This window comes from Tinamus guttatus, unplaced genomic scaffold (genome assembly GCF_059628265.1).
Source record: "Tinamus guttatus ecotype Peru unplaced genomic scaffold, ASM5962826v1 Tinamus_guttatus_pri_ptg000185l, whole genome shotgun sequence".
NCBI lineage: Eukaryota > Metazoa > Chordata > Aves > Tinamiformes > Tinamidae > Tinamus > Tinamus guttatus.
In genome coordinates, this window is record NW_028288719.1 from 324,787 (window position 1) to 468,965 (window position 144,179).

General features: G+C 41.5%; 3 protein-coding genes across 7 annotated transcripts; 2 read left to right on the plus strand and 1 right to left on the minus strand.

Moving 5' to 3' along the window:
- The first annotated feature begins 2,731 nt into the window (after positions 1–2,731).
- Positions 2,732–54,694, plus strand: TJP2 (tight junction protein 2). 4 transcript variants are annotated; one of them, XM_010226376.2, is made up of 24 exons: positions 2,732–2,859; positions 5,951–6,071; positions 32,564–32,617; positions 34,943–35,067; positions 36,864–36,966; positions 37,714–38,272; positions 39,706–39,809; positions 39,951–40,104; positions 41,166–41,274; positions 41,370–41,509; positions 42,027–42,093; positions 43,002–43,152; positions 44,268–44,376; positions 45,150–45,360; positions 46,615–46,802; positions 47,906–48,001; positions 48,116–48,195; positions 49,253–49,463; positions 49,887–49,987; positions 50,355–50,567; positions 50,979–51,089; positions 52,015–52,350; positions 52,706–52,791; positions 54,526–54,694. In XM_010226376.2, exons 1-24 carry the CDS (start codon positions 2,747–2,749, stop codon positions 54,692–54,694), a joined length of 3,711 nt encoding a protein of 1,236 aa, XP_010224678.2. In that variant the 5' UTR covers positions 2,732–2,746. The 4 variants fall into 4 exon arrangements, with proteins under 4 accessions (XP_010224678.2, XP_088379497.1, XP_088379498.1 ...); XM_088523371.1 differs by lacking the exons at positions 2,732–2,859; positions 5,951–6,071 and adding an exon at positions 11,992–12,100; XM_088523372.1 differs by lacking the exons at positions 2,732–2,859; positions 5,951–6,071 and adding an exon at positions 12,209–12,222.
- Positions 54,695–64,850: 10,156 nt separating this feature from the next.
- ENTREP1 (endosomal transmembrane epsin interactor 1) lies at positions 64,851–90,272 on the plus strand. Its single transcript, XM_088523373.1, has 11 exons — positions 64,851–65,198; positions 67,005–67,061; positions 75,872–75,982; positions 77,734–77,862; positions 78,372–78,479; positions 78,604–78,737; positions 83,630–83,759; positions 84,383–84,458; positions 86,908–87,048; positions 88,643–88,932; positions 90,032–90,272. Exons 1-11 carry the CDS (start codon positions 64,851–64,853, stop codon positions 90,236–90,238), a joined length of 1,731 nt encoding a protein of 576 aa, XP_088379499.1. The 3' UTR covers positions 90,239–90,272.
- Positions 90,273–96,916: 6,644 nt separating this feature from the next.
- Positions 96,917–130,424, minus strand: APBA1 (amyloid beta precursor protein binding family A member 1). Of its 2 annotated transcripts, XM_010226334.2 has the most exons (12): positions 129,228–130,424; positions 117,860–117,961; positions 114,876–114,915; positions 113,373–113,518; positions 108,285–108,317; positions 107,090–107,176; positions 106,293–106,478; positions 102,738–102,917; positions 101,702–101,914; positions 98,231–98,350; positions 97,451–97,591; positions 96,917–97,095 (listed from the first exon to the last, which is right to left on the minus strand). In XM_010226334.2, the coding sequence occupies exons 1-12, from the start codon at positions 130,371–130,373 to the stop codon at positions 97,024–97,026; spliced, it is 2,466 nt and encodes an 821-aa protein (XP_010224636.2). In that variant the 5' UTR covers positions 130,374–130,424; the 3' UTR covers positions 96,917–97,023. The 2 variants fall into 2 exon arrangements, with proteins under 2 accessions (XP_010224636.2, XP_010224645.2); XM_010226343.2 differs by lacking the exon at positions 108,285–108,317.
- Between the last annotated feature and the right edge of the window lie 13,755 nt (positions 130,425–144,179).

Consider the following 144,179-nt stretch of genomic DNA (forward strand, 5'->3'; position numbering starts at 1 on the left):
GGGAGTGTAGCTCCTTCTTTTCATGTACTGAGCAGAAGAAAACTTTCACTTTGATCTTGTAAATGTTTCTTTCATGCAGAAAAGAGCATTTGTCATTCTCTGCCTTTTCCCTGAATTACGTCTTTGCCAGACTCTCCACTGCAATGGACTCCCGAATTTGTATAGATTTAATGAGAAAAAGATAGCTTCTGAACATCTTTTGAAAGTATCACCTATAGATTTATTTGCATTGAAATTGCTCATACTATAAGATTGAAACTTTCCTGTTTCAGCTAGAAAGCAGAGAAAGAAGCAGGAGATTTTCAAACAAGCAGCAAAAAAACTTTCTGTTTTCACGTGGTTAACTCTCCCTGCAGCCAGCACAGCTTCCAGGTCTTTTGATATCTTACCACAATGCATTATATCAATTTGATAAAAAGCCATATTACCGGATTTTCTTTATCTTGAAAGCTGCTAAGTAAGTAACAGTGTTGTAGAAGCTGATCACACAAGTATGGTGAATGAGCAAAAGATTATTTTCCATTGAACTTAAGGCAGAAAGTTGCTCCTTGTGAGCATAGCTGGGGACCACAAGTTCCTGAAGTTGACACAAGTGTTTTTCTTTAACAGCTTACTTATTTGATTATTTTTGTTCTCGTGCATATTCCCAGGTAGTCCATGTTCTTTCATTTAAAGTCGGTGTTCCTTCTGCCTGCAAAAATACAAGCCAGAAAGGGAGCGTAGGATATTCCCCAGCAGGAAACAATGGGCGCAGATACACGTTAGATCCTTTGTTCCTGAGGGATGACTTTTCCAGAGCAAACAATGGATGTACCAAGAGCTTTGAATTTCTGTTTCCAACAAAGTTGAAGGAAATTGATAACCTGTGAGTCAGTCTAACTCCTCTGGACATCTGAAGATTCATGAGCAGTTGAGCCAAGAGGAGGGAGTGAGTGGTACTAACGGGATCGGTTTGTTTGTGAGCTCTCTGTATGCAGCTGGTCATGGGGCTTCTCATTCACATCAAAACTGCCCTTGCTTGAAGAAAGAGCAGATTAATCAGAGCTGCACTAAAACATTTTTGCACTTATTTTTTTATTTTCATATTTTTTTTAACAGTGTGCTTTTGGAGAAGTGTTTGCAAGGAAAAATAAAACAGTGTGGCCTGAGCAAAGCAGGGTGCAAAAGCTATCAAAAGTCAGGGTGTTGTAGGCCTGATGACATTAGCTGCACTTGCAGTCTTTTCCTAACATGGCACTTTCCTGAGCTTCTTAATACTTTTGTATAGCAACGTCTAAATTTGCAATCCAGTGGGCGCTCTGCAAAAGTAATAGCTTCACTTATTCATATGTTTTTAGCATATTAGGTGCTTTCCTTAATATGACTCAAATTTTCAGACTATGTATTCTTTGCATATCCATGACATACAGCTGCATAGGTGTAAACAGGATATTTCTTTCTGTTATTTGTAGTTTTACTTCCTGGACCCATAGACTGATTATGTCTTTTTATTACTGTTTTAAGATCATTCGAGTAGACTGACATTTAATAATTCGCCTGGGGTGGTTCAGTGTGTACGGATCTTGTGTGTGCTACAAATTCAACTTAATATTGAGCAGCAGGTAGGGTAAAGAAATACAGAAGAGCAAGTAACACAGTACCTGACAATAACTATAGAAAAATGCATTGTGTCAAGCTGGAAATTCCACACATAAGTTTAGAAGCTGCAATTTCCGCTTAGAAGTGATCGAATGTATGATACATATATAGAGTCACCACAACAGAAATACAGGCATTTCAATACTAAGCAATACCTAAAATGTACAGTTTGCAGAGGGGGTTTGTGGCTAAGTCTTTGGGAGAGATACTTTCTGTCACATCTATTCTTTATGCATTTTTATATAAAATGCATCTGTAAAATATTATAAATAGTGATATATAAAATTATATACAAGCAGATGTCAGCATGTATATAGCATTGCCACTTACTTTGTTAGGCTTTCTTGCAGTTAAGCAAGACTCTTAATACTGTAGTTGGCAGCGCTGCAGCATATCTAAAAATCACTATTATTTCAGCTCGTACATCTGTCTTCATGCTTGCGGTTAGGACCGGGGGTCATTGGCGTGCAGTTATTTACCTCATGGCTGGAACAATTTTGACACAGAAAGAGGCTTCTGGCATTGTGTGAGGCACGTTTGTATGACTAGTCGGTATCATGACGGAATCTTTAGCTTGCTTAATTCTGTGCAATGTTTCGCCATGTCCCTTCTGATCAGATCATGGATAAATCCTGGTGCTGAGGAGAACAGTTGAAGCAAAAGCTATTATTATCTTTTGGAGTACGCAAAAAATTCTCAACTTTACTCTGCAGATCTGATTCCTTCAGCTGATTTGAGAGAGAAGTTACCTAGTGCTCCATTAGTACTTGGAAGATTATAAACAGCAGAGATTTAGCCAAGGATTAGTAAATTGGAGAGTGTGCATTATCCGGCCAGGCTTAGGCCCGTGATTGTCTCTTCAATCATTTTCATTAGTGTCTTATTCAAAGATCAAATTATGTAACAATGACGTTTCAGGGGAATCTGGTAGGAGTTTTCTCTTGGCTTCTCTCTCCTGCTAACTCTCCATGCCTGGTAGAGGGAGGAAGGCGCTGTTTTTATGCTTGAAACCTGCAGAGCATTTCGAAAAGCACAAGCTCCTATAGTGGAGAAGCATGACTGCGTTTGGATGACAGCTTAAGGTAGTGGAGCTCCTGAGAGACGCAGAATGCGGTACAAGAAATATATAACTATTCTAGAAGCAGCAATTGGTATTACACCCCTGAACAAAAGGGAACTGCTTCCTGAGGGTAGACATGCAAACCTCTGGCAACGTCCCAGGTAAGTTACAAAAGAGATAAATAAGTAACTGTGGGAAAACCCATGCTAGCCTTGGAACATTTGATATGTTCTTCTACAAGAGAAGGGGAGAGTCATTCGTACAAACAAGTAATCTTTTATGTACTTTCCAAGCAGTTTATCTTCCTCGGCTGTAGTTAAACTCTGTGGTTTCATTAGAGATGTTTTTGCATTTACTGTTCTTGCTAGCAGGATAATTAGAAGGAAGTGTAATTTCTAAATTAGAAGTTTGTTTAAGAACAAAAGAGATAAACAGGTGCGTACATACTGGGAAGAAAATGAAATAGTTATTTTGTATTCATTGCTTATTCTTGGGGTGCGTGTGTGTGTATGTGTAGGTTTCCTCCCACTTTGTTAGAATATATGTATTTAAATTCTTAACTATGGGAGAATCAGCAGCTTCTTACAGTGGAAAAGTAAAACACTTTTGTGTATGCCACTTTTCTGCTAGAAAGCAAGAGTTCCACTTATTCCTTAGGAATACTGCTGTCAGAGGAGAGATTTAGTAATTAAATTAGTATCAATTAAGATTGTCAAATGTTCAAACTATGAAATTAAGAGCATTCTGTTTCAGATAAAAAACAAATCAAGGTGTTTTCTGGTACCACATATTAGACTTCTTTTATTGATAAGTCATTTTCCCTTAAAAAGTAGTAGCACTAAAAACTCCTGTGCTCACAGAGTGTGCACCTGTGAAGAAGGGTTGTCCTTTGCTTCTATCTGCTCCCTGTGATTACATAACACCAGCGGATGGATGTCCATCCCCATAGCCTTCTTCCTCCCTCCTGCTCTTGTACTGTGTCAGAATCTTGTGCTTCTTGTTAAGATGTGGCAGAGGAACATAGAATCTGAGAAACTTGTTCAAAACCACAGACTAAATATGTTTTCTGGGTCTGATTGATTTAGTGTGAGAAAGCTTTCAAACAAAAGCTCGGAATAAAAAAATGTGGCTGGCTGAACTCTGATTTTGTTCATAATCTTTCTGCAAGAGTCCCTCCACTTGTGGTGGTAGCAACAGTAACACAAAGTCAAAGCACCCATATGATTTTTAGTTGCACCACCTAAAGGACAAGAAAATAGTTGCCAACAGTTCCCACCGTCTTACTGAAGCAAAAATTCCTCGGCTTGATCCTGAGGGCCTGGTGTTGCATTGAAGAGTGCCTTCTGGCTCTTTTTCTGTTGTTAAAAGGAGTTCATTTAAAGGTGTCCTTCCTACAATGCATTTAGCACCACTTTCCCGTGTTCCCTTGACTGTGGCTTCCTTTGATTGTTTGATGTGAGTTATCTGCATGCCAATCTCTCAGAATTTGCAGCCACTCTTTATGTGTTGATTAAGAGTTACATGAGGGCTTTTGATCCTTGGAGGAGCTGTGCTGGAATGCAATGGCACATTCTTGCAGAACTTCTCTTTGTGCTTCAAGCTGCTCTGTTTGGCTATGGCACAATTCAAAACACACCATTTAAAAATGGCACGTATTAACTTTAGCATCCATTCTTTTTTGCTTTATAACTTAAAAGTCTGAATGATTAGCTTTCATCTAGTAGTGAGTACTAGTCAATAGCCAAATGAAAAATATACTACCCTGTTATTACTTGCTTTCATTTCCAGTGTTTTTGATCAGGCATTTCCCTCTTTTCATGGAAAGGTTGAAAGTGTGGAATTGTTGTACTTGCTTTGAATATTAACTGCTTAAAATATATTTGAGTTAGACTTGCAATTCTGGCCATTCAACAAAAGCCAAAACGTTTTTGTCATTGATCTTCATTAGGGATCTCTTATATCCTTGTGTTGGTTCTTTCTGAGTACTAGAGGTTGGCAGGTAACAGTTGTCACAAAATGAGCCATCATTTGAAGCAAAGAGTACCGGTCTGTTTGCAGCTGCAGATGCAGATTGCGAGCTATACAATGGGAACAAGCAAATTAATGACTTGCATTTATGATTATTTAAGAATCTCATCTGAGACCGAATGATTTTTTAATACCTTAGAACTTTAGAACCTCCTTTTCTGAAGCTGGGACCTTCTTATCATTGTACTCAAAGAAAAGCGGGTATATAATTCTTTTATTACCTTTCTCAGGACTCTCCTGCTTGCTAGAAGTATCTCTGAGTTGTCAAGCAGAAGTAGATATAAATCGAGGAGTAAAAGGCTGTAAAATCTGCTACAAATACAGACAAGATCATCAGGTCTCACTCGAAGATGATCTTATTCCTTTGAAAAGATGCTTTTTGAGGGAAGTTGAGAGATATGATTGGAGTGGTTTAAAAAAAATAAAGGGAGGGGGGAGGGAAAGAAAAAATGCTTCTGTATCTCCTTCCATCAGAAATTCTTCCTTCAGCCTGGCTAAACCGTTGGTTTTTCCATCCTCCTAGCAGGAGAGCAGCAGGAGGCAGCAACAAGGGATGGGGCAGAGGAGGAGCTGCTCAGAGCTGCTCGGAAGTTCATGTACTGCCTGCGCAGGAGATGCAGCTGGGGCCTGCCCAGCCCTTCCTCAGGGAAGGGGTGGAAAACGGTGCTGGGAAGTGGTTCTTTTGTATCACCTGGCTCCTGGAGCTGTGGACTTCCCTACTGACACAACCAGAGAGACACAACCATGTATCCGGTTGCTCTTATTTATTGAGGATACGCTTCAGGAAAGAGTTAAACTAGTTTAACTTTGCACAATCGTGTTTTAACTGAGTAATGCAAGAGTGAGGCCAAATTACAACTAAAAAAACTGTAGAATGTCTTGGGGAAAAGGCTGGTGCCACAAGTGGAAGATAAGCATGCTTCCTGTGTACATCTCATGCAGCTACAAAAACGCGCTGTTCCCTGGTGTGCCGTCCTGCTGGATGCCTGCTGAGGGCGGGTGCTTGTCCCAAAGTTACTGCTAGGCTGCTGCCAGAGTAAACGTTGCTGGATATCTCCTGTAAGCATTTAAACACTGTTTCTGCTAGTCTGCCAGAAAAGCTGAAGCACACTGGGCTAATCAGAGATTTACATGTAATTTTTTTCTTAAAGCTTTCATTGGTTCCAGGCTTCACAGTCATTCACTGGAAGTTATGCTGGACTTAAATGAGACTTTATTTTTCAGGGAGCAAACTACTGCACTGCCGTCTCCTTGTGAGTGGGACTGGGAGCACAGCTGTAAACCAAGCCCAAAGCACCTCGCAGGAAATAGACAGAGGCTGCCCAAAATCGTCATTCCTCACAAGGTACCGATCCAGCTAGGTCAGTTAGAACCAATCTCATCCATTAACTTAAAACAATGGGTTCTTGCCATGTACCTATAATGTTTATTCTTTTAGCTTTGGTTTTTAATGGATTTATGGAGCTGTGCTTTAGAGTATTATGCAGTAATCAGAACTAGTTCCCCTGGATTTGCACACATCTACTGAAAGCTTGGTGATGTACAACAGGCCTCCTAAACAGGCAAGGCTTCTGCGGCGAGCTCAATATTCTGCTAAAGTTATGCAAATAATAATGCACAGGCCTGGACTGGTTCATCTCTTAGCCAAACATCGCCAAAGAATGAATTTAATCCCTGGTGGCTTCAGCAAATATAAATATTTAGCATGGATTTGTGGATAAATAAATTTCTTTAAGCATAGAGGCTAATATTAATGGAAATTTCTCAGTGACTCAGTAGAGCCATGGAAAACACAAGAGCCACACAGAGTGAGTTATTTTTTTACATATTTTCTTGTAATACATCATTAAGGTAACTATAATCCTTTTGGCTTCCTAGCCTTGCATTTGAAACCTTTTCTCAAATACTTCTACAGAGAATACAAAATGCGCACTTTGTTTTACATAGCAATCAAACATATTTGTCTTGTTTTCTCAAGAGATTAACAGGTGACAGTTTTAAGATAGCAAAGAGTTCTTAGGCTCACATCCTGCAAGTTAGAATTGACTTCAGATTTATTTATTTTTAAGAGATGAATAGTTACCACTGCTTTGCAGAGTTGCATGGAGTTCTACCTTTCTAATTTGTAATATACCTGTTAAAGCTACTCATGTTAGTTTAATGTTTTAGGACTAAAGGGAGAGCACGCTAGTTAACATATTCTGAAGGTATCGTGAGAAGACAGGGAAATGTGTTGACATTACATATATATAAAAAATGCCATCTCTATTTGCTTGGAGAGGGGATATGACGTGAGAGCATCAAGGAAGTGTAGACAGGTAGGAACGTCCCAGCTGTGCTCTCTAGCAGGTGTGATTTTAAAGACCAATCCTCAAAAAAAAAGAAGAGGGGGGGGACAAAAAAGCACCCTTCAGGGGTGCTGCACAAACCTCACTCTCGGGAGCTTGGATATTGCCCCCAAAAGCCCCAGCTCTGGGCAAAACTCCAGTAGTCGAAATTGCTGATCCACTAGGAAAAGATGCTCCAAAAGCTGCATCCAGTCAACACGGCCATGGTCTGCCAGGAGTCGTGGGCTGGTCACTGGAAGCGCTGGGGCTCCGTGTCCCTGCTTTATCCACAGGGATGTTCCCTGTCTTCTCCCTGGCCTCTCACCGGACAGTTTCCATCTCGAAGCGTTAGCACCCAAAGAGGCACCGTCCCCCAGCCGAGACCTTGCCCCTGCTGAACAGGCTGAATGAGTGCTTTGTTTCTTAATGAGCTCTTCAGCAGGAGGTTTGCTAGTATAAACAGGGTGGGGAGAGGCAGGGCTTTGAAGCAGGGTTTTAATGCTCTAAAGGACTAAGTTGGCTGAATGAGTGCTGTCTGGAGCTTGGTTTTTTAAATTAACCTCTGTCACAAAAAAAAAAAAGGAACAAACAAGTTTTGTGTATGTATGTCTTGTGCATTCTGCATTTTCATTTGGTTGTTCATATTAAGTAATTATACTTGCTAAGATCTGCATCAGAATGGGATCTTTGTTTTCTTTACTGTGATGTCTTAATCAATTTGTGCCATAAAAATTGATTGCCTGGTAAAGTTTTGATGTCGTAGGGCTTGCCTCCTAGTAAGGCAAGGCAGAGAGATTGCTAAAAGCAGAAGATTCTGCTTGAGAGCCTGGCAAAGAATCAAGGAACATGGAGGCGAGAGGAAGGAAATGAACTGTAAGCAAAATTAATGTTCAAGTAGAATGTGTTCATGAGGTGCTTTCTGCTTAGAATGTTTAAAAGTCGGGACTGAGAAAGAGGTTTGCTTTGAAGTGCTGTATATGTATTTTTCTATGATGTTTGAGGAGAAAAGAAATGTAAACTTGTGTTGTTTGGGTCAGCTTAAACTACTTCATTATTTCATTGTTTAGAAATTAGCTTTTATAGCTTTTTAAACCAATAGAGTTTGAAGTGTTTGTGCTGTTTAAATTTGTGCAGCACTGGAAATGATTATGAAGAAGAGAGAGATTTGGGCAGAGTCGTTACTGAGCCCCTTTCTCATACCACAGCAACAGGTCACACTGTCCTGTTTGCTTGCCTTAACTTGCCAGAGTTCTTTCTAACTCTGCAGTGTTCTTCAGAATAAATGTTTTTATTCTCTCCACTATCATTTTTCTTAACATCTACTATCTAATTTCTCAGAATATTTCTCACGTTGTTTTTTATTGTACTTATTCTGTGAAACACATGCTGCACATGCATATATTCTACTTTGCATGTACAAAGCAAACAATAACTGTCTTGTGTTGCTTTTCATCAGAACAAGACTTTGAAACTATGTTTGAGAGCTAGTAGTACTGATAAGCAAATAGTTTTCAAAACTGTTGAGGAAAATATCAAGCCTTATATTGTTCACTTCAGTATTGCTGTTCCTAATTACATCAAATAGAAGCATGTCTTACAGTAGTGTCTTTTTTTCTTACGAACTTGAAATTGAGTGTTTGTGATTGCCATATGCTTAGAAATGTGTATCCACTTACTTTAAAACTGTATATCTGTTTTTAAAAATATATATTTTTTTAATATCAGCAATAGTTGATCAATATGAATAGTTGAAATATCTTGGATAATCGGCATACCTAGGCCGCAAAAAAAAAAAAAATCTCTTACCATTACAAGGGTCAAAAAAACATGTGGCCACATGTGCCATGCAGGGCTCTATGGCTATCCCAGCAAAAGTATGCATGCAATGCGAGATGTTTGTGTTGGGCCTTGCGTTTCTTCCAGGTGCATACCTGCCTTCTAAAATAACAGCCTGAGAAATGCTGTTTTGAGACCCGGAACCTGCATGTTTTTGGACCAGCGGCCCTCCATGCTGTTCACTCCCCAAGTGCCATCGCTGCCTTGGTGGCTTCTCCAGTTTCTCAGGGCAGAGATTAAGGCTGCCCTGCCCTTCGTGTGATTAGCCCCGGTGGGGAGCCGCGTGTCTGGACCACTTGTGGCCCTTGGGCAGGGAGGACAGCAACCCATGTACGCTGTAGTGCCAGGGCTGGGTCTGCTAGGGCCCAGCTTGCTTTGCAAGGAATCAGACGTAATTGGATTTGTGAATCATTTAGGATGAGGCTTGACTGATTTGTGTAATTTTGCTAGCTGATGAGAAACAGTGTTGGGAAGGGATTGTCTGGCGGGGCGGGGGGAAGGCTGTTTGGCAACATGGTATTTTTAGAAACTTCCACAGTGCCTTTCATCAGAGGATCAGGAACACTTGCTTAAAAGCAAAAGCAAAACTGACATTCCCATTCAGGCGATTCAACAGCTGGTGCTGGCAACCCACATACCCAGCGTTTCCAGCAGAAATCAGTTTCCAGATCTTTAAAGTTACCCATTTACTGTGTTATCTATCACTGTTCAGTGCTGAATTTCAACTTTTTTTTTTTTTTTTCCAAAAAGATTAGATGGGATTGCTGGAGGGAGCAGTCTAAAGGTCTGTGGGTGCTGCAAGGGAAGGCAGAGAGCCTCAACGACAAGACAGCAGCCAGTCTTGGTTGCCGCAAAGCTGCTGGATGGAGTTACTTGGTTGGCAGCAGTGACTGGGAGGCAGCTGCTTGTTTTAGCTTTGCATCATGTAGTGTGGTGCTAAATGGGTGTTTCCTCTGATGCTGGAAGCAGCACCACCGTTTCATTCACAGAATTACTTAATTTTTGGAATATGTCTTAGGTTTCGCATGACACAAGCCGCAGCAAGCGATCTCCTTAAATTACTGCTGCACAGAACATAGACCAAAACTGATGGTAGACAAACAGTGTTGGTTTTGATTACTTATACTGGAAGTTTCAACGGGAAATGTGGTCAGTAGGAATTATTTGCATGCTTCCCATACGGTTAATGATGTTTAATCCTTCCATGGGGCTGCGGTGTCGGAGAAGCTGTTGCAGCTCTGGCACTGTTCCGACTGCCGTGCCGAATCCTTCTGCTTTCGGATCCCAACCTGGGAGGACAGATCAGTCGGGGTTGGTGGAGGTGCCCATGAAGAGCGTAAAATCTCTTCTCTGCAGTCTAGTTGCAGGATAAGTAACTTATAAATCACGATAACAGTGACGTGACCCCAGACCTTGACCTCAGTGCAGACATCTGGAGACTTGTCCAAGATCCAGTGTGAGCCTAAGCATTTGGAGTCGCTTGCTGCTCACGTTTTCAGGGTGGCATAAGGTGATTTATCTGCACATTGCAGCACAGCAGCTGGTTGGGTTGAGAATAGAAATAAGAAAGTAAGCATAAGAAATGTGCCTTCTGTGTTCTTACAGCCGAGCCTCATTATAGGGACAACTGTAAGAGATATATTCTGGTAAGTCCAAATGAATTGTTTTCTACTCTGTTATCGCAGGAAACTGAACGGAGACAAACTCATAGCCCCTTCCCAGATGATGATCTGGGGCAAAGGCAGAGCCTATTTCAATTGCACAGCCGTGGCCAGGTCCTACACCCGCATTGCAGCACCTGGGGCCAGCTGAGCGCGTTGCCCTCGGCCGAGCGCAGCCCCATAGCCCCGCCGCTTGTGACGGCGCCGTGCGGCTCCCGCAAAGGCACGGAGCGTGTTAAAACTGTGGCGTAAGCCTCGAGCCTCCGTGTTTGTCTGGAATGAGAGCAACGCTGCCCGCTCCCGAGGTGGGGAGCCGGCTGGGGGCCCGGCCGCCCACGGCCTGCGCGGCTCCAGGCGCTGCCTGGTGCTGCCCCAAGCTCCGCAGGGGCTGCTTGGAGGCTGCGTCCCAGGCCCCGGGCGGCTGCGGCTCCCCGTGACCCGCACCGGAACGCTGGGCACCCCTGCCCTCCTGGAAATCACCACCCGCGCTGCAGACAAATCGTCCTGGATTCTAGAGCTGTATGCTCTTGTGCAGAAAAATACCACCTTCAAATTTCAGGGTAGGCCACAGAAAATAACATGTTGTATGCTTTTTTTTTTTTTTTTTTAAACTCTTCCCTTAAGCACTGACTTCCGTTACAGCTTATCCTCATTCTTATTCTTTTTTCCTTCTTTTTTCCTTGCAAGAATTGGCTCCTTTCTGGTACTGTTTTTTGACTCATCCACTCAAAATAATGCAGCTGCAGGAAGGAGCACCGAAAAAAGGTGCAATTTGAGGGCTTTTTTTTTTTTTTCTTTTCCCCTGACTGCAGCAGTGTGGTTGAACTTCTGCCAGTCATCCACAGTTAGTTTCTGCAGGCTCCTGAAAGCACCGTTACCTGAATTCTTATGTAACAAATGAACAAAAAAAAGTGCCTTTAAAGCAGAACAGCCAGCTCAGCCTCTGAACCAATTGGAAAAGTGGTGAGTTTCCGATTGGTGCAACAGTGATGGGGAAGGAAAACGAGACTCAGGAACTTTTCAGGGGCATCCTGGCTTTCAAGTTGAAGTCCTAAAAACTGCATGTATGGCTTTGATTTGAATGCCAGGACATCCCTTAAAAGTTCTTATGAGTATATAATATAGAGGGTGTGTGTGTGTGTGTGTGTGTGTGTGTGTGTGTGTATAGACACACACACACACTCAGGCGCACACGTTCCCGTTCGCCCGCGCGTGCCTCAGCGCACTCTCGTTACCGCCGCCGGTGCTCCCAGGGGGCCGCGGCGCTCCCGCCCGCGGCAGAACAAGGGCTCCGTTCTGCCGGGGCAGCACGCGCCGCCTCGCCCCCGCGGGCCCGGCACAGGGCCGCGCCGTCGCCGCCGCCGCGCCGTGAGTAGCGCTTTGTCCGCGGCCGGGGCGGCGGCGCGGGCCGGGCCGGGCCAGGGCGGGCGGCGCGGGGCGACCGGGGCGCCCCTGCCCGCAGGCCGCGCGGGGCCGACGATGTTGCCATGGGAGCCACGCAGGGCTCCGCCGGGAGCCAACCACGCCGCCCCGCGGGGGGGGCGGAGCAGGTCGGTGCTCTCCCCCCCGCGCCCACCCCGCTTCTGCGGCCCGCGGCCCCCTCGCCGCGCCCCCCGCCTTCCCCGCCGCGGTGGTAGCGCCCCCGCCCCGCGGGACGGGGAGCGGCGGGAAGGTGCGCGGGGCCGGCGGGGGTCGGGGTGTGCGTGAGGTGTCGGGGTGTGCGTGAGGGGTGTGCAGGGTCGGGAGGGGTGTGCATGAGGGGTGTGAGGGGTCGGGAGTGGTGTAAGGGGTTGGGGTGTGCATGAAGGGAGTGCGGGGGTCGAGGTGTGCGGGGTCGGGAGGGGTGTGCGGGGTCGGGGTGTGCATGAAGGGAGTGCGGGGTCAGGGTGTGTGGCGGTGGGGTTCATGAGGGGTACGAGGTGGGTCAGGGTGTGTGTGAGGGGGTGTGAGGATTGGGGTGTGTGCGAGAGAAGTGAGGGGTGCTGGGGTGCTGTGAGGGGTGCCTAGGGGTTGGGCTGTGCGTGAGGGGTGTGGAGGGGTTAGGGTGTGTATGGGAAGTGCGGAGGAGACACGAAAAGAGTGTGCAGGGCAAAGGGTGCACCGAGGGGTCAGTGAGGGGGTGAGTGTGAAGCACGAGGACATGCGTGAGTGTATGTGTAGGTATGTACCATGTACACGTGTGTATGGGATGAGCCCCCATAGGCGTGTTTATAGGTGTAGATATGTGTGTTTCAAACCCATATTCCAACGCCCTTCCTGAAGGCAGCGTGGTCCTGGCCGGGCATTTGTGTCCCTGCTGGTGCCGAAACTTCCTCTGGGGTTTCTCTTGCTCTCGCCGTGGCAAGTCTGCAGTCTTGGAGGCTACCTGCGATTTAAGCAGAAGAGCTGCTAGGAGGAGCATGCCGCTGTGTGCAGGCGAGGCTTATCTGGCTTGTCCCCAGGGGCCTCGGCCTGGCCGTCAGGGTTGGAGGAGGAGGATTAGGGAACATCTGGGTGTTTCAGTTACATCAGAGCTGCGAGTTACAGGCTGGTCAGAAAAAGCAAAGGAGTGCTCCGTTTTCAGATGCCTGTGTGGTTTTGCTTGTGGGTAGTCCTGGCTCCCTGATAACGTTAACAAAAAAAATGCAGTTGTGATGGGAAGGTGTCTCCTGTGCCCGTTGCTGAACAGGAGTAAATGATGTAAGTGTGAAACAATAAATATTTAAGCCCAAGTATTTAAAATAGCAGAATTGCAGGATCTGTGTGGTTTGCATGCCTGTGCTATGCCAGGGCTATGCCTCTGAGTAAGAAGCAGAGTTTGTTGGTAGTCTTGTGCACGTGCACACACACTCGTTCACCTACACTCCATCAAAATATGAATGGAAATCACAGTAAGCAGAAGTGATTCACATTTAGTAATTCATTTCGTGGCTTGTGGGGTGCTTAGTACTGTTAAGCATGCTTCTCGTGTGCACAGTTTGTGTGTGTTAACCCTAATATATGTAATGTGCTATATGCATACTTAGCAGCCATGGGTGTGCTACCAGTTGGTTCTTTCTTTTGTGTGAATATTTAAAAACAAAAGCAAAACAAACAACAAACAAAGAAATTATATGCAGTTGCTCTGCATTAACTACCCACTGTCACTCCACCCTTGTCTTCTGGTTACTCTCTGACTTTAAAGAGATGACACAGACACACGCAGTAGAGACAAGAATTTTGCAAAATTCCTATCACAAATTTTATTCTATTTGTCCCTTCCATTGCTGTAGTACAAGTAGTAGGTACAGTCATTTGCTGATGTTTCTGCTGAAACATAAATATCCATGGTAATGGCTTGGTGTCCTACGTGTGGAAAGTTTGACTGTGTGCTGTTGCAGCTACATTAGTTACAGAGTTTGTATCTACAGATTTACATTTTGCATAGCTATTGTTTAGGCACTTTATTTAAACAAAATCATAGTGAATGCATTCAAAACAAAACATATGATGGTTTCTCAATTAAGAGATCTCACAATGTATAGGGAGAATGCTGGATAGGGAGACCATGCTGTCAGTGTCCTTCTCATTCTCTCAAATGGCAACTTATTTTTGTGCTGTTTTCAACAGCATTAGGGGAGTTCTGGGCCTTTGAAGATAATGACAAAGCTTGTATTCACTTGGCTTGATCCATGACTTTGCCCTTTGTTTTACTTCCCTGTTTATACCAGTCTTGCTCTCATATGGAGAAAAAGAATGTGAAAAGTATTTTTCTTCTTTTTTATGAAATGTGTTTTCAGGGGTATACTGAGTGTGCACACAATGCAAGGTCTTTTAAAATGCATACTGCGTTCTGCCTTCCAGGTAAAGAAATAGGAATGAGGTGGTTTGATGGATGCTGCTTCTTTATGTTACACAGCCGTGAGCCCGTGTGGTGTGTAAGTCATCTGTAGTGGCTGTGAGTTCAATGTCAGCAAAAGGAAGCTTGGACTGAGCTTTCCCAGAACCTCTTGAGTTTGAGAATGTGAAAAGCCTCACGTTTTGGGGGCATATGCATGCTTCAGGAGGGAAAAACTATCAGTGTGTCTGCTGCAGTGGTTATGTTCTGGATACCACAGGTTTTGGTTTTGTTCACTATTTTGTAGGTGGAGGAAAAAAAGAAGAAAAATGATCTGGAGAGGTACAGCAGAGCAGAGACTGTGATTTCAGGTTTCCTTTGTGTTTTTCTTGATTAAACTATTCAAACAGGATAAAATTTAAGGCTATAGTCCAAGGAAATACATTTTCCATGGCTTATGATTACTGGAAAGATGCAGCAAATGGGGATTCAGCCGAGCTGAAACATTTTAAGAATCTTGTGTGTGGTAGGAAGTGGCAAGTTGTCGTGTTGTCTTAAGAGTTTAATGTCTTTGAGGCAAGAGAACTCTTTTCAAAAGACTTAAACTGACCTTCTTAAAGAGAGTTACAAAACAAGAAGGTAAATCTGTGTTTTAAAGCATATTTGGAATTTCTTACCATCAAAATGTGGAACTACCCCAGAATTCAAATGTGACCCGTGATGGTGGAAGAAACACATTCTGCAAATAGCTGCCTTAAGGTAGATTTTTGTTCCTGAGTGTGTGTTTATGTGCATATTGGTGGAATATGCAACGGAAGCTACTGCATGCGCCTATGTATGGTTACTGTTGATGCTATAGAAGAACAAAATATCCTGTAACCTCCTAAGCATCCTGAGAGATGCCTTCATGATCTTTCCTGGCTTTTCTGTCTGGAATACAGATGAAAATGCCTAGGCTTAGAGGGCAGCAGTTCACGGAGCAGGCAGGTAGATAGTTGTCAGCAGTATGTGCCTGCGTTGCCTTGTGTTGTGGCCTGCTAGTCAGCCAGAGCAGCCATATAATTTTTATACATGGCCACCGTCTTTTTAAAACAACAGTAGCAGAGGAAAAATAAAAAAAAAGGAGGCTTGGAAAAACCCAGCTGTGGTCTAACAGCTTCCTTGCCCAACTACAAGAAACGATACACTTATCAATTATTTATTTATTGCTTAATAATGTATGTATGTACTCAGCTTGCCGTGTCTTTTCTTTGCACATACTTATCTGGCCTGTAATGAGAAAGCATTTCAGGAGCTCTCCTCTTGCCTCTCTTAGTCAGTATGGTCTTTTCCAAAGGAATGTCCAGCTGGACTGTCATTTCAGGCTCTACAAGCGGAGCTGTGAGAGACAAATTGTTGGCCTTTGATTGAACTGTGGAGCTTGCTGCCAGGGTCAGTGCTTGGCACTGACTGTGCTTCTTTTGTGTGTTCCAGCGCTGCAAATATCTGCTGGTTAGTGTGGGCTTCTTCTCATGGCCAGGGCTGAAGGTTTTTGAAGAACTGCTGAATGTGAGGAAAAGCAAGTTATTTTACTGTTTGCTTTGTTTCTCTGAATATTTTTCCCCCAGAAATAGAAACCGTGGTCAATGGTTTGGGATTCTTCTTGCAGAACTGTGGAAAAACATTTTTAAGCAACTGAATGGCGCTAGCTTAACTGTTTGGTAATATTTGTGTTCCTCAGATGGTCCCTTCAGAACTCCCATTTTTGTGAAGATTGTGAAGAAGTGCTTTGACTTCAAATTTCTGCTTAGAGGGCTTAAAAATTCCCCCAAGTTTTGCTGCTTATCTTCAAAATGGCGTATCGTTCCTGACCGAGGGCCTTTTCTGACAGGTCACCCCTTTAGCTGCTTGCTGATTTACAGGTATTTGTGTGTGCTTTTCTTCAAGCTGATGTGTTACAGTAGGTCATGCTTTAAAAAGCCTGAGGTCAGATTTCTAAAGACACAGTGTTGAGCAGATGCGTGGCTACCAGCATTTCCAAAACTGCTGTACACCAGTTCCCCTTCGGCAAATCCACCTCCCAGCTATTCATGTGCAGAGCGCAGCGCACTTAAAAAAGGTCTAAGGATGGGTAAGAAGGGGGAAGAGGTCTTGTGTCTCATGGCTCTGACATACTTACCAAGCTATTGACAGATGTGAACAGCCACAAAACTGTTGGCAATATCCAGTCTAACACAGGGGTTCCTCAAGGACGTGTTGTCATTCTCTGTGTGGTGGTTATTCTGAGAGGATTTTACGATGCCTGCTTTTTCTTCTTTCTTTTCTTTTTATGATGCCTTCCTAATTTTAATATCACTATGGTATTAAACTGTTGGCTTTTATCAGTTATCTTCATTGTCTCTTGAAGAAATTAAACAGTTTTCCAACTTGCTTTTTCTTGGTTTGCCTTGTAGAAGCCAGAAGACATTTCCAATGTCTTCTACAGCAGTGAGAAAGGACTGAATCTCTTGGCCAGGAATGATGGAAAATTTACATTTTTCTTACTGTTTTTGTAAGGCTTGATTGTCTGTGTGCAGGTGTGTGGTTTCCTTGTCTCTCAAAAGGAAAGAGCCGGACACTTTCTGCTTCCTCTTAGTGTGTCAGAGGCAGTCAGTGGAGTATATAATGCTTTTTATGTTGCTCAAACAGCTCGCCCTTCTGAATTTCAGATTAGAGTGAACTTTGAATCAATACCTGAGTGGTAACTTAATGAAGAAGTTTCTGAGTCTTGAAGATTCTGAACCATTTAATTCCTTTTTAGCCACATATGCAGGAGGATTCTTTTGTTTTTCTTTCCCAGTTCTTTTAAAACCCCAAGTGATTTTTGTAAGAGACTAATAACCAGGAAAGGGGGAATAATATCTGTTCTATCACATGCTGATCCTGTTGTGGTCAGTTCATCATTTATATACTTCAGTTTATGGTTTGTGGAAATGGTCTTTTCCGTTTCAGAGCTATGTGACAGTTCAGTTTGGTTTAGTGTTTGAATACATGCCTGAAGTTCCTTCACTGACCCCTGTGCGCATGTGAAGTGTGGCTCCATAACAAGTTGCGTTAAGAGTTGTAGTTTCAAACTGTGCTCTGCCAAGTAAAGCAAGAGTGACTGCAGACAAGCTGGAATTACTTCTCTGAAAATGATTTGACCAAATATATATATATATATTGATACTGGGGGGGAGGGGAAGGGAGGAAAGATGGATTCCATAATTCTTCCTTTAACTCCAAAATTCTCCCCTTATTTTGTTGTTTGAGGGTTATTGACCCTTTTATTGCTATCATTAATATTATTGGCAGGAATAATTTTTATGTAAGTTTGGGTGGGTTGGTTGAAATATTCCCTCTCTCAACTTGTGTGGTTATTACCAAAGTCATATCCTGGAACAAAATGCAGAGTGTACTTCACCTTTACTTCCTCACTTGCCAGAGGATTAAGAGAAGGAATGGAAAATACTTGAATTTTTCCATTTGGTTTTGCCCTTCTGTTGCTTCCTTATCTCAAAGCTCTGTTATCAGTGTGATCAGGCTGTGTAACACAACTTTATGTTGGATGGTAGGTTGCTGGTGACGCTGCCCCAGAAATATGCAGGGCTGAGGTGAGCGTTTACACGTAGCTTTGTTGCTTGAAAAAGCAGTTATACTGCTTTGGAAGCTGCGAGGTAGAAAATGCTGTGAGCAAAGGGATTCTGAATGTGGTTTCCTGGAGCAGGTGCAGCTGGCTAATCCATTAACTCATGGTGGTTTATATATCAGGCGGGGATAGAGATGAAAACAAGCGATTTCGTTTGTTTGTGCGTTCCCAGTTCTCTTCCTGAGGTACTGGGAGGAGGGTCCCTATGAGGCAAACAGACCTAGTCCCTTCAAATGCAACCTCAGGAGCAAAGCTATGGGTTGCAGAATAAATGCTGACCCTGTGCAATAGTTAAATATGTGCATGTTAAAATTTAGGGGTCATATTTAGCAATGCTCTTTGGCATGAAGGAGTAAGGTTTTGAAACATCTTGTGAGGGAAAGGTGGATTGCTTAAGGGCAGGAAATATGGGGGCAGGAATATAAAAGCAGAGTGGAAGAAAGGAGGAGAGGGATGTGACTGAAGGCAGTCTTGTAAAAAATCCTTTGAGGATGGGATATCTGAAAAGTGGGAAATGGCTTTGAAACAAAAACTGTAGAGCAATCAGTAGCTTCACTGCCTGCTGATTAATGATGCTGGTAACTCCATAAGACTTTGCTAATAAATCAGCTTTGTACAGAAGATTTTTGTTGTGGCTGTTCATCCTTTCTATGTATCTGGACGATGCTGAATATGTAACTTCAAGGTCACAACTCATTTACTCACTTTAATAAAGCTAATCATAGGGATTTGATTGAGATTTTTAGAATAATTTTTGACTTGCTTTTTTAACAGAAATCTAAACTAGGCTTTTAGTATTATGGAGATTCAAATTAACTTTAAGCCTTTATTCATCTGCTTCATATGACCATGATCTCATCTGTGATATTTCTGTTTTGGGAGGGCTGTGGTGTGACATCAGTATGAAATGTGAAACCAATATGGCTATATGAAATGTGCTGTCTTGGGGGAGTTTTACAGAGTTTCAGTCTTAAATTGCAGTCAAATATACCATCAAAGCTACTGGATCATGCAGAACCTTCTTCAGGTTTGCTTCTGTCAGTCAAGAAAAGAGAGTTAATGTGACAATAATGTAACAATCTTATTGTCACAGGACGGTTTGAGAAAAGTAAAATGCTTGCATGAATATGGCAAATCAGTCTTCTACCAACAGCGTTAAAACAAAAGGCACTAGCAATCCTAAGAGGCAAAGAAAAATCTAATTTGGTTTGTGACTAAGCTCAGAAACTAACAATTGTACCTTTGTTTGAATTGTCTTGCATTATGACCGGATGATTAAATATAAATGCTGACCTGATTGGATTGGATCCCAGCAATGAATTGGCCTTTTAAAAACAAGCTACATGAAGTAGTAGGCAGATACCCGACTTGTTTTCCTCAAATTCAGGAGGTTTAGTTGTTGGATAACAAAGTTTATGTAGTCGCAGAATCTGTAAGATCACGAAATGGCAGAAATGCACTTTCTGTCTGATAACTGTTTGACGCTGCAGTTGGTCACTTTTCCTGGATGATTTTGCTGTTTGGACACGGCGGCAGGAAGGCAAAGCATTGAGCCGCAGAAACGGTGGAAGACACATCGTTGTATCTTCTGTTCAGTAAGAATTGTGATCAATGCTCTGGATCACACAGTAGATGTATTGCTCTGGTTTGTTTTTTATTTTGTATTTTTAAGATAGGAGCATAAAAGCCACGCTTTGGCTGCTGAGAATAACAGGTTCTGAAATGAGACACCTCAAGGATGGCAGCTGAACTTTCCATGTTTTTCCACAGCTAAACTAATAAGAGACATCTAAGCCATCCAGCATAATGAAATTGGCTGATCAGGCACACTTAATGAGTTTTGGTTTTGCCTCCCTTAATCCCCAATTCTACAAGTTTGTCAGTGCGGACCTCTCATATGAATGCCAAACACAAAAGTGGTCCGGCTGAACTGAAGTTTGAGCACAGACTGCTTCTGCATTTGGGCTCTCAGACTTGGATTTCATAGGTGTCTAAAACAGCAAAAAATACAGAAGCAAGGCAAATGGCAACTTATGCTGCGTACACAGCTAAAACTGATTTTTCAGCCCTTTATCTTGATTAATTCTCATGCTCATTTGAAGCTACTTGACTTCCAGCTTTCTGTGTCTTGAAGCATTACTGTGTTTTTGAAAAGGGGAAAGCCACTTTTTAAACTTCATTGCGAGACTGAGGATAGAGCCCAGCCAGGCTGGAGAGCTGCGTGGCTGGTTCAGCTCTCTAGAAGCCCTATGACACATACAGGAGAATGAATTGCCATTTCCAAGATTTCTCCATTGGAGTGATGCTGTGCAGAACACTTAGGAAAAGAAGCTTTCTTCTGTGAAATAATATTTGAAAAGTAATCAAAATTTGATGAAAAAAATGTTAGTTCCCACAGGCACAAGAGGCAGAAATTGCAGTTTACAAAAAAAAAGTTTTTGCCATTTTGGGGGGGAACAGGATATATTTTCTTCTCTGAAAAGGTAATTTCATATTTCAATTGAAGCTGTTCCCCGTGCGAATCTTGAACAATTGGTTGTTTCCTGTCAGGGGAAGCACTGGAACAATCACAGCAGGATTTTGACAGGGTAATGACAGAGCCGTTCTTACAGCCCTGGGCGCAGGATAGTGGGGGCAACTTGCTGCTGAAACAGTTCTAGCTGTGTTTTTATTAATTTTATTATTATTTAGGTATGACCTGTGGGTCTTGCAGCTGTGTCTTTGTTACACTATTTTTTCTTTTCTCCATCTTGAATAAGCCTATGTGGAGCTTGTGATGGGTTATTGTACAGGTTTTGGTGATACGTATGCATGCACCTAACCTCGGCAGAATGCAGCCGTAGCATTACCGCAGCTCTGGCTGCCGCGTCTGCCCTCTCACAGAGGAATTTAGAAGCTCTGCATATGTCTTATGAGCTTCTACCTTGCCAAAGCTGCTCGCTGTTGTGGAGCTTGTGCTCTGAATGACTTCTTGTGCCTTTTTTCCCCCGCCTCCCTTTTCACTGAGGTTTTTTTTTTGTTCACAGTAAAGGCAAATGAAGATGTGTTCCGTATAGCACAGCATGGTATAGGTTAGGTGGCTGCTGTGTAATACTGAATAGGGTTTAGATGCTTAATTAAAGCCATTAGCAAATGTTCTTACTGGCAGATACCTCAAGTACTGTGAAATATAATTTAGATAATCCAGTGTGCATGTTTTGTTTGCCTTTTCAAGCTTAATGAGAAACTTTGCATCTATACAGTCAGTGTCCTAGAGATCTGCTTGTACTTTTGTGAGTGTAAAAGTATAAAACTTTCTGTGTTCTACTCAAAAGTAGCCTGAAACAAAAAGCTTTAATATTTTAATAATAGTTCTGTTAATGAATAGTGCTAAATGTAGTGCTTCCGACTCTAGATGCAATTGTCCTTTGGAATCAAATCAAAATCTCTTGTTTACATTTTTTTCCTATCTATTTCCGTGGACCTTAGTGTGACTGATAAGCAGTGTTGCCTGATTTACCTCTCTGGATTCCCAGACATTTCTTTCTTTTCAGAAGAAAGAAAGAAAGAAAAAGGTTAGGTAAACTGTTTCTCTTGTTGAAAAAGAGCAGTTAGTACTGGAAATTATTCTTGTTGAAAGGCACTTCATAAAGTCAGAATTTAAAAAAAAAAAAAAAAAGCCTCTTTGACTGATGATAGGATGTATGTCCCTAAACACTGAGTTAAAAAAAAAAAAAAAAAAAAAAAAAGCTCTTCAAACTCTTATTTTAAATCATATTTCCTGTTCTTTTGAGCGTGGAAGAAATTGACTGAAATAAATTTTGGCCTAACCTTTCTATGTATTTTTTTTTTCAGTTTATACTAACCTGAGCACTGCAAGCTTTTGCCTGCTCTTTTTGTCTGTGTTTATAGTGATCTTAACACAGGAGTAAGGATAAAAATTCTTAGTTTCTCAGAACTTCCTTGTATCAGTTTATTAAAATCATTCAAATGTCATCTTATTCTGTCTGAGAAATAAATAAATGAAGTTTGGGATGAGTCTGAGCTTTTCAGATAGCATTATGCTGTCTGCCAAAGCATTGGTCTGAAGGTTTATTTACTGGGCTAAGGAAAATGACAAGAAAATGACACAATTCAGCTTCTCTTGCAGCATCGCTGCACCATCTAGTGGCTCCCAGACTGGCTTTGGGCTGTGCATGAGGAATCCAGGCTCTGCGGTGTGTGAACTTGTAAGAATTGTCCGCGGGATGCAGGGATAACTTGCCAGCCCTGTTTTGTTTTTGCCGGGAAGAGGAGGTTCCCTGCCTGTTGTGCTGTGCAGGTGCGTGTGGAGACGCAAGTCCTCTGTGAATGCCGTCTTGGCGTGCAGCACGGGGCACGAAGCAGCTCCCCGGCTGCTGCCCTGCGCCGCGAGGGTCTGTAGGCTTCGCTCCCGGAGCGCAGGCACGGACCGGCAGCCCCGCGGGAAGAGCCCGAGGGCTTTGTGGCGCTTTAGGGAGCCCTTCGCTTCCTGCAAGGGTCACGCGCACGGATTCACGGAGTGAGCCCAACAGGAGCAGGTGTTGTGGGAGATTGGAGGTTTGGGGGTTTTGTTTTGGTGTGTTTCTGGAAGGCTGTTCAGTGCGGATGTTGTGAAGCCCTACTCGGGGTGCTGCGGTGGGTGTGCGTATGGCAGGAGACACCGGGATTCCCGGAGAGGAGAAGGGGTGGTGGTTGTTTCTGAACCTCCCAGAGATGCTCTGGAGGCAAGGAAACAAGAACATTAGCGAGCCTGAGTCACAGAGAAGCATCTTAAGAAAACAAGTAAATAAACAGGAAAAAAAAAAAAAGCTTTTTTTTTTTTTTAATTAAATATTTCTAGGGTGAATTGTGACCTGAGTTCAAAATGCTTTTGGAAAATAATCCTCTCCTTCCCTTTAAAGTGCTTGGCCTGCTTTCTGGAAGTCTTTGATCTAACTGGTGAAAGTTAGGCTTTCAACATAAGAAACAAAGTTTCCCAGGACTGTGACTTGCAACAGACTTGCTGGCCTCCACAAGAAAAAAGGCTAAAGGAAAAACATGTAGTATTTTTCCTTACTTGACCCAAATAATGTACTGTCCACTTATTATATGTTAAAATCTCTTTTTTTTTTTAATAGGCATTTGATGAAGCAATTCAGAGTTTATATGCTCTACTCAGTAAGTCACCAGAAAGATGCTTTATGCTACTTTCTGTTGTGGCTTCACGGTGGAGCCCAGGTTATTTACTATTCCTTTTGTTTTATGGAGGTGCAGAATTAATAAATAATTGAAAAAAAAATCCCATTTCTCTATTTTTTTTCCCTGTGTCCAGGGAAACGTCTGCAAAAATTCTTTCCATTGCAGATGCCATTTTAATTTCATCACTGTTAACCATTCTGGGAGTACTAACTAGGGCAGGGACTGCTGTTACAGGCAGATTGTGTGATACCCCTCTTTGTGTTTAAGCATCGTTGTCACAGACCTGCTTTGAGTGGGATTAAGTGATGCGTTTTGAATTAAAGAGCACACAACTTGTCCCAGCTCTGGGTCAGTGGAAATCTTGTGTGCATGTGCAACTATTTTTCCATCTCCTTTGGTGTGTTTTTTTCAAAACGTTTTGTGCCCTGGGTTCCTGGGGCATTTTCCTGAGCACGCTAGCAGCAGGGCTACAGTGCAAGTGGGTTTAGCCCGTGTTTGTCACCTGGTCATTCCCACAGTCAGGGGACTGCACTGTTTTCATTCAGCTTTTCACTCCTACAGCAGGACTGCTTGGTAGCTCAGTTTGCAGTCTGCAGTGTGCCTGGCAAGTGCAAACAAAAGGTACAAGTGAACGTAAGTTCTGCAGACCTGGCGTTTTTTCCTCTCTGTTTGTTGGCTGTAAGCACCATTCTGGGAGAATATTGCGTCCTGTTTTCCTGTTGCCTCGCACCTTCTTCTGGTGCGACTCTCCTGTATGGCAGAAAAGGGGGGTTGCAGGGTGGGTGCCTCCTGGTGTGTCAGTTTTCTGTGGACAGACAACTCGAAGTCAAAAGTCTGGATTATGCTCCTGATTCTGCAGTTAACTTGATTTGGGAGTAGATATTTTGAAAAGCAAAAAATACCGCTAATTGTAAGCAAAGTTTTCTGTGAAAGTGGTGATGAGCTGAATAATGCTGTGGGTACTGTCATCAGCCCAGTTTAGATTTGTTCTGAAGAAGAAATGTCAAAAAACTTTTCATTACTGCCTAGTGAGCAGTTTTTTGTTTTATAGTGTTGAAGTTTTCATGCAATATAAGAAGTAGTGATTGCTCTGAGAATGCCCAGAATAAGGAGCATTTGCACTTACATAGTGCTCACCAGTACTGTTGTAGGTAAAATTTACAAAGTGCAGCAGATGAATGGTGTAATCTTTCTGTGAAATATGACTGGGGAAGCTTTTGAAGTCATCATTTTTCTTGTGTTAAAAACAACTTTACTAACTTTGCTGTGTTTCTCTGTACTGCCATGCAGTTTATAAAATTCTGGAGAATTAATAAGTAGTGACATTATAGAATGTTTATATTTTCTTTGAATAGATCTTTCCTGATCTGGCACTTATATTGCAAGGTTACTGGTCTAAATGCATTTTTGTAAAGATGTACCTAGAACAAAGTCTGATAATACTTGATGAGTTTGCTTAAGAAAGTACTTCTACTATGTTCTGTTTGCCAGATATTTGTTTTGTGAATTATTGCCTTTAATTGACATCCTCCTTTGGAGGGAAGAAAATAATGTGGTTTTGTTTTGGTTTTTTTTTTTTTTTTTTCTGCTTCAAACATTGCCATTCCAGTGTCATGTTGCAGGGATATTTACCTGTCCAGTAAGTGACAGGGCACCTTTTTATAAAAACTTCTTGCATCCAGGTATAGAACCATCCTGATGCTTTTTTGCTTGAAAGGGAAAGGTGATCTTTAACACAGAGTATCCTTTAAAACAGCCTGGTTCACCATGTTTCTCCTGCCTAAGACAAGGAAAAAAGGGGGGAGTGTCTGCCTTGTTGAAGAGCAATTGCATGTTGTCAGGAGACAACTAAGAGAGGTGAACTCTAAATGGACAGCCTTTGCAAAACAGTTTTATTTTTAATCACTTTCCTTCCATTGATCTGAGCCATTCACTGTTCCGGGATGCTGCTTCTTAATGACCATGTGTTCTTCTTCAGACCTGATTGGTTCCTTCAGTGGTCCTGGACCTACATGGAAAGTAGGAAATGTTCCTCTCAACAGAAATGTTCCCCTGAAGCAGAAGGTTTATTGATAGAAAATCAGGTGCTTCTCTTTTTTTTTGTAAGATATCCATTTTGTTGTATAAGGTCCATGGAAAGATAGAAATTTCTCAGTTCTCACCTTTCTCAATTTTAACTGAGGATCTGCCTTACATGTGCAAATGCTGCATGAAAACACTTGAATTGGAGCCTTTACTTGAAAGTGGCTGTGCAGAAGGAAGGCCTAGTCAAGGAGTCATTCGTCTTCAGTCATTTTTCACTCTCTTTCATGAAAAATGCATTGGGGTGCAGTAACTTCATCAGGTTGTTGGCGTCTCTTGAGGCAGCTGGATTCTCTTCCCTGGCTCTTCGTCTCAGTGACCAGAACAGCCTCCGTCCCCATCCTTTATAAGTGTATGATTTTCAGTTAAATTTGTTGCTTTTGGAGTCTCTCTTTAGGAAAAATGTAGGCCACAGATTTTTAAGCTTAAGGCCATTCTCCCAGATAAATAATAATAATAGGTGCGACTCTCTTGTGTCACTTCTACAATAGATGCAAGTTTCTTCCTGCTTATTTATGTCACTGTGTCCAGCTTGCATCTGAGGAAATGGATCCTTCGACTTCTCTGTCTAGACAGGAAAAGGTCAAAGCACTTCTAGGTATGGGGCTTGTAAGCAGCCTTCCCTTTAGGAGACCCTGCTGTAGTGAGGACACTCTTGCCCTGGGTCAGTGGAAGGACAGGATCCCCTCGCGAGCTGCTCCGAGGTGCCAGGAGGCCAATGGAAAGAGTTTTTGTTCATTTTTTATGTTTTTTTCAGAGAGAAGTTCGAACTAATATATCTGTGGACAATATATATGAAATAAAGTTCAAATGTCACATTTCAAATGTCAGACTAATGGCATTTGTCATTCTCAGGTTAGGGAGAAGTTAGTTATTAATCTTCAGCCTTTGCAGACAGGGTCACAAAGGGTCACAAGGCAGTGCTGTGCCCTTGAAAACCAGTATCATGGTATCATTGGGGAAAAAAAAAAGTTTGCTTTCAATTTGACTTTTAAAAGTTGTTAGAGGAATTCTGATTTTGGAGAAGTGTTTTCCTCCAGAGTGGAAGGAAATCCATATCCGCAAATCCAGGCGCCTGCGCCCTCCTGTTAACTCCTCAGTTCAGGAGATGCTGTCCTAACAGTGCAAGAAATCTCCCAGTTGCAGTAACATTCCCAGGCTTCCTCAGTTCTTTCCTGGATGATTTTAAGTTCTGGTAGAGTCAATCCCTCCAGACCAAAAGCTGTTACAAGAACTTAAGGCCATGGACAGTGCGTCACCATTTTTGTTCATCACAATTTGTTCAGTAAATTTTTAAAAAAAGAAAATTAAAATCTACAGGTGGTCTCTCTGCTTAGCATCATGTGCTGAGCCTGGCTTGTGTTTGACCTGTTTGACATTTTAAGCTGTCGCTGAAGTTTGCTTATGTAAAGTCTAGGGGGGAAATTTTGATTAGGTCTTAAAGTGTTTATGGGGTGTAGGTGGGAATGATAACTCGACACGTTTTCCTGTTAAGGCCTTTGTCTGGCTATGTGATAAACTTGTTGCTGTTATGAATGTCTTATTAAATATTTGAGGGCTTAAGGAATACGGTTCTCTGCAGCCATTATGTTGTTATGTATGAAACCAAGGCGCAGTTTTGCAAGCGTTTATACATAATTTTTCACATGCAGTTAAAGGGACTACTTGTATGTGTGCAGTTATTTCTGCATAAGAATTTCCTGAATTCAGCAGTTGAATTGTTAAAATTTGATAGGAGTTGCTAAGTTGTTGCATAAAATACAAAAATGAAGTCGAGTGATAGGTCTTACTGTCAAATATTATCATTAGAACATGAATTTTCAAATAATCTCTGGTTTGCATCTTAACCCTTTTGTTCTTTAAGAGTTTCAGATAGGTTCCTGGTGGCAGGGAAACCAATATGTGCTTGGAATAAGAATAACTGCATATTAATCTGTTGGCTAATCTGCTGCATATTAATCTGTTTCCAACACTTTTTTAAAAAATTATTGTTTAAGGCTACTCTGCAGTTTATTGCTGATGTATCTTAAAGTGAGAGTTAGCATAGCTGTTAAGAGATTTCTTGACTGTGGTTTTCCTGTGTTCCTGTGTGAAACTGACAGCAGGATTTGTTTGAGTATGTAGGCCACTATTGTATTAGAATTACATAACCATGTTGAGTGGTAGAAACAGATGAAAAGACTGGGATGTTCAGCATCCCCTAACAGATTATATCCGGCAACAATGAAGACAGCTCAAGCTCTGCAGAGAATGTGGTCACATGCAGTAAAAAAGTTGAGGATTTTAAAAGGACATGTGAGTTGCTTTTTGTTGCCTCTTGCTCCAAGTCATGCTGTTCCCCCACCACATTCTACTGTATATGTGTGTGTGTGTGTGTGTATATATATATATGTGTATATATCTCCTTCCTCTTTCCGTCTCAGTGTTGTAGTCAGATAGTGCTGTGGCAGGTTGTCTGGTTTTGTTTTTATGTGTTTTAGTGTGAATGAACTTGGATACAGAGATCTCTTGGTAGCAAGTAATTGCATAAATCCCTTGATGACTGTCAGTGAGAGTTGCAACAGCTGCCTGTTCGTAGCACAGAAATGGCTGCAGGGGTCTGACTAGTTTTCTGCCAAAGATCCTATTAAAAGTCTATTTTGGGTACACAGAAAGCACCTGTCATTTTCATATATGAGCATTAGTCAGACCGAAGCATGCTCCAACTATAACGCTTAATTATCGGTGGACTGACTTTTGTCATTAATGAATTTAGACTGGCTGATTACAGTTAATTTGCATTTACTGCAGCTAGCCTGCTGTCTGTATAAAGCATGGGTAGACAAGCAAATGTTTGCTGTTGGTAGTGGCTATGGTTTCCTGACCGTGTTGCCTGCCTCCCCCTTCCCGGTGTTTTGCTCTGTTAACTGTTGTGGTCCTGCGAGGGGTGTGCAGAATGCTCAGGGTCCCTCTGGATCCAGTAACTGTTGTGGTCCTGCAAGGGGTGTGCAGAATGCTCAGGGTCCCTCTGGATCCAGTAACTGTTGTGGTCCTGTGAGGGGTGTGCAGAATGCTCAGGGTCCCTCTGGATCCAGTAACTGTTGTGGTCCTGCGAGGGGTGTGCAGAATGCTCAGGGTCCCTCTGGATCCAGTAACTGTTGTGGTCCTGCGAGGGGTGTGCGGAATGCTCAGGGTCCCTCTGGATCCAGTAACTGTTGTGGTCCTGCGAGGGGTGTGCAGAATGCTCAGGGTCCCTCTGGATCCAGTAACTGTTGTGGTCCTGTGAGGGGTGTGCAGAATGCTCAGGGTCCCTCTGGATCCAGTAACTGTTGTGGTCCTGCGAGGGGTGTGCAGAATGCTCAGGGTCCCTCTGGATCCAGTAACTGTTGTGGTCCTGCGAGGGGTGTGCAGAATGCTCAGGGTCCCTCTGGATCCAGTAACTGTTGTGGTCCTGCGAGGGGTGTGCAGAATGCTCAGGGTCCCTCTGGATCCAGTAACTGTTGTGGTCCTGCGAGGGGTGTGCAGAATGCTCAGGGTCCCTCTGGATCCAGTAACTGTTGTGGTCCTGCGAGGGGTGTGCAGAATGCTCAGGGTCCCTCTGGATCCAGTAACTGTTGTGGTCCTGCGAGGGGTGTGCGGAATGCTCAGGGTCCCTCTGGATCCAGTAACTGTTGTGGTCCTGTGAGGGGTGTGCAGAATGCTCAGGGTCCCTCTGGATCCAGTAACTGTTGTGGTCCTGTGAGGGGTGTGCAGAATGCTCAGGGTCCCTCTGGATCCAGTAACTGTTGTGGTCCTGCGAGGGGTGTGCAGAATGCTCAGGGTCCCTCTGGATCCAGTAACTGTTGTGGTCCTGCGAGGGGTGTGCAGAATGCTCAGGGTCCCTCTGGATCCAGTAACTGTTGTGGTCCTGTGAGGGGTGTGCGGAATGCTCAGGGTCCCTCTGGATCCGGTAACTGTTGTGGTCCTGCGAGGGGTGTGCAGAATGCTCAGGGTCCCTCTGGATCCAGTAACTGTTGTGGTCCTGTGAGGGGTGTGCAGAATGCTCAGGGTCCCTCTGGATCCAGTAACTGTTGTGGTCCTGCGAGGGGTGTGCAGAATGCTCAGGGTCCCTCTGGATCCCTTAACTGTTGTGGTCCTGTGAGGGGTGTGCGGAATGCTCAGGGTCCCTCTGGATCCAGTAACTGTTGTGGTCCTGTGAGGGGTGTGCAGAATGCTCAGGGTCCCTCTGGATCCAGTAACTGTTGTGGTCCTGCGAGGGGTGTGCAGAATGCTCAGGGTCCCTCTGGATCCAGTAACTGTTGTGGTCCTGTGAGGGGTGTGCGGAATGCTCAGGGTCCCTCTGTGCTCCCCTGCGGGTGGAGTGTGAAGAAACTGGCAGGGGCGAGGGAGGCTTTTTGTAACCCATCACTTGATGCATGGGGAGGAAAGTCATAGCATAAGCTCTGGAGTACTGTTATAGCAGGATTTTATTAGCTGTGGTAGAGGCTTTAATTTTAGTTTTGCTCAAGCTCACAAGCAGTGGTTTATAATGTTTGTAGTCTCTCCCTCCTCCTCAATCTTCTCTTCCCCATTAATCTGTCAGTATGGGTTAGTATCTCAGCAGTGGCAGGCAGCAGTGCATTTTATAATGTTAAAGAGATTACTTGGAGATTTAAGGGAGTACAGATGTGTTTTGTGCCTTATGGGCTACCAAGGTGACCATTTAGCTCTCTGAACTGTGTTACGTAGCCTGCATAATTTTATCAGAATGGCAAGAAATGGTCTCTTTTGCCCTGGTTGTAGAAAATAAGCCTTGCAAGCACACAATGTGCTTTCATTTGCTAATATAGCATACATTCACTGGGAGGCAGTTTCCCTAAGAAGCAGTTTCTAAAAATGCATTACTTTAACAAGTAATTATGAGTTTAGAGTGGAAGTATTTTATTAGCTCTTATTGAATGTTCACTAATAACAAGCTAAAAATAAACTCCTCAGATTTGCACCAGAGGTACCTGAGACAGTCACTGGTGCTGTGAGGAGCAGGGCAAAGCTGAGATGATGCTATAGGTTCAGTATCTCGCATGACTCAGTTGCAGTATCTTTAGGCAGTATTTTCTTTCAGCATCCTATTTTTGTGATCAGATAGATCACAAGCACATGTACATGCACAACCTATTCCTCGGAGCAAAATAAGCTCTGCTTGGTTAGTTTAAGGTGCTGTGCTTTACGACGTGAGAGTGCCTCATTGTGCGCAGGTTTCCCTTGCCATTCTTCGTGGCCTACCTGTCTTTCTGGAAGGAAAGTCCTGCTGGCTTAGTTGTTTTACGTCATAAATCCACAGTCAGTGTCTTTACCGTGCCTCCCTCACTCTCTTTTTTTTGTGGCACTGTACTGAATTCTGCAGAATGTGAGACCAGCCGCTTGTCCTTTAGCTCTGCCCGTCGTTTGGTACCGTCTCTCTTTCCTGAAACCCTGCTCAGTGAAGTCAGCTGGAATCTGAATGACACTGAGGCACTTCTCCTGCACAGACTGGTGTTCTGCAGAGCTTTAAAATACCATGAAGGAAAGCAGGGCAGTGATGGTATAGCCAGGGGTCAGTAGTAGGTAAACTATTCACCCATTTCGTACATGATGGACAAGCAAGCTTAGTCACTTGTATCTACCACTGTGGTGTGGCTCAAAACAAAATGCATAGTGAAGGAGAAAGCTTTTTACTTGTCATGGTTCCCTGTGATGAAACAGGCGTGGTGAGATGGATCACACTCAGATGAACGGTTACATATCTCACCAGTACCTTGGGACTAGCAGAGTTAGAACGGAGTAGTTCACTGGCCCAAGATACGTGTGTTTTAATAATAACAATTATAAACGTCACCCGTTCGCATCTCCTCTAAACAAGTAAGACGTCTAAAACTACTTGTTTGTGTTAATTTTAATAATTATTTCTTTAAATAACTACTTCTTCTCCAGCCATGTTAAAACTAGTTTTGTAACTGGCCTGGGAAGCATATTTCTGCACAGTTTCTGCTCTCTGTGAGAACAATATCAATGTGTTAATGAGTTTCTGTGCTACAGGTTTCTCGGTCAGTATGCTGAATACCTTGGGTACTCACTTAGGAATGCTAAGCAGGACTCACAATTTTGGTTTTGTTTCTTTTTTTGTTATGGTGTCTCTGCAGTGGAAAATGTAAATGCAATTCCTTTTGGGATGCTCAGAGTCCACAAGTGGACAAGCATATGTCACAGAGTACTTTTCATGCAAGAAACAGCAACAACAGCTTGCCTGGCAGTTATGAACAGCCAGAAAATACTTGCTTTGGAAAAACAGGGATGCTTCAAAATACAGGCACATCCTCCTATGTGTGGCTTCTCTGTCTGTTCTTGCTAGTTATCCCTTAAAAAGCCTGTCTGAGTTTGCTTTTTTTTTTTTTTTAAATTGTGTGAACTCTTAACTTTCCAGAAAGAAACCCGTTTTACCAGTTAAAACAAATAAACCTGTGGCTTGAGTGTGGCCTATGTGTACCCACACAATATCTGTTTTTTTTTTTAATCCTTCTGTAAATGAGTGTTTCCAGATTGAAATTTTTGTACAGTATCAGATATCATGGTTCACTTTTCTCCCCTTTTTGTAGGCCAAGCGCTCAAAGAGGTGGCTGTGTAGTGTATGATTGACCACAGCTGGGTGATTATTGTGTATTATATTTTAAGCTGTGAGATTGGAAAGATTTCAGAATATATTAAATAAGATAAACTGGTCAGTTCAGGATTAGTTTTCTAACCAGAAAGGTGAAACTCTCTGTGTAAATAAAAGAAAGTGACTTCTGAGAAAAATAAATGTGTATAAATGTGTTATATGCCCTGTTGTTTTCTGTAAAATTGAATTTGTTCAAGGGATTCTAAATACTAAGTTACATCATCCAGAGTGGATTTAAGGTTTTGTTGAATTCATGTGAACATAAAGGAAAAGATGCAAAAGCTCTTTGGTCTTGAAGACCTCAGGTCCAACTACTGTGTATTGGAATAGGGAGGCTTTCCTTTGAATCAGGGCTATATAATGCTAATGCAGTCTCAGTGGAATGCTGGTACTGAAGGAGGCTTTTCCAGAAAATGGGACTGAGCTGGACTTTGAATTACTGAAATTCCAAGGGTGCTACTACCCTAGAAATGGTTAGTATTTTTCTCACCCTGTTTAAGGAACGTCGTTAACTGAAATACATACATGTTATTCTCACTTTACCACATGAGTAGATTTTATGCATTATTTTTATGTCTGTGTTTTGGTATAGTATCTAACATTTTAGATTAGATAGTTGTATGCTTTGAGTCTTGCTAATTGGCTTTTGTGTGTAACAGGCCCCAGGCATGGAAGAGCTGATATGGGAACAGTACACTGTGACCTTACAAAAGGTGAGTGCCTGTTATATTTTTAGTTTTAAAATATTCAAGCACTGTTTTAGTCTGTTTTGCAAAAGATGTAATTAGCAACTTTGAGTCTAAAATATGATTAGTAAACTGTCCAAATCAGATATATGTTTCATTTTGAAACTTAATTGCTAGTTGCTCATACAGCTGTTTGGCTCTTCAGTGTTAACATAAATTAAATTAATCATTGATATGCTGTATTTGCTACTGTTTGGGCTTTGTAATGACAGCCTAATACAGTATGTACTAGCTGTGTAACTAAATTCAGCATTGAATAACCTTAATGACAAGGCAGATGGCTCTGTTATGAGGTTTTGATTAATATCAGAGCTTTATAATCATCACTGAACATGTTTCTACTGATTTTTTTTGCATATATACTTTCTCATCTGCCAGTATGGAATCTACTAGGAAATTACTGTTGTCATGGTTTTTAAAGGACATGTTAACCCATTGCCACTTTTAGCGCTTAATCTAAGAAAAGCTGCAGTAGATCTGTTCCTTTTGAGCTGCGTATCAGCTAAGGGGCTGCCTGATGGTACCGGGTACGTGCTGTGGCTGTGGTGGTGGCCTCTCCCACAACCTCAATGTGTGGGATCAGCCCACAGGTTGTCTTGAGCTTTTTTTTTTTTTTTTTTTTTTTTGTGGTCTGCAAAAGCCTCAAGTTGGTGGCAAAATGTGAAACAGCCAGTTTTCCTACACAACTCTTTTTATGTGCTGAGTTGTTGAGAAAGATTTTTTTAGGTTAGAGACAAGCAGTAGAAAGATTGCAGAAGCAGTCATCAGTTTTTGTTATTTCCTAACTTTCCTAATCTTGAATATCTTGTACGTGAGCATTACTGCTTACCTCAGTGACAGACTTGCACCACTAATGTGGTAAAGGGGAGTTGGCCATGCCAAGCAAAAATTATTACTGCTTTTTTTTAAAAAGAATTCCATATTAGGCAGTGAGGAGGATGGTGCTGGCCTCTTTTCAGTGGTAGCCACGGACAGAACCAGACGAAACGGCCAGAAACTGAAGCACCAAAAGTTCCACAGGAACTTAAGGAAAAATTTCTTAACAGTGAGGGTGACAGAGCACTGGAACAGGCTGCCCAGAGAGGTTGTGGAGTCTCCTTCTCTGGAGATCTTCAAAACCCGCTTGGACACAGTCCTGTGCCACGTGCTCTAGGTGACCCTGCGTGTGCAGGGGGTTGGACTAGATGATCTCTAGAGGTCCCCTCCAACCCTAAGCATTCTGTGATTCTATGATATTGTTTTGGTTTGAAGGATCAACCTGCTTCCTGTGAAACTAAGGCTTATCAAGTTAAACTCCATTTTAAATAACTGTGCTGCTTTTCCTTACCCAGAGAACTTACTGCGGAGTATTGACGTTAGTGGAATGTAGGCGAGCAGGTTACGAACACGTGCGCTGAGTGGGAGTTAGGGAAGAAGCACATCCGTAAGGCTGCAGGTAGCACTGCAGGATTAGTTTCTCTGTCACTATGTTAAAAGCATTTTCCTTAAATGTAGTTTTGAGGTTTCATCTACAGGAGGTGGAACTAGCTGTATGAAATCAATGATAGTGTTAAAACCTGGCTTTTTAGCTATATGTGTGCACACTACCTTGTCTGCAGTTCAGTTGTACTAGCATTTCAGCTGTAGCCTGAGACATGTTAGAGACATGTTTCCCTCCCACTCAATTACTCTGTTCTCTGATTTTCTGAATGCTGAACATAAGGATTTTGGGTATCTGACATTTCTGTGAAGACAGGTTTAACATGGGTTACTTAGTGAAAATACTTGTGAGTGAGGATGACCTTTCACAAGGTCATTGCTTGCTTTTGGTAATTAGCTGCAATTTTTGTATATTTGAGGAGTAAGTAGTAATTATAAAGTAGATAGCAATTATAATGAACCTGAGATTCTGGAAAAACTGCTCCAGTGTCCCAAGCGCCACTCACTAGGTAGAACAACAATTCTAATTCTCTAATAATAAACTCACCAAATATCCAAAAATTAATTTGGTGTGAATGACCAAAAGGATGGGGGAGCACGATGTAGACTGAACTAGTGAGTCCTTTCTGTAATTATTAGTTATTAACTGCTTGAGGTTTCCAGACAGCAACATATATCTTCTGGTTCTGTGGTTTATATAACTCCTTTCCTTTTAAATCTATAGGTATGGTGTCTCTGCCCACAACTGTCTTTTTTAAAATAATTATAACCAAATAGCGTGCCATCACAGGAACATTTGTGTTATTCTTTCTCCCTATCAGAACGCCTATGGATGGAACTGAATCTTGTTGTATTGTTTTTTTCTTATCTTAGGATTCAAAACGAGGATTTGGGATTGCGGTTTCTGGTGGCAGAGATAACCCACATTTTGAAAATGGTGAAACATCTATTGTCATTTCAGATGTACTGCCAGGTGGCCCAGCAGACGGGTTACTTCAGTAAGCAATTTCTTATTTCTCTTGTGGGGGGCCCATATTTTGGGGGCCAGAGTTGTAGAATGCAGAAAATCTTCAAATAGGTTTGATAGAGACCCCACTGATTTACTCCACTCAAAATTTTCTGCTTCTTTTAAAACCTAAATATCTGTTCCAAATGAACACGTACATGGAGATATTTTTTATTTGCTATTTTATAAGGACTTTAATTTCAGCGGTGTCAAAAAGATTCCACAGCCAAGTATGTCTCTTTTAAGGTTGTATTTCTTCCAAAGCAACAGTAGAAATATTGGCATCTCTAAGCATTCTTCCTGTTCCAGCTACAGGAAACAGGTGGTCAGTCTTTAGTTTTCAAGAGATTTGCTTAAGTCAGGCCTATAGTCCAAAGAACTATTGATTTTCACTCCTAAGGTGTCAGGAGCTGGGGGAGGGAAGAGAAGCAAAAGTGTTTGCTAAGTATTTATTTTGTATTTGAAAGAAACAAGGTTGGAAATTAAGTGCTTCTGTGGTTCTTCTGATACCACCTTTCTTAATTAGGCTACATCTGCAATAGATGAGTATTTGTAAGTCTGTTGACTGGAATAAATGGTTAATTTTTAGCCAACAGCTGGTGAGGTTTTTATCCTTTGATCTGGAATGTCAAAAATGATTTGGAAGAATCCTAAAGCTATGCAGTAAAAAAAACAATCAAAAAAAATGTTCTGACCATTTACCAGATGTTAATTTTTGGTGAGGTAATTAAGAAGCTGACATGGGGAGTAGCTAATGAAGTACCAGTTAAAAGGGGTATTTGGAACTGCAGATGACAGACAATTCTCAAACACAGACATAAAATCTTCATCTAAATAACACATCTTTGATCAATACTGTGCAATAATCATCTGTGATTTGGAAATAATTTATGAATATGAATATTTTTCACAATCCTTCAGTCCTTGAACAGCTTTTTAGCTTTTTAGGATAGACCGCAAGTCAATATGAGCTCTTAGTGTAGTGCTGTAGTGTTAAGTCTAGTGCCATTTTTGGATGTATGAACTGGGAGGAAAGTCATTTTATCTCTATATAAAGCCCAGATGAAACCGATAGTGGTGAATAGTGTGCTGTCCTGTGGCAAAGTCATTCAGTAAAAGGATCTGGAAGGGTAGGAAGAGGCACAAAAATTATTCAGGAGAAAATGCCTTAGAAAGAGAGGCTTAAGGCATGTAATCTTCTTTTCAAATAAGAAGATTGTGAGGTGACTTGATTACAGTGAAGAGAAAATAATGGGTGCTAAACAGTTCTTTTATCTAGCAGAAAAAAAAGGCACAGCAATGGGTAATTGGTTGCTGAAACCAGGCAAATTTAAATTCAAACTAATGCTTTCACTGTAAGGTTAATAACTGAGTAATCACTGGAATAAACCAGTAACAAAACTAGCACTTTTTGTTTGTTTATTTTTTAACTCCCGTGCCATTTTTGAGCTGAGATGTCTTACTGGTAGTAACGATTTTTACTTACACATGTGCTATGGGGCTGTCTCCTGGGATGACGGTGTTAAGTTTCATTGGTCTGTTTAACAAGCAGGAGATCTGAAATGATGAGCTTTCAGGCTGCCTTGTCCTGTGCTTTAGGGAAGGCAAGACAGGCAAGACCTGGTGAACTGCAGCATTTTTCAATAAACAGCCTTCTAGAGCAGGTGTGGCCTGAATACCACTTTCAGAAAAGCGTGCCATTTCAGTGCTTTCTTGTGAAGTGAAAAAAAGTAATATTTTCAGGAAGACTCTCCTAAAATCTTTTTTTTTTTCCTTCCCTTTTTGCAGAGAAAATGATCGGGTGGTCATTGTTAATGGGACCCCAATGGAAAATGTTCAACATTCTTTTGCAGTCCAACAGCTTAGAAAAAGTGGAAAAGTGGCCACCATTGTAAGTAAATTACAAATGCATTTGTTGTGTGAGGAAGTATATCCATAACCAATTGAGTCTGTGGTTTTCTTCTGTGAAGTGTACTGTTAATGCATAAGGCAATGCAAGCCTTTTCCCAACAGAACATACAAACTAAATAAACTAGAATGAAGACCTGTGTTTTGGGTTTTTTTTTTCTTTTACAGAGAAAATTATCCTCTAGAAAAAATGAAAATAAACCATTTGTCACCAACCTTTAAATTAACAAACAGTGAAGTACAGTTGGACAAAAAAAGAAAGGTTCCATGAAACCGATGATAACTTACAGGACCAGAACTGGCACAAGATCTTGTTGCCCAGATTGGCTTTCCTCAATTAAGAGGCATGCAGAACTTTGGGAGGGGACGAAGGACTGGGAAGAGGAGATGATGTACTCTCTAAAACTCTCCTTAAACCAAGAAAACCTGTATTCGTTACTGCAACTGTTGCAGCAAACTGTTGTAGTAGTATGCTGTTGCTGATGTGATTGGTAACATCCTGCTCTTCTTTATCCTCCCAATGATTTAAAGTTTCTTCTGCAATCCCTAATAATCCCCTTTGCTGGTTGTTCTGTAAACCTATTAGTTTCCTTTGTAAGAAGTGCTGCTGAGAAGTGACTTGGATTTGGGTCTCTTCCCTGCCCTTCCATTTGAGGTGCGAATAACTTTTCACCTCTTAAACAACCACTTGGATGTGAAGTTTTTGTTTGTTTCATGTTGCATTGGACAGGTAGTGAAAAGACCCCGCAAGGTCCAAGCTGCTGTTTTGAGGAGAAGCCCCTCGCTTGACTACGAGGACAGGGCTTTAGATGTCATGGATGATCACGCAGAGTTCGACGGCAGAAGCGGCTACAGCGACAGGAGCTGGCACAGCGGTAACGGGGGGCGCAGCCAGAGCTGGGGAAACAACCTTGACCAGAGCTACAGGGCCGATGAGGAGCGGGGGCGCAACCGCAGCAGGGAGCGCAGCTACAGCCGGGATGGGAGCCGCGGCAGGAGCATCGACAGGAGCTTGGACCGGGAGTACCGAAGGGACCAGAGCAGAGGCAGGAGCATCGACAGGGACGGCGGCTACGAACGGGGCTACCGAGGGGACTACAGCCCGCCCCGTTACGGCCACGGGTCTCACGCTGACGCGAGGTACAGGAGGGAAGCAAGGAGCCGGAGCCGGGACAGGCTCTATTCCCGAAGCCCTTCCCCGGAAACGCGGCACCAGCATGAGTACCTAGGAGCTCAGGATCAGGAGGGACCCGTCAGTGTTCTGTTAACAAAAGGCAAACATAGTGAAGGTAGGTGTGACAGCTGGGGAGGAACTGGCTTTTAATATAGCAGATTTTGGTAGGAGCGTGGAGGGGCGCTGCTTTTACAGTTACCCAACTGGTTAACTGAAGTCCTTCATTTATTTCCCCTCGCCACATTTGGGTGCTTTCTAAATGGCACCCTGGCCTTATGTTTGAACAAAGGACTCTGTTCATCTACAGGATTTCCTTGTTTTTGAGCTACTCTGTCCTTGAACTCTCCATTTCTTCCTGCCTATCCTTCTGTTTCTGGTGGAAAACCTAGAGCTGATCATGATTCTGTAGGATAGTGATTCTATAGTGGGTTTAATTTTGTTATACTGAAGGAAAGAAGCCATTCCAAGTATTGTTTGATTTTGAGCGCTTCCAGATATAGGTAAGGAATATTAAAAAAAAAAAAAAATAGCTGAGGCAGCCTCTCCTTGCTGACTGTTGGAGAGTATGTGCAGGCGGGGGCCAGAGGCAGGGCCCTTAGTGCACCATGAAATAAATGCTGCTGTGCTGCAAAGGGAATTCAACACTGCCCCTTCTTGTATTTTTGAATGCACTCTGTTTTGATCCATGAGAATTTTCTCCCCACTTTGAATTCAGAAAATCTCTTTTCCCTGATCCTGGCAAGGATCTCTTTCTTCCTCTTCTTCTCCTACATGTAATGCTTCTGTTTGTTAAGATGATGCAGATTACTTTATAACTGTAAAGTAATAAAGAGAAATTAAAGATGGCTTTGTTAAGAAGTTTTATATGTAGCTAGTGAGTCCAAAATAACCTCTGCCATCCATCTGGGTTTTCTGCAGTCTCTCTCAAAGGCTGAGATTTTGGAAGTGTTCGATTTTTGGTATCAGTGTTTATTTGCTTTCATTTTTCCAGCTATTCTAGACCATGCTTTTTTGAAAACCAATATTACCTTTATTTTTAAGTAGTATTGATGCTGATCCAAATATTCCACTTTTTTTTTTTTTTTTTTCTTTTTTTCCCCTGTTGTCTGAAACAACTGAGGTGCTTATTGGGACACAGATAAGACACGAGCATAGCACTAGCATGGAGCAGCTGGTGAAAAAAACCTTCACCTTTTCATCCTTCTCCATGCTGTTCTCAACCATACAAAATATGATGAGAAGACAGTGCCTTAATAAGCGCATCTAGATGAACACGTTCTTTGGCCTTTTGGCTATTTACAAGCTCAGGCAAATATTCTGTCCTCCACTGTTCTCAGAGCACTGCTTGTTCTTACCACTGTGACAGCATAGAATTGGGAAATTTAGCCTGTTAAGTGAGTTTTGTGGGTCTCTCTTTTCTTTTTTCGTTCATTTTGTTTTGTTTTTCTCTAGTAGTATATGAGGTGTACTACATGTATGGAGAATAGTTTTTAAAAATGCATCTTAGCTTGTTCTTCTAAGCTATAGTGATTATTTTTCTAATTACAGAATATGGTCTGCGGCTTGGAAGTCAGATCTTCATAAAAGAAATGACCAATACTGGGCTAGCAACCAAAGATGGCAACCTTCATGAAGGGGATATCATTCTCAAGGTGTGTTCTGGTTAAACTGATAGCAGCATAGCAAGTGCCTTGGAAAATGGTTTATCTGAGATGCCGTGCTTATCACTGCAGTAATTGTTGAAATTGAGTGCAGTTTATTTGCTTGTAACACTGCTGCTTTTATATGTCCAGATCAATGGTACAGTGACTGAGAACATGTCTTTAGCTGATGCCCGAAAATTGATTGAGAAGTCACGTGGGAAACTCCAGCTGGTTGTCCTCAGGGACAGGAAGCAGACGCTGCTCAACATTCCTTCCCTGAATGACAGTGACTCAGAAATGGATGGTGAGGTTTAATGTGCATAAAAGGCAAAATGGGACTTACAACGTGCAGCGTTGTGCTATGTATAATCATGTTAGGTTCTCTGCAGGAAAAGAGAACAAAACAAATCCAAACCTAAACAATAGTCAAAATAGAAGCAAGCTCTTTTCCTTTAAGTGAAAGAAGAATTTTGCACCACTTTGCAGTGATTATATAATTAAAAATTTTTGGAGGAGGAGATGGAAGAAGCAAAGTTGATCAGACAAAAATGGCCTACTTCTCATAACAGGAAACTCAGTTGCTTTAATATGAAGCTTGAATTACAAAACAGAGTGGAATAGACTGTCCTCTCCTTCTGAGGACATTAGCATTCATTACAGCTTTCAATGGGAAGGGGAGAATTGCCAGGACAAGAGGAAATGAAGTCCATCTAGACAACTTATTTCTATTTCCAGTATCTGTTTCATACGAATGAACTCTCACAGGGTATCAGCTGTATCTCACTATAAAATCTTGCTCTTGGAAGGACGCAGGATGTTTGTGGAATCAGGATGTTATGTTAATCAGTACAAGATGTCCGTTTCTCTAATTTCAGAATACTTTTGCAACTTTTTGCTGGTTTTGCTCTAAAGATTGAGACATTTAAATCTGAGGGCTATTTTGTTTTTTTGTTTGTTTTCTTCCTGAAGAACTAATGCACCAGGTAATTGAACACTAACTAGATTTAAGGTGAGAGGTTGCAAGTGGGAAGTTGTTAGCTTTTCCTGTCATGCTCTATACTCTGATTGATACATATGATTATTTCAATGCAAATTGGCCCTCCAGTACTGTAACAATAATGTAAAGTTGCTAGTGTGAAGTCATTTTCTTTTTGGATAGTTCCAGTGAGAGCTTAAACCAAAAGGCTGTTAGAGTTAGTGAGAGTCCAAGGTGTGGTGTGTGTGACAACACTTTTCTTTCCAAGGGAAATAGGTTTGAAGATTCTGTATATAAATATGTGAAAGCACAGTAAATTAATGTGGTGATTAGATCTGCTGGTTATACAAACAAATTCCTCATTTCTTCTGTTCTCACTCTCTTTATAGATATTTCTGAAATAGAGTCAAACCGATCATTCTCCCCTCAAGATGACAGATTACATCACTCTGATCTAGACTCACATTCTTCCAATGAAAAGCTAAAAGAAAAGCCCAGGTAAGAAACGTTCTTTTCTAGTCCTTTGCTTATCAAGTACAGCTTAAAATACACCATTCCTTTCTGATTTCACTGAACTCATTTTCTTCTTTCAGTGCAAAAGATGATCCATCCAGTAGGATGTCGAGAATGGGAGCAATGCCTACACCGTTTAAATCAACCAGTGACATAACTACTAACACTGCCACAGTTGCAGACATAAGCAAAGAACCAAAATACCAGGATGATGCACCAGGTCAGAGTTGAAACTCTTATTGAAGAGTTATTTTTCACAGAGTATGTGTGAAATTGTCCAGCCTTGTCCATGTGTCTCCTACACATTATTAACCCCCTTCTGATGCACAGATGGGTCTGTCTTTGTTCTGTGCCTCAGAAAGGCACCTGAGAGTACCCGAAGGCTGTTGCTTACGAGAACTTCAACATGAACAGCAAGAACTGACTTGCTGTAGCTCAGCTAAACAGCCAGGTGAAGCTCTTTCTGCAGTCTGGGTGGGTTGCTTGAAAGAGTTGTCTGTTCCTCCATTGGATCTGTTTTTTGAGAGCGAAGAAGGGATAGTAAATTGAATTTTGGCCATAGAAAAGCTAACATTTAAATCAGACATTTAAATCTGCTTTTATCTTTGGCATGGAGGAGTTTAATTAGCATCTGATAACTAAAATTATAGTTCATATTTTTCATTTTTTTGTATTGTATTTTTTTTTAAACAGTAACTATAACTTCAGTATCTCCTGATGTCTTTCTTTACCTACAGTGTCTCAACCAAAACCGGCTGCAAGAACGATTCTTAAGCCCAGTCCTGAGGATGAAGCAATATATGGGTAAGGAGAATTTTGCTGTCCTCGGTGCTCTGTGAGTACCTGTGAACAAAACCTTGCTTATGGTTGCACTGGTTTGCACTTAGTTGCACTGGTTTATTTCTTTTTAGGCCGTTATGAGTGATATGTCCTTCGTAGTTTAGTGCCAAGAAGAGATTATATGACTTCTATCTTACTGATGTTATTTTTTCTCTTTATCAACTGGATTATATTCTCGAACCTTCTCTGGGTAGGACCATGCATATGTTGCCACTGATAATACAAATTAATCAAGTGGTTATTTTGGTGAAGGAGAATTTATAATATAGGCTTATGGTATTACTGAGTAAAGGCTGACAGATAAGTACTATCCTCTGTGTTGGAAGGTCACTCAGACATACAGCGGTTTTGGCAGGAAAAAAGTTGAACATAGTCCAGTAATCTGTCCCTCCTTGAAATATGAAAGATGTGATTGTTACTGTACCAGTAGAGTGTTCTTGGACCTACTGCTCATTACAAGAAACCTGAAGGCTTTTCCTGTGGTCTGACAAACATATTAATTCAATTGCAAAGAAAATACGTGCAATTTTAATGTATATGGTGGTTTTCAAGTGTATATGAAAAAAACAAGTGACATAAGTTATAACTCAGCTACTTTCAAAAATACCCGTAAATATGCAGGAAATTGTCTCAAGACCTTGGGAACCAGGATTCATCATCGTGCTATTATTCACTCAGTCTGCCTTTCAAGTTCAGTTTCCCCTCTCAAAAAATGCAAATATTGCAGAAGTATTGAAATATAATGTATCTCTTGAGAGAAAGAATATTGGGATAATTTTTGAGAAGGTTGTGGCTTTTTGCTTTGAGGACTTATCACTCTCATGTGCCTAATGTTTGCCCTGAATTTCTTCCCCTGCACATGAATTGCGAAGTCCTAATACGAAGATGGTGAAATTCAAGAAAGGGGACAGTGTAGGTCTACGACTGGCTGGTGGAAATGACGTGGGGATATTTATTGCTGGAATCCAGGAAGGCACTTCAGCTGATGAGGAAGGATTGCAGGAAGGAGACCAGATTCTTAAGGTACCAGTATAAACGTGTCCCTGAAGTTCAAACCACTTTTTTTATTTTTGCTTCTTAGTGGAAGTAGGGGGAAAATATGTTCTTAGGAAGTCAAGGTATTGGTTCTGAAGTATGTATGTGTATGTATGTCAGGGAGAATCATACAGAAATAAGATCTTATAATGTGCTTCCTCTTGCTCAATGGAGGGCTGAGGGTAGTAGGGGAGGCCAGCATATTTTTCTTTTCTTCAGCCTTTCTTGAATTTATGTGGGTAACTGATTTGTATTTCTGCTTCCCAAATTATTTTTGCTAGCCCTTTTTGTCATCTTATATTCTCCTTTTTTTTTCAAAATTCAGATAGGACTGATAAAATCTTACTTTCTCTTATTTTATTCTATTTTACTTTATTCTACTTTATTTTTTTCTCTTGTGATGGTATTGATTTCTATGGTCTTTAGAAGTCATTTAAAGTATTTCTGCTGATTTTCAGTGCAGGTTAGTTCAAGCCCCTGGTCCCTGCTCCTGTTATCATTCTGAGTGGGATTTGGAAAATTTGGTGGTGTTCAGAACCTAATTCTTTCCATCTGTTCCTGCTACATGGAAGCAGAGATACTTTTGATTGGGTTTGCCTGACAAAGAGGGGCAGCCACTTCTCTATCCAATGAAAGGGGCAATGGGCATTGGCAGGAGGTTGAGGGATGAACATCACTGAGGGCCGATGCTGGTTGTGTTGGAGAGAAACGGTGATGCTGAAACAGGTTTACAGTATTGAATTTTACAAACAATAGGGTGACATCAACACACTTGGTAGCAGGCACTGTTGAGTAGGTAGGACTACAGTGCTAGTACTGCATTAAGTGCTGAAATAGTCATGTTCATAGCTTCAAATAGTTCTTTTCATACTTTGTCTCTTACCACATTTAGGCGTGTCTTACTCCCTCCTAGAGGATGTAATATATCAGCACCCATTTCCAGAAAGATATTATTAATGGATGGATTAATTTTTTTTTTTACAACAAACACCTATTTTGACTTTTTAAAAAATGCCCAATAAAAAAGAAAATATTAAGGCTTTTTCAGTGAAACAGAAAAGTCTTGGGATATTCCCTTTATCATTGATTTGTTTGTATATCAGGTGAACACTCAAGACTTCAGAGGCATCGTTCGAGAAGATGCTGTTTTGTACCTGTTGGAAATTCCCAAAGGTGAAACAGTGACCATACTGGCGCAGAGCAAATATGAAGGTGGGTGTTTTGAACTAAATATGCAGGTATTCATGAAGCCTTTGGAGATGTCACTGCTTTGTCAGTGAAACAACAAATGATCTCTCATGACAACATTTTTATTGCCCTCTTTTTCAGTAGCTTATAAAATCTGTCTCACAAGGAGACAGATGTAGAGTTGTACTCGTGCAGTGTGTCTATCAGAGCCCTTCACCACAATTTTCATATTCAGCAAGCAGCATCTCTTTATTCCTGAAGAGTGGCATCCTAATGCTTATCACCTCTGCTTCTCACTCTTCAGCCTTTGGATGCATGAGATCTAATGTTTGTGTCCCCTCTGTCCTGTGCCTGGACAGTCATAGCGGATTCACAGTCAGATAGTATCTGGCAATAGGAGAGTTTCATTGAGGCAGCAAGCAAAGCCTTGTACTTCCTTGTTTGCAGGTGCAGCCTGCTGCATCTATATTGAGTTACCATTGCTGCTTTTTGCTTTGGCCATCCAGGTGAGAGCACATGCCTGCCTCAGCTATAAGAGCTGATGCATATGAATATAGAACATTCTTGTACTGACAATAATCTTTTGAATGAAGGGGAAAGGTTTCAAAACATTTTGATGGAATGACAGCTTGACCTATTTCTTTCGAGTGTAAAGTACTGAAGATACTGAAAGCCTAAAATTGAAGCGGGCAAAATTTGGTTCAGCATCGTGTACATTGCAATCCAGATAAATGGTTTCAAACAAACAGACCAAAACAACAACAACAACAAAAACTAAATAGCAGTTCTTCTTTTAGTCTACAGAGACATCATGGCCTGTGGCAGAGGAGATTCATTCTTCATCAGGAGCCATTTTGAGTGTGAAAAAGAGTCGCCGCAGAGCTTAGCATTCACCAGAGGGGAGATCTTCAGAGTAGTTGATACACTGTATGATGGCAAACTGGGAAACTGGCTGGCAGTGAGAATTGGAAATGAACTGGAAAAAGGTCTCATTCCAAATAAGAGCAGGTAGGTTGGCCTCCTATCTTCTAAACTATTGTTTTTCTGAGTAGTTTTTATTTCCTATCTCATACAAATTTTCTTCTTTTTTTTTTTTTTTTTTTTGCCTTATGGGAATGAAAAACATGTTTCGAGGGTGCTTTGTGACTCTCACAACAATCATGCCTGTAATACTGTAGATTTTAGAAACCTGGTGCTGTGTAAGGAATGGATGAACAAAGATTGTGTTATCTGTGCACTGTTGCACACACAGACCTAGAGCTCCTTGTTTAGCTATCAGCTCAGCTTTGACAAATAGCTGCTCCAGTTCCTCTTCTATAAGATGGTATGGGATGGGCTTTATTTCCTGAAAACAGTTTTAAAAAATCCAACAATTTCGCTACTGTACTGTACAAGGATATTCTGATGATCAATGTTTTAGAGAGTTTCTAGTACTTCCAAGAGTATACTTTTATGTATACTCTTAGGGAAAATATTTTAAGAGTGTTTTTTTTTTTTTTTTTTTAAAAAGATAACATTTCTTGGTGCCTTCAGTCCTTATTTCTGTGTGAAATCTGGAGTAAATACAAACAATTTTTTTTTTTTGCTTAGATATACTCTTTTAGTCAATGTTACTGTAAGGTATTACTGTAAGTTTATGGTAAACAGATTGAATGACTGCATATTGAAATTCATCAGCCAAAAAAGAATTAATAAAGGTATTTTTAGACTGTAGCTTTTAAGTTCTTCAGTGCTTAAACACTGAAGTGATTAAACAAAAATCTCTCATTTGCATCATACAGAAGTTCCTGAAATATGCTTCTGAAGTGATTTCCTACCAGTCTCCCATCCTACCACCTGTGCTGTGCTAGTTAGTGCATTGTGGCCTCTCTTTTGTACTGATTTGACTTGAGAGGTCTTTTTTGTAAGCATTAGTGACTTACTTTAAGAAGCCTGATGGAAAGGAGGATAAGACTAAGTTCTTAGTTCCTAAGTTCTGAGTTGCACTCTCTCACCACCTTTGTGTAGCTGGGTTTTATTTGTGCTTTTATTAGCAATTTAAGGTCTTGGACTGATTCCTGCCCATCAGTCTTGCAGCTCTGTTGAGTCAGGGCATCATGCTGACTTTCTTTCAAGGATTACTTGGATTTCTCTACTCTTTTCTCCACACATGGCTACCTTCCTATCCAATTATCTGTTGCAAATTCATAGGACTTTGGAGAGAGACTTTCTGCCCCTTCTTGAGTATCTCTGTACAAACGAACTTTGTGTTTTCTCTGTCAGAGCTGAGCAGATGGCTAGCGTTCAGAATGCCCAGAAGGATGGCTCAAGTGACAGGGCAGACTTCTGGAGAACACGTGGCCAACGATCCGGAGTGAAGAAGAATCTGAGGAAGAGTCGTGAAGACCTGACAGCTATTGCATCTGTGAGCACAAAGTTCCCAGCTTATGAGAGAGTTCAGCTGCGTGAGGGTAAGTCAGATGGCGAGAACCCAAGGTCTGTTTATAGCTCCTTGTGTTAGTGCCCAAATGTTTGGTCAGCTAAGTAAGTGCTTTCAAACACCTTCAGCCTCAGGATTTAATATGAGCAACAGAAAGAAATGATGCTTTTAGCAAGTTGTGAATTTCTGGATGTTATCCAGAACTAGAAGAAAGCTTTTGGCTATTTTAAACTACTTCAACAGCATACATGTGGCTGTCCTTTGCCTCCAAATTATATGTTAGCTTTGGAATTTAAAATGAAAAAGGAAAAATACCAAAAGTTTTATGCTTTCCTCAGTCTCCCTTAGGCTAGCTCTGCAAGTACACTCATATGCATGAGACATTAGCGTGCTCATAAACACCGTTTAACAATATCTTCAGAGAAAATAAAGCCCAAGTAGCTTCAGTAGACTGTTCAAATGTAATTGAACAGATGACTGTTCAGATGTCATCTCTGTAATTCTGAATTAGTTTTAGTATTAGTCATATTGGGCAGGTCAAAATCATTTCCTTTGTATAGGCATATGTCAGCAATGTGGAAGAAGAGACATTAGAAATATTTTCAGGGAGCTCCCAAGTTCCAAGATAAAGACTGAGCAATGGAGTGGTCTTCCCTGTTGACTTAAGGGAGGGCTGTGCTTGCACCTCTTTTGACAGACATGACAAAATTTACATTTTGTTGTTTCTACAGGACAACCTGTAGATATTTAAGCATTTGTAGCTTTGTCCACACAAATCCCACTGTGTTTAGCCTAGTTTGCTGGTTGGGAAGACTACTCTAAAGATGTGTTGTGTGTTTTTGGCATGTAGAATCCTCTTAGCCCATCATCATTAAAGGGAGTATGAAGGCTCATCTATTTTCTATACTTCCCCATTTCCTTAATTAAAAGATCCCTTCACTTTCCCTACTGATAAAGATGGCTTTCTATATGAAAAAGATAAGCTCTTGCACAAACCTCCAGGAGATAAAATTTTGTCAAATGGGTTTTTTAAATATCTTGAACTATCCACAGCATTTTACAGTAATTGGGGCTTCTCATCTCTGTGCACAAAACCAGCCTAATAACACCAACTTTAACTATTCTTTCTTTCAGCTGGTTTTAAGAGACCTGTCGTGATATTTGGCCCTATTGCAGACGTAGCTATGGAAAAGTTGTCAAACGACTTGCCTCACCTGTACCAAACAGCAAGTAAGTCCTCCTTTTAACATAGTGTGTTTAGTGTCTGTCAATGGGAGGATGGATAATTTGAGAATCACATCCTCACAGCTACCCCAACACTAAGATGAAGTGTTGTCTTTGCAGAGACAGAACCCAGAGATGCAGGTTCAGAGAAGTCGACTGGAGTTGTGCGCTTAAACACCGTGAGGCAAATCATTGAGCAGGTAGAGTAAATTCCTGTGAAAATTGCTTGTGCTCAAATGTATATTATTGTATTTGTTTCCTCCTAAAACTTGGGAATGTCCTCAGATATTCACTCCATTTATTTTTATGTTAAGCAGATGTGGTGTAAGGATGAGGCTACTCTGAAAGTGTTGAACAACAATTTTTATTATTTCAGTTGATGTCTTCGAGTGGCAAGGTGAACCTGATATTAGAAGTTAACTTCCCCTTTCTGTGCCTACTGTAAATTTAAACAGGGGTGCAACTGCGCTCTATTGCATACTTTCTGAATTTGCCAGGGTCGCCCTTACTGTCTTTCAGTACTCCAACTGCTCATAGAGTCATCAAAAGGTTAACATTTTAATTTACCTCACTTTATTACTGTATTCACTGAATGGGGAATGACTCTGATAACTAAGTTCCTTTGTTTGGTTGGTTGGTTTTGGTTAGTGGGTATTTTTTTTTCCCTGTGACTGTATTAGCTTAATATTATCTTAAGTATTATCTTAAATACTTTTAAAAATTTAAAGATCAGTAAATAGCTGGAAATCAAGAAGCCCCCAAACCAAAACTCAGTTAAGTGAGGAGGACCCCCTGGGGCACGTGCTGGAGAACCCCATCTGTCTTGGCACTATAGGTAGCTCAGAAGCCATCTTTAGTGCAGACAAAAGTCCACAGATGGCACCACAGAACAACTGCGGCAGTGGAAGCTGTGCTAAGGACACGTGTAGAAAGAGGTTGTTTAACTTTCACTTCCTACTTAAAGGACAAGGGTAGGGAATAGGTATACTTTAATTAATATGAGTTATTTTATTAATACAAAAATGTGGGCATTCAGACCAAAACCATTCAGAAAATTAAATCTGAAGGTTAAAAAAAAAAAAAAAAAAAGGTTGTGTTTCCTGAATGGAATTTAACTATGAAAAAAAAATCCAACTCAGTATGACCTATTTGGAAGAAAACATCCTAGTTTTCCTAGGCTGCCGTATTCCCTTACATCTCATCACCATCTCTTGTCTTCCTGAGGAAGAACACTGATGTGAGCTTTCTTGTTAACAGGATAAACATGCCCTGTTGGATGTGACTCCTAAAGCAGTGGATCTGCTAAACTACACCCAATGGTTTCCAATTGTAGTCTTCTTTAACCCAGACAGCAAGCAGGGTGTGAAAACCATGAGACAAAGGCTTTGTTCCACATCCAACAAGAGCTCCAGAAAGCTTTATGAGCAAGCAAACAAGCTGAAGAAAACTTGTTCCCACCTCTTTACAGGTAAGGAAGATGATGTGTGCAGCTGGCTGGACACTGTGAGAACTGTGGATGTGAGCGTGTAAGACTTGAGACTTGCTGCCTGTAAATTAAATCATATGTAGGATATAAATAAAGGGGTGTGAAGGCAGTGGTCATGAGTAATTTATTCCCTGCTTCTTTTCTAAGTTCCATGTTCTGCTGTATTTTAATATCTGAGAGATTGGGACTGAGCATACTGTCATTAAAAGTTGGTGAACAAGTGATTTAATAGGCCTTGGGAGTGGAAAAAAAACGTACAAACAGAAATATTGTGCTTTTGTTAGTAATTTAAATGAAATAGTTGTTTATTACATTAGCAAAACAAACAAAAAATATTCAACAAGACAAGAATGGATTGTATTGCATTTGCTGCATATGTATACTTTTATCTTTCACTTTTTACAGCCACCATCAATTTGAACTCAGCCAATGATAGCTGGTATGGCAGTCTGAAAGACACAATTCAGCAACAGCAAGGTGAAACAGTATGGGTATCAGAAGGGAAGGTAGGCAATCAGTCCATGCTGTAGGTAGTAAACTGTGCAGGTGTCTGAATATCATCTCTAACCAGTAATAATTGCTCGAAGTGTTGTTTTTCTGTGTTGGATAGCTTGGACAAGTAGCTACTTGGTGTCTTTCTTGGTAGCCAAAACTGATGTGTTATTGTTCTTTCTGTTGTACTCTGGAGCTTTTATCAGTAACGCCTTGGCTAGGGGAGAATGTGGTAAGGACTACAGGACTGGAGTAGAGCTTCTATTCCGCAAGCTCATTGCTTAAGGAATTCTTTAGCATGATATTAAGACCTAATCTAATTCTTAATTCTTCAGTCTTTAACTTTATTTCTTTTCTAAATTCTTTCTTGTATCTGTGTAGATGGACGGTATGGAAGATGATGCTGATGATCGCATGTCTTACCTTACTGCAATGGGTGCTGACTATTTGAGCTGTGACAGCAGACTGATCAGTGACCTAGAAGATACAGATGGAGAAGGAGGTGCATACACTGACAATGAGCTTGATGAGCCCTTGGACGAGCCACGGATTTCATCTGTTAGCCGATCCTCCGAGCCCGTGCATCACGAGGAGGTGAGATGCCTGGATTTTGAGCCAGGCTGTACTTTGGATTTCCAGAAAGCCTTGTGTGTATGGTTTCAAAACAAAAGGGGAAGATGGCTCTTGCAACTGCAGTTGACAACAATCTGACTTTTAGCTGCAGCATAACCTTAGCTCTAAAAGCATTTTAAAGGTGCATTTTGTTAAGGAAGGTAACAATAGCTTTGTTTTTCGGCCTAGCTGTAGGTTCCTGATCATTCCTGATGATGTCTTGGCACCTTGAATGTTGCAATTAGTTCTCCAATGATTGTGTTAAGGCGTTTGACTCCTGGTTACAGTTCCGAAAATAGTTGACATGAACAGATGAAAAATGATTGAATTACTGGATGCTGCAGTGAATTTGTCTCTCTTAATTTATCTCTCTAAATTATTTTCTTTTCATAGAGTTTAAAGAAATCTAGCCCAGAACCAAGAGCTCAGATGAGAAAGGCTGGTAGCAGGGAGATTCTCAGAGATCCTAGTCCACCTCCAGCATTCAAGCCTGAACCACCTAAGGTAGGCTTGTAGAAACAAATCTAAATGCAAAGTTCTGCTATTTAGAGAACTTTCAGGATGACACATTAGGGAGAGAACCAAGAGTTGTCAGAGTATTATTAGAAAAGAGGATAAAAGTGAAGAGAAAGAAAGAAAGAATGAATTGATGTGTTACAGAGAGAACACAACAGAGCGAAAATTGAGTGGAATACACAGTTCTCCTCAAATATGTGTGATCGCTACAGAGAGTAAAGAATTTGACTCCTTTCTGTGTTTGTTAAAAAAGTAAAGGAATCATTTTAGTACAACAAAAACAAACCTTATAGCAAAAAAAAAAAAAAAAAAAAAAACTCCTGGCTCTGCACAGCACAAAAATATAATCTGCTGTCTTTGGAATCAGTCTCCATCTGCAGGTTTGGTTAAAAGTAGCTATTCAAACCTTGCTCAAGAAGGATACAGGAAAAGATTAAGCTTAGTTGGAGACCAGCTCCTATTTTCCTCTGCAATTCATGATCATTCAAAATATATTCAGTTTGGGCAGAATATGTCTACATGTAAAGGAAATAAAGAAGGGCTAGAAATAGGCTTGAGTTCTGTGCACTTCTAAACTCCAGGTGCTGATTTTCAACATGCAGTAGAACTGACAAGTCTGTTCTTCATCTGGGAGTCACCTCGTCTCTGCACTGTCCCCTCTCACATACTGTAGTTTTGGAAATCTTGAAAGGACGAGACAAATGTATCTAAATGTGAAAGTGTTCTACAATTCGATGTACACATCAGATTTGGTGTATGACTGTCTGGAGAAAATAATTCATATGCTTTTCAAATAACTGCTGTGGACAAAGATAAGCACTGTTTAAATACATAGATCTGAAGTTAGTAGTTTTGCCTTCGTTTGAAGGTTCTGGAATTGCTGATGTAAACTTTGTGGGCTTCATACTTGCAGGGGAAATTGCAAAGCAAAGAGGATCTGTATGATTTTCCCAAGAGCTATGATTCCAAACCAAGCAGCATGGCTGTCAGCAGTGAGGCTCCGGCTGTAGCCACTAAGCCGGTACCGCCGCCTGTTTCTATGAAACCTGTCTTTGGGCGTCCTGTCATGAGAAACTCTCAGCCAGCAGCCCCAGCCAGTGAGGAGGAGGAGGAGAAGTTGGAAGAGGAAGGAAGCGAACAAGAGAACACTCCAAAATCTGTGCTGAGGAAAGTCAAAATATTTGAGGAGATGGATCATAAGGCAAGGATTCAAAGAATGCAGGAGCTACAGGAGGCCCAGAATGCCAGGGTATGAGGCAATGCACACCCCCTTCTCTGCCCTTTCCCACTGAGAGTGAAAATTACGCCCTTGTATTACAGCACTTCTGGAGGGAGGACTGTGGCATGTAAAAAATAAGGCATATATTAAGCCTTCCTATTGTAGCTATAGCAAGCAAACCTTTAAAAAATGTCCTCTTGCTTTTGGCAATCCATTGTTTTCACATGTGTTTTGAATTCATACTCCAGCAGAATAGAGGCAGGATCTGTTAGCACTTACTGTTTCAGATGTAGCTGTGACCTACTTTAGTCAGCCTAGGATTTCTGATGGAGAGGTTTAAAAAAGAACAGTTATTTTCTTATGCTTTTTTTTTTTTTTTTTAAAGCTTGAAATAGCCCAGAAGCACCCGGATATTTATGCTGTCCCTGTCAAAACGCAGAAGTCAGACCAGAACTGGCCCCAGCCCGTAAGGTAAGGTGCACCCAGCTTAAAGCATTCTGTCTGGATTGCTTACTTCACCAGCAAGAGGATCTTGCCAGCTTTTACTCCTAAAAATAATCCTGCCACCTCTTGCTACATTTTTTGTTGTGGTGTTCCTCAAAAACTGCTGCAAAATTGGGGCAAAATTTCAGAGAACTCTTCCTGTTTTTCAATATCTAAACATTATATTATTTTACTGAGTGATTTTCAAAGCCTTTTTTTTTTCCCCAAATAGTCTTATTCACATTTCTTGGCGTTTACATCCTTGATGTCTATTCTTTCCATTCTAGAAGCTTGTGATTGTTAGTCTATAGTTACTGTTTCAATTATTTTATACTACTTAATTACTTCAAAATACCTGCTCAGTTACAGATATACTGTGTGGGTAGGGAAACTGAGTACGAAACTTGCCTGAGGTCACTCATCAAGGGACAGCTGGGGAGAGAACTCCCTTATTTTGAATCTGAATCTCATTAAAGTCAGAGACTCTTTCATTAAATTCCAGTGAATTTTGAATTCGTTGTCCAGTGCATCATGTTACCCTGAAAAAGCAAGTATTTGTATGACTTGGATGGGTCACCTATGCAAGAGCCAGTTCATCACATGACGAGTCTTGTTTTCTGCCCTGGAGAACAGAGAACTTCCTTTTTCTTTCCTCTTAGTCGTAGCCAATGGAAATAGGATTTTCTGTGGGGGGAGGAGGCAGGAGGAGTGGGGGAGGGGATGAATCAGTTCCTTTGGTGTCATGGTATATAATCTAAAGTAAAAAAGTGGAAATCAAAACAGGGATAATTTCAGGGTTTTCTTGATAGGCTCAAGACAGTAGGCGTGCGCGCTGTTTTTTTATACAATGTCAGGGGCTGCTTAGGAAGTAATAAAAAAGTCTTGTTTAACCATATGTGCAGATCATTTGGTGACTCATTGATATCAGTGGCATTGCCTTTCTAGCAGAATATTAATGACTGACCTGGGAGGAGTGTTCAAGCACTGGGGGGTTATGAGAAACATGAATAATATTTTAGTTTTGTACAATATGGGATCTGAAAAATGCTAATTCTTGAAACTGGTGAAATGCCCTTCCTTTTCTCAGTAGGTCTTTTCTAATGTATCTGCTTCATGCCACATTAAATGAATAGCAACACAGTATATAAAAAGTAGGTGTGTGGGTTTTCACTGCCCAGCTTTTAAGTACACCCAGCAACAGAGAGCCTTGAGTGGGCAGGGAAGGTACCAATTTAAGAGATGTGTCGCACAGGGAGTCTTCAGAGCTGGCAAGCCTGCTGACAGGAGACTGCAGATGCGAAAGAGAAAGCAGGCTTGTACAGAACACACTGTTTAAAGGGGGATGAGGAAAGTGTGGGTCACCTTTGGTTGCAAGTGGAGTAGCAGCAATGCCTGAAAACGTCTTTCTGCTCAGGAAATTCCTCCAAAGCTCTGAAGCTCTGGAGTGGGATGCTGTATTTAATGTTTGTAAATGTAGCCATCTCCCAGGCAGGCTCCCTGGATTTGATTGTGTCCTCAGGCTCCGCTTGCAGCAGCGAGGGGTCCCTGCAGGCCACGTTACCAGGGCCGTGCACGCGCTGCTTGTGCAGGGTGGGCGAGAAGGGCCCCGCTGGCTCTCCGTGCACGGCAATAAAGCGCGTGCGCCCTGGGCCCAGGGAAGCCCTCCTGCAGGGCTCAGGGTGGACGTAAGCTTTTCCTGTCTCTCGTCCCTCTCGCTGTTAGCTCCAGAGCTCCGGAACCGCAGAAACCCCCCGGCAGAGCCTACGCGGAGGGGCCGGGCGGCTACGGCAGTGACGCGGAGGAGGAGGAGCGGTACCGCCGGCAGCTCGCCGACCACTCCAGGAAGGGCTACTACGGACAGCCGAGCAGATACAGAGACACGGAGCTGTAGGGCTGCTCGCCGGGAGACAGCCAGAGGGGAGCGCGAGATAGTTTTGGAAACCTGTATCTTTGTTGGGGATAGTTAGGGGGCGATCTGCCCGACTTAGACATATCCATGCGCTGGAACTGGAAGAGTTCATTTTTTGGGGATATTACTGTACAAGCATCTAGGAATAGAAATCACTATTGCCTGAATGCAAATGCCTATTTTGAAAGGACCAAAACCTATTTTAAAGTGTGTGTTATTTCTTGATATTTTCATATTTTAATGCAAAAACTCTTTTCTTCATTTTATAATATTGCCTTCTTGGACTGTTGTATGAAAGTATGATCCAAGAGATATACTTTTTAATGCTAGATAGTTAAATATGAAGGAGTATCTGAAGAAAGTGCCTTTAATAAAAAGCATCACAGATTGTTTTAACATCTGATATTTGTGCAAAGCCATAACACACTAAAAAGTGACTGATTGTTTTACCTAACTTTTGATCAGTCCTATGGCTACAATTTCCCTTTCATGTTGTTTTTATAAGTTCATAGGTGCATATGCAATATTTCATAAATACTGACAGTACATAATAAAGGTGCACTTCAGTGGATTGGGGAGACCAGGATGTGCTGAAACTAAAATTGATGTAGAAATTCAATCATGTATTAAAATTTACACAGTCCGCGAAATAATAAAGAATATATTCTAAACAAATCTCAAGCATTTCTTTTCTTTAACACCAAATAGCCTGCTAGAGCCTCTGGATTTCATGAGTGTATTTGCAGTGGTAAAGGGTCGTGTCTCCTACTACTCACTTAACTGGGAAACTTCATCATTGATGTTGTTTCCCATTGTTCTAAAAAATCATATTTAAATTTGTTCTGATTTGAAGGAAAACTAGCACAGGCTATGGACTTACTGTAAGATGCTTCTCTTTTAGATCATTAATTTCTGTTCTTCATCCTTTATCTCACTATATAAAAAGAAGTCTTGAAAATGTCATGAAAAATCTTTTTTTATTATTATTTTTACTTATTTATGTGATTAGAAAAAACAATCTTATAGCATTCCCTTAAGAGAAGATCCAGAAGGACAATTTCCATGTTGGAGCAAAGGAATGGATGCGCCTCAGAGGAGAAAACTTAGCACTGCTCACCACAGATTACTTCATTAAACACTTTTACATACAGCTGGGGAGAATTTGTTAGCATTAAAACTCTTGTGTTTCAGCCATATGTTTTAAGTGTGTATTCCTGTGAAGTTCAGTCCCACAACTCAAACTGGAAATGGTCAAATACTACCTACATTAGCTTGTACAAAAGGAAAGCTAAAGTAAGATATACTTTAGCATATATATGACCATCATATATACACATGACCATTGGTTCTTCAGGATGATTTTTTTCCTTCAGGGATCGTGGCCACAATGAATTCATGGACAGTTCTCAGTTCATGAGCAGTTCATTAGCTCTGTTTATTTATTTATTTATTTTTGTCTCCTTGATACACAGTGTGTGGCTCTGCCTTCCCAATTACAAAGTAATAGAAAAATATGTATTTGTTTATGTTTCATAATTTTAAACAAAATCCTCAGTGCACTCTTAATAACCTCAATTTTCTCCACAAGTCTACAGAAAAATATCTGTTAGTGTTGCCTGAAAAAGCTATGTGCTTGCTCTACCAACATTAGGCAACAAACATTCAGAGCATGTTTGTAAGAGTGAGTGAAACACAAAACTAAGATTTGATATGGAACTAGTCTGTTTTCATTCCTTGGTTTTGGAGTGAGAGAAAATAATTTCTGTGTGGTTGTTGTTGTTTCTTTTATGAAGGGAGAGTCTTCAGGGGGTTGGTAGGAGAGGGAGGGGAGTGTTGACGTGGGGCGAAGAACTGAGGCATTTCTCCTAAACGGTTCCTGAGTCTGGAATCTAGGAACACTTTGGCACTATGTGACTTTATTTTGCTCAGTCAGGTTTTTAGGGATAGCTGTTGTTTCCCTTTCCTCAGAAGATTTATTAAGGTATCATGTAATGCAAAAAAACTACTGCTCCTTCACAGTAATGATGGAGTTTCAAGGGAGGAATGATCAGCTTTTTGCCCTTCCTGGAGAATCAGGATGCCTGAACTCCAAAGGAATGATTTGGTATTGGAGGAGATGAGGATTTATGGGATGTTGCCAATATATCCTGCTTCATTTGAGTCCTGAGGGAAACCAAATCTCTATGAGCATTCACAGAGAAGACTTTGGTCTGTGAGAGATCAGTACATGCTGTTTTCCTTCTGGAACCCTGTAATGCTGAAGGCAACACAGATCTTTTCTTTTTATTGTCCTATTTTATTGGGTTTTGTACTAGGTAACTTAGAATTTGTACCTTCTTCAATGAAGTAAAAAATCTGCTTAGCAGCTTAAGGTAGCAGTTCTGTCCTATTTGCTTTTGTGCTGTTTGTAGTTTAGTGTCATTGCTGCTATTTAGGAAAGCAAGTCAACAAAACAAATAAAAGCAGTTGCTTAATCAAGTGTACTGGACTTGCTTTATTAGTTCTCCAGATGTGGATGTAGGCTGGAGTTTTACCAGTGGATTTCAATCCCGTCTATCCCCAGCGTGCGGAATTTAACGCACAAGCACTCCCAACAGGTCGCTGACAGTCAGTTAGCCCAATTGAGCTTAGCTAGAGAAAAAACAGTAGTGCTTTTACAGGTAGTGTAGTGAATGTTGTTGTGAGCTTAGGTGTACAAATCTAGTCGTTAAGTATTTCATTTCTGTTCATATCTCCTGTCTTTTGGTATAGCCAAATCTACTTGGAAAATCCAAGCATTCTCAGAATATAAAGACTCACTTCTTTATCTCTCCAGTTGCTCTAAAATATCAGAAGCTTAACAAAATTAAAATGATAGACTGGAACATGGAAAAAGGGAACAGGAACATGAGAAATCCTTGAAGACAGGAAACTGGTGATTTTGGAGAAACATGGCTTTGTTGCACTCTTCTGCGTGACTCTACCACCACCTCTCTACTGCTTAGCTTATTGCATTGCTGGATTGCTGACTTTCTTAAACATTGTTTTTTTCCTATGTGACATAAAATCTGCATATTTGTGCCACCTGTAATTGCTTAGCTGGTTCTAGAGAAAAGAATGTTGTGTTAATTTCTGGGATAGTTATCAAGAAAATATGAAAATAGGTAGTACATAGACATAATAACTATGCACACATAGGGGTTTTTCTTCAAACAAGTTGGGTTATTTTTTGCCGTTAGGTCCAGAATCTTTGCTTAACCTTTGCCTTTGATTGTCCATATCAGCCTTTGCTTTAGGTGTGTGCCAGCGGAATTGGTGCTGCATTTTATCTGCAGCTTGGTATTTTTAATGGCTTCAAAAATGTCATTCAAAAAACTAGTCCGCGGTACTGTGGAATGCTGTACTCTGATCTTCCGAGGTTTTTGTTGTCCTGGTCGGTTGTGGTTCTCTTTTCCCCCTGTATGCTGGTTAGAAGTGCTGCTTTGCCTCTGCCCCTTTCCCTCTGTCTCTGCCTCCCATGAAAGCTGCAGAAGATTCCGTGGAAAATGTACCCTTCAGCTGTGGCACCTGGAGCATCTGGGTGAAGATTCCAAATCTCCCCGCAGCTCCACAAGTCATTTACTTGGGCTAGAAAGATGAATTGACAAATGATAGTAAATCACGATTATAAAGCTCACTGCAGCAGTGGACTCGGGGGGCCTATGATGTCTCAATGATATTAAGATACATAAGGGAAAAAATAGCTCAGCCCGCTTTTCAAGAGAGTGGGAAGGTGGATTCTGCTTCAACAACTGCGTAGTTTGCCCTGTGTCCGTTTTAGTCGGTGAGAGCTGAATTTTGCCAAATACAGTTGTTACTCCTAGTAGTTGGTAAGGCCTTGTTTTATTTCATTATAGACAAATGCAGGGACATCTTCCATTGGGAGAACTTTGCAGTAGCTTCCGTGCACTCTGATGAATTACAGTTGCTGTAAGAGTTAATTCTAATGCTGAGGCCGTATCTCAGAACCTCAAAAACCTGCTCTTTGGCTTCCTTTTAGGGTTCCCCCTTGCAGTAACTGAGGAACAGGAGGTGTAGCTCATTTTAGAGTAACTGGGTAATCCGACAATCGCCTGGAAATCACAGTGGGTGCCTATAAAACTTTAGGGTAAAGTCCCTGCAGTAACACTGCAGTAGGATGGCTTGTTCAGTGCAAAGCCCACCTGTAGGACGTGCTTTTGGAAACTGATGTTCAAAGTATGAACCTTCTAGCAAGAAGAGCTGCTTTGATACTGGTTTGGAGGATGGGTCTTGCCCTTCACTTCTTGAAGAACCAGGACAGCCTCAGTTGAAAGTGACCATCACGTATGATATATCTGCGTCGCAGTAATGTGCTGCAAGAGGAGCCAGACCGACAGCGTCACAGCGCTGATCCCGGCCACCCTCTGCGTTTCAGCGGTGCTGCAGAAGGCACCGTGCTCTGTCTTCATCGCGTTTCCTGAGGCCAGATTCAGCTGTCCTGGACTAACTGTATAGCACCCCTATGTTTTCTGTTACTGCTTTCCTCACTCAGCGGAGCCCCAGGGAAGACATGATGCTGGAAACTACATATTACAGTGTAGTTTTAAAGGTAGCTAGTATTCTTCCTGATATTTTAATGTACACAAACATGTATGTAAACATTTCATACAGATCTGAAAGAACTTCAGGATATATTTCTTGAGGGTAGGGAAGCAGAACTGTTTAAACTTCAACACAGTGGCTCTTAACATTCTTTCTGATACTTAAGTGTGTGCAGTAAGGATAGCATCTCAACTTTTTGGAAGTTATTAAAGTTTTTTTTTTTTTAATGACTACAGGTCATAAAAATGCCATTTCAGCAAACTGTGTGCTACTCATGGACACCTGGACATGTACTGCTATGCAAATTAAAAATGCTGTTTTTTTCCTTACCTATTCAGACATTCGAAAATACAAAATCACATGAATGCAAACATACTCTGTAGCTTTGTTTAAATGTGGTTATTTCTGAAAATAGATGAGGCCTTAAAGACCAAGTAAGAAGGGAAGGAACAACCATGGGGTACATTGCAATTGTTTAAGGTCGGTGCTATCTGCACACTGAAAAAGTAGAAGTTGAAAAGACAAGTTCTTGCTCAGATGTAATGTTTAGAGAAAAAAAATCACTCTAGAAAAATTTCAAAAGAAATCTGAGATCTTTTGCAGCTCGAAGGCTTCTTTCCACTCTGGATCTTTTACTGTAGTAAAATCAGGGTTTTAGATAACATGAAGGTGAATGGGACATGAATTCTTTAGTAATTATGAACTATAGTATGTTTAAGGGGATATAAACATTAGTGTCGTTGACTATTAGAAGTGCTGTAAAAGCTGACTCCGTTTTACATTGTGTGATGTCTTGGAGCTGGCAATTCACATAACAATAAGCAAGTCTAGTGAATGCAGTGAGTTATTACTAGTGATTGCATTAGAAATGAAATTAGAAATTAGAAATCTCTGCTAGAGCAAGCTTTTGATCCCCTAAAATACAGGAAAGGAGGAAAGACTAACACTGAAGAGACTAATTTTGCCATGAGCCAACCGATAGTGAGAGGACCTCAACAATGCAGCAGTTAATGCATGTTAAAGGAGAGCATGCCAGCATAAACCTTAAATGACTTCACAGTATAAAAATAGGAATGAAAACAGGACCCTGCTTTTGTGAGCTTCAGGTTTCACCAGTTCAGTTGCAGCGACTGTATGAGCAGCAGTAAGCTTTTTTTTTTCTCCATCAAGAACAATCATTTTAGTTCTTCAATTTCTATTTTTTTCTCAGCTATGTATTTTTACCGTAAGTATGAGGTTTTCCTACCTAGCGTATATTCCACTTATTTGCCAGCACTAGGGCTGTCTACACATGAGCACACACATAATAACTGTTGCTCCAGTGTCTTTTTTTTCCCCTGCACTTGTATTTACACAGAAGCAGTACCATATCCAAGGCACTTCATGAGCATTTCTGCAGGCTCCTTCGCACAACAGGATCTCTCTGTTTGCTTCCTAGAGCCCAATTCTCTGAGAGACAGGGGAGTGATTGCAGCCACTGCTCCACAGATGGGGAATTTAAGGAGGGTGCTGCTGTTTATAAAAAAGCCAAAGTTTACACAAAAGAAGGGGACATGGGAGCTCATGACTCTCATCCTTTTGCTCATCCCTGTGATGCTGCTGTTGATCAATTAAATGCACAGAACTGTAGCTACCAACTCTACTGCGCAGTCAATACATTTTCATTGACAACTAGTTTATTTTTGAGCTTGTATCATCACTAGGAATATTTTTATAGAGCTGTCTTGTAGAATAGGTGTATAGCTAAATTCTCACTTCTATAGCGGATATTTGTTACCCAGGAAAGCTGCTTTTGCTGGTGTTTCGTTTCTTTATTTATTTTTTCCCTGTTAGTTGCAGTAAGCCTGGATAGCTAATTTCCAAGCCGAACGGCTCTGGGCTATGACGTTCAGAGGATAGTCTGGGCTGCCCTCGCACGGAGCAGGCTCAGCCGTGGGGACAGACCCGCTGCTCAGGGCTCCACAGCCCCGGAGGATGGAGCCAGCATCACGCTCCACCCTGGCTCCATCGAGGGGTTTCTCCTGGCCCTGTCCTCGCTCCATCTCACCACGTCTTTGTCCACTCCCTCCTCCCGTGGGAGTTCCCCGCGCCCCCTCCTCGGAGCTGCTGGCCTGACGCGCTGGGCAGACGTGCGGGGCCCCCTCGAGAGCGGCCGGCAGGCACAGCGCAGCGCAGGGACCGCGGCCCTCCGAGCCCAGCCACCCAGCTGCCTCTCCTACCCGTCTCACCCCAGGGATCAGGGGTGCATACAGGAGCTCTCCCCGCTTCCACAGAGCCAACTATTTCACTGTAGGAAATGATCTGATTGGGCAGAAATGATTCACCCTTGCTAAATCCAGTGGCTAAATTCCTGATGATGTATGGTCCCTCATGTGGAGGGCGCCAAGAGGATTTGCTCCTCGTTCTCTCAGGGACCAAAATGATGCTGTCTGTCCTGTATTTCCTCCGGCTGCTTTTTGCTTGTTTTGAGGACAGATGCAACACTTGTCTACCTCCAGTCACAGAGGACTTAACCTAGCACCCACAGCCTCTCAGAGCTATGTACAGTATGGCCTCACTAGGTCCCTCAGAAGCCGTGTCTGCTGCCCACTGGGTCTCAGAGACTTTTGCAGGATTAATGTTTTGAGCAATCCCTGATCAGTCCCCATCCCAGCTGGTCTTTCCTATCCCCTCGGGCCCTGTCACTAAAGCACAGACTTGGTGGATTTTGCTGGTGATGATGGAAAAGGCAGGAAGCACATCAGCCTCATCTCTGACCACTGTCACTAAATCCCCTGCCCCATCCAGCATTGGGATCACATTTTTCCTCTTCCATCTTTTGCTGCGGTAGATGCTCTCCTTGCCTTTGGCATCCCTTGCAAGTCTCAACATCAGATAAGCATGAGCTTACCTGACACCCTCCTTAGATGCCTGGACAATATTTCTCAGGTCTTATAGCGTGTCTCTGATTTCTGGTCTTGAAAATGGTCCTATTTGGCTATTTGGTTTCCTGAGTATCAGGGTGGATCTGAAGAATGTTATCCTTAAAGGCCAACCCACTTTCCTGAGCAACTTTGCCCTTTGGAGTTGTAATCCCCAGGATCCTACCGATCAATTTCCTGAATAAGCTGAAATCTGCACTCCTGAAGTCCAGGATCTGGACTCTGCTGCTCGTCTGCCTTCCTTGGCCCCCTCAGGATCTTGATCCCGAACTCCGCTGTTTCTTGGTCACTACAACCACGGCTGCCACTGATATTACTACATTGCCAAGCAGCCACTTTTTTCTTTAACGAGCGGTCTAGTTGTGCCTCCCCTCTGGATGCCCAATCCAGTACCTGTGCAGCAAGAAGTTACCCTTGACATCCTCCTTGCTGTGTTCTGTCTCTGCCTGCGCTACCCTTCCAGGACATGTTCCAGGACCACCCGTTCCTCCATGATAACGGAGGTCTGTGACAGATTTCACTCAGTTAGTTTGAAGATTTGTGTACCTCCTCACCTCATCAGTGCTCTGTAACACACTCCCACTACAACGGCATGGTTAGTGGCTGACACTTACCTACAAGCTTCACCCGTCACATAAAGGAATCCCAAATATCTTTCACACAGCAGTAGCCTCCTCATCTACGCTGTATGTCTCTCTTAAAGGCTTGTACCCATCCATCGCAGCACTCACGGAGTCATGTAAGCTGTCCCGACAGACCCCACCAATAAGCCAAGGTGTTGTAGGGTTTGATCACCACGCAAAAGGAGTCTGCTGCTGTTCAGCCCTCATCTCCGCTGAAGTTTCAGGTGCATGTGGTGACATGGAGCATGCACTGGAAAAAGGACCCTGATGATTTATTTTTGTCTTCCAGGTTAAGGCAAGATGCAAAAGGCTACAAAGTGATGTGCATGTTTGCAAGACAGAGAGCTCCAAGATGAGGCAGAACATCGTGGGTTTGCATTTCTGGCACATGAAGTAAAACTTGTTGGTTTAGACAGACAGTTTTGTTCTGATCTAAGTGTTTCTTTCAGCTTGTAATAACAAACTTATAAAGAAAAGAATGTTCAAAGAAATTGGAATTAAAGAACAAGAGTCACAGATTCCATTCACAAGATGAAATACAGATATCCTTTTTTTTTAACTTGCCATAACTGAGAAAGAAAACTATTCTGTGAGGAGGGTTGAAATGCATTTTCTGATGCCACATCTTTAATTCTCAGCAGCACGCTAAGGATTCTGGCATGCTAAGCTTAGAGACAACTGCTCCAAAGTCCTGAAATATAGGGACATGGCACTCTCCAGTGGCTCAATATTAGTATTTTCCACTGAGTTCTCTGCACTGCTTCTCATGGTAAGGATTTGATTACAGAAGGCTCTGTGAATCATGCTGCCTGTTTTTCAGTCACAGCAAGAGATAACAGAAACGGTAAAAGTAGTTAAAGAAGTCCGAACAGAACATAAAAACGCTTTCTACTGTGATGCACATGCTTCCTGTCATGTTGGTAGTGCAATAAGTCTGGAGTCAGGTGGAGATTTCAGTGCATTCACATTAATTCAACTGTATTCTCATTTACCTGCATAAGAAGAAAAATCTCAGAAAATCTGTAAGTTTTCTTACAAGTAAGTTTACCTACAAGTTTGCACTAAATCTCTGTAATAGCTCTTAGTTTCACATAGGTGGTTAAACTCACATATTTACTAACTAATGACCAAGTGAAATAGTGGAAGCACATACTGTCAAACATGGTTGCAGCAGCACTTGCCGAGGCCTCTTTTATGGTCTTGCCCAGGAGAATCTTTTGCTTCAAAATCTTATCCATAAGCCTTAGAGTATAAGGTTTGATACGTGAGAACTTGAGTGTACGACAGCGGCCTGGGTTGGCGGGTGGTCTTTCTTTGCAAGGAAATCCTGAATTTTCAGGTGGATAGTCAGCAGAGATGTCCAAAGCATATGCATCCCACGAGTAATATCTAGAGTGGTGAGTCCTTCCTTCAGCCCTCGTACTCATGCACAAGGCATGAGGCAGTACGTGCTGGCGGCACCTTTCACGCCGCTCCTGCTCCTGCAGAAGGGAACAGGGAAGCCCCTGTTTCTGGGCACGCCCGCAGGCAGAGCTGCAGGAGCAGGGACGCTCCCGCGCCTCCTTGCTGGGAAGGCCAGTGCTGGGAGAGGCAAAGGAGAGTCCCTGCGAGAGCAGCACCTGCAGCCCGCGCTGCCCCCGGCTGCGCGGACAAGGCGGCCCGGGCTGCTTGGCCCGCGCACACAGGCACGCCGCGCTCCCTGCCAGGCCTTCTCCCGGCGGGAGAGGTGCCAGCAGCCCGAAATGCAACCCAGCGGCTCCCTCCCTCCTTCCCTCCCTCCCTCCCGCGGCGGGGAGTTATTTTGGAGCTTCCACGCGTTCCCTCTGCTCCCAGCACTGCCCACGGGGGCAGAAGGGGCGGCGCGGGGCGGCCGCCCGGGGACACCCACGCGGCCGGGGCGCCCGCCGGGGCGGTCCGAGCGCACAAAATGCGGGGCGAGAGCGGGGGCGGCGCCGCGCGACGGACGCGGCGACCGTTGAGCGGCGGCCGTTGAGGACCGTCGCGGCCGCCCCCATGTCGCTGCCGGTGGTGCTGCCGGGCTCGTGCTGCCCCGTGGCGGGGCTGTCCGCCGCGCCGCAGGCGGCGGCCGCCGCGACGGCGCCGCCGGGCCCGCTCTCCGCCGAGGCGCCGCTCCGCACGCGCTACTGCCGCGCGGGCTGCCCGCGCCCGCCCGCGCCCCTGTCGGCCCGCCGCGCCTCGCCGGCGCCCAGGCCGGCGGCGCTGCCCGCGCGGCCGCTGCTCTCGCTGGGGCTGCTGCAGCTCGTGCTGGGCTGCTGCATGGTGGCGCTCAGCTTCGGCGCGCTGTCGCTGAGCGCTTCGGAGCAGGTGAAGAGCGCGTGTCCCTTCTGGGCCGGCACCTCGGTGAGTGCGCGGCCGCGCAGGGCCCCCTGGCGCGCGGGCGGCCGGGCGGGCCGAAATGCGGCCGAGCGGGTGGAGTTTGCGCGGCCCTGGGCGCGGAGCGCGCGGTGCGGGCGGGCGGTGCGCGGTGCCCGGCGCTTCGGCGGCTGCGTCGCGTTCCCAGCGCGCAGGGCTCCGCGCGTGGGCGATCGGGGCGCTCTGCACCCGCTCCGGTGGGTAGTGGAGCGCTCGTCCCGGGAGCCGCCTTCGCGGGGAAACAGCCCGGAGCTCCCAGGTACCTCTGCTGCGTTTGCATCTTGCCGTTACTCCGGGTTAAAACTAGTCTATTCCAATATATCTAACCTATGGACCTTCTCATAGGCCTGCACACAAAACCACGCTTATGCGTTAACAACGTTTCAGAATTACCTCTACCCTCTTTTTAAGGAGAAACGACATTTATTTGTTTATTTATTAGCATCTCTGAAGTAATAATGTGTTTGATCAGGAAAAATTATTAAGGATGTGTTTTCAGATGCGACAGCATGAGTGAAAAATTTTAGCCCAAAAACATATTGGAAACGTACAGGCAATTGAAAGTTGGAATTGAGGATGTATGTCTTTTTTCTTTTTAGATACAGCAGTCATGATTGCGGTGCACTGATAAAGTATGGATCGGGAAAACTGAGGAAGGATTTCTTTGATATATATATCAAAGCTTTGAAATCAGCCTTTCTGTCCTTGAGGAGAAAAAGGAAAAATGACTATTTTTTGCTTAGGGAATTCAAAAATACTTTGTTATGAAACTGGAAAGTTACGTATACAGTTTTGTAACACCAGGAGTGATATCAGTAGGTGTTTTGGCCAAGTTATATATGTATTACGCTAGACCAATTAATCATGTCAAGCTAATGAAGTTATGGAAGGGATTCACTGAAAATAATAGTGGAGAACTTCCAGTCTAGTGCTCTTGTTTCTTTCTCGTGTGGGAGTTCACTGCGTGTTGGCTTTTCTCTAAGCCCCACATGAGGAGTATTCCTCTTTTTTGCAGATCTTGATGGAAAACTGCCATGTCTTTCTTTTGGGTTTTCATCCTTCCACTGCAAGGATACTTAGATAGGATACTTGCTTCAGTCAGTTCTCAACACTACTTTTTTTCCTTCTTTCCTTCTTTTGGCTTCTGAAGTAAAGTCCTAGGGCACAGTTATGTCATTCAGCAGGTTTGGTCCTTAGGCCAGCTGCAGCTGAAGGAGAGGCTTCCACATGGTCTCCTCTGCCTATGTTAATACAGGCACTTGCCAGTGAGTCTGTTCACAGAGATGGCTGCTTTGTTTTGTTTTGAGCTCTTTGATTTTTCTGGTAGGGTTCGTTCTCTGGGTTTATTTCACTGCAATGGTCAGAGGAGGGCCTGAGCCAGCAGCAGGGATGTGCATTTGCAGGCTGCCCTGTGGAAGCGGGTGCCCGCGAGCGGAGAAGGGATAGGCACCTGCTAGATTTGTTTGGCTGTATTAGGAGAGACAAGGCTTACTCTTTCCAGGTGATTAGTGATGTGGGAGCTGCTGGCATAGCTTTTCATCTGCATGCATGTTTATGAATGAAAATAATAAGAAAACAGTATATCAAAATATTCGTTCCAATTACGTTATTCGATAGGATGCTCTCAGAAGTGGAGAATCTTACCAGTAAACTCTCTGATCGCTGCTTTAAAGCGCTCTCCCCAGCACTGCTTTGTCACTCAGAATTGCTTTTTATCATACGAGTGATAAATGCCACTTAACTGGAATTTTGTATGTGATTGTTTGCTTCACATTATGTTTTTTGATGCTGCAGGTAATCCTATCAGGAATTGTAGGCTTAACAACATGGAAGAGACCAGTGATACTTTTGGTAAGTATGAATTAAAATTTGCTGTGAGGGATTTGCCAGAAGATGCTCTTGATTTAATAGAATTATTAGCAAAAAACCTAGCTCTTCTTGAAAAAAGCTATATTGATGTGTCTGTTTGGAGCCTGTAGAATCATGATTGTTGAAACAGTGAAAAAACAGGAAAGACCTTTTCTGTGTATCTGTAAGGACATAGTCTCAGAAAAGGGTGAAGGAGAACTGCATTTGGAAAGAGTGCTAATGTGTTTTTTTTCTTTTTCAGGGAGCTTTTTGTGTTTGTGTAGATAAAAGAAAATGCTCATTTAGAATAAATAATTCAGCTCTCTGAGATGGTACTGCTCAAAATTAAATAAGGATATTGGTTTGAAAGCCTAGCTCAGTTACACTGCCTGACAGCAGGTCTGAGCGCCAACCTTAGCAGTGCTGTATTACAGTATCCAATGTTGTTCCTTCAAATACACCTGACATTACATAGTTCCAAGAGAACTAAATTGATGTATGGCATGGAAGCTGTTTCTTTTTCTGAGTGCAATCTAAAGCTGTATGGCTTTCAATGTCTAACAGATGGAATTTTAAAAAAAGATTTGGTATTTTTTACATTCTGTCACTTTCCAGACTTTTTCCACAGCAAATAGTTGTTTTGCTTTTGTGATGGTTCTTGGTAATCTGTGAAGTTTTGTAGTTCTGTTACTCCTCTATGTGATCATCAGTGGGAAGGGTATGAAGGTAAATGTGAGCTCTTTTTCAGCTCAGTTGACACTCCTGTTGATGCCTTGGTAGGCATAGGCATAGGCAGGAGCAAAGTAAGTTTATATCCTGGTTCAGTGGATAAATAGTGGAGGCTCTAGCTCTCAGCCTGGTAGTTTTTAGAAGCACTGTATTTTAATGAAAATAAATATTAATACCATCTATCCTGAAGAGTTTACATCCCTTAAGAGGCTCAGTGTTTCTGTATTATTTATATTTTAAACTGTTCCTAGAGCATGTTGTTGCTGTAGTGTCCTTTTGTCTCTTACTTCTCTTTTTCACATTCTCTTTTCATAAACCTTTGTAGAAGTTTTATGGGTCCTTTCTAGTTCTACCAATTAGAGAACAAACTCTCTCTGATCCTGTCATTTATACCTAAATGATCTCTAGAACAGTCGATAAATATTTGTGGAAAAGGTTGAGCAGCAATTAGGAAGGTGTCTGAGACCAGATAAAGCTCTGAGCAACCTCGCCTGAATTCAGTGTTGACTCTGCCTTGAGCTAGGTACTGAACTACTGACTGCCTGAGGTTCCTTCCAACCATAGTCACTCTGTGAATGTATAGTTTTTTAAAGAATGTGGATTTTTTCCCTTGTTTGTCTGTGTATTTTAGAGAGATTTGATTGTTGAGGGTCAGGTTATGAAGCCAAAAGTTCGGAAAAGCAAATCAGCATCTGTAAAAGTCATTCAATAGTTTATTAGAACTGCTGCAAAGTAGTACTGAAAAGGGAGTCATGCATAGAACTAGCTACAGTTTATCAAGAAAACATGGATAGTGTCTATATGAAACTTTGTAAGTTGTACAAACAGATTTCTTAAAGCCTAAGTAATAACCCAGTTCATATATAAAGGCTTAGAATTACAAAATTAATGACTAGAGACTACAAACATACTTAAGGTTGATGCAGGCATCTTCTACCAAGCTGTGACAGCTCCTTCCCCTTCTCCTCCTTTGCACTTACTCCGGCCAGGACACTTCTAATGAACAACTTTCCCCAGGTTCTGCACTGCCTCTCTTTTTCTGAAGCTTGTTCAGCAGTAGCGTGGAGACACCTCCCTGTGGTGAAGGCAGCAGAGATCACCAAGCTGTCTTCCTGAGCTGCCTCAGTTCAGGCAGGAGCCAGGCGTATGGGTTGCCTTTGAGTTGCAAGCAAGCTTTGTGGAAAGGATTGGTTTCCTGTGAAGGTGGTTTTACAAGGTTGCTTCTGAATCTAGATATTTAACATATGGGGTACCTGTGCTGTTGGAGGGGTCACAATGTTATGAATTACAGTGTTTTGTCTTGCAACAATTTATGTGAACATTTTTGTCATCTCTGTGTATTGACTCTGGGTTGTGTTTTAATGGGTACAGTGTAAATTTGTGGGATCAATAATAGTCATTCTTTTTCATATATGCGTATGTCTTAATCTTCAGATGCTCTCATATTATGAAGCAAAGGTCTTTTCTCATCTTTCTTTTTAAGTAGAGCTGTTTTCAGTTGCTCAGTTAAATTTCTTAATTTGTGCAAACTATTCACTCTTGTGCCCTTTAGAATTCTTCATATGTATCTAAGCCTCCCAAATAGCTTTATTTTTCAGCAATTAGATGCGGACTTTAAATTACCTTGATGTATACTGGAAGCTCTCAGATGCAGCAACTGGACTGTAAGTAAATGTAGACATTTGGGTTCCACCATTCTGCCCTTTCTCCTTTCAGGAGTAGGGTTTTATCTTCTTCAGGTGCTACAGAATCTGGCCAGGAGGAGGCGCTGCTCCTTGGAGTGGTCTGTGATAGGTTTTCCTCTTGTGAACATGAAAATGGCATTTCACATATTTTCTTCTAGTGTCCTTTTCTCTCCCCTCTCCTTTTTTTTTCTTTAACTGCCAGTTTGCAGACCTTAAAGGATTTTATAATTCACATTTTTCTTCACCTCATTTTCAAAAATCGAGTTCTTTCTAGAAGAAACCTGTTTGATTCTCCGACTCAGGATTTCAGAGCCTCATAATCTCTGAAGCAAAGAGTGATCACCACTCTTTGCTTACCACTACTTTTCCCTGCAGCGGTGTGCTTCCTCCAGTAAAAAGATGGACTTTTGGCTGGCAGATTGCTGCTCTAGCAGCACACTGCCTATGTTTATTCTTGTGAGCAGTCAAACGGTCCCGAAAGCAGGCACTAGGCTGGAGGAGTTTGAAGAACACCTGCACCTATTTTTGAGGGTCCTTGACAGGTTTGTCCAGAACGGTGTAAAAAAGCCAGAGCTAGCCTGAGGAAAAGAAGGGCGTGGAAGGAGATGACACAGGGAGAAGGGGAAGACAGCTGCCACTTTCAATCTGAATCCTTGAAATAAAAACAGTTGGGTTATTTTTCCTCTCATGGTGCTCATGGTAGGGAAGAGCACAGGAGAGTACAACTGGGAAGTGGCTGCGGTAGCAAAGACAGAGAAGGCTGGTTAGCCTTCTCTACTGCAGGGGAGATAGATAGTAGAGGAGGATAGTTAAATAAAGTAGCACCAGTCCCAAGAGGAGACCAGGCTTGAAGGGGGCACTTAATAATAAAATTTGAGGGCCAGTTTGTTCTTTTGTGCCTCCCACGCTGTAGTGCCATGTCAGAAGATAGTGAGTAAATAGGAAGTCTCAGAGACAAAGCACTGCCAGACAAAACTAAACTGTAATCATATCATTTGAAGGACATTCTTGCCAGGTCTTCAGTCTTCTCCTGAGAAACCTCAGCGCTCTGAGATCTTGCCTAGCTTTTAGTTATTGGAGTTTTTTTGATCTGGAAATCCCGTGTAAAGATGTTTTTGAAGTCAGTTTGTAGCATTTGTGTTCTGAAGCTGATTTTTCTTCCAGAGGAGAAACTTCTTCTGTATGTGTCTTTCTGAGTGTGTTCATGTGGGAAAGGAAAACCTTTTTCCTTTTTCCTCTCTACAAATGTTTGGATATTGTCTCTAAACATTTTGGGGCTAGATGTTCTCTACTTTTACAGAAGCTAGTTTCTTCCTGTCCACTCCTGGACTTTTCACAGGATCTTAAATTTTATTTTTAATTGAAGATTTTTAATCTAACTTCCATCAGTGCTTGTTTTATTGCCAGTGCATCAAAGGTAACTGACATCTTTGAAGCTGGCTGCAGTAGCCAGTCCCCTGAATTTTATCTTGATTTATAGTAAGACAATGTGCTGTGAGTTTATGTTGCATTCTCAAGTGATACTTGGAGCCATCCGTCATGCCCTGGTGAATGCAGAGGTGTTCTGCTAGGGAAGCGTGCAATCCTTCTCAGTTACCTATGGGTTGGTTGCTGTCCTGTTGTTGAATGGGCTTTTGAGTTCAGTACGTACCGATACACACTGCTGTATTTGCAGTCGGGAAATCAGCAGCGCTGGTGCAGATGCAGGTGGGGTGACACTCAGCTTTGCGGCTCGACTGTTTCATAGTATAGTCATAGTCATTACAGGTATGGTCAGCTTTAAGGTAAAAATAACATGGTTTTGCTTATGTTGCATGTTCAGTCCAAGAAGTTCATTTTACTTTGTTTAAAACTTTTTCTATGAAAAGTATTAGTATTTTTTGTTTTCTATGACAAAAATTTTCTGTCTTTCACTGGAAATCAGAGCAGTTTTGGAACTGAGGTTTCTTTTATTTGAAAGATTTTTTTTCAGTTAAAGTTTTACATCAAAATCATTTTCCAAAAATTATCTAAAGAAAAATATTTTCCAGCAGCTTTTATATAAAAAAGTTAGAGCAAGTTATTACCTTCATGATATCTGCACCTTGGCTTGCATGGATTTATTCAAGATTTAAGGTTTAGACCTAAATACATAGCACTAGTGCTAGTGAAGTGAACTTTCATAAATGTTAGCAAGGCATGCTCATCACTGCTAGCAAGAATATAAAGCAGCATCAGCAGGAGTTGCAGATCCTCACCTTAATGCTGAAAATCTCATTTTGGCTTCTTAGTAAACCAAGTAATTAATTCAGCTTAGGTGAGAATTACTGTAGTGGTGCACGTTTTTCTGGATTTTTAATAGTAGGATAGCTCAATGTTAACATGTTCATTCAGATAAAGATTTCCAACCATTAATGCAAGAATGCATTATATTCACTGAAAGATTTTGAAAATAGTCTTAAAACATAAAAGGAAATACTTTTAAGTATGAGACACTGAAAGAAATCTCACGTTTATCTTAACTCTATTTTCTTCTGATAGTTTCATTTTTAGATATTTATCTTTTACCATCTTCTCCTAGTTCATTTCAGGAATTCTAAAGATGCATTTAAAGTATGAGGGTTTTTTTCTGCTAAATAAATGAATTTGTCTTCTACTTTTATGTGACTTTTTTTTCCTTTTTATTTTTATTTTTTATTTTTGAGAGAGAGCATTATATTGCAGGTGAGCCACAATAAATGGCTGGTTGAGACTAAGCAGGACCCATAATTAATGCTTAGCTAGCTATTGCTGCTGTATATCTGGAGGAAAATTTATACAATACATCGATTTATCATTTCCTAGAAGGATGCTTATAAAATATATATGCATAGGAGATAAACGACTATGAAGCAAGCGTTTTTCTTTCAAATACTGTGTATGTAAGTAAGTGCCTGTTGGGGTAACAGAATGAATTACAAGGTCAGAGCCTTAATCTCCTAAGTCCGCTCTGCCACTGCTACCACTGACGCTGATGGCAAAACTCCCATCATCTTCACAGCTGATATTGGCTTGATTGGCTGAAAGCATTTAGACTGAACCCTCAAAGTGCATGATGATATTTTTCTTGGAAAAAAATACCCAAGCAACATATTAACAAAAAATGTGTCTAACATCAGGATACTCTTTGTTTTTCTGTAGTTTAATAAGTGTGTTCAAGATTTTCTGTAGCTGCCCATGCTGCATGCATATCTAATGCTGGAAAGATTAAGGGCAGTGGGCCAAACTGATGCCATAATTTGTCCTGTTTCTATTTTTGTCACCCAAGTTAAGACAAGTTACCTCTGGTTTTGCTATTAAAATAGCATGTTTGTCTTTATTAGTGTCTTTCATACACAGATTTTTTTTTATACCAAGCCAACTATTTTTATATACCAAGCCATTTTTTTCCCTGATTTTCATATTGTTGGAATCTTCATTTGCTATGATAGAAAGTGTTCTTACTCATTTTCACTTGTAGGTGGATAGTCATGAAGGAGGCATTGAAATTTGCATCTGCAGGAGTATATATCTTCTAAAGTAAAACTGTGAGAAAAGCATGATGTGTAAACCATGACATTATAGCTTCCAAGGCCTTGTATCATATAGAAATTCGGATTTTTTTTCTCTTTGGATAATTGTCAGTGGCCTATATGATGAGGTTTATAACATTTCTTTTCTTGAGCACTGACATTCTTAGTCTAGCCACTGCAGAGACTTTTGTTTTGTTTTATTTTGTTTTGTTTTTTGCTTTTTTTGGCCAGATAGTTTATACATATTTCATTTTAAATAATTAAAGGATACAGTGCTATAAAATTGTAAGCCATAATCTGAATCTCCAGATCTATGTTAAAAGATTTTTCTCACCTGTCTTTGCCTTTTGTCATTGCCGTAACCATATGTCATATGTCTAATGAAAACGTAATTTCGAAGTAAGGATTTTGTCATAGTTTCCTGGAACTGGTGAAATAAGTGATGCAGGGGTCACCATGGTCTCTGAAGCATAAGTCCTGCCTTCTATTTTGTTAACACTTCTGCTATTGTACCTAAAGTAATGTTGATTCATCTCCATCATATTTATTCGTTCTTATAAAGGTGCTTCTCAAAGACACATTCATGGCTTTAATGGTTGTGTTGTAGTCTCTGCTGAGATGCTTTGACTGTGTCATTGTGAAATTTCACTTAAGTGGTGCCCCAAAATACTGTCCAGTAATGGAGCAGAAGGAAAAAAGGATTTTTACTTTTTACAAATTCTCCTAAACAGTTATTTTTAGTGTATTAGTAAATGTGATAGTTCTGATCATGCTAGTATCTGTGTTGCAGATTTTATATGGAAGACTTGTTTTCATTTTTTTCTTCTCCACTGGGATTTTCTGGGCAATAGGTACTCCAGGTAAAAACAGACCATACATATAACAGAAGACAGACCAAAGGTTTACTTTTGTACACTAGAATTTATTAGAATATCAGTAATATACGAATTATCATCTCGTTCTTCGGTCTGTGTAAGAATAATATTACTTTTTTTTCCTTTTTAGTTTTAACGTGTTTCTTTAGAAAATGTGTATATTTTTATCTAAGATTTTGTACACCATTAGGAGTGCTGGAATTAGTTTCTTTTTATATAGGGGTATCCTGAACTGTTCTTGTTTCTACAGTAATTTCCGTACCAAAGAAGGAAAACTAATATATGAATTTGGTTCTGCTCACCCAATCTCTTCTCCAGTCAACCTTGTCTTATGATTTTGGTAAAGTAACTTCATTGCTCAGTACATCATTTTCTTCATCATTGAAATAAAACTTGTTTTCCATAACCTAATTTCTTGAGATTTGAATTATGAAAATGTTTTATATTAAATCAGCTTCAGATTCATTTTTAAAGCTGTGCATGAGATTTTCATGTTCATCTCTTCATCAATTTTGTCAGAGCAATTTTGATTAGAAAGGTAACTGAGATGATACTCTACATAAAGATCATAAAAAGTGGTATTGATTCATCTAAGTGCTGAACAACAAGTTAATTTCAAAAAAAAAAAGATTAAATTCTGTGTTTGTATGAAAAACAAATGGTTTTAAAAATCCATACTAATGTTAAAAATTGTTGTCTAGCATTTTATGATATTTATAAAGCTGTGTGAAAATACAGTGTTCCTCTTAATATTGATTGTTCTCGGTGTATCTGATACAAAGGAGTCCTCTTCCTTTCCAGGGAAGTACTATTAGCTCTGTTAATTTTTGGATTTTGAGGTTAAAGTCTGCTTTATGTGATAACATCATAGTCACCCTCTGTAATGTCTACTTGAGATGTTGTAATTTAAGGAATGGGCTTCAAGCACTGAAAATACTGTGCATAGTAATGCTCTTTGGATCTCAGCCATTTAGGATTGATTTTGTTTTCCTGAACTTCAGTGAACAGGATCATAATTGCTGTAACAGCTCTGATTTATTTATGATCCAGATATTAAGACAGTAAAGTATGATACCTCAGCCAAACTCATTTGAAAAGTTATTGATGTCTTTGTGTTTATGAACCTCTTGCTGATGAATCTTTTGTAAAAATTGCCTGGAGCAGACCTAAGCCTGTCCCTCATGCAGTCTTTCTTTTCCTCAGTGTTTTGTATTCTCTAGCGTTTTTAATTTTGATACAAAGGAACCAGAGTGAACAGATAACTCTTTCAGATGTTTCTAAAACTGAAGGTATTGTCTGATTTATGAATGGAGGTGTTTTGCTTTTAGTAGTCAGGAGACAATATGGAGCCTTGTTTAAAAAAAAAAAAAAAAAGGCTCTGACATCACTGTATTGTGGCAAATATTTTTCATTAGTTTATGCTGCAGAACGAATACTGTCCTAAGATGCTTCCTCTTAGGTTAATTACTGATCCAGATGTGTTGAAAGACATGCTCAGTGGAAAGGTAGGGTGTACAGTGGAACTCAGTAGCATACTGTGCAAACTTTCTGTTTGTAAATTGTGCTCTCCACTTACTGACATATCTTCCCCTTGACTGTGACATTATAGGATAGCTGGATGATTTGGGCAATTCTTTGGACACTTGGTAGAAAAGAAAAAACATTCTTAGAATATTCATACATTGTGAAGTGATCTGGAGCAGAAAAAAAGAAAAAAAAAAATCAACACCCCATCCCCATTTTGTGGGGGCAGCAAGGAAGAAAAACCCATACTTTTCAATAGTTACATATGTTTTCTTCCAGTATGTTTTGCAAGATGAGAAGGGACAATAAGTATTAAGGATAATAATTTACTAAGTTAAGGGTATTTTGAAAATCACATAGAAGGGGACTGTTGTCCGTGAGACAGGAGTGTGACTTGAATTGTTATAGGGTCCTTGAGACCATTTCATCATCCTGTTCTCAATGCTGCTAACTTTGTTTTGCTATTTCAGGTTAACCTTTTTGTTCTGCTGTCTGTTGTCTGTGTTCTTCTGAACGTGGCTGGATTTATACTAGGATGCCAAGGTGCCCGGTTTGTGTCCAGTGTACCCAGATGTGATTTGGTGAGCATATATGATAACTAACTCACATGTATTTCTTGACAATATGCCTCATAAGCTCACCAAGCTAGGATCACAAAAAGTGATGTCTGCAAGGATAAAAGCAATGGATGTCAAGAGACTGTAATACAGCTACAGTATGGTGGGGAAAAAAGAACTTAAAATTGTGAAGAGATTCACTGAAATCCATAACAATACTTTTATTATCTTTCTTTGTAAACTTATTCTTTTGAAGTGGGCCTTTATAAGCTGTTGACCTCCCAGAATGAAAGACCCCAAATGGTGTTTATTATTTGTTAGAAGAGCATGCTTAGCCTAGAAATGATTTTCTTGGATTTCACTGGTGGTTGGGTTCTGTTTTCAGGGTCTGATTGCACATGTGATTTTCTGTGAGGGTCCCTAGTCAATTCTTTGGGGTTATAAAGGAAGGAATTGAAAATACATCTTTCAGAGAAACTCTCTTGGCAATATTGTACACTGATTTTTAAACAATAATCATTTACAGAATCAGTGTGAAAGTTTTATATCATTCCCTAAAAAGATAAAAGCATTTTAAAAAAAGCTTGACAAGTACTGTTGAGTTAACTACAAAACTGGTCTGTCAGTATAGTCTATGATGAGTGGGATTCTTTTTTCTCTTTTGGCATACACCTGGTTTAAAAAATTCATGTTCATATCATAAAACAAGAACTATGAGAAAAAAATAAGGAAGATCAAAGCATCCTGGATTTTCAGAGCACTTCTAATTGTTATAAAGAACACATACAAAGAAGGACAGAAGACAAAAGATTTTTCTTGGGTGCCCGATGGAGTTGAAAAATGTCTATTCATGAGCCAGAAACAATGGAATATTTTAAATTAAATTTAAAGATACAAGATTATTTAATAATAAGGATGATCAAGTTTTTGGCATGAATTTGAAGATCTTTCAGGGTTAAAGGAATAGTGAGCATCCAAGGTTTACAAGGACTTGACTTGTCAGTCAAGATTGGCCCAATATCTGAATATATTGAAGCAGCATTGAAAATCGTTAGTGTTGATTCAGATGAGGTTGTTAAGTGTTTGAAGAAAGTCAGGAGTCATATGTGCTTGGAAAGATGGGACAAATCCAAATGATGTTTCCAGAATTGTATACTCTTTCCTAACTTGATGAATGCAAGGTTTTATACTGTGACTATGGAGTTTCTAAACAAACAGGAATAACTCAAGATATCCAAATGTTAAATTTCTACTTGAAAACTAAGATGACTAAGTGGTATTTGTGAAAAATCGCAAACATTGATGGCATGCAGGCATAATCATTACTGATTTGATTGGGATGAAATTATAGTTGTGGGTGTCATTTTAAGCTTAGAGGTGCAAAATATGCCCATGGTTCGCCCAAAGAGAATACGTACATCCCAAATACAGAATGGTTTGTGTATCAGTCAAAGAAAGAAAGTTCAAGTTTCTCTGAAATTAGAGGTATTTGGATACTAAGGTTGTTCAGTAATTGGTGCAATTTTGATTAGAATTAAGCTGTATTCAAATATCCTGAAATTATCAGTAAAAATGATTTGCAGATAAGAAGTATGCTTAATACAGTTTTATAATGTGTGAGTCACTAGCATGGAAATTGTAAAAATTTAATTTTATAAGTCTTTAATTTGGTCTATTTTGGAGTCAGAGATATAGTTTGAGGCATTAGCTCTACATGGTGCAGCTGAAAGTTTTGCATAAAACAGCTAATAAATTAAACTTTTTTTAAAAAAAAGTTGGACACAGGTGAAAACAAAATTTGCTTCTGCTGTGAAGAATTTCATCCGACTAAATGCACAGAAAAGGATAATGCGTTGAAGCTGTACCCAGTGAAGTCATGCAGTGCTGTTCACCTTCTTCTTAAGGTACCTTGCATGTACTGCTCAGAAATATCACTTTGATAATGTCCACTCTTGTGCAGAAGTGCAGTGCAGAAAATGTTGCTGGTTTTATTGTAACAAATTATTTTACCTTGTTGTGAATTTATGCTCAATCCTCCTTGGATTATGAACACCTAAAATAAAACTTCCAGATGACATCATTTTCAAGTACAGAAGTGTTGTAGTATTTCCTTTAATGGTGTTTATCCCACATCTGGGTTTCCTACAGAAGGGACATATTTCTTGGATGAATACATGGGCTATAAATCACGGCCTTGCTATCTCAAACCCTTCTGCATCTCTGTCTGGACACGCAGTAGGGCAAAGAAAAGTTTTACAAATTATTCCAATCTTAAAAATGACCTATCCAGAGTATTGCATCACATACATAATTAAAAATGAATTGTTTTAGATCCTTGTTTATCCTTTTACTTTTGATAGTAACAAACACCTCGAATTAATCTTTTAATTTTTATAATCTTCATGTCCTTCAGAAAGTTCTCCTTGCGCTCTGTGCCCTGAATGCCCTCGCCACCACGGTTTGCTTCGTAGCAACTGCTCTTCGTTATTTGCAGATATTTGCAACAAGAAGAACCTGCTCAGTGAGTGCAAGGCACTGCCTAATAAAAAAAGTAGTACTAACAAAATTAAACAAACAACTGTGTAACCTGTTAGTGCTTTCTGTTGTAGTTAGAAGCTTTGTTAACAGAGGTTGTATTTGATTAGGATCAATCTCAGGTTTCCATAGAAGAAACTGAAGACCAAGGTCACATTTCAGATCCTGAAGATTTTGTCCCACCTGCGCCACCTCCTTCATACTTTGAAACATTTTATTCTTGTACTCCCAGAATGACTCGCAGGTAAAGCTCTTCCTTTCTTCTAGAGTCTTTGAGAACACTTAATTTAAGACAATTTTCACTATAATTAACTGAAAAATATTCTCTACTTAAAAGTAAACAAAAACAAACCAAAAAATCTTTGGTGAATACAGAGATAGTGAAAATAGAGTATGTCTGACAGGTATAGTTTTACAGTTTTCATCTTAGATTTAATAGGAACTGTTCCTGAGTAAGACAAATACCATATACCGTGATTGAGAACTTCTGTGATGCCCTCAAGATTATGAAAGGGCCAAGACTGAAAGCCAGGCCCAACTTCTTGGCAAAGCTTTGATGGCAGAGGATCCTAAATAGCAGTCTGGTTCTTCTGTTCTGAAGACCTCTACTGCCAGAACAGTACCAATTCCCCCTTTTTGACAGTGAGGGCTGATTAAAGGGTATGTTTTGATAGTTTGTTGGGCCAGGTAATCACTACCCTCATCTTAGTACTTGAGAAGGCTTGGCCACACTGTGATCAGTCAGACTAAATTAATACTTGCTATTGCTGGTAGTCTTTTTGAATTGTAGCTCTCGAGTAGAGGAGGAATACAAGGTAACATGAAAGAAATTAAAACATTTCAGAATAGGAAAAGGAGATAGTCACACGTCACTGAAATTCTTTTCCCCCTTTTTCTTTTGAATTCATTATGATAGAAATGAATTTTAAGGAAGAAGGATTTAGAGAAGGACAAAATGATAGCTTTGTGAATTTTCGTCTAAGAAGAAAATTCCTGTATGGTAGACTGCTTTATTTGGTGTAACTGCCTCATGGAATGTTAAAATGTAGGCTTGGGTTTTGTTTTTCAGAAAGCAGGTTAAAAAAATGCAATTTGACTATTAAGAATGAAAACTGTTATTTTCCACCACTGAGATTTCCTGGCTTCTAGGGTTCCTGCAATTCACTGGTGGCTTTTAGGTTTTGTCCTTCCTTTTGAAAGTATACAGAGTGGTTATGCAGTCTTCAGTGATTTAAAAATGAGCTTTGTTTATTAGATTATGAATCAGGTGTCTGCATTGTCCTGCTGTGAACACCTGTGAACAATCTTTGGTTAAAATATTGTAATGCTTAAGCAGTCTTTTTATTATAGAACCGTGTTTAAAACTACTACTCTTTGCATGCTCAAAGTATCCAGTACTATTTTATTTTCATTTTTTTCATCAGGAATACTGTGCACGACCTGAAGTTAATTAGAACTTCTGTTGTGAGTTTACCCAGGAAATGGTAACATCATATAGAAATAGTTTTAGAGTGAGGAAAGTGATCTAAAACTCAGAAGACTGAGCTTGAATACCAAGCTTTGTTACGACCACCCTATCTGAGTCTTGTTTCAAGCTTTTAACATGCTATTTACAAAGACAGTGCTTTTTGGAACATTAGCTATTTGTTCAAATATGTTTGTCACAGTTCCTCTGTTTTAAAACGGGTCTGTCGTTCTTTGTCTGGCATGTCATTCTAGATGGTTATCTCCTTCCTGACAGTGGTATTTCTGTTGGTCCATTTTTGGCACAGTGGGGGCTGCTAAGCAATATTTAAAGCTTCTTTGGATTGACAATGGATAACCACCTTGACTTTTGCAGCATTAAAATATGTAAATTAAGGCAATGTATTTCCAAAGTCAGGTCACTTGTTTTAAAGTGGTCAGAGTAAGACATAGCAAGGCATAAGTTGAAAGCAACAGATGGGCTTAATTTCCGTTCTTGGCAGATTTGGAAATATGACTCACCCTAGAATGGATCCACAGTGTCCAGCTGAGTGAGTTACATGTGACCTGGCCTTTTCTCTTCCAGTCTCCTCTCACATCTCATTCCCCTGCCTGTCTGGTCTGTGCCCTGGGTGTTGAGCTCTGCCCATGCCTTTCTGTGCTGTGCACTGCTATGAGTGCAGCATCCAAACCTTGGTGCAAAAGGGGGTGACCAGAACCTCATCCGGGGCTCAGTACCACAGAACTACACGTCTGCAAAGTCCACCGGGGAAACTAGAAAACAGATGCATGCCTAGGAGAAAGGAAGCATTCAGTGATCAAAGAATGTGCCAAGGATGTGTTTGGAGTGGGCCAATGTTCTCCTCCATCCTTTAAACTGCGGAACCATATGCTAGCATGGACAGTTAATGAATTTGTCCGTTTATGGTTTCATGGAAAGTCTTTGTATTATTCAGTAATAGATAAAACAAGCCAGTGTTACTAATGTCCATTTAACTCCTATCTCTAATCTTATTATTTTATAACAGTAATTAAGTCATTAAGTATTTTTTTTTCTCTTAATTGGCACAACAACATGTATGGTTGCAGGAAAACTTTCACATGAGTGTAAGATTAAAAAAAAAAAAAAAAAGGTATTATTGGCATATAAGTTTGCAAGGAGGAGACTCCATTCTGGACAGCAAACCAATTGCCTGGGTCTAGAAATGCTTTCTCAGTTCAATTAAAATATTAACTTGGGATTAGAAGCATTTAAGCATTTACTAAAAGGCAGTTAATTCAAATCATGTATTCTAAAATATAGTATGTTCCTCAGCTTAGGCCCGTACCCCTCTGACAGGTGTTTCACAGCCATCAAATGTGTTTACTGCTGTTGAACCTTTAAGGATTCTGGGGTCCAAAGTCTTGGCACTGCAGCTCAGCTGTGTCTGCAGAAGATGGGAGGGAGATGGCGAGGATGGACTTCTTCCCTCCGTGGTCCCAAGCAGCACAGGCAGCGTAGCATCTTATCACAGCCTGGAAGCATCCTGCACCATCTACACCATGGAAGACACTACGGAGTTCCCTGAAAAGCCCAGAACTGTTGTTCATTACCTTCCCATATCACCATCTCAAGATTTCTTGTTCCCGCATGCCTGCTTGTCTTTTAAACCTTATGGGTCCTGCAAAACAATATTGAATATGTAATCTGAAAAAGTTTTCTGCCTGAAGTGACCGAGCTTTGATATCATGAACTAAAGTCTCTGAACTTAAGTCCTTATCCTGTGCTACAGTTACTGGAAAAGGGAAATAATGGAAGGGACCTAATTTGCTGGAGTAGGAATAACTGAATAGAGGAAAGGTTAGATGAATACTGCCCACGCTTTCTCACTTAATTTAATTCCATGACTAATGCATGAATTTCTCTTGCTTACGTAGAAAGAGCAAGTGGAAATTAAAAAGTAAAGAACAGACTGACAAACACCCGTATCCTGTGAACAACTTTTATATTAAAGGAATGTTTTTCGGTTGAGAGTTCTCTAATAAAATTTAATATGTTACAGTTCTTGCGTGGAACTTTAAATCTTAAGGTGGGACCAGATCAGGCATATTTAAAAACAACAAAATAAAACTCTTAAGACTCAAGAAATGTATAGTTAAGTAAGCCTGTGTTTAAGCAGATTCAGCATGTAAGTGCAGTTTGAAAACTGCAAAGAGGCCAATGAAATACCGATCTCTGTTTTTCTGCCAAATGATGTTGATGTTTCTAGGGACCGATGAAATAGCTGAGCTCAAGTTAAAACATGTCTTATTCCTTCCAATTTTAGAATTAAAAACAAAAACAAATAAAAACACTGAGTTATCCAGATCTTTTCTTTCGTTTGCCTTACAGTTCTCCCTCTATTATATCCCTTCTGTGACAGAAGCCTTTCACAAAAATCTTCCCCAGTTCTGTTTTTTTTTTTTTTGCAGCTTGCATTCCTTTCCCCTTTAAACAAGCTTCCATAGGCATTTCCATTCCCTTTACATTTTCCTTTCAGCTTGCATAAAGATTTTCAGCTTCCTCTTGCCAGTCAAGCCCAAACTCTGGAAAGAAAGGACTTGCTCTCATGCTGTCATTTGAATTTCCACAGGTAGGGATAGGTGGGAGTCTCAGCTGGATCTGGAGAGCAAGGCCTGTGTTTCCATGTCTTGCTTGAGGTTCTGCCCAGTCAGTACCTGCTCAGGCATTGGCTCCTTTCCCAAATAGCTTTAGGTGGAACTTGAAATGTAAATTTCTGTAACCTTGATAGACATGGAGGAGGGGAAGAACATTTGGAAACTGATGAGAGGTAGACAAAGACTCATGCAGTCTGGATCAAATAAATACTTCACTGAAAGTTTTGTCAGAAAACTCCTTTTGGTGGCACAGTTGTCAGTTACAGCACTTTTTGTTCAATGTTAAATGGTGTAAGATGAAAGTGTTGTCCAATTTTCCAAAATGAGTTTCACCAGAGACTGGACTATTCTTTTCCTCTTTTAGAGCTACCTACTAAGAGGAAAATGATATGGAAAAAGCTCTTTGGGATTTTTGCTGTATTTAAGGTTGCAGAGAGCTCTATATTGAAAACTGGAAAGTAAGGTTAACAGTAAAATACATTTATCTTATACATACTTCTGCAAATTGATTAACTCAGTCTTCTCCAAGTATCACAAAACTAGGCTTAGTTTGGGTTTGTTGATAGTTGTGCATCAGTATATGGATGTAAAACATTAGATCAGAAATATCTTGAATTTTAGTTGCTGTTCATATAGTGAGACCTATGAAAAAGAAAGGGGCAAAAAAAGAAGTCAGACTTACTTATTTTGAAATCCCATCTATATTTCAACTGTGCCATTCCCAGCTCTTTGCACAATAAAGCCAACATGGGTTCCTAGATGCATGTTCCTAGGTGCTGCCCCAAGATGTTTGTTAAAATCTTGGTGAGCCCATTGAAGAGGCACCTTCTAAGGAGCCATTTACTGACACGGTCTGCAAAAAATCTCTCACAGCTATTGACAAATTCATTAGCTTTGATTGAAATCTCAAAATCTGAGTTGGCACAGGAAAGCCAGTGGGTCCCTGTTTTCTTCTCACTGTGTTCTTCAGATCGTGTTCTTCTGCAGGTGAAATGTGTACTGACAGAGGGATTCCATACTTGTTCTTTACCCTAGGATACTTCGCTCTGACGTGATTCCATTACCACATATTTATGGAGCAAGAATTAAAGGAATTGAAGTGTTCTGCCCTCTGGATCCACCTCCTCCTTATGAAGATGTGGCGAGCCAGATCAGCTGTGAGCAGGTAGAGTCCAGAACCATTGTTTTGTTTTTCTGCTGAAAGGATACAGTTGCACCAAGACACAGTAAACATCCATCAAGTATATATATTTTTCACTAAAGAACAGCAGGAGAGTAAATTTAGTTACATATCTGGGATCACAGGAAATGGCGCTGAGTTATTATTAACTAAGTTAATAACTCACCTTTCAGTTAAAATGTTGTTTGTACTGGGGTGTTGTGAAAGATGCTTGGAGAAAAATTGTATCTGACCATGGGAGATACCACAAAATATGCAGTGGAGGACACTATTGCCTGGTTGTTCTGTAGGACTGTTGCACACCTCCTTGCTCTACTTCTCTCTTGTCCCTATGCTCCTCCCATGTGGGACTATGTCAGGATTTTTCCTTGATTTCTGATCCGTGTTCACTGTTCCTTTCAGAATGTATTCAGCAAGATAAAAATTGGCTGATCTGGGTGATGGACACTAATTTCTGAAATTCACTACCCTTTGTAGACTTAAATGAGTACTGTAGTCATTTTGCAGTAAACCAAAGCTGTTCACTTTATAAGGAGTACATTGTGGTTCTTGAAAAAATCACAGTCATCTTTTTCTTTGTACTTTTTAACTTTCTGATTTTATTCTAGGGAGACACACTACAAGTAGCTGTGGTAGAAGCTGCTACTGATTCTGTGGACACAAGTGATAGGCAGACTTCTCAAGGTAAAAGAACATTTACAATTTTTTAAAAAAAGTTCTACCCAATCCAAATGACTTCATAGAGCAGGAGCAGCATTTCTTTGTAAAACAGCCTCCATGTTGCAAGTTAGAAATACAGCATTGTGATTGCTTTGGGGAGGTAGGATCACTCTCTAAAATTCAGTAAAAGTAAGTTGTTTGCTTTTAAGATACAATGTACAAATTTGCAAAATATCTTGCCAATAACTAGGATGTAAATACATTTTCCTTTCGTAAGAAATCATGTCCAGTTCCGGGGCTCTCATTTTGTTTTGCGTCCATGATGGTGCATGTTGATGTTATGTTACTAAGATAGTAAGAGTTAGAAATAAGTGTTGAGATATATATGGTGCCTCCTCTGTTATCCAGCCTGCATTGAAAGAATTTTTGATGAGTGTCCACACAGAGGGCATGGCAAGACCACAAGTAGAGGCCAGACTGAATTTGGTTCAACATGCTTTTCTGAAAACCATGGTATCATTCAGAGCTGTATTCAGCCTAATCCTTCTCCCTGTTGTGGTGTACACCTGCACTTAAAACATAGTTGGCTGCCAGGTAAGCAACAGGCAGTTTTTCCAATACATCCTTGGTGCATAGGAAAATCTCTTCTACCATAATCTTCATTTTAACCTGCCATTTTGATACACATAGATTGCCCTTTGTGCGGAAGTGGGCTGTGTGGATGGGTGCCTACCCTGCACAGTTCACAACATAAGGACACAGGGAGTAAAAAGACAGATACAAAAAAAGTAATAAAATAAAGATTGTTGCTGCACTGGTTGAAGTGGCCCTACTAAGTAATTCGAGGAGAAAAAAAAAAAAAAGATTATTTCCATAAAGCAGTATTTAATCAAGAAACATTTATTTTAAACTGCTCTAAAAAGGAAACTAGATTGCCTGAAACTTTGAAAACAAGCATTAGATTCTCCTAATGGCCAGAAAGAAAATCAGAAGACTGATAGGACAAAGTTTAATTTCCGAATCTTTTCATAGACAAAACTACCTTCTCTCTCTGAGTGCTTTGACTACAAACTGAAAAAAGATATCAAACAGTAGCTTACTGATAAGTCCTTAAGGTTAAAAAAAAAAAAAAACAGAAAACAGGAAAATAAGCTTCCAGAAGTGGTAACTATGGTGAATGAACGTCTCTAAAAAAAAATGAGAAATGTTGTATTTAAAAACTTTCTTTATAGACATAAACATGCAGGCCTGAGTTCATGTGATAAAATATAGCTGCCTCCCTGTCTTTTAAACTGCTTTCTCTCTCCTTCTCCTCCCCTCTGAATGGTGTGTAAAGAGTAATTTAAATTTTAACAAACATCTGCTAAATTCAGTTTCAATGAGAAAGTGAGCATTTTAATATCAAAAATGAGTACTGCTTTTTCTGAATGCCAAAGCAAAGAATTAAAGCAAAGAAAAAGCTCTGAACAGTATCTTCCTTCTTTATTTAAGTCTATGGAAGGAGACAGGAAATGAGAGATTATACTAGAATCATATCAAAGTAACTTCATTTTAATGTTCTATATAACATACCATTTACATTAATTTTTTGTTCTTGCTTTTTTTCTCCTTGTACAATGATGTCAGCTGCCATCAGACGTAAGTACAAAAATAGTCTTAAGGAAAATATAAGTGGTTTCACCCAGTAAAGTGGAATTGCCTGTATCACAGCATAATATTTCATGTGACAAAATGTCACTCCACTGTCCTGGCTTGTGTCGGGAGAAGTGTGGCCAGCAGGAGCAGGGAGGGGATCGTCCCCCTGTGCTCGGTGCTGATGAGGCTGCACCTCGAATCCTGTGTTCAGCTTTGGGCCTCTCACTGCAAGAAGGACATGGAGGTGCTGGAGTGTGTCCAGAGAAGGGCAGCGAAGCTGGTGAAGGGGCTGGAGCACAGACCTTGTGAGGAGCAGCTGGGGGAGCTGGGTGACTTAGTGTGGAGAAGAGGAGGCTCAGGGGAGACCTCATTGCTCTCTACAACTACCTGAAAGGAGGCTGTAGGGAGGTGGGGGTTGGTCTCTTCTCCCTAATAACTACCCACAGGACAAGAGGAAATGGCCTCAAGTTGCACCAGGGGAGGTTCAGGTTAGACATGAGGAAGAATTTCATGAGGAAAGAATGGTGAAGCCTTGGAACAGGCTGTCCAGGGAGTCACCGTCCCTGGCAGTGCTTGAGAAACGTGTAGATGGGGCACTTACTTAGGGACATGGTTTAGCAGGCAGGGAGTGGTGGGTTTAGTTTTGGACTCGATGATCTAGGAGGTCTTTTCCAACCATAATGATTCTATGATTCTATGACTTTAAGGACACCGAGAGGTGTTTAACTGGAGGAATACTGGAAAGATGAAACAGATTAAAAATAATTCAAGTAAATCTTTATTTTATAGTCTGCTTTACTCTGCTTTTACATCACCTTTACTGTTCTCGATTACTCAGGCGAAGAAATTCCTGAGTCTTCCAGCAGAGTGAGCCGTTCACCTTCCAATGCACACGCGGTGCCTGCAGCCAACAGAGCCTCCCGTCCCCTGCAGAAGCGATCCAGAAGTGACCCTGTGCTGCACTGCTTAATGCCGCAAGGTGACTTGATCTTTCTGTATCAATGCTTTTATCTAATGACTTCTAACAAGGACATTATCAGGAAAGGGTAGTGTCATAATCCTACCGAGTGCCTAAAAAATCAACCGCTCCTCTATCCAACAAAAAAAGTTATATTAAAGCAAACTCTTTGATTCATCTCATTCTTCTATTTCCATCTTAGCCCAGCTTCTCTTTAGGCTAACACAGCTAAGAACATGGACTGTGTTCAGTATGAGTTTTTAGGGAGAGGAGGGAAAATGAGGAAGGTCTTTTCCAGCCATAATAAGTCTCTATAATTCTGAGAGATAAAATTTGAGATATTCTGTGTTAACATTTAAAAACACTCAGGCCCATGTGTTGATGCAAACAGTTAAAATCAGCATAGGTGTGGAAAAACAACGCAAGCAAGCAAACAAAAACTAAGCCAAAGAAACACACAGAGAGGACATCCAGTGATGTCTATCATAGCGCTTTGGGGGGTCAACAATGCTTCTCTGAGTTAAAACTGATGGTGTGGCTGCACGGTGGTGCTGGCAGTCTTTAAATTAGAGGGCTCTGCAGCGCCCATGGTAGTTGCTGGCACGTTTATAGCACTCAAGAAATGACTGGAAAGGAGGCATGTAAGTAAGTAATAACCATTTATTTTGAATACTGAGAAGATGCCTATATGAATTATCACTTATTGTTTGATGGAATGATTTCATGTATTTTTTTCTGCTTTCTCCTGTCAACCTCCCAGCAGTACCCAGAGAATCTGCTGCTGAAGCAGGAGTTAAATGGTGCAGAGCCTATTCATAGCTGTGAAAACAGGGCAGGGTGTGTGGAAGGCAGAATCCCTCCATTAGAACCCATGGGGCCCCTGAGGCTTAATGTATAATTGAGATAGATAAGGTCTATTCAGCAGTGGACGTGAAAGTGAACCACACAGCTACTGCAGAAATGGAAATCAGCTCCTTTAGCAAGGGAGGTTGGTGCAAGTTCGTTCCCTTGACGGGAAATTTTGGCTGCTGGGGTTGATGTGGTGCTTGGTCTAATGCCAACACTGAAGGGCTCCCTGCCACCACTGGCTTAGCCCCCCCCAAAGGCATTTTGATTTTTTTTTTTCAGTATAGTTTTTTAATATTAATTTTTTAATATCAGTTATTTATAGCTGGAGAAGAAGCTATTTCCACCTACCTTGTTACCAGCATTCTTGAGCAGATAATCACTGAATGTTCATTACATAAAGATCATAAAAATTAGCAAACTGTATTCAAACTATTGTATGTTACTTTATGTTAATATTAATGCTCAACTCTCCTTCCTCCTGATAAGAAGCAGAAGCAAAGTGATGTACACGAATGGCAAAACTTCACTTTCACCCAAATGTTCCTGCAAACTTTTTTGGATATACAATATGCACTCAAGTTTTTTTTTTTTCTCCAATAAGTAAATTCAGTACAGACTGATCAATAACTGCCATCGTGACTGTGCCAGACTTGAGTTTTACTTGGTTAAACTGTGCAATAAATCATCACTGAATCAGTACTGAAATATCTTGGGATGTGTTTATCAGTACTACTGAACTAAAATACTTATTTGATCTTGTCTTTAGGTCTAGTGCTAAGCTGTGAGGCTACAACTCAGACTGAATTAAAACCAGGACTTGATATTGTGACTTTGCGAAAGGGTTTGAGAGCCAGAGCTTCACGGGCAAGACCCCGCTCTTTGATAGACTATAAGTCCTACATGGACACGAAGGTGCTCGTGGCACGTGTCCTCGGGCAGGCCTCGTGCAGCATGAGCCCCGACATACACGAGCTGGTGGAAAGCATCAAGTCCATTCTGAAATCAGATGAGGAGCACATGGCAGAAGCCATCACCAGCGCCACCTTTCTTGAGCAGGTAGTTGTATTAGGGTACTCAGCATGATGTGCAACACCAAAGCTGTCCTTGGTTTGGAGCGTACATTTCCAGATGCACGCGTGTTCCAAATTTCTGAACCCAGTTTAGTTTCACTAGTATTTGTGTATGTTCACATTTGGGGAGCATACAGGAGCCAAAGGTCAGGCAGTTTTTCAGGAGACTGAACAGGCTGCATACTCAAAAGTTGAAGCAGAAGACGATAGTCCTGTGTGGTGGAATCATGAATTTCAAGGGAATATTGCACATGGGGATAAGGAAGAGATATTACAAACCTTTTTATAAGCTTACAATTGTAAGCTGGAAAGAACAGAGGCAAACAGGAAGATTTTCATGTAAAACCCAAAAAAAGCTTTCTTTTTTTTTTTTGTGGTAGGCTGGCAGAATAAATGTTAGTCTTATTGCTAAAGGAAAAAATTGGAAAGTAGAAAATAATGTGCTTCCATTAAATTAAATGAATATTTAAAAGTTTAGATAGTATAAACTTTGTCTAAATGGCTGGATGGCATACAGAGCATTTGGAATGATGAGCTGGTTCAGTATGGTACAACTCATTTGCTTGACTTGTGCACATAACATCTGTGTTTGGTTTAAGTTCTCACACAAAACGCCCAAAATTGTAGTTTGGGTTCTGGAAACAGATTTTGCACCGCTGCCATCAATATAAGCATAAGCTAATTTGACTAATGTGGCTGAAACACATTTCTTTCTTAGGAGTTTCTTAAATCTTTATCATCGGCCTTGGAGCAGGTTTTCACTTTAGCCGAAGCTCGTTACTGCAGTGGCTTTGGCGGGAAGGGCTGGAAGCAGCTTTTGGATTCTTGTTAAACAGTCGCTGACACAGCTGGGCTGGGCTGAGCTAATCCTTGTGCGACCTCTTGGAAACAGAAAGCAAGGCACACAACACTCAGTGCTCTTCCCCATAGCATTGCTTTTACCAGACCTCTTTAGCAAACACCATTCATGTGCCCCAAATTATTATTTTAACAGACAACAGTCAGGCTAGCCTTTATGTATTGAGTGAGAAGCTACTGCAATGGAAAAAAAAAAACTCCCGATTTTACTTATTTTCCTTTTAAAGGTGATGACCCCTGCCCAGCGAGCAATGCCACCAAGGGCCCGTATGCTGCCTTTCAGACAACACCCCGGGTTGCTGCACCTGGAGAGCTGTGGTGATCTGAGCACCTTTACAACAGCTGAGAGTCACCTCGCAGCGAGAAGGAGCCAGGGTCTAGAGCATGAGCGGCCTCACAGTCTTATTGGAGTTGTAAGGGAAACTGTGCTGTGAGCAGATTCCTGTTTCTCCGTAGAGCCTTTGTGTCAGGCATACCTGCTCCACGGGAAAGTCATCTCTGACAAGTAGCTGGAAGAACGTGTCACTAGTGCATTTTTTCCTACCCTGCTGCTCAGACTCTTAAGGGGAAGCTCATTCTACAAAACCTTTTAATCACTTTCCAAGGTGGCCTTTAAAATGGGCTGCCCAGGTGCAGTTACCATGTTTGTGAGGTAGTACTGCTGCTTTGCACCTTTTCAGTCTCTCAGCCCTTAGCATTGAATGGATTTTGATACTGATTTTGCCACAGCTGGGGCAGAGGGCTCTGTGCCTTGGCTCCCGGGAGGCGGGCCGAGAAGAGCGAGGCCTGCGCGCGGGCCGTACCTCACGGAGGAGCAGGGCTGGGGGCCATGCCCGTGCTCTTACCGTGTAAATCACTGTTGCTTGCTCGATTTTAGCAGTGTTCTTCCTACTAGAGGTGCTTCCTATGTATCAGCAGCCATCCATGCTGACAGCACGTACCCTTCGCACAGTCACCTACCCTTGACTTGGCTTTGGCAACCGCAGCCACCGCGGGCTGCGGCTCCCTGGCTGCAGGTAACGCACCAGCCGGGGGCTCCAGCTGCTGCTGCAGCTCCTTTGTCCAGCTCTGTTTGCTGCTGACCTGGAACACACTGAAGTGTTTCCAAAGGCTGGGATCAGGCACACGGTGATTATTTCCAAAACTACTCATAGCCTTCTGCAAATAGCCTTTTGTTACTTTAGAGACAAAGCTTCATCTAACAATTATTAAACAATTATTTCCTACTGAAAAACATGAAGATTTAAAGTGATTTTTGATTAAGCTTTTTATGAAGCAGAAACTGTTAATGTAGTTTGTTTCATGCAGATGATAACTTGAGTAAAATAAAATGTTTCTCTCTACTTTGAAACTGGTGGATTTTTCTTCTGTCTGGTAAGGCACATATACTAGGGCTCTTAATATTATATGGCACATGGCCATGTTGATCATCAGAAGAAAGAACACACCCAGTAAAAAATGTGGTTTTTTTAATCTTGAGGAAAGTGGGAGGGACAAAGCAAAACAAATGAAAAACAGAACATCCCAAGAACCCACTGCTTCACTGTGGTAGCTCTTACCTCAGTGCTGCTAGTTTTTTAAAAACTCCATTACAATTAAGTTCCTTTTATATGCACCTTAAGTGGCAGTACTTTTTGATCTTTAATATTAACTTTCTTTTCCTAGTTTATTATTGCCCTTCTAAAACTGGGTTGTCAACAACTATGCCCCCCGTGCTGTGCAGACTGCTACCAGTAGCTTTTAACAGCTCATGACTGGTTTTACATCCAGTAGAGCTCCCCGTGCCTTACTGGGGAAGGGTCTGCAAGGTCCCTGGTTCTAGGGGTGCAGGGTAAATTTAAGCTTTGAAAAATCTGATCAGAATTCACTTGTTTACCATCCATGTGGAATGGGGCTAACCTGAATTAATGTGTTTCAAAAGGCAGGTAAATGCTTCAGGTAAAAGGAAAAGAAATTAATTCAATAATTTATTTGCTTATCATAGCCCTTAATTTCAAATAGATGGGTAATTACTCAAGGACTTGTAAAACACAATTACGTACAGAACGTTATCAATCAAGTTATTGTCTAGGTAAACTGTTCCCCTGGAGAGCTGTCAAAAACAAAGACTGCTGAACCAGCCATTCATGCTTTAAAAGACACGGAGAAAAACAAGATGACAACAGAAGCTGCCATGCGGGTCCATGGCCAGGGTGCTCTGCACGTACCAGCTCTGGCTCCAGAGGCAGAAGAGGCAGCGCAAGGGGGTAGAAGGCACCAACAGGCCAAGGCCCTTCCAGCCAGGTGGGGAGCCGGTCTGTCCCCGCACACCTCGTGTAACTCACTGTGCTCCACGGGTGCTGACGGAACCTGCCTGCAGCTTTTTCCATGGCAGAATTCCCAGGCGCTCCCTTCTCCAGCCAGGCGCAGGGACTCGGCAGCCCTGCTGGCTCGGGACAGCACAACCACGTTCCCGATACCTTGGAGGGCTTTAGATACATCTACCACCCGTCCCAAAGGCCCAGCACCAAACGCCCAACACTGCCACGAATTCACGACCCCGTTTCTGACAGGTGACTATTATTGTTCTCTGGCACGGTGACCCAGAGAATATGAAATACTGGAGGACTGGAAACAAGTCTACCACAAAACAATCCTCTTGCAAGCTAAACGGTTTTCCAAGATACCAGATAGCCTTCTTTACCAGTACTAAACAGAACAACAATATTGCAAATCTGGGGGAAAAAAAACTCACCAACAATCCAAAATGACGTAGCAAGTTTAAATCAAGTTACCCTAAGGCATTGAGATACACAGATTTAGAAGCAGCAATCCAGCCAAGGTTTCCCCCATTTTCCAGTCATAAGTGGAATCTTAGAAAGAGATAATAAAAAGGACACTAAGCACATTTAATATTATTCCCACAGTTCCAAAACATGCACCAGTTTCAAGAGGTACAAGACGTTTAGCAGCTAACTTTAATCACCACAGCTTCATACTGTGCCAAACCAGCACAGCACAAGCCTTCCTGAGGAAGAGCAATTCTTGTACACCAGCTTCTGCAAACAAGCTCTGCACAGCAGATGCCAGGGCAGCCCTTGGCAACAAAGGTATTTTCATTTACTTACCCGTCCCCCCCGCTTCCTTCTCCCCCCACCAAAAAAAAAAAAAAAATCTCTTTGATTAGAACCAGTCTCCCACCCGCACCTTTTTTTTTTTCTTTTCTTTTTTTCACACTATAATTTCTGGATTTGTCATATTCCTTCCAGGGTCATCAGTGTGATTTATTCTGAAAGACCCAGCAGAGCCTGAGCGCTGCTGGTGAAGGGAGTCACTGGTTCCTGAAGCCACCTGGAAGGCAAATGAGCCTGCACGTGGAAATGGGGTGGAGGGAAGATGTTTATCTTTTGAACATAGGGTAGCTCATAAAGCTGGTAGGACAATCAGAAGTATTTTTAGTAACATATCACTTATGAAAAAAAGCATGTTTAAGATAATCCATGAATGATAGTCAATGAAATGACTTTATGTCATATGGAAGGTGTCTTTCAATAATGTGTTTTTGGAAGACTCAAGCACAGTGATGATTCACAAAGCAAAAACTAGAATGCAACCTAAGATACGGAGTAAGTTTCATTTAGGAGCAGCTGTTTCATTTATTACCTGAAAATAATGCTGTTTTAAAAATGAAGTTAATAGCACTGGTTCACATTTGCAAACATACATATACTATTACTTCAAACTAAGTGACAAAAAGAGAAAATACCTTCCAAGCATTCATGCATTCAGTGTCAGCAAGGCAAACCCTAGGCTAGTACCAGCAAACGCTCAGCCTCATCTGAGGTATTTTTGTTTTGTATTTTATTGTTGCAAATCTTACAGACATTAGCGCTCTGTTAAATAAAGGAATGTAGCACAGTAAATACATCACAACAGAATTGCTGGCCAGAACCCCCTCCCCGCAACAACAACAACGAAAAAAACCAACTCCTCTTCCACTCCCTCCCCAAATCAAACCACTGCAGCCTTATGATAGAGATCAGGGACCTGTGGCAAAAACATCAGCGGAATTACATTCAGTAGGTGTGCAGTATCAACATTCCAGGCTCACATATATTTTTTATATATATTTATATTTATATATAGAGATCATTGAGTTAAGTGTTTACAAAGAACAATATTGTTACAAATACAATACTATACTTTTCCCAACGCTTTACAATAATTTCTATTCACCCTCTTTACAGAACAACAGTACAAGCTCATATTCTAGGTACTGTGCTAAGTATGTACAAGAGATCTCAACCACATTGCCATCTTCAGGAACTTGTTATTTAATTTAGAAAATAAGCAAAAAAAAAGAGCAAAAAATCCTGGAAATCCCAACAAATTTGATCAAGATTCAAAAAAAAAATAGACCATGAAATTTGCCAATAAAAAAGTGTAAAGGATATTTCATCCTTAATGTAAACATTGAAGTGAAGAGTTCATTAGAATGTATGAAGCAGGGAGGAAGGAAAGAAGAATTTCAGGGCAGTCACTGAAGAAGGAATGTAGAGCAGCGGTTTGTTCCTCTGAATCCACACAGAATCCGCACACACATGATCTAACAGAAGGCTGCACCAGTCTGAGCACCGCCAACCGTCCCCGCGCGCCGCCTGCCCCGGATGCGACGCCCGGCGCGGGGCCGTGCAGGAGGCTCCGCGGCGCCCGCCCTGCGCCCGCCGCGCGGAGGCACCGCTTTGTCACCTACCGTGAGAGAACTGGCTAAGCACTGAGTGCCAGTACCAAGCGTGAGCTTGACTGCCGAGGTAATGGCCTTGTTTTCAAAGACGCAGTTGTATCATCCCCAAGTATTTTTGCATCCCCAAGTATTTTTGCATGTTTAGGGCTCCATCGTCACCCCGTGCGGTGACGTGAAGACCCTGCTGCACGAGTTGGACAGAGCCACAAAAGCAACAAGAGAAGCCGAGGGCGTAAACATAGCAGGAGTCAGAAGTGCGATAGCTGCGCCCTCAAGAGCCTGCTGAGTTTCCTCAGGCAACTTATGTAAAGGCTGCACTGTATATAGTCTTCTGAATTGTACACGGTTATATATCATATTTACATATATTACTATGTATACGTAAAGTTCTCAAAAAAGCCTCAAAGATCTTCATAAACCAATGCCTACAGTTAAACAACATACAAGTCATTCACTATCTACTCGCATCAGTCCGGTAGCAGAGGTAAGTACTAACCTTAAATACTAATACCACTCTGTTGTGCAATCTGCTATTCCAAGATTGGGATTAAATTATGTAACAACAAGAACTGCAGTAAATCAAGTCATTGTACATTAATATCACACTAAAACAGATTCACTTACTACAATAGCGTATGCACTATTCCATCATCTCCCCTAAGTATTTGCTGCCCACTGAAACACAAAGTTCATTCTTTCACTCCGATCAGCCCGTGGATTTCCATGATTTCCACAGCCAGGAACGGGCGCCCTGGGCACAGGTGGGGAGCTCAGTGCGAGCCCTCGGCAGCAGGCACGGGCAGGCGCGGAGCCCAGCCCCATCCCCGCGCATCCCTGCAGGATTCCCTAGGGATCGAGGGGATCCCTCCGTCACTGGGCACCGTCACCGTCCCGCCACGGCCACGAGCGCCGCCCCCTTCCCGAGCTGGGGCCGCCCATCCCGCGCGCTCGCACCTCGCGGAGCCTTCCCGTCACAGTCAGACACGGCGGGAACGGTTCCTCGGGGAGAAACGGGATACAGACACCGCGGCACGAGCCCGGCCTAAACGCCACATTCCGTTTTGCTGGAAACATCAGTATTCAGTCCTGGTGAAACGTAACCACAGAGAAGGAGATGATTTCGTCTTCCTTGGAAGAAGAACTTCTGCTTAAAAAAAAAAAATCTTTTTTCCCCTTTCTGCTTATGGCATGAAAGTTAGAGGCCTATCAAATACTAAATTTTACATATCCCCATAGTATATTGTCTTCAAACAAGTGCATATAGTACACACAAATATCCTTTAAGTATCATATATATAGAAAAAAATTAACTTATATAGCAAAATAAATAAATTTATCCCCACCTTACCTCTTTCACTGTTATCTATGTCATTAACTAAAGAAAATGTTGATACAATTAGACAGATCTTTGGACAAAGATATATGTTAAAACTGGCTCAGAGAACAGAATTACTTAGAATGGTATGCAGATCTCTCATATTCAAACTTCATAAATAGCAAGCACAGTCTTAAAAATGTCTATATACACCAGCACACTTCTCTGTGTGCACAAATCTGAGAGTAAGAGCCTAGAAAAAGTGTAGCTACTCAGGACAGCCCCTCACTGTTTTTCTTGTAGGTATTTAAAGGTCCTCCCCCGAGCCCCACTTCATTTAACTTCTAAAATAGGCAGGGGAATATAAAAGACATGTCACGCTTAGAAACAAAGTAGAAGAAAATGAAGATATAGAAACGAGGGGCGAGGAGGGGCAGCCGTGAAACGACTTGGTGTGAGCAGTGCAACCCATCGTAGCACATTCCGGCGGCTCCCGGGTACCTTCCGGAGCTCTGTTATCCCGAAGAACTGATGGCACAGGGGAATTAGGAGGTGGTGCATCTGGACAGGCGGTTTCACCACAGCAGCACTTACTCATTCTTAATAAGCATGTAATTCTTAACTGAGGGTGAAACTTATCCTTTTGGTATTCCACGTTCCCTGCAAACAAAAATCTTTAACATGGAGCTCAGTGCTGGTCGGGAAGCAGTGGAAGAGAAGTGAAGTAACACACATGGTGTCCAAGGCAGCGCTTTACCCTGCCACTGTATCTATTTGGTAAAGTCTGCTTTCCTTCAGCAACACTTACTCACGTTCTAAATTATAGCCACAGAAATAAAACTATGTAGCACGAAACACAGTTAATCCTTTTTGTGAACCCAGCTGTGAACACTGCTGCTGTTATTTGCCTATTCTGCATGTGGATCTGCATAAAGCTTCACTTGCAAAGGGATGCAACCAAAACAGTCCCATGGATGTATCTTTCCCCTTCCCCATAAACAGGGAGATGGTGAGAAGTGGGAGAAAAAGGGAAGGAGGGAGGAAAGGGTGGTGGTGGGGGGGGGGGGGCACGTGTGTGTGAGAGAGAAGAAAAGGTCTCTGCAGACACAAAAATGCAGCACTAGAGACACAAGCACGAGCGAGGAAAAACATCCTCCATGCACTTTGTGAGGTGTCGGCCTTCAGATGTAAACGGGCTGCTCCTGCGCGGTCAACAGCCTGTACATGGCAGCTGGCATGGTCTTCATGTGAATCTAGAGAGAATAAGACAAGTTAATCCACATTCCCAGCACGGCAGCTGCCAGGGAAAGCTGGGGAAGGAGCCTGCTAGGGTCTTGCAGGACAGAAGGAAAAGGTGAAGCTCGACAGTTTTCATACTCCTACCACATGTGGTGATTTTATCAACACGGAGCATCAACCAATCATCTAAAGTTGTGCCTACTTAATACTTTTTATCAGGCTGTTTCTGAAACACATGAGAATTACAGGCAAATCATAAAAGAAATGGTGTGCTGTCCTTAAGTTTGCCTGCTATTTAAATTTGAACAGCAACAGCCCAGGAGATATAACAGTGATGAAACACGTAACACTTGCAAGGCACCCTCTTACCTCGCCAACAGCATTTGAGAGAATGTGAACAATCTTCTCATGGGGTGTTGCCACAACACTCTGCCCGTTGATTTCAATGATCCTGTGCCCAACACGCACGCCTCCTCGCTCTGCTATCCCTCCTCGCATAAGGCTGCAGATCTGGAGAGAAAAGGACAAAGTCATTAAAGCCTGGATATGGACCACGCTTTAGCTCATCCACCTCTGCCCGCAAACTGTAATTCAGCATTTAAGCACATGCCCTTGTAGCAAAGTCTAAAAAGTAATGGATCGCTGATTCAAAGTAGAATTTGTTAGAAACAGAGACTGCACCTTCTCTTCCAGGAGCAAAAGAAACTGTGAGAAGAGGCTCCCTGAGCTGCACTGCACATGTGTTGGGGTTTGGCAGTTTAAGAGTGTGTGAAGGGTCACAACAACATTCAGGATGCAGATGCCTCACCTTAAAGGAGAACCTAGAACAGCACCCTTCTTTTAAGGCCATACAACGGCTTTACTGGGGACATGATGCAGACCCAAAACAGCCTCAACCACAGTTTTGTTGCTCTAACCTAAAACAGCCTTCCTGCTCCTTTGACTGACTCCCAAGCTGTGAAGTGAGCAGAAGAGCAGAGAGCACAGTAACTCCAACCAGCTCTTGCATGTTAAGACTCAACACATGTGCTAAGTCCTCCTTGCAGTGAGGAAGGAAACAGCAGGCTTTTTCCTTCCCACTTTGACACACATAAAACAAGAAGTTTCACACGTGTTAAAGCTTCCCCAGATGGTCTGGAAGTGACTTACGATGCCGTTCTGCACACTGAAGCCCAGCTGGTATCGGAGGTCTGGTCTCCTGATCAAGACTGTGGTTACTGGAGGACATCTCACTATGTTCAGCTTAACCCGGGCCTGGTTTTTCAAACCCTGTAAAAACAAATCACTGAAAAATGCTGGCAAAGACAGGGAGGAACATTTAAGGAGCACTGGAAAACACAACTGCTGAAACACTGGCATGGGAGCAGCTGTGAATGGGCTGTGCTTTGTGTGTGTATCCTAATGGGATAGGAGCTCTGAATACCCGACAGGAGCATGGGGATATTCAACGAAATGAACAACTCGATATCAAATTCCCCTTACCAAGAAGCTGGCACTTGTTATAAGACACCTGGTATCCTGATGGCAATTTCTTGATTTCAACACCCGACTTGTGTATAGGAATAACACGAACGGGGTCTCCAGAGCCGTGAGGGTGGCGACCGCCGGCACCGCCGCCCGCAGAGGACGCGGCGCCTCCATCCGCGGAGCCGCCAGGGGAGCTCCCCGAGGGAGCGACGCGGCGCTGCCCGGCGCCCCCAGGCCCTGCGGGGGCCCTCACAGGGAGCCGCGCGGGACAGACGGGGCCCCGCCGCACCCGGCGCTCCGAGCGCCCCCGCCGCGACGAGCTCCGCTCTGCGCCCCGGGACGGAGCGGGCCCCGCCGCACCCGGCGCCCCGAGCGCCCCCGCCGCGACGAGCTGCGCTCTGCGCCCCGGGACGGAGCGGGCCCCGCTGCACCCGGCGCCCCGAGCGCCCCCGCCGCGACGAGCTCCGCTCTGCGCCCCGGGACGGAGCGGGCCCCGCTGCACCCGGCGCTCCGAGCGCCCCCGCCGCGACGAGCTCCGCTCTGCGCCCCGGGACGGAGCGGGCCCCGCTGCACCCGGCGCCCCGAGCGCCCCCGCCGCGACGAGCTCCGCTCTGCGCCCCGGGACGGAGCGGGCCCCGCTGCACCCGGCGCTCCGAGCGCCCCCGCCGCGACGAGCTCCGCTCTGCGCCCCGGGACGGAGCGGGCCCCGCTGCACCCGGCGCTCCGAGCGCCCCCGCCGCGACGAGCTCCGCTCTGCGCCCCGGGACGGAGCGGGCCCCGCTGCACCCGGCGCTCCGAGCGCCCCCGCCGCGACGAGCTCCGCTCTGCGCCCCGGGACGGAGCGGGCCCCGCTGCACCCGGCGCTCCGAGCGCCCCCGCCGCGACGAGCTCCGCTCTGCGCCCCGGGACGGAGCGGGGCCCCGTCGCACCCCGCGCTCCGAGCGCCCCCGCCGCGACGAGCTCCGCTCTGCGCCCCGGGACGGATGGGGCCCCGCTGCACCCGGCGCCCTGAGCGCCCCCGCCGCGACGAGCTCCGCTCTGCGCCCCGGGACGGACGGGGCCCCGCTGCACCCGGCGCTCCGAGCGCCCCCGCCGCGACGAGCTCGGCTCTGCGCCCCGGGTCACCCGGGTTTCGCTCCGTTCAGACGCCTTATGTGGATCACACTGGTGCTCTCCTACCTCCCCTGAAGAAGGCATGATCTATTTTTATGTATTGCTAAGAAAACGCAAAAAAAAAAAAAAAGTCACACGGCCCCTTATTTTCTGATTTTGGAGAAAGAACATATTTTTCAAAAATCACTAATTTATAGATCAGCCTGGAGTCTGTTTATGACAGTGGCCAACCACAGATGCTTCTGGAAAGAGACCTAAGTAGCATAATACAGTTAGGGAATAAGCATCACATATGGAAAGCTGCTGCTTAGCTCTGCCAGTCTACAATTGGTTTATGGTAAATTAGCAGCACAGCTTGCATTTATAATATAAAAATAATCCTATTTGAAGTTCTTGGAAGATATTCTTATACGCATGAAACTCTCTTCATAGGAGCCTTTGCAACATGCTTGAAGCATCTGAAATGCTGAGACCTTCCTGTGACTTTTACACGCACTTGTGCTAGATTGCTTCCCTTGGAGCCTCATTATTTGTTATCCAGAAGGATAGCTGTTCCAGCAGGAACAGCTCCAGAACTTTGCTTCTCTTTAGAAAGACAAGGTAAATGGCAGCTCCTGCAGCTGGAGACCGCAAAGTTGTCCTTTTTTTTGTTTTTGTTTTAAGAAAGTACAGAAATTGCTCATCACTTCACAACAAAAGTCTACTTGAAATGGCTCTGAAAGGCACAGAGCAGCAAAACTCTGCACAGTTTTAGAAACAAAACTCATGTGGGACAGGAAAGAATTACAGCAAGGCAAAAATACACCAAGAGCCTGAATTTGCAGTCAGCTTGGTTCCACTGAAGCTGTCACAGAGATATTTAATATGTTTATTTTTTCCCCTCTTCAACACACAGAAAAGAGACTGCTCTGTGTTGGCTTTCGTGTACTTCACTTCCAGGGTTTCATTTGCACACACTGAATCTCACCTGGCAGGCTCAGGCCGGTGTCTCTGTTACTCCTCAGAGCCCAGCAGTTCTCTGGGTACGAGGAAGGGAAGTCTTTATAGCAGACATTTGTTTCATGCTCTAGGATACCAGCCATGGACAACAAACACAAACTTACTTCATGAATTACAAAATTACATAATGGAAAAAAAATGGCTATTGCAGAATACAACTACATAGCAGTAATAAGGATAAATAAATGGATGAAATTTAAAATGCATATTCCTAAAAATCAGATGATTTTTGTATAGTGTGACACTTGCATGTCTACCACATGAAGGGGCTCTGCAGGATTATTTCAACAGACAGTCGAGGATTCATTTTAGCTTTATCTACAGCGTTTCCTAGTGAAACTCTCCCTCTCTTGAAGCTTTGATGTTTAAATAGCCATTCCCTTCTCTGCTGCAGCTACCTCAGGCATTCTTTAGTTCCAGCTGACCTGCTTGCTTTTTGCAATTACATACTCTCGTGGCAATTAGAAGAGAACTCTTCTAAATAAAATAGACTATTTAGACAAATTAAGAAAAACATTCCACTTTCACCTAAATCAGGTGGTTTTTGCAGATGGTAAGTATGCTCCTTTTTCTTCAACATAAAGTTTCAAAGTTTTAAAAACTATTAAAAAATAAATAAAAGAAAAAAATAAAAAGACTCAGTTCCCTTTGAGTTAGATCCTAAGAGGCATTTAAACAGCAAAAATGGCTTAGGGCAATGCTGGGCATCTGGGTCTCCATTTGTCAGGCAAAGTTTTAAGTGTCTCCAGGCATACATCTAGTAATATACTCCTTTTGAACCAAATATTCTCCTCGGGCCCAAAGTTCTGCACAGAACCCTTATCTCTGCAATTAAATGCCATAGCTCCCTTCCTGGGACTCCAAAAACAGGCTGAGTTGCCTGGTTTGCCCTGTTCTTCTGTGAATGCACTCATGGCACAAATGAATTGGGGAGTGCTATGCAAACGTTTGATGGAAATGAAAAAAATAACATACGGTTTGATGCTTTCTACTTGCTGCTCTGTCTGGAGCACTTTGAAACGCGTATCATACCCAGCCCACCTTGATAATGCTCTGGCAGGTGGAGAGCGGCAGCCCCACCAGGCTGGTGCCATTGATGGACATGATCTGGTCGCCTATGTTGAGCTTCCCGGACTTCTCTGCTGGCCCTCCGTGCATCATGTTGGCTATGATAACCGTGGGCAGAATTGATCCCCAGCCAGACTCCACAATAACCACACCAAGGATTTCTCCCTTTTGTTTCTCAATGTAGACCTGCATTGTAAGAAAAAAGTATTTCAAACAATTTCACAGATGATAAGGAAGTTTTAACAGCCTTCCCCCCAAAAAAACATAAATATCTTTTATGAATCAACTCCTCCCCCAAAAACAAACAAAAAAACCCCTTTCTTCTGTCCAACCTTTCTTCCTGATTCAAAGGCAAAACAATGTAAGGTATACATTTTACTGCATTTTAGTTGTATTTAAACATGGAATAATTGATCCTAACCCCATAGATTTTGTTTAATGCCGAACATCCCAGACAGAGATAATTTCTGTATATGAGCTGGAAAAGAAGAAATTCTGGAGCAATGGGCTTTTGTGGAGTATGCTGAACAGCAAGAGACTGCATGAGCTTCTGAGGACAATCTGGACAGTCATTACCTGTGTGTTGCAATGGTGACCTGGTTCATCTTTACTAATATCAACAACAAGCAAGTTATTTCAGCATACACAATTCTTAAATTAGGAATCAACCACTGTGTCAAATACTACTGCCTCCATACATTTTATACTTTTTACACTTTTAGCAGTCTGTTTTAAGTTAGTTGCATTTACATGTAGTGTCCTGTATGTCTCAAAACTGCTTGGTAAAGAGAACACAAACAGATGGCAAATTATTTCACTGCTGGTAAATTCTGGATTCACGGTTTGCCTTTGAAACAGAACTGCCCACAGGCTATCCTACTAGGAAGGGTATTTTGTTCTCATGGAAGTCATTTACAAGAAGCACTAATGGTTTTCTAATTTCTGCCAGCATGGATCTACAGCTTGTACAGACAAACGTCGTGCTGTTATGGAGAAGAACAAGACATACATCTTTGCAGTTTTCAGATTTGGAGAAGTGGATCAGGTCATCGTTGTACATGTCCTGGGTGTTGAGCAGGTCGCTGTACTCCTTCTGGCTGAGGTCTTCTGGGTTGATTCCGTTGGCCCTCAGGAACTCCTGGTAGGCCACACTAAACGCCTGACCTATGGACTGTGCAATCAGCTGCGCCTGTAGCAGTTCCCAGAGGAGAGAAAAGGAAGGAATAAAAAAGGAAATCAAACATTCTCACCGTCTTGTTCGCTTACAACCACATGGTAAAATGGCTCCTTCCTAAAACTTACTGCAACCCTCACAAAAAATAAATCGTGCATCAAAACTAAAAGACCCACAAAACGTCAATGCTTTCACCCGTGCAGTGAATCCAGCCTGGCAGGCAACTCACATGAGAACCCTGCGCATGTCCTTGCTATCACGGGTGAGGATGCCAAGGCAGGCCAGGGCAGGTGCCACGCTGACGGCAGCGGAGGCGGCAGCAGGAGCCGCTGGCCCTCGCGCACCGACCACAGCGCCGCGCTGGAAACCAGCGCCCGCTGAAGGACACGCAGCAGAGGGCATTTCCTCTTTTCCTCCCCCTCTTGTAAAAATCATCTGCGTTTGTTTAAAATGTCCATGTTTGTAATCTCGTATCTCTGTCTCAGATAAAGCAGAGAAGTCAACTGAAAGGACTGCACCCAGGCCCTGGAGAGACTGGCAATGCTCATACACGGCTCCTTCTCCACTCGGCCTCCCTCAGCCTCTCCCCTGACATTCCATGTTTCCGGCCCTCTTCACCCTGCTCCAGTGGCTGCTTTTCCTCCCCAGCCCATCCAACGTGTCCCTGCACTTGTAGGGATTTGGTGCAGGGAGGGTACAAATTCCCTCTGTGTTGCTATCACCTACAAGCAGCCCTTGACCCCAACATCTGCTCCTGCGGGACAGAAGCAGGGGACAAGGGCGGACACAAGAAAACTGAGCGCTGAGCAAGGGCTGGGGCTGGGAACAGCCGGCTGGAGCCACGCGGTTCTGTGTGGCAGTGAGCAGGGCGACCAGGGCCCTGCGGGGCGGCAGCAGAGCACGAGCCGAGCGCGGCGCGGCCCAGCACGGGGCACGCGGCCCAGCACGGGGCCCAGCACGGGGCACACGGCCCAGCACGGGGCCCAGCACGGGACATGCGGCCCAGCATGGGGCCCAGCACAGGGCCCAGCACGGGACACGGGGCACGGGGCCGCGACACGCGGCGCTGGCAGTGGGGCGGCTGCAGCAGCGCGGCACAGGGCACCAGCGCACCCAGGGGGTGTTGCTGCTTCCACAGGCACCACAGAGGCCTTCCCGTAGTTACCCACTGCCTTCTAAAGTCCAGTTTGACTCCCAAAACAGGCAGGGCTCCTAATTTGAAATCACAAGCTGATTGTTACATTAAAACAACCCAAACTAGCACTAAATCTACGGACGAGGAGAGTGTGATTGTTGGCATTGAAAAGACTTATGCCTGGACTGTCACGATTTTTGCCAACGCTCAGATTAACCTATTTTTGATGTCAAGAACAAGACAGCAAGAAAACAGAACTACAGCTCCTTAGCCAAGCCAAGAAAGGAGATGCGTACAGACTGTATGCTCATACACAAACACTGAGATACTTCTCTGAAAAAGAGGTGAGCTCCGATGTAGACACACAACACCTGCACACACCACGAGAGCTCAGATGATGCGAAGATCCTGTCTCAAAGGCAACTGAAAATCCAGTGCTGTGCTCCTTAGACGAGGACCATCACAGGCAGGAATGCATTTTGGCCCACTTTGACTGGCCAGCTCACAGCCTGTGGCAGATACTGGGTAAATTCTTCTGGACATCCTGCTGCTCCAGAAGCCAAAAAGGTGACAGCGAAATGTATGAGATTTATAGCATACGGAGTCTGTACTGCTCCACTGGAGGTCCAGGCTCTTTGGAGCTGCAACCTCTTTGCTGCTAACAGCCATTATGATGCTTACATTGTAACTTCTCCTGAGTGTATTTTTTCCTAGTCATTTGGATTTTTGAGACAATTTTTGCAAGCTCTTTTTAAGCTGCACCATGACTCAAGGAGAGCTGATATAATTACCAAAATTTCTTAGTATATTTTCACGCTATGGAATGATGTTTTCTTTGGGACAAGACAAGTACTTTCCAAGCTGGTATGTGCTGGCACAGCGAGGATCACATCTGACCACATCTGATCCAACTAAACAACTAAAAGGAATTCCAGTGATCCCCAAATGGAAACACAGATCCCAGTCAGGTACACTATTAAGAATAGCCTAGAAAAAAGATCCAGGAAGGCTGGATCATAATTAAGATACCACAGGCTGACAGAAGAGCAGACACTACCTCTGGTGTCTGACAATTTAATCTCTACTTTTTCAACTGGCCAGTAAAAGGATTCACTGATGTCCAACTCTGGTGACCGGAAATACAGGAACTACAGCCTGAAACTGAGCAGCTTATCAAATGATATCATGTCTCCCAAATCACTAACTGCACTTGCATGCCAGTTTCTTGAAAGGTTTCCAGAATTAGCTTATGTGCTCTTAAAAAAAAAAAACAAAATCAACCAACCAACCAACCAAAAAACTAACCCCTCCCGACACACACTTCTTGTATTCTCTGTCAAGATTTTGGTAGAAGATTACTTTTATCAGTGCTCTTAGTCTCAACAATGGGCGATACAGGCATTTGCTACCATAGAAGCTACCTGAGTATAAATTCAGAATAGGGTCACTGTTAACATAAAAACAACTGTTTGTATTCTAGGCAACCTTTCTATCTGAAATTTGTCCCTCATACTCCATGGACTATAAGGTAGGTGAGCTGTTCCAAAGAAAATGGTTATTTAGTTTTAACTACTGTTACTTAGTTCAATACTCACTGAAGTGAAATACAATTTTTTTCTTCACCTCATATGAGGCACATGAGGTATGCTAGGCGCAAGAAATAAACTATTACCTCCTCATCTGTACTTTGGGCAATATTACTTAAATGATATCAAAGCTCTAGTCTAAATATGACTGGGAGGAAATAATCTCTTTCCACTTCTAGCTACATGAACCACCTGACTAGCATTAATGACGTTTTCCATGGAAACAGCTTATAACCTGTTATTCAAAGGGTTGAGAGCTAAATTAGATTTGCTCTCTTCCTAAATTATTAGATAACATCGTGTGGCACTTTATTCCCATAGGTATTTGGGTTTCCATTAGTTACATAACAAAGTTACATTAAAAAATGTGTATTGGATAGACAGTCATTCTCACAGGCAGAATTTCTGAGCTAGTCTATGAAAGCTGTAGGTCTGGCTCTCATTGCCACTGGAAGGTATTGTACGCACTTAAAATAGGGAAGCTTTTCTATAAATACCAACCCTGTGAATAAAATACCAACAACATGCAAAACGTAAGTTCCTCTGCTTAAGTGAAATATTTCTTTTCAGTTAACAAATAAACAGAGCACTAGTGACGGATTTCAAGCTCGTTGAAACGCGCTTACATTTTCACCCCTAGACAATCATGAGACACAAGTAATTCCTTACATCTTCAGACTCAAAGACGTGGCAAATCATTTTGTACTGCCTCTTTCCATCCTGGGAAGGGTGTGATGCCTCCACGTTGTCCTGGGAGTTAGACCGCGGCATTCGTCTACGCGCCATCAGAACAACTATATTCCCTATATCTGCGATGTAAGAAATGGTCCGCAGGGGATGATCCATCATGGTTTCCTAGGTAGCAGAAAAGCCAACATCATCAGCTGTTTTCAGGAAGTTCTTATGGCACTCCTGGGGCTAGACAAATACATGAATGGTAATGGTGAGACCCTTGTTACTAACGTCCATAAAAAGTTTCATGCACAAGTGGAGATGCTAAGAGAAATCAAGAGCTTCACTTTCCAGAAGCAAACCAAAGTGCAAGTTTTACAAATCAAAATTACATTACCTCTGGAAAAGAATGCAAAACCTCAGCATCAGAACCTGAATGCGCAGAGCACATACGGACCAATGCACACAGAACTATGAATTTCAAGTTATCACAACCACATGTTTTATACTACTTTGTGCCCCATCTATACTTGCCACGCTACCGTACCAGGCTACCTAGAATATGCTGTAAACTTAGCTTCTCATAAGAAATGGGCTGAGTGCAGTGAACTCTTATCATTAGAAATGAGTAATACGTGTAGGATATGGTTCTTGAGCATGGATTTCTTACTAGGAAATCCTGGAGGGAAATAAAAGAACCAACACATTTTGGAAAGTCACATTTTCACAGGTAAGTGAGGGTCTATTTCAATAGACTGTTATAATAACATTGAAAACGGCTTCCTCATTTATACCTGTGTGTCTGCATTCAATACTTTTATTCTCTGTGTTGAAATGAAGAGGTCCACTTCGGTCATGGGCTGAGATTCTCCTTCTGGAGCCTGTGAATAAAGGGATCAGCATTAACAAAAGCACTAGATAAAATCCTTAAAATGATGCTAGATCACAAACAAGGACACACTAAGACACTGTCACCAGAACAACAACACAAGATAGAGTATTGCAAAAGCTAAACACAAGGATAAACACCAACTATATAGATATGTGAAAGATAATTAAATATTATTTGAAAAACTGTTAACCTCATGAAAGCCTGCCTAACCACTTTCCTTATCCAGCAATGTTATACCTCCCTGCAACATGAACTGTATAAAGATTCTGTGAAAATCAAATGATATTCCTCACATTATGAATCTCACTTTAAGTAAGGTTTTTCACACAAGCCATACGAAAGACTACAGGTGTCTCTTGCCTGAGGAGTTTCTCTATAGGTTAACAGTGATTATTCAGACCAAAGGAAAAACATGTACCACAGGTGGGTGCGCTTTAATCAATCATAATGCAGTTCTGGTAAGAAGGTCATGACAATCAGAAAACCTACTGTTCAAGCACCAACCCACTCAAGTCATACCTTTGTTAACAGAAAGCAAATGCTTATAATTTTAAACAAGTATAGTTAAAATTTGTTAAGAGGCTTAAAACTCCAAAAACAAAAATTATTACTAAAATCGGTCAATCTCAGCATATTATTGTGTATATATGTATACCTTTTTTTCTTTTTTGCATCCAGCAACATAATACATCTATCAATCAAGCAAAATACTCTTTATTGAGGGATTTAAAAAAAGACATTTATTACTTAATCTACTGTTGTATAGTTAAAACCTTTGTCGTGTCAGTGCTGTTTCTTTAGTACACATTTTGGGTACTCCCTGTAATCATTTGATAAATCCAATCTTTGCCCTATTTCTAACATGAAATGGCTAATGATAAGCAACAGCAACAACAAAGTAACTGCCAGTCAGGCAACTGATTTCTGAGAAAAGTCAACTTGCGTGGCATCTCAGAAATAAACCTGAACAAAAACTTGCTGGATGCAGAAAATAAAAGAATAAAATAAAAATAAAGGAAAAATCCCTCCCAGAAAGCAAGCAAGCAAACAAACAAACCAAAAGGCATAACATCGAGCTGATGAAGTTTGTACTGCACCTTCTTCCTGCTTTTGGCTAATTTCTGGGCCATCTGCTTAGCATGAAATAAACAGAGACAGGAGAACAGTTAGAGAACTTACAAGTTAAGCAGGGATCTGCACACTAATGCCAGGGCTTGCAGAGTACTAGGTCCTCTAAACTAGTCCCTGTTCAGATTAATTTGTCCCCTTTCTTTTTGGTTAAAAAAAGAAGTTTCACATTTAACATGGTTTAAAAAATGAAAAGAAATCGCACCACCAAGAATACAAAAGGCATTTAAATGTTACTCTAACTAAACAGATGCCTTTTTTTCTTTTTTTTTTTATGGTGCTTCCTCTTATTTATAGCACATATTTATTGCACACTGGAGGATATCTTTTGAAGAAAAAACAAGTGAAAGGTAAGAGAAGAAGCTCAAATTTATTTTTGTTTCAGCTTTTCCAGTAGTAAAGCATTTAAATTCAAATTGCAAAATGCTCTCTCACATATAAGGAAGCTTAAAAAATAACACTCCCTACCGTGCTGTTTGTTGCTGGAGAAACAAAATAACTGAAAATGACTGAACCCTTTTGCCCTCCATTTCATTCTCCTGTGCAAATGCCCCCATGCCAACGCCAGCACCGTGCACCGCACTGCAAGCTGACAGCTGCATAAAGGTTTTCATATCACATGTTGTCATGAAAGACAGCAGATTCACAGACCTGAAAACTGCCTCCTATCACTCAGCAGTTTAATTGCTTTATATCTAGAGATATTTCACCCCCTTGCATTGAATTAGTAACTTTGTGCTATTACCGTGACAGTAATAGTAACACCAATAAATACCATCATTCCTAAAGTCTTGCAATCAATAATTCAAGTGAAATTCAAACTGAAGATGAACTGAACTTATGAACCTGTTTACTGAAGAAATACAATACTCACCAGGCTGGCAGATATTCTTTTATATTGCCTCTTAGCTAAGTAAATTAACAAGTGCTCTTGTGTTGACAAAGGTCTTGTGACAGGCTTCACAAATAAGGATTCCTGACTAATTATGTTTAGGATGAACAAAAAGGACGCCTGAATCACAGACATATCAGATGTTTAATGTTTACAACTTAAATCTATCAGTTTTAGTTTATACAAGTCTGAAAGCAGCTTTAATATTTTAGATTGTGCAAGAAGCACAATTTATCAGTACGAACAAACACTTTCAGACCAGTTTTTGATAAACCTTTTTAAACAGAGAAATCTGCTACAGCTTGTTGACAGCAACCTACTGCAAAACAAATTAGAACTGTCTCATGCTACATTAAATTTATTTACACTGGTACTCAGAAATAATCTTGAATGCAACTTCCTGGCATATACTGGGCAGAGAAAATGCTAGGACAGAGCATTAAACTGTTCTCCTGTACAAACTTCACAGAGTGACAGACCTCACAACAGAGAAGCAGCTCTGCTTCAGGCAACAAAGGAGGAAAAAATCCTGGAAGCAGAGGTCTACCGTGCAGAATCAAAGACAATTCAAAGCACTCCCATTAACATTCTCTTCAGGATCTTCTCCTGAATTCAGTGGAGCAGTCTTAATTTTATTTTAACTTCTTGCATAACAATTTTTAAATAATTTCATGAAACTGAGGCGCCAGTTTTAGGAAGTGATTGATGCTGCATGGAAAGATCAGAAAAGAAACTCTGGTCCTTGAAATTAGATAAGGTAATTCTGTGAAAGAGACAACATAAGACATATCCTCTTCTCAATTGTTATTTTTGCTAACTTAAACCAAAAGATCTTTGTTAAATGTTCTTACAAAAACAGAAACAACCTAATGTAAATGAAATACTACTTTTTAAATACACAGAGTCCAAATATGTAATATAAGCTACGTGAAAGTAAGTGAAATGTGACTATGTATATCTACCTGTTATTTCCAAAATATTACTATTTTCCTAAACTAGAAGAACAACCCAGAACACTTTTACTTAGGCTAGAAGGATGGATTAAATACACATACCCCTTTTACCTTCTACAAAAATATACTACAGCCCAGAGAATCCACGATGGTTTTTATAAACAATAATATGCAAGATATGAAACTATTAAATGATTTTCACTATCTATTCTATCTTCAATTAATTTAGTAATTAAATCAGTTGGTATCTAAAGCTGTTCCAACCTGTTGATGAAAAATAAAAATGTTATTTTACATGCAAAACTCAACAACAAGTCTGTACAGATCAGTTATAAACTGTAACTGCGATCATTAACTTTTCTGAACTATTACAAATTTAACAGTCAATAGCATATGGAGAGATGCTAATTTCCTTGATGATTACAAAAAGGAGGCTACAGTCAGAAAATAATGAATGGAGAAGCATCTTTACAGGAATATTGAGTCAAAAAAGTTTGATGAATGCCTTCAAATAATCGTATGTTTTAACTTTGCTGGATTGGATTCCATGGAGAAAATCCCCTAAGGAAAAAAAGCTGCAACTCTTTTTTCTGCTTTTAGCTGAAGAGATACTCAGAGAGATACTCAGGCAAAGAAAAAGTACGGAAAAGTATTTGCAAAATCGGTTCAGACTCCAAATGACTGAATGTTTGTGCAGGCTGAATCTGCTAGTACATTCAGATGCATGAACCTAACAGCACATGTTGATTTAAATGGAAAGTATGTATAACAGCAGGTCTTAAACTGCAACTTCTTCCTTTTGTTGATGTTCTTAATTTCATGCTTGTACGTTTTTAAATATTCCATCTTCATTCCTAAACTCTGTTGTCTTTAACCACAGGGAAGTGTTCTCACACAAAACCTTACATGCTTCATAACAAACAAGGGCAGCACACAAGTGTCAACAGCCCTCTAAAGGCAACATTTTATACAACTGGGCTAAATGCTGATGGTGCATCTGCAGTAGAAACTCCATCTGTTATAATCAAGTCATCACTAAGTAAATTTGGCCTTCATGAAAATAACTGACAAAAGCAGCCTAAACCAAATTGAACAAACCAGAGATCCTAAGGCCTGGGGCTGTCTACATTTCCTGAAGTTCTCCTAGAAGCTTAAAAGCAGTATCTGCCAAGCAGTAAGCAATGAATCTTCTGAAGTTTACTCTCAGCTTCAGAAAATTCATGTGCACAAGACAGGGTCTCACCAGGCCAATACGCAACCACTTGAGTCTCTACCCTGAACAAATTTACAGCAAAATTATGTGCAAACCCGTTCATTCTTTTGGGTATATAAGCTACCACTTTGATGGGTGAAATGCACTAAGCAGACTATTTCTGTTGAGACAAAGCAGTGCTGGGCCGTAACAGAGTCCTTGGAGAGAGCTATATTCTGTTAATGAAATTCTAAGAAATGTATTTCATATCTAAGACTTTACACTGCTCTGCCTCACAAAACCAGTTCTACAGCTACCAGGCTTTGTCCTAGTTTTCTTCATCACTTTTCTCTTTTTCACTTTTCTTTAGTCTTTGCCTTTCCACACTTGCCTTCTAGATGCAAACCCCACGCTCAGTCTCTGGACCAACTTCCCTAAGCTCCTAACTGTTCCTTTCACCTTCCAGTCACACTTCTCTCCTAGATCCAGTCTCACTGAAGTCCTTTTTTCTCTCCCTTCTCTAGCTTACCTTTTGTTTCGTCTGCATTCAAATCAGGAAACTTCTCTACCATGCCTCCAAGTGTCAGGAAAGGAGATGTGGGGACTAATAAATACAGATAGGCATAGCCTTACCAGAGTAACAAAGGAGCAGGCACTGTAAGGAAAAGTCTCAGCTGTAAAAGCAGGAAGAGCCACTCAAGGAATATTGCACGCACAACTCTCAGTAAGCTTTCTCAAGTCTTAATAACTGGAAAAATCATTTTTAAAACTGGTACTGAAACAGTGGAACACACACACATCACTGTTTTCAAAAAGGCTAACTATTGTCTAAATTTTATGAGACCCTACAAAGGCAGAGCAAGATTTATCTGCAACAGGAAGGCTACTTCCCTGTCAAACATACCTCCTCTGGTGGCTCCTCTAGTGCTAGAGAGATGGTGATTTTTAGAGACACGGCTACGAGAACTTATGCATTACTGAGCATCCCTAAAATAACAACTCCTGGAAGTGTCTAAATGGTTTAGCTGGAGCATCCTTCTAAAAATTCATGCACAGACTGAAGTGGGCACCTGTCATGAAAAATATGGGAAGGAGCAAAGACTGTAGGAAGCAGCAGGAGACCTTAACAGACAGAGCTATTAACGGAGCTCAGTTAATGAAATGCCCTCTCCCTTCCTCTCTCTCTTTACACTACTGTACACATTGAGTATTGGAGTCCAATATAAACTGTGAAAAAGAAGAACTTGTAAATAATCTCATGAAAACTTTCACATGAGATTATGTTGGATAGCTGAATTAGCAGAAGCTACATGAAATGGAGCCTACCAAGCAGCAGTGTATCAAGGCAGCGGAATTTATCTTAACCATGCAGCATCCTCTGCGACAGAGCAGTATTTCGTCTACACATCTTAATAACTACTAACACTGACATTAACATCCAATGACAATGTCGCGATTGTCATCTTACAATATAGAAGAGCCATCCCTTAACCCCTGCCAGTACAGAAAGCAGCGGGTATTTCTCTTTTCAAGCAAGTATAATGAATATATCAGATTCTACGAAAAATATTACTTTCTCCATGCATCTCCATACCATTGCAGACTGATTTTTTAAATCAATTTATAGCTATTATGAGGTGAGGAACTACTATACACAAGATGGCCAAAAAGACCATAACTTTTATCAAATGACGTATCAGAAGCAACCACAGCATTAGCTTTCTCCTAAACTTCTTTTTTTCTCTTAGCACTTGGGAAACACACAATTTAGACCACCACTCGCTTTATATTTTATAGTAAAAGAAACAAGTAGCATGGTAAGGAATTAAAATGATTCCTTATCATTATGCAGCACAAAACCAGTATTTGCAGAAAGTAAGACTGGGCACCTAGCCTGTTTTTTTTTAAAAAAAAAAAAAAAAAAAACAGATAACCCAACAGGAGAAGACTACTGCATACTTAACAAATTAACATCTACCACTGTTAGACACCAGTGTGAGCAGTAGCAGTTGTTCCTCACCTTGATCCTGCTGACAGCTTCCTGAGCTTGCATCATTCTCACATTCTTGGAGGGAGTTTTATCTGAAAGGAGTTGAGTAGAGCCAAGGTAATTGGCAGCAAAAATGATTCCATCAATTAAGTCTTCAGGATCACAAGGTCCAGGAACTGTAACACAGGAAAGAGATCACTGAAGAAATCATACTGAACCATGGCACAAGAGCAGCGCTCTGACCACTTGCGCCTGCACCTGATGGCTGCGACTGTTCTGCTGTGGCTTAGCATGATGGCCTGGCAGCCAGTTCTTTCAGAGGAACGAAACACTGAGCAAATGCTCTCGACATTCCTCGCACAGAAGCTGCAACTCTTAATCAGACCCGTCACTCACAATAGCTCGTTCTCTGCTGCGGCGGGCATCACCCCTGGGCAGAGCAACCTCCGAGAGCTCCCGCTCTTACACAGAGACACGGGTATGCACTCGTCCCCTCACCCTACCAACAGCCTCGTCACTTGGACTAACATGTCTCAGTTCAGCTACACTCAGACACTTGAAGAGGACTGAACGGGTGCGATTTAAGAACATCCACAGCAACTTGCTCACTTGCTTATTAGCCACAGCAAGTGCAGCAGGCAGAGGAATCTCCCTGGCGTGTTTTACAGGTACAGCATCCTGGGGTTGCCCCAAATAAATACAACACCTTTACGAAGGTACAGCTGTCTGGGGAGAAAAGCAAAGAAACCTTCAAATCTTCTGTTTGTCATACTTTCATAATGAAATTATTATTAGAGTGTGCAGTTTCTTTGCATACATAGAAGGCAAATCATACATAAGCCAACAAAAGCTCACGTAGCAGAAAACCTGCTTTTTGCATTGCTCTGAGTAAGTTTAGCAAGAGTACAAGTGACTGAGAGAGGCAGCTCTGTTTAATTAGAGAATCAGTACTTGTAAAGCCAGGAAGATTTCTTCTCACAGGCCAGGGAATTAAATTTGAAATGCTAGAGAGATCATTACAGTCATCTTGCCTAACCTTGTCAGAAGAATAGCTCATGGTTCACACACATTCTCATGTGCTGTGGAAACTTCATTAAAAAGAAAAATAAAGGTTTTAGTGGTGTTCTAACCGATACTGACAAAACCTCCCAATGAACCAATCAAACACACACACACAGAATCAGAACTTGGACAGAAACTATGAATGAAATATGGAAAGATAAAAGATCTTCCAAACCCGCTTGGACGCAGTCCTGTGCCTCGTGCTCTAGGTGACCCTGCGTGTGCAGGGGGGTTGGACTAGATGATCTCTAGAGGTCCCTTCCAACCTTAAGCATTCTGTGATTCTATGATTCTATGTATATTCTGAGCCTCCAAAAGAGTCTGGCAGAGCTTAGTTCAAGCTCAAAATCAGATTCAGTTTAACTTAGATCACCCAATCCTCAAAGTTTTTCTATTCAACAAAATTTCATATGCTATAAATCTAGAGTTCTTTGGATATATCATAAAATATTTAGAAGTTCTGTATCTTACCTTCAACATAGGTTGGAAATGAAGCCAAGCTTTTTCTGGACTGCAATTAAGACAAACAGGATTTCAAACAGAACAAAGCATGCACCAATATGCATTTAAAAATTCTTCATGCCAAAAAAATTAGCTGAAAATATTAGCAAAATAAGACTACAGTTTACTAAGGATTCTATTATTCTGACTAGTCATTAGAGGATAATATTCCTAAGTACAATGCATTGCATTAGCACATTCATGAGGCAATAAGCTCTACTCAGTTTTCAGTTACCTGCTGTTGTTCAGTAGTGCATTTCCTGCCTACCAATCAGTGCTCTCCTCTTACTAACCAAGAGGAAAAATATATCCTATCTCATAGACACTGGATTTTCCAATTACATACAAACACTCTCAGAGATATATGACTCCACAGGCTAAAGTAAAGTAATTTCCAAGGTAGATTTCTATGAAAGTCTGTGGGTAACATAAGAAAATCTGAAAACTAGAACTTAATTGAAAAGACCATTTTGCTGTAATGAACAATATGGCCACACAGGGCATATTCCTTGTGTCCGCATATTCATGGTAATATGTGAAAAGAAACATATGGTGCTTTCCCCTATGTTGCAGATAAGAATTTCTGACAAACTAAAGATTGTAAACTCCTCCGGTGACTTCCCAGTATGCTTGTATCAAGACACAATCCAAACAGGATCAGGATAATGTCCACTGTGTTAGACAAATTCCAGCTGCATTCATATATTCACATGTATGCTAAATTAACTACTTTTAAGGCACACAATTTATTAGGTTTCATGTGCTGGTGGAGAAAATTGGAAAATTAGGAAGGTCACAGCTGTGCAGCAGGTTAAGGGACTAACCCCATTAGGCTTCTTCATTTATTATTACAATGATGAAACAAATAACTAATACTTTTCAACCAACTACACAGGCCTTGCTATAAAATAAAGCCACATATCGGAAAAAACAAACTGTGCATGACGCAAAGAGAAGAGCCTTCATGGCCGAGAATATCTGCAGTTCCTTGGGAAAATGACTAAGATGTACTACACAACAAGGAAAGTTCTCCATCCGAGATTTTACTAGCACAAATAAAGTTGTCATTAAACAGCGATCTCCTTCTGCCAAAGCATTTAATGGAAATCAACTGCTGCGAGGACACAATTATTTTCAAATTAGGAGAAGCTGCTCTATGGCTCGTCTCCTGCAGTGACTTTTTCCTGGACCTCCTGTGCAGACTTCAGCAACTGTGGGCATTTGCTGCTGGTCTTTGGCTCCAAGGAAAACGGGATGTCTGGACTGCTGGCAGCCCAAGGAAACAAATCCACTGCATGCTTGAGAAAAACAGAGGCAATTTACCCACAGGAATGACCTTTTCAAAGTACTGCGTATTTTTAACAAATGGGCTCAAGCTTGCCCAAAGTTTGTACTTACAGGTCTGACAGTTACTCAACAATTTGACTAGTTCACACAAAACCCTTTCAGGAAACAACTTAACTAACAGCCGTATATACTTCTATTGCAAAAGCTCCATGTACAAACCAATTTTTTTGTTACCCACATCAAAAGACATTCTGCTAAAACCACAGAAATAACAAGGTAAAGTTAGTGAAAAAGAAAGGAAATCTATATCTTCTAATTTTACATACTCATGAATAATTAACAAGCTAGGTCATTAAATTTTTATTACTCTTGCTAATTTGCTTGCCTTTCAGCCAACTGTTGTAACATCTATACCTTAAAAGATGTTTTTATTAAGAACTAAAAGCTGTTCCCAAAAATAATCAAGCTGCTTTCTCATGTCACTTTTTTACTGAAATCAGAAGCATCTTGATATTTTTTTCCTTTGAGTATATTTGATGGTATCTAATGGTTAGAATATACATGGAGTGACAAAATAAGTAAAAGAAAGCAAAAGGTTAGAACAAGCTCAGAATATTGCAGACAAATATGTAAAGGCACAAACCATTGCTGAAGGCTTTGGCAGAGCAAAAATTATGAATTTCTTGTCTTAGGCCTTTTGAAACCCTGCATCATATTCTAAATACAAACATAACTGGTACAAGTATATATGTTAAAAAGCTCTTCTACCCTTTGATTATAACAAAAGATTTTTTAAAAAATGCACTACTCTTTAGTGTTTCAATTTTGACAGTGTTTCTAGGCCTAACTGCCTTGGTGGAAGATAATTCATGTAAGGCTACCAGTAACAATACAGTGTCTTGTTAGCTACTGTGACTGACAATGTTTGTTAAGCTTAAAAAGGAAAAAAAAAATCAGATATTTGCAGATTTTTCTGCCTATAGAGCCAGCCAGTCTACACTGCTTTAAATATTTTTTTTAATTGAAAAAATATTTCCTTTTCATACTGTGAGAAGTTCCATTTAAACAACCTCATTTTGTTTTGACAGAGCTACTGCAAGGCTGCAGGGTGAAAAACTCTCATCTGAGTTTTTAATAAATAGTTTGATTTTGAGAAGCCTGGATTCAGGAACAACATCTGAGATCCTGATTGTGAACAACTGTTAACCAAATCACTTAGTTCTTCCAATAGGTCAGTTTGTCAGCAAAAATGCTGCACAATTAGTTTTTATTTAAGCAAGTTTATTCATCATGCTAAAAAACTTTATTTTCTTCGTGGCAAAACATTCTCCAAGATTTTTAAAAGAGCTGCTTCCATTTGCCTCTAGGTCATGCCTCACAGGTCATGCTGGCTGTCCTTGAGTGAGTCAGCACCTCCTAGCCCGTTAAGAGAACTCTGTGGCAGCCAAACGCAGAATCAGAAGTACAATGATAAACTTAAAGCCTTAAACATGTTAGAGACTCGGAGAGCCAGGAAGGCACAAAGGGAAGGAACTGCAAAACAGTTTTTCAGGTTGGTCACAGCTTTGGTTAGGAGAGAAGGGATTGCAGACACAAAGGGGCAACAAGAACAAAAAGGCACCAACAGCAAGAACGAGACTCAACTTTTATAAAAGATTTCACTCTACCTCTTTATTAGCGGAGGGCTCTGTTGTACTGCAGGCATCCTGGTGATGCTGCCTGCTTGACGACTCAGCACCTCGAGGTGAAGAGGAATCTGGAGATGGAGACTAGACATAGCAAGAAAATAAAATTAAACAATAAACTGAGGGACCAATATAGCAATTCTTCTCTCACATTTTTGTATAATTTCACAGTGGAAGGATGACAGGAGAAAAAATAAGGAAAAGCAAAGATTGAACATACACTTGTTGAAATGTTCTTGTTTCTTTATCACAGGTAACCCGTCTCTTTCAGTATCTTGGTGGACTTAAAAATGAAACCTAAAAACTAAACTTTATGTTTCTTACCAACATCATACAGAAGCAAGGAGGACAAAAAAATAAAGTCTACAGGCAGTGACAAACACCACTCACTCCAAAAGTGTGCCATAAAACTGCATTTTTGGATGGGGACTCTAGTATTGTGCCTAACACTTGTGCTTGACTGTCATCCATCCCATTAAGCTGCAGCTGCAGCATTTTCACTTGCACAAGTGCATTTGCATGCAGGCAAATCACCCCGACCTTAAGGAAAGCAGTGAGCAATGTAGGGCAATCTCCCACAACTCCGACAGCCCAGAAAGGAAAAGATAAAGTCACTGAGACAGAATTAAGCTGCCATGACAGAAGGGTAAATTGACTATGACCAGAAAACAGAGATTCAGCTGAAGTTTATTTATTCTCAACTGTCAAACTGGGAAGAAGGGACTCAAACTGTGATTTCCCTTGAAAACACACAGGCTCTCAGGTGTAAACACAACTAACCTGAACTGGTAAATTAAATTTATCTAAGTAGAGGTAGGCTGCAGATTTCCCATAAATGTCACCCCCATGTCACCATACAAACATGGAAAACATTCCATTTTTAGTGTTTCACAGCTTTACTAATTTTTATGGTTTTGCAAAGGACAGTTTCAACAGAGAAACTGTATTTCAGATCACTTTCTCAGTGACTTATTACCAAAAAGAACTTTTTCCCTTCTGTTATAATTATGTGCCCTTCAGTGATAACTTTTACCCGGGCAAAGAAAGGCTAAGAAAGGTTAACTCCTCAAGTTCCCACAAAATATAAAGTGAACAGCATGGAAAACAAGTATCATGAAATTTCTGTCTCTGTGTGATCCACCAGCAGCTAGGCTGGCAAGCCAGACTGGGAAAGCCTATTGAGTAACAGCTGATCCATAATGAATGGCTGATCCATAATGAATGCTGCCAACATGGAAAAGCCACACTAGGTATGCAAAGTCAAGAGCAGGGAGAACTGTAGTGCAAATATAACACAAAAGCATGGGGTTAATGAAGGATATCAGGATGTAAAACAGTACAAAGCCTCAACCCAGCAGGTGCTCCAGAAGCAGATCTCCTCACAGAACACGTCAATACACCAGTCACGTACTGAATTTTCAAAGAAAGTTTTTTCCATTTAGTTATACAAGCTGGGCTTTTAACGCAGCAGCCCTACAATACATTAGTCTCTTCTGATATAGGAATTTTTGTCCCAGTTTTGCCAACTTAGCAATTCATCAACGACTGTAAAATAGGAAAACTGTACTCATCTACTGCCAAAAGCAATTACACAGCAGGGCTCTTCTCTTAGCCAGATAGCAGTTCTGGGGCTCTGAGCTGGCACCAGTTCTAATCTAGAAGCTCCTTCCTGCTATGTCTTCACGCCAGCCTTTTCCCTAAGCAGATAGACATGCAGCAAAACAAAGTAAAATTATTTTTTAAACACTTCCCATCTTTTACAGAAGGCCAATCTTCATTGCTTTTTGAATATCAGGATTATACTTAACAACTAGAGGCAAATTAGGAAGCAATTAGCAGGGGAAAAAGGAGGTAGGGAACTGCTTGTGTTGCCAAACTGCAGGACTGCTGGTGAGAGCCCTGGCACTCAGCTGGGAGCTCTGTGGGGGCTAAGGGGCTCCCTAACTTGCTGCAAACTACCTGCGAGATGCTGCTCCACAGCCACTCGGCTGCCCAAAGAGCAATTCCTGCAGCAGCCCCATTCTGCCAGTTACAGAACACCATAATGTTGGGATTAAATAAAGGTGCATAGTACCACCCAGCTATGACATCAGCATATTCTAAGAATAAGTTCTAAATGGTAAACAAAGAAGCAAAGCATGTAATCTTTCAATATCCAATGCTAGCTCTTGTCTTCACACACAGGGATTAATGATAATAATAATGTTCTTGTTTACATTAGCTCCTGGCATTTATAAATTATGTATAGTTAAAAATTCATTAACAGTTAATCCTGTAACTGTAACAGTAGCTTTAAAAATATCTTTACTACCTCCATTTACAAAGCAACATTAAGAACCACCTAAATAGTCACACAGCAGCTTTCTGTGTAGTGTTTGAATGTCTGCTAAAAATTTGATTAAGAAGTATTTTGTTCCAATCAAAAACACCCCAACCAAGCATCACACAGCTTGCTACATGACATGAAACTATAGATATTGCCACAAATTGTTGTATATATAGTCGTTCAGTATTCAAGAATAAACAGTTTTCTTCTGTATGAAAATGCAAACTAAGAGATACTACATAAAATGTACAAGCAAAGATGTAGTCATGAAAGTAGCTTTTACAATAACAGCAACAAAGGTATTTTGTTTAAAGATAGTGGATAAACAGCTTGCGCAGCTCCTCCAAGCACTACAAACTGAAGTTTAAAACAAATAAAGGTCCAGTGCTGCTCCATTGTCTGTAAACGAAGAGTAGTAGAACCCTAATAAAAATTATTTCCAAAAAAAACTAATAAATGAATGAAGTTACTACCCAACAAAATCCTATTTTCTTAAAAAAAAAAATACAAGAACTGCTTTTTGAACTGCTTTTTTTTCTTCCTGCCTTTTTTTTTTTCTTAAGGCAACAACCATAAAAAGCATCAGAGCAAACTAATTTCTCCTCTTTGAGGATCTACTTACATTTCTCCTACGATACTCAACTTGGTACATCCAAAAATTCTCCATCTCACTTGTGGCCTTGTTTGATTCCAACTACCATGCAACTCACTTCACTGGGGAACCTCTCCCTGATGATGTGTGTGGGGTTTATGGCAGAGCTTGTAAAAAGAGAGGCAAGAGCATCATGTTGCACCTCAGCTATCCACGTCAATCCACCTAGACACTTAAAACCACATGCAGACAAACACAACTGATAACCAAAACACCTTCAAATACAATCATCTGCACTTCTGTCAGGAAATGCTGCTCTTCTCCTGTTTTTAACAGCAGTGTATCTGAAAACTGTATATTCTAGTAAGTCAAACTGTCATGTGCAAGGCTGGGACAGAGAGGACGAAATCACAAAACCAAAACAAGATTTAAAAGCCAGACCCCATTATTTACATGGAAACAATTCCCATCCTTAGGCTTCTGGGCAGAGAACTGGCAAGGGAATATTCTGTCAGCTCAGCAGAGACAAGTGTTTGGTTCCCACAACTAGGTATAGTCAGATCCACAATTTCACAAGCACGGACCAAGACAGCACAGCTGTGTCAGTAAGTATATTAGGTCAGAATTTCCTTCAGAGTACCCTAGCACTTATGTTGTTAAATGTGTAGGAAAAACACCATTAAAAGCTCAGGTACTTTTTGAACTATGCCACAGTTAACTGCTTTGTGGTTTCATTTAAATTCTGGCATTAAACCATCTTTCTTTCTTTAAAGAGGAAAAAATAGGAAAGGAAATGCACTTGCATTTACAGCTGCGGTTTTAAGCAAGCAATCCGTTATCGAAGACTTGCCTAACGGAAGTCAATTGGAGTCATCACGTTAGCAGATATTGGACTGGAAGAAACTCAGTTCCATGTTGTTTCCAAATAAGCAATATGATATACACACTCCCTGCTCACCTTCAGAAGGACACCAAGCCAATTCTCTGACAAAAGTAAATAATTAGACGATGATATTAAAGTAAACCTTAGCCTTCCTCAACCATGTCCTTACCTCCTTTTTTAAATCAAAGAATAACACCAGAAAGCAGATTATCACATCTTGGGAGTATGGGCACCAAGAACTATGAATTCAAGTCCATAATCTGTAGGTCAGAAGTCTGTGACCCGCAACACCTGTATACATTTATGTTATGTATTTCAAGTCAAATCTTTGTCTACTGTCATAATCCAAGAATGGGAAATGACAGTAACAGGAAAGAAAAATGATTTTACCTCTTTTTGTGCCTAATGAACAGCTAGCTCAGCTAAAGAAAAAAAATTACGTTGCATATCAAATACGAAAAGATTCTCTCTCTTGGGAAGTTTCTAATACAGAATAAAATGAGGTTTGTAAGTAGACTGTTATACAGCTGAACATAAATCCCTTGATACAAGCAACCTACCTTCTGGTCTTTCTTACCACTAGCTAGACTGACTGCTGTTTGGCAGGAATTAAAGCCTGTTTGCCAGAGCTGCCAATAATGTTGTTGCAGAACGCCCACTGTGATTTGAACAGCTTGTTCACTGACAACTGCAGCAAGACTATTGGCCTATGTTCATAGATGTTAGACACTGAAAGCTAAAAGTTGCATTAAGTTAATGCAGTATTAAAAATGGAGGTTCTGAATAAACTTATGTATAAACACGCATTTGGCATGATCTGTGGATTTTAATTTAGAAGTGCGACATAAGGACAGCACTCAGGTTGGTTCTGTATTTGAAACTGTGGTGTAGCTGTGTCCAGGTTCATAGCCAGTGCATTTGTTCATAAATATCCTGGACGCTCCAGGCACTCCCTAGCTGCAGTCCACACAGCTGAGACAAGGACTGACTGACCTCCTTCCCTCTCCACAAGAAAGCACCCAACTGGCTGTTGTAGGGGTCTTGTGCAGGAGTCTGGGATGCTCCTAGGGAGCTCCTGCTGCACCTCTGGTCAATGGATGGACACTGGTGGTTGCTTCAGGGTGCTGAAGCCTCCTCCAGCAGTTTCTTCTGAAAAAAATACCAAGCTGCACACAGATAAGATTACCTGAAAGTAGTCACTAGAAACCATTCCCACAGGTAAAGTCAGGCATAACCATTGCTTGTATGGGTAAGATAGCTGGGATATGTGTGGTAGTAGCTCAAGGTGTTCTACAACAGTGGGTCACATGCTGCTCTGGTCATGCAGGATGGGCTCTGTGTGAGACCTGAGAACAGCAGCAGTTTGGGGGGTTTCCCCTGAACCATTTGGAAGCCCCTGCCAACAGCCGGACGGTGACGGACCACTTTGTTTGAGAGATTCTATTGCCCAGGAGAGTGTTATGTGATGCAAAAGCTTTGAATAACTTAGCATTTTTTAAATAAACACTTTATACATGAGTGTCTGCACAATAGTACTGAGATGTAATTCTTCAGCAAAATTAACCAAAGTTATGAAAACAGAGGTTCTGCCCCAAGACATTCATGGCCTCTGCCAAAGCCTTTGAAGAAAGATACTCACTTGCTACTATTCACATTAATAAATCTCAAATACAAAGTAATACAAAAAAGAAAGAAAAAGAATACTCATGAGTTTAGATTTGATCCCTAGGCATTCAAGGAAGTTGTAACTGAGCCTGTTACAATACAGGCCTTAATGTTGCCAGTTTCAGAAAGTGACCCTTTGGCCACGCGAGCCTGCAGCAGGGCTCATGAGAGCCGCAGTGAGATGAGGTTTGTGAGCAGAAAACTCCTCTCAGCAGGACGTGGGGTTCCATCTCCCACTGCCCGGGAGATGCCCCACAGGCACTGGCACTAGCGGGTAGGATCCGTCCTGTGCTCACACACTCCATGGAGGGCTGCCGGCACAGCAGGATTCCCGGGAAACAGTTTGGCACTTGCTCTTTCTCTTACATTTTGATTTCAAATGCAGCACTTCACGTGCCAGTCTGTAAAGATTAGCACAGAGCACACCAGTGTTTTCCAACAGACTTCAAAACTTCAACAACTGCTGTTCTAGTTTTCAAACGCACCAGAATATCATGCAAAATTGCTTTCATCTTTGAATAAATTATTTAAAATACACTGAAAACAAAACAATTCAAGAGGTCATTAATCCAATCTTCACTATAATTTAAACGTTCAAAACTCTTCTGGGGACAGTTTAGTCTTCAAATACATTAGTCGATAAATATATCCTTTCCCCTGTGTGGCTGACAAATCTGCATAAAGCCTTTTGCCCTAGTGATAAATATATATATATTTACAAACTGGTTTGCCCTATACTTTAAGGCTGTAGATTAATGTAGATGACAGAGCTGACCTGCATTCTGTGTGTTCAACCAGCAATTTTAAAACCTCTGTTTAGAAAAAGAAAACAATGTCCTATTAATAGATGCTTATATTTATTTCATTCCCTTTCTTTCTCTCCCTCCCACTTCAGTTCATCTATTAGTGAAACCTGCTTAATTATTTAAAAGAGACTTCTCTATTGCCTTATTAATAATAAATTACTCCTGTTGTGGAAAAAGTGAAACAAATTCATCTCCATGAAGATACTCCAATTCTGGAGTTATAAGAATTGAGAAAATTCTACAACTGAGAACTTAAAAGACTGAAATAAAATATATTTAACTTGAAAGGACAGAGAAGAAAAACTCTGCAGGTCAGTTCCTTTCTACCTGAAGGGCTTGTCTTCAGCAATCAGCTTCTGCCTCAGAAGTCTGAGCCATCCATGTATGTGGTTTAGCTCTACCTTAGTTATCATTCTAATAGTTCGCTGCCTCAAGTGTCTGCAAAGGAAGAAAGACTGTGAACAGCAGTGATGGGGTTCTGCAAAACAGAAGTGTTATATAGGAACAAAATATGTCCTGGAGGGTCAACACCTGGATTTCACAACCATAAACCTTTTGATAGGTGATCTAGTTTAGAGGGGGATATTCTCCATTCCTAGTACTAAGATTCATGACCTTATTTTGAGGCCTACTTTGTTTTCTCCATATTACGTCAAGAGTGAAATTGGCTGCTTGCCTCTCTTCTCTCATAAAGAGAGGAAGGAAATGCTCTTTAAACCCTGATCAAAAAAAAGAAAAAGAAATCCTTAAGCTTTTCTGCTTGACAGTGCTTTTCTCAGCAGGTCTATTTCCACATCCACGAGAGGCCACTATTCTCACACCTCTGTGACAACTTAAAGATGCTGTTTAGACCTTTCACGCAAATTATACACCAGAATATTCCACCATACTGAGACACCCAACACATAAGAGCTACTGTCCTTTCCAGTAACAAGCATTCAGACTTAAGTGATTTGCAAATTCACTGCAAACGCAGCCTGTTCAGGCCTGTAAACACACCTGCTCCTGTGCTTGGCTCCACACACTCAGAGCAGGCCGTTTCTGAGGGAGCACCTGCCAGGAAGGCCATAAGCTGCCCAAGCAGGAGGCAGCCGTGAGCTCCCTCACAGGACAGCCTCTCCTGCAGGTGCAGAGCCAGGAGCTCCGAGCCGCTCTCCAGCGTCGCTCAGCAGGATGGGAGCGGGATCCCTCCGGCTTCCTGCTCAGGACAGCCCCAGTGCCACCTCCGCATCGAGAGCGGTCTCCTCTTCTCGCCGTGCTGGCGGCCGTGCGGCTCTCAACAGCATTGCCTTCAGAAAAGAATTCCGATAGATAGATTTTGGAAATACATGCCAACTGCCTTTAACTCATTTGACTGAGAAATCTCAAAACAAACTAATTAACAACAACAATCCAAAAAAAAACCCACAACCAAACAAATCAAAACCAAACAAAACCCCTACCAACTGTATTTATTACAAGGTCACTGACAGGCTTTATCAAATACCTGCCCATAAACTAAATGCCAGAAAATTAACTGCCTTTCTCACTCCAGGAAAAATATGCATCATTAAGCAAGACTGCAAAAAGCACATGACAGCACATATTCTACATTGTTAAATATTAAGCAGGTACTTGGATGCATTATTTATTTATTCACACAAGTCTCTTACCTATTTTCTACATCAGAGGACTCCCACACTTTACTACAGGGGAATCATCTATGAGATGCTGGCAATACTCTTTTTATATGCAAACAAAACTTTGCTTTTGTGGAGAAATGCATAGAAATGACCAACTACACAGATTAAAATATGAATAAAGTTGGAAACAGGGCTTCTTAAAAAAAAAAAAAAAAAAAAGGCCTTTCCCCAACTGATCTGTGTCTTTCTTTCACGTTTGTTGCATAATCTTTCCAAGCAATATTAACTGGACCCTTCTGCAGACTGGCTATTTAAACTGTTAGCTTCTAAAACTTGTTCCTGGAGCCTTCAAACCTGTCTTCAATAAACATCCTATTTTTAATCTATCAACGAAACTCTCAGCACTAAGGAATGACAGTCACTTTCTCATGAAAAAAAGTCAAGAGAAATTGTCATATTTAATGACTCTCAACTGCAGGTCATTCTTCTAACTCCCTGGTTGCACTGTTCTCTTTTGGGACCTGCTAACAAAATAAAAACTGACTGCTATTTAGATCTAAAGAGGTCTTACCAGTTTCAGTACCTTATGATTAAAAACACAAAACTAATTATTAATATTTCCAAGTATGACTCCTAAGGAGTAATGGTAAGCAAAATGGTTTTCTTAAAAAAAAAAAAAAGTGGATATGATTTTCAGGACAGACCTGCAAATATGCTAAAGATAATAAACGTACACAAATTGCATCAGTCTCCTTGATACTTCTGCAGGAGGAAGAAGCTGCCTGGAGCTAGAAACATACCTCTCAATCTAGGTCTTTCTTATTTCATTATCAATGTTACAAACTAGACTGAATTATGTCTCTGGTATCTACTGCTTACACTGAAAAACTCCCTTTTTTCCCTCTCTGATAAATAGCTTCAACTTTATTTTTACCCTAATTGATCCCCCTTGCTCACAGCCAACACAATCCAGTTTTATCCAATTTACTGCTAAGCAATTCTAGGAACACTTTGTTAATGAAAGTAGTCTGCTCAGACCAGTATAAGTTGGTATCTTAATAAAGATTTCAGCAGTGCAAATAAAACCTCACCTTCCATGAAAACCAGAAACTTTTCCAATTCCACATCCCATATTTTGTTCTTCTACAACATTAATTCACACTTTAATCTGCCGCACACAATCTGTATTATTTAACTCTTTTTTTTCTCCATCCAAGAACGCAGATCGCCTGTCCATCTGTCCATACAATGTACTATACTACTAGGACATCTTACAAAATCAATTCTTCAAGGTGCAGTGAGGTTTTGGAGAGTATCCGGAGCTCTTTTAGGAAAGATTCAGGACTCCAAGCATCCACAGTTTAATGTTGCTTAAGCATTACCGGTACTAAGAGTTCTGAGCAGCAGGAAACTGGATTCTCCTGAAGAAAATATTTAGAAGCACAGGAAATACAGTGGCTAAAATTTACAGGAAACAGAGTGACATGATCCATATTTGAACAATAAGAAGGAATTAATGCTGTTGGAAATTTAATTCCAAAAGAAGTTGCATTAAAAATAATTTTTCTTCTATAGAACAGTCAGGTTGCTTAAGCTTTGCACTTGACTGCCAATGAATTCTCTAACATGCTTTATTTCTAAAACATGAGGGAATAATTTTTGAAATATGATATTTAAGGAGTTTCAATGAGACTGAAGAAACTAAAACCAGAACATACTCATCACTATGCATTTCTGACAGTTTTCAAGGAAAACAAAAAATCTGTAAGCCACCTGTCCAGGCTAGTTTGCATGTTTCTTTCAGCAATTCAAACTACATACTCCAAAGTCTCTTCATATTTGTAGAATACTTATCTCCTTAGTTTTTAATATACCAAGAGGAAGAACAAAAAGTCATAGTCCTTCACTGCATGGGATCTTTCTTCATTATCGAAATTTGCTTTGCTGACATTGAGGTTATTTTTGATAGTTCTGAGGGGTGGCTAGAAGGTTACAATAACACAGTTTAAAAAACTAAACATTAATCAAACCTCTACCATTCACTGTTCTTCCGAAAAAAATAAAACAAAATTAAAAAATAAAAACAAAATAAAGAGCAACAAAGATGATGGAGCAGACGTTTACAGTACAGTTCTCCTTGAAGCAACAGAATGGATCCACTTATAGATGACTTTGGTCTGGCTCATGAGACTTTTCACGTCAAGAAATTCGACATAGGTAAAGTTATTTATGAGTTTACTGTATTAGGAATAAAGAAAAGTCATAAAATTTCAAGTAGAGATTGCTATGACAGGCCAAGAACAACAGCTGGAACTGTTATGAGAAGCCCCAGACTAGAACACACCCAAGGACGTAACTTTTGCTGTTGTTGCTGGTACATCCTGACAGAGTATGGACAAAACAACAAACACTGGCTGAAGGCGAAGATAAGGAGCACTGTGTGAAGAAACTGGGCAATGGGACTGGAGTCCATGGAAAGGACCCCGAAAGACAAGCACCAGGGCTCTTGAAAGAGCACCGAGGACCATGGAAGGGACAGCGCGCCCACGCGCGAGGGTGGGGTGTGTTGTAATTAGTGCCAGGAAATAGAATGATTGTGTATGACCATTCTGGGAACACAGTGCGTATGCAGATAATAGAGAAATGTAAGCTTTGGTTAACGCAGCTTACGGTGTGCGTGCTAGGAGGACAGATACCCCACACACCCAGCGCTGTGAATAAATAATACTTGCTTCTTCATGCTACACTGGTGTTAAGAAGTTCCTAATTCTGACTTTTAAGGAACAGAATGTCAAACTGAACCAATTCTGATCCAGTTAAGCCTTGGGCCAAGAGAATTTAAGAAATGCTAATACCCTAAATCTCTAGACAGTGACCTTCTGTGCTTGGGTCAAAGGACAGAGAATACATTTTACGGTGATAATATCTAATATTCAGATTCATAGAACACCTGTAGCGCCCGGAAAAAAAAAAAAAAAAACCACACTAATTTCTCTCTAGAATCTAAATCTGTGATAGAATTTTTATAGAAATCATATGTAACACTAACAGGTTTCTAACAGAAACTTATCTGACAGAAAACGAAACTTAAAACTAACAGGAACACTTAATGCTAGATTAGAGATGACAAGTTGTTTGGTAGTTATCTACACAGTGGCTCTGAAAAAAATATTGTAACAGCATCTGTTTCAGAAAATCAAAAGCCAAGACTTTTGTGAATCAGATTGCTGTACCACTTAATTGAGGTCATCAGAGTCTCATAAGGGAAAATTTGTTCAACTGATAGTGCATGTTAGTGATAGTTCTCACCTATCTTCTTTAGTATGAAAATGCACCAAGCACCACCATGGACAGAATCACGTTTGTCCATTAAATGAACAAAACCCCGCTGCTGTATGGCAATCTAGGTAACAACACGACGGACACAGGCTGCGTGCCCGAGCTCTGCGTACTCACATCTCCATCTAGCGGCCTCTGTTCGTCACTGTCCCTCGTCGGGCTGATGTCCTGCCTCATCACCCAGATGGGCTCCTTCGGTTCATCGGGGGTATACGGAGATCGGATGGTCCTTGTCTTCACTTCCTCAATAGCCTCTTTAATGTCCTTGATGGCCAGTGAAATCGCATCCCTCTTTTCCTTGCTGTACCTCTGTACGGGCTCTCCTGAGTTGGACGTGACTCGAGAGCCAGCAGGGGGCTGGCCATTGCTTTCATGCCCAGCAAGAGCGTGAGCAGGCTCCAAACCCTGCTCTGCCTCTGGCATGTCTTCCGCCGCCTTGTCCAGGCTCTGGGAGCTCATGCTCTGCTTCACCTCCGCCACAATCTGATCAATGTCCTCCTCTTGTTCGTAACTATCCATCCTTGGGTAGGGTGCAAACTCAGCCTCCTTCTCGGGGCTGTCAGACTCTCCATCCGACCGCTCATCGTAATGGTGAAGGCGGGCGCCGAGCGCTTCCTTGCGGTAATTGTCCGCCTCCTCCCTTTCCCGCTCGTAGAGTCGGAGACCGTCCCTCGCATCCAGCTCCGGCGCGTCTCCTATCTCCTCATACACGTGCTCCTGCAGCCCGTAATCCGCATAAGGCTCAGCGTACTGCTCATCCTCCCCTCGGTGGAAGAGCCGGTGTGTGTAGACGTACCCTGAGTAGGCCGCATTCATGGCTTCCTCGTGCTCTATGGAGTGGAAATGCAGGTGGTTGGGCAGCGCTCGGTTGTGAACGGCCTCGCCATGCTCGGCCTCAGCATTCTCCGTGTACTCCTCAGACTCTGGCCTATATTGCACCGCGTATGCGCTCTCGTCCTCATTTTCCTGAACTCTGTCCGTATCATAATTGTCCTCCACCGGGGCAATGACATCCCCTTCGGCAGTATCCGTGTGATTGTGGAAACCGCTCTCCGTGCTGGCCGACCGAGCTAGCATCCCTTCCTCCTCCTGGGCGGACTGGCCCCCGCGGCTGCTTTCCGTGTGCCTCGGGTGGCAAGTCACATAACCCTGCTCCTCCTCCGCCTCCGAGTGCGCCAGGTCGGCCTCCACTGACTCGTTCACGGCTCCGTTTGATGGCTCTTCACTTACTTCCCCCTCAGGCGGTCCAACCAAATGGTTCATGGCAAGTACTGGTGGGCTGGCCACTTACTCTACTGACATTTTGTCTATCACAGCTGGAAAGAGAGAAACAAAGGAAAAAAAAACACTGAAGTGACTCTTAGAAAAAGCAGGGTCCATGAACAGAAGCAAGAACAGGCACTCTTACTAGCCCAGGAAATACACTTACAGCTTCATGAGCTATGAAGTCAGAGGACAGCCAGCAGAGCAACATCACCCTCCATGCTAATAATCTCCACCAGCACCAACCACCCACCTACAACCCTAGCAAAAATTTTATGGATAAATTCTTTGTGGCAGAACCATCTCAGAACTGTGCCGGAGGAAGCACCTGACAGCGAGATCCAATATCCTTACTGGGATACACCTAGGGTGATGCCTGTGATACACACGGGCTGACTCCTGCACCAAATGCCTTCCCTAGAATACAGAGCAGGCATTACTAATATCCACAAGTGTGACCTCTGCCACTCTGAGAAGAGCCAGGCCTTCCAGCCTTATTGAGTCTGAGTAAAAATCTCAAAAAGATCACAGAATTACTACAGAGTAAGTAAGTAATAAGTAGCCAAGGGGATAATTATGCAGGCCATGGACACAGAAAAAAACAACATAAGGACATAGATTAGCCTCTACAAGTTTGTCAGAGCAACTAAGCTCATCTAACACACGAAGTTTTATTTTTATGTAAAAGTTTCAGCTATTTTGAACTTTATCCCTTATTTTAAAAATGTAGTTTCATAAAGACAGGAGCATCTTATGTGTTCCAAGTCAAACCATATACCCATGAATAAAATACTGCCTTAGTCTGTGGTTTATTATTAAATACTAAGAGAAAAGGTACCTGATGAAAGATTTATAACCTGAAGAAACTATGAGAATACACATGCCAAATACCAATCACGAAAACTAACATGAATGTAAACAGGACTTGAAACAGATTTAGTGAAGTCATGCAGGGAGGTTTAGATGACACTTTCCTACCTAAATGAGCTCTGTGCAGAAAGGCAGTGGGAATACTTTCCTGTGGAATGAAAGTAATTTCAGCTGACCTCCATCAGAGCTTTTAACAAGCTGGCACGTGCAGATAGATGATATTTGTGCTATGTCCTGGTAGGCAGCTTCCAGTTCAATGACAGTTTTTCCTTGCCTATGCCAAAACCAATGTTTTGGACTTTAAATTTAGATTACAAATTTTGGCCCCTATCCCAGGTGGATCATTTCATTGCCAGAAATGATACCCATGTAGCTTGCGCAAATGTAGTTTGCTGCATTTAACCTCCAAGATGTGCTCCTTCCACATTCACAGGGGTAGAAAAGTTATAATTGATCATAGTATAGTAGTTGTAACACAATAATTAAAGTAAATCACAAAAACCCCATCAACTGAACAGGTAAAGATACTATACAGAAACTCAGATCATAAATAAAGGTAAACAGGAAAAGTTCATTGCTTTAAACTTTAGTTTCAAAGAAATTACAGGAAAATTCACTTTCCTGCTATGAGAATCTTTCGGTAACAAGGTAATGGCTCTTCCAACAAAGATTCCCAAGAAATCAGGAAAGAATGGATGGAATTTGTGTTTTTATGTGTGTCCTATAAGCACTGAATCAAACACCTCAACCCTCAAATCAGATGATAACCATATAGTATAAGGCAAAAAGAACAACAGTATTGGAGAGCTTTCAATCTTAAGAATGAACAAAAAGAATAGCTAAGAAAATAATAGTAACAGGCCATTGAAAAATCAATTCAAAGTAAGAGTCAACCGAAGTCAGCTGCAAAATTTACAGTGCAGACACAAAATTTACAAAACAGACACAGAATTAGGCCAAAACAGAGCATTGTTTAACAAGTTCTGCATTTCAGTTGTAGCACTCAAAGTAGTCCTTGACTCCTACCCAAGTGTCATTGGCCATTCACAGAGAAAGGGTATGACCAGGAGAAAGAAACAAAGTTCCACACAACTGTAGGATGATGGCAAATTTAAAAAAAAAAAAAAAAGGCAAAATTCAACTGCATGACAGCTTTCTGTACCTCGATTCATAAAAAGCTATCAAATGCTACAGTATTTACTACAATCAAAGCTAAGACAACATCTGAAAATATGTGATGGGATTTTGGAATTGACAACACACTAGCTAGCGTACAAGAGACACAGTACTGTTGACACCTACATCTATGAGAAAAAAATTGAAGAGATACAGGCCAGAACAGTCTAAATATTGCTGGACAGATCACCTGGAAGTCTCTAACATTTTGCAAAATGAAAACTTCCACAGTAAAACTGTTTCACTGGTGATAATGTTCTCATTTGAAGAATGACTTCGAACCATGATACCTTGAAAATGTTAAGGTGGGGGGAGGAGAAGAAAAATGCTTTACTTAAAGCTTTTACTTAACACAGTTTTTACTGAAAAAGCTCATTTTCTGTTTGCTGTCTTTCCAATCATTTCAATTTAATTTTATTTTTAATTTTGTAATGAATATACATGGAAAAAGTTGTTTCAAATTTTAATTGCCGATGATGAAGAGCATCTGTTTATAAAACTGTGAATCTGAAGAAACATCCTTAGGTTACCTCATCCCCAATAACTTTCCATGAAAAGTTAAGCTTCTGAACTAAATACATAACTTCGACTATTTAAAACTGGTCCATTAGACATTACTTTATAAGGACATCTTATTAAGATGTGGGAGGGTTTGAAGCACTTTTCTTACGTGGTAGCCAGAAAACAATTAAAAACCAAAAACTTTCTTCTCTTTCTTTCTCTCAAACCAATACAAGGTCTTTCTGTTTATTCTCCTCAGGCCTTCCAAAAGCACCTAATCTAAAGCAAGCAAACAAAAATCAATACCCTACGTAAAATGCTGTTGGCAGAAGAGAATATAAGCAAGAGAGGTCATCTGACCCTGGAAATAAAGACACAGCAGCCATCTGAAAGATGTGATACTGCCACATTAACTACCCAGCACAGCAGCTGTGCTCCAGTAATCAAATACAGGAAAGTGCTTTTTAAGCACTCCTAGCTTTGCACTCAGAATTTGATGGATGAGTCTATCGCCAAAATAGACAAATCAGAGGTTGATTACTAGCACAATGAGCTCTTTGCTGAAGGTTAAACTACCTTCCTGATGGTAAAGAAAAAGAATATGTATCTCCAATATTTTTAAGGCAATAGAGAAGGAAAAAAAAATCTTTTTTGAGGATATTTTTTCCACTGCTTTATGCTGAACAAATAAACAACCATCTTCAAATAAAGCCCTTTTAACCCAATCAAAGGGCATGCTTTCTTTCTGGAGAAAGACCATGGCATTCATGTCCAACGTATGATACTCACAACACCAAATACAACAAGAAAAGTTGGAAATGTGAGTGTTCAGGCTCAGATTTTGTTATCTGCATTCCCAAATCCAGATCTATAATCCTTTACTTTCCTGCACATGCAGGCAGAAATGTAACCATTTGTTAATTCCAAATGTCTTTTAAACATGGAACGCAGTGCCCTGTATTTCTACACCCCCACTATTGTCTGGAACAAAAGACTGCACTCTAAATAGGTTTATATACAGTTGCCTTCTTAAAACAAGCTGCATGCCATAGGCAACATCCTAGTTAATCTTTTAATTTCTAAGCCGTCTGCTGACCCTAACTTTGCAGAGATGTCACATCCCCAGCACAGACTGCCTCAGCAGAGCTGCCCATAGAATTTCACAGGACACCCAGGTACTCCACTTTGCACTAGCATCTCACTGGACCTACACACATACACTTACTCCTAAAAAGCGTATGTTTACACCTTACCTTTCAGAAAAACAAAACATATTCTTTTAGCAAACACACATTTCCGAGATGCATCTTTTAGACAGTTCTCTTATTTTTGAATTGAACTCCCCTGTTTGGGAAACCTGATTACTGATTACCTTCATTTTTGTGTGACAAGTAAATCCACCTTAAACAGCTTAAAAAAAGAGAGAAATATATATGTATCTTGTCTGCCAGTGGAAACAAAACCTGGAAAAAGGCACTAATCTCCCCATTTTCCTCCCATTGTCTCATACTGCTGTGGAAGAAAAGCTGCGCACACAAAATATCTGTGCAGGTAGAGTTTTCTAAAAGGATTGTGGGAGCCCTGTATCCCTGTAAAAAATTAAGGATGTTAAACACAGGAAAAACTGTATTTTGCTTTTAATATGTGCTGCAAAGTCTTTTATTCCAATTTTGTTCTTCCTAAATAACCATGTAAGTTTCCATTTCTGAGTCCAACATCTGTTTCTGGGTTTTGCATGAGCAAAGTTTAAAACATACAGTACTTGATGTTCAGAAAAAAGGCTTTTCTCCTTCCTGATCATCAATACCTGAATCACTCAAATTTTACGTAGTTACCTTTTAAGTTTCTGTAGAGTATGATACAATGATTTAGAAAGTGAGGAGGGCAAAAAAAAGAAAAATGTATTAAAAAGCTGAAACACAACAGAGCAGATTATTCAGGGAAAACAGACACACAGACATAGAAGAGAAGAGATTTAGAAAGTTACATATTACAAAACTATAATGTCAGCAGTGTACAACACTTCAAGATAGTAACAAATAATATAATGTTTAAATACATGAAGATTGTTTTAGGTCTTAACTACAGCACTTGGTGGCTCACGTGTTTTTCACTATAGTCAGTAGATGAAACTTTTTTTTTAAAAAAAAAAGTCTACTAGTCACATTGCCATAACTAAAATCATTTTCAGCACAATATCCACAATTTTCAAGTATTTTCCTTAATTTATGTTATTTAATTCCATCTTCAGTTTTGTATCTGCAGGTGTTTTAAATCAGCTGTTAAACTGTTAAAGGACTGCAGAAATAACTCCTTATTTCCAAGTTCCTTCCCCTTTTAGATACTTAAAAAAAGTTCTTTCTCGCTCAAGACCAGGCACTGAAAAATAAATTTAAAATCCTGCCAAAAATCAGCTATCTCACTAAACTAAATTAAAGAATAGTTGAAGAAACAAAGTTTGAAACTTCAACTATGGTATTTGCTCGTTATTTGCAGAGGTACTTATACAGCAACGTATAGCCTTGTTATCCACATATGTCAAGTCTAGTTCAACCAGTGAACAGTCACCAGCACCTGCAGAGAGGGATCTGGGTGTCATGGTGGATGACAAGTTGACCATGAGGCAGCAGTGTGCCCTCGTGGCCAAGAAGGCCAATGGGATCCTGGGCTGCATTAAGAAGAGCGTCTCCAGCAGGTCGAGGGAGGTGATCCTGCCCCTCTACTCAGCCCTGGTGAGGCCACATCTGGAGTATTGTGTCCAGTTCTGGGCTCCACAGTACAAGAGGGATGTGGAGCTGCTGGAGAGAGTCCAGCGCAGGGCCACAAGGATGATGAGGGGCCTGGAACATCTGCCCTATGAGGAGAGGCTGAGGGAGCTGGGCCTGTTCAGCCTAGAGAAGAGAAGGCTGAGAGGGGACCTGATCAGTGTCTGTAAGTACCTCAAGGGAGGGAGTGAGGAGGATGGTGCTGGTCTCTTTTCACTGGTGGCCACCAACAGAACTAGAGGTAATGGCCACAAACTGAAGCACCAAAAGTTCCACAGGAACTTAAGAAAAAAATTCTTAACAGTGATGGTGACAGAGCCCTGGAACAGGCTGCCCAGAGAGGTTGTGGAGTCTCCTTCTCTGGAGATCTTGAAAACCTGCTTGGACGCAGTCCTGTGCCACGTGCTTTAGGTGACCCTGCGTGTGCAGGGGGGTTGGACTAGATGACCTCTAGAGGTCCCTTCCAACCCTAAGCATTCTATGATTCTGTGATTCTGTGAAGGATGGAATGGCTGAATGCAGTATTTCTTTTCCTCATGTGTCCAGTGATTATAGTAAAATATGAGTATATTTAATGAAGGGGCTAACTTCACAACTAGCCTAAAGCACTTTTCAAATTCCTAGCAGAAAGTGAGGAAATACCGTCACTAAAAACGGTGTATGCTGTATACAGCATCACTGTGCTTGAGGCGACACAAAGACACGTGCCCGGGAACGCAACTGCAGCCACGCAGAGACCAAGCACCACGGCTCGGGGCTCACAGGCTGACCCTTCAGGCTTCCCCACACTGAGTGCATGAGAAAAACACGGTTTTGGACAGAAGAGGCAAAAAGGGCCAAAGAAGAGAAAATTTTGGACCAGTGAAACACTGAGCTGCTGTGTGAGGATCTTCAAGGGGTTTAAGTCTGAGACAGACAAATGAACAAAACCTATCAACTCTCAGGAAGCCAAAATGGGATCTATTGTTTAAACAGATACTTATAAGTTATTCCACATGTAATACTGTAAATACTAGGTTATTAACTCCAGAGATCCACAGGGAACAATAAGGAACTGGATATACCACTTAGAAATGAACATGAATAGGACCAAGTGCCAATATAAACATAAACAACTCAAAGGCAAATTACGTGTCAGATTTAATTTTCCCACTGTTTCTAAATCTCCTTTGGCTCTAGCCAAGATACAAAACTCCACAGCGGAAACTCCACTCCAATGCTATGAACAGGTATCGACAGCAAACTTCCTAAGGCACATCATCTCAGACAGACCCTCATTTGCCAGAATTACCTGAATATCATCCAATTCAGAAATTACTGTTTATGTCAAACCCTAAAAATCATTTTTTGAGTCAACACAGTGACTAAAAGAATCCAGACAACCTACACAACTCTCCCGTGGATTTTGGAAATATCATACTTTTCTGGAAAAAATAACAGGATCACAGGACCGCAAAATGTTTCTGTCAAAACATGTTTTTTTTCTCTCCATTTTTAAAATTTATGTATCTTTTTTTTTAACTTTTTATTTTTTATTCTGACAATGCAATCTCATCCTTATTCTGAGTCTTCCAAAGTATACTTTTATTTCACCTACTGTAGCATCTACTGCTACAGAAAAATCAGTATAAAAAAACAGAAAACCAGTATAAAAAAATGTCAATTTATCTGAGAAATGTCTCTACAACTTGTGTAATGTTTGAAAAGCATTTTAGGTATATAAAAAAAAAGATATTTAGAAATGTAACATATTACTGAAAACAAAAGATTATTTATTGCCTATGAAGTTTACCCATATGACTTTTTAATATGGATTTAAAAACACATAAGGGCAGCATTTTGCAAGTCTTGAATTCCCAAGGCAAAATTTAGAAAAGTGATATTTAGTAAAAAAACAGAGTGTTAAATCCAACACCTGGAAAGAAATCAACTTTCAATTCCACTGGACGTGAGAACACACAACAGCTGATATACAGCCAGCATGCAACCAACAATGAGGCCAATGTGACAGATGAAGGATTAAAAAAACCCAACTCCATCATTTCCTGCCCAGTCCTGCCCGACGCGAGGAGAGAGGAGCTGAGATAACCCTTCAGCAGGCATAAAAGAACCCTGGAAGAAAGAGTTTTGCTCGCAATAGACAGATTGGGCCTTACCAGCATCATCTCTCCACAACACCTCTCCTCCGAAGCCCCAGCTCCCCTGTTACTCCAAGCCAGACCCTGCTGTGAGCAGCGGGTGCTCTGCAGGGCTCCTCAGGCTGGTGCTGCCGACGGCGGCGGCGGCGGCTCAAGGAGACGGCGGAGGAGGTCGCTGCCTCCCGGGCGCCCCACGGGCACCTGGCTCCGCACGCAGAGCGAGCGGCCCCTTCCCAGCCCGACCAACCCCTGACGTCCCAGGATAGGGCTTTATCTGGAAAAGAAAACACGCTGAGGCCACCCACCTGCTGCCGGCGGAGAGGTGGCTGTTATTGCCCAACAGGAGACATGGACCAAAGGCAGTCCCAGGAGAAAGGCCGAGAAGCCACCTCCAGAGGCAACCTCTGCAGACAAATGTAACAATGGATTATATACCCTGGAGACAGGATGATTGATACCTACATATAGATACGTATGGCTATGCAGATATATAGATATACAAAAAAACCCCTACAAATTCCAAATTGGAAGTTATTGAGGAATGTGTTCACCAAGCTGCGTGGTTAAATTTAAGTACTGTAAACATTATGAATATTATAACTGCTAGCATACAAAAATTTGTCTCTGTCTTTTCTTTTTAAAGCATTCCGCTGTGAATCTGTGGTAGGTTACTGCTGGTTTTACTTCTGAATGTATTGTGGATTGAGTTTTCAATTAGCTGCCACATAATCCACAGCTCTGTTCAGGAGAATTGATGTTTCATGATTTAAATCACTGTTATTAATAAAATCTGCTTCCAAAGAAATTAAATTAAAATAGAATATAAGCAGGGTCAAAGCACAACAACATTAAAGATCGGTATTACAATGTGAGACTAGCTTCAGTCTGTATTAGATGCGCAGTTGCTAAAAATGTGTCTGACCATATGGTTGCCTGCGATGCTTTCTCCTCTGTGTAAAAGGGAAAGAGCAGAACTGTCTCAGAGCACACGGTGGAAAACGCTGACTCTCCAGTGATGAGCGCTGAAATGATGTTATCTTTTCACCAGTGACATTTTTATAATAATGGGAACTACATGTATTTTTCTCCATTTATATAAAGAAGGATTAGCACTAAACTAGTGAAAACACCAAGTCTAAGACCCTTTCCATCTGCTTTCGGGGGACATTAATAGTACAATACAGCACACAGACAGCGGGCAGAGATTAAAAAGGAAATGAACCAGTAAATTGCAGGTCATGGCTAAACAGCTTCATGATGAGTAAGAGCTCCTTGGACCTCACTCATGGAGAGAGCAGGAGCCAAGAGACCCAAGAGGCCCTTGGTTTTTCTCCTCCGCCTACGAGCAGGAACTTCATCCAACGCTCCCGCTCCCATCTGTCCCGGGCTGAGACATGTCGGCGGGCTGCGTCCTCGCTCGCTCTTGCTGCACGCCCCGCGGCGGCTGCGCCTCGGTACAACTGCCACCGACCACCTACCGGCCAAGAATCCAGAGACAGAACACCCTGCAGCCTTGTACAGCTCCGGAGTCACTCAGCCCTCCTGCCTAAACTGCCTGAAACGATGCCAGGAGGCTTCTCACCGAGGTCCACCCATTTTGTTATGGGAAATGAAGTTTTACGGTTAGTTAAACTGTGCATTTTATAATTATTTAATGTAACTCACAGGTTGTGTCAGGCACAGGGAAACATTTGGATGGCATTGAGATCTTCTCATTGAAAGCAGAAGGGTTTTCTGGAACACGAGAGAAAGCTTTTCAGCAAACATGCAGCTTTTATGAAAACTAAATTAAAAAGAGGAGAGGAAAGCCCAGCCAATTATCCTGCTAGATTAATTGGGTTCCTTCAGCTGGCAGAAGCAAGTTGCACAGCACTCCTTCTGCAAGGTTTGTTTCCAAGCAAACAAAACAAAGCAAACAATAATAAAAGAGGGTGTGGTAATAGAAATACAGGTATATGCAGGCTTAAGAAAGCCTCTAGGATAACTAAGCGATGTAATTTATACTTCTTAAAGGCATCTGTAGCAAAGCTACAAAGCAAAGCCACAAAGAGAAATGAGCATCGCCTCTTGCTCCAAGAGCTTCCTGATTCCTAACCCCTCCAACACAAGAGCAACAGAAACAGCCCAGCAAAAAGACACAGAAAAAAGGGCTGAAACTGCAGCAATTTTCCAGTCAGATTCTGCATCACACACTCAGTAAAAAGATCTGTTCAGATGCTCACAACCTTCGAGACAGCAGGATACACCTTCATGGGAGACAGCATGCAAAGAACAGACCTTTGACTCACTTTATTTCAAAAATGCTGAGGAATTACACCTGAATTAAGCTGGAATAAGCTTTTGGCAATGTAACAGGTGAAATTATTAAAATGTAAACAAATTGTGGAAAACACCACGAACAAAACCTACACAATTCAGAGCTCAAAACAAGAGCCCCATTCTCCGTTTCTTTTCCAATTCCAAATATCTGTACTTGGCTTTTCTTGGCAATGGCTTTTCCTAGAAAGGTTTGAAAGGGAAGCATACAAGGTGCAGAGGTGTTACCCGGATCAGGGCAGGATGCAGAGGGGAGCTGTGTTAAGTACTCCACTATGTCAATGTATATTAGCTCTTTACCATCTCATTCCTTACCTAATTAATGTATCTTTGCCACCCCATTCTTCGAACCAACTGAATTAACACCTTCTAGCTACCGTATCTGAAGCTCCCTACAAGGACTTCACAAACACCTGCACTACACTGTTGAGAAGCATATTTTTAATATTAAGTGGTTTCTCTCCTTCCTCAGGGATGGTGTCAGAGCCAAACCCATTTCCAATCACAGAAATAAGGTACATAAGCAAGGGAGCATCAGAGCTGCAGGCTTTCAAAACCTCATTAAGAGAAACTGGACAACTGTACTGAAGCCTTCCAGACTACTTACAAAGCAGCCCACAAACAAAAAGACCTTATTTTTTAGCATAACCACAGTAAAAATCAAAACACAGCTTACCAATAAACAGAAAAGAATCCTACAGACTTCAGGCTTCCATACTCCCAGATACTGCTAAATGCTGCTAAAGAAATATTTGAGCTTATACCTATGTACCTTTTATTCGCAGAGGAAAAAAACAAAAAGAAACAAAAAACACAGAACAAAACAACAGATGCATAGAAGGAGGAAACAAAAAAAAGATAGATGCAGGTTACAGGAGATAGAGCTTAACTTTATTCTCCCTCCTACACACAGAGCTGTCTTTTCTCCTGTGTTTTCTGTTACCATTCTGGTCCTCACTGCCATCTTCACACCTATTTACATATCCAGCCAGAAAGTTCTAGAAGCATCTGTATATCCTTTTAATTCTTTCATTTCAAGAGCTAGCTGCTGAATCAGTCTACGTTAAAAAAAAAAAGGAACAACAACAAAAAAAGTACGAGACTGCACAGACATCAAGTTTCTCAAGGCTTGCATGAAACCCGGTGTCTCACCTCGATTTTCCTCGCAGGTTTGCACGGTGCAGTGACACCGGTGCAGCACCGCGGGACGCAGCTCCGGGCCCTCCGGAACGCCCCTCGGACACTGCAGCGCGCCCGGAATCACTCACAGCCGGCAAAGCGCTGGGAGGGACGCCTGTCTGCAGCCGCAAGACCGCACAGTTAAAAATAATAAAATAATAATAGCAAAGAAAAACACGCTGATGCTAATCTTGTTAACCGGGTGACACGCTACTGCCACAGGCAGCCAGACCACGAAAATTGAAAACAGCTGCATGCTGCCAAAAACACAAAGCATTCCGTGCACTAGGCAGCCTCCATACTGCCTAAGAAAGCAAACTTGTGAGAATAAATCCGTATGTGAATCAGTTCAGACGAAACAAAAAGGAGAGGAGTCACTCAAATGTACCTTTTGCATCCTAATGCAAGATTTGCATCTAAAACTGCAGTGCAAACCAATCAAAAAACATGGACAACAGTAAAAAAGAATCCAGTGTAACAGCATTTACATATACAGTCACACAGGGAAAAGAATAGAAATAAAAGATTTCCTAAACATACATGGGGAGGCAGGCTTTTTTTTAAAAAAAATGTTTTTTTTCTCTTTTTCACATATCAATATGTGAAACTATGAGACTCACAGAAACTCATTTTAACTATGAGAATACACTCAAGTGAAAATATTCTTTTTATGCATGTCTAATCTTACCGTTTTTTTTTTACATTATTAACACATCAAAGTAGTGCACATACAGCAAAGAAAAGCAGCAACTAAAATGGTTAATTACACAGTAATACACATTTAACATGGGTAAATTTGCTGGAAGAACAGTTCACTCCTGAAATATGTTAATTTAATATTTTAAAGTAATTATAATATGTAAGTATTCAACCAACCTTTTTATCCTTTCTGTTTGTTAAAAACTTCAAGGTCAACAGCTCTTTTTACTTATCTACAGAAACTACTTTCAAGACCATGTATTTCAAAAACACGCCTGACATTTCCTCTCCAGAAACTCAAAGTCCTATTATTTTGCTTTATTGTGTTCTGCAAATAGAAAATAAGATGCCTCTTAATTGTTGCATGAAATCTAGATAAAACAGATAAATCCTGGAGCATGGTAAATTTTGAGTCATTTTCCTTTATCTTTTTATTCATTTTCAAGGATCATCCTTCCCACAACATAGATATCTTTTGATATCTAAGCTTAAATGTGCTATTTACACTTTAAATCTCTACTCTCTAGCAGTATTTAAATCAAATTAAAAGCCATGCTGCTCTCTTTTCTGCCCTACTCCATGCAAGTGAATTGTTCTGACCTCAAATATTTAGCCTTTGCATCAATGACCGTATAAGCATGCACACGCTAATTCCGGTTTTCCTCCACTGTAGCATATACAGCATCATCGCAGGGGATTTTCAAGTTGAAGACAAAAAATAATGAGGGTTTGATCTCTCTTGGAATCATATTTTAAAATGAAGGTAGGGTGTCACTGATAAGATTGTTGTTGATAGGTTTATATGAAAGCATCGTTAAAATATTATGACAAATCATATGATTTTCCTCTAGCCGTGTAGGCTATAGGCCCTGTAGCCAATAGGCTACAGGATTAACTGAAGGGTATCGCGTTAGCACAGAACTTGACCCTGTCCATCATACGACGGGCCACTGCGTGGTAAAAATTACACAACTTCTCCAGGCCGTTCCAGCTCCTCGCTGTGCAAATCTTTGAGAGGAGCACTGTGACCAGCACACCTGACCTCTCAAAAAGCACACGTCATGATGGCCCCCACGGTTCCTGCTTGCCTTAACTGCCACATAAACCGTCTGCAGCTCAGCCGCACAAAAGGTACGGAATTAAAAGCAAATCATTGCAAGGTAAAGGAGCACATTTTGAAAACGGGGTTCACAAAGGCACACAAGATGTTTCACTACTACACTTCATGAATCACAGCCTATCCTGGGAAAATATAAAACTCTCCCTAGATCTGTGAAGACTTTCAGGCTCCATGAAAGTCTCTGCATTTCTTACTTGAATCCATTTAGCCACAGACTTCAGAAGAAAAAAAAAATGCCAAAAAAAAGAAAAATAGAAGAGAAACGAAAAAAGACACACACACACACACACACATACACACACACAAAAGTCTCAGTCTTGCAAGGAGGAAGAGAGTATTATTTACATTGGTAGCAGTCAGCCTGCCAGGCTGGGATTCTACACTTTAGCAGTGCTCTGAAGCACTTCTGTAACGTGTCTCCTGAGGGTGCCCACATTAGGACTTCACACTGTAAAGCAGCATTGCAGAGCACAAAATAGATTTCTTTCAAATGAAGTTGAACTGTACAGAAGGATGCTCCAGGAAGGCACCTGACTCGCTCAGCCTGCCCGTAGGCACTCACACAGCTCACAGAGAGCAGGATATGCAACCCCTGGAATGTGGGAAGTTGCCAAAGACTAGGGAAAAGAAGGAAAAAAAGAAACGGCCATGTAAAAGGATGAAATATTTGGACAACTAGCATATTCTGTTATGTTTGTATACTCTAATTGTGTTTATGAACTTAGGGAACCAGATCGGAGGGCCCCCTGGATATCACCCCGTCCACACGGCGGCTTCCCCGCGGAGCTGATGCCCGCACGTGACCCGGTGATCTGCGGTTCCGCGGGCCAAGGCTCCAACCCAGGGCTCCAACCCTGACCCTCCGCGGGCAGCCTGCTCTGCCTCTGCACTACCCTGCTGGTGAGGAATTCCTTCCTGACCCTATCAAGATGCCCGTTGTTATGATAATACTGATTAACGCTGGGCTTGAAATGCCAAAATTTACTACAGAACTTACCAACAAATCCCTTTCATAACCATGCAATGTATCTGTTTAAATGAG

Bases quoted from the DNA above. Each gene is read 5' to 3' on its own strand.
- TJP2 (XM_010226376.2), top strand. From the start codon at position 2,747: ATGCGGTACAAGAAATATATAACTATTCTAGAAGCAGCAATTGGTATT. The intron at 49,464-49,886 runs GTAAGGAAGATG...CACTTTTTACAG, and splicing joins TTGTTCCCACCTCTTTACAG to CCACCATCAATTTGAACTCA. The intron at 52,792-54,525 runs GTAAGGTGCACC...TCTCGCTGTTAG, and splicing joins AACTGGCCCCAGCCCGTAAG to CTCCAGAGCTCCGGAACCGC.
- ENTREP1 (XM_088523373.1), top strand. From the start codon at position 64,851: ATGTCGCTGCCGGTGGTGCTGCCGGGCTCGTGCTGCCCCGTGGCGGGG. The intron at 78,480-78,603 runs GTGAGTGCAAGG...GTATTTGATTAG, and splicing joins CAACAAGAAGAACCTGCTCA to GATCAATCTCAGGTTTCCAT. The intron at 84,459-86,907 runs GTAAAAGAACAT...TCGATTACTCAG, and splicing joins TGATAGGCAGACTTCTCAAG to GCGAAGAAATTCCTGAGTCT.
- APBA1 (XM_010226334.2), bottom strand. From the start codon at position 130,373: ATGAACCATTTGGTTGGACCGCCTGAGGGGGAAGTAAGTGAAGAGCCA. The intron at 113,519-114,875 runs GTAAGATACAGA...CCTGTGTTACAG, and splicing joins ATTTCCAACCTATGTTGAAG to TTCCTGGACCTTGTGATCCT. The intron at 97,592-98,230 runs GTAAGTCACTTC...TTTTCTCTCCAG, and splicing joins TCAGTGTGCAGAACGGCATC to ATCTGCAGCCTTATGCGAGG.